This window comes from Sinohyriopsis cumingii, chromosome 19 (genome assembly GCF_028554795.1).
Source record: "Sinohyriopsis cumingii isolate HCF-2022 chromosome 19, ASM2855479v2, whole genome shotgun sequence".
Lineage (NCBI taxonomy): Eukaryota > Metazoa > Mollusca > Bivalvia > Unionida > Unionidae > Sinohyriopsis > Sinohyriopsis cumingii.
The window spans coordinates 25,134,917-25,252,538 of record NC_142979.1 but is presented as its reverse complement, the minus strand read 5'-3'; the positions used below and the strand labels follow the sequence as shown (position 1 = coordinate 25,252,538).

The following is a 117,622-nucleotide window of genomic DNA, read 5'->3' as shown; positions in this document are numbered from 1 at the left end:
ATACACAATTAACTGCGCCCTGCATTTTAAAGAATGAAATTAAGTGGCACATGTAAAGAGTAATTTGTTCCATCTACTAATAATATGAGAATTTAAACGAAAGTCAAAGTGCCAAAGAGATTTCAATATACAGTTCTTACTACTAGATATTCTTGTCATCATTGATAATACATACTTTCTCATTACTTCATCAAAACTGAATATATAATTTACAAACATGTTGGAGGCACTATTCCATTTAGGAAGATCTAATAGAAAACGAAGACCATTATTACAACCAATAACTAGTTTTTTTTCTCATACATTCACTAAAGTTTGTCGACAGAGGAGCACAATACATAGTGCAGCAATAAGATTTCTAATTTTGACATTCAATTAACATTTATTAAATTTGCGTAGAAGCATGTTTGTTCGAGTACACAAAAATCGGTAACGTCTCGTCATATCTTCATTATCTGACCGATTTGATTTCAAAATATGATCCAAATACGTATAACTGTTGACATTCGTAAGAGCATTGCCGTTAAAAATGTACAGGGGGATGAGATGGTAATTTGAAAGAAGTTGGTTGAAAGACGATGCATACTGATTTTTTGTATTATAGATGACATCGCTCTCAAATGCGTATTGGACCTATTAGATGGACATTGTTAAGGATCGACGAATGTAAGGCGACAGTCAGAGAGCATGCGAATTTTCAATATTACCATTTTATATTAAATAATTAGTATCTTTGTTGTCATTGTCATATAATTTTGTTGCATGAAAAAAGTTATCTCATTTACGTATATAATGTTAATAGATTTGTAATGCGTTTCTTACTGATGACAACTGCATTATGTGTTATGACTTATTTAGTAAATTATGTTTAGAAATTAATTATTCTTATTAGAAAAGAACAATGATCATGTGATAAAAAATTTAAATGTAAATCTTGCTATAGGTACTTACAGACATGTATGTGCATGTCCATATTGGTGCATTATGGGAAATGTCACTTTATGATGGCTGCCGAGGACTACTTGCAAAATATGGGTGCATTAAAACTAGAAGGATAAAGCTTCTTTGTTAGGGGTTGCAGCGTCTAAGCTGCAAAACCCTGTAATAAGAATATTTATATTTGTGTTCCTTGAGAGACGTGCTCTTTTAAAATCATATTTCTGCCCAGAAAAATGGTAATCAAACGAAAAGGTAGGTAGCCCCTAACTTGACCCGGATTTCCATAAATGTGTATATAGTGGTTTCCAGCCAAACATACCTATGTTTATTTTAATTTTTTTAATACTGTAATAATTATTTGTTTTATTTTTAACCTGCTATTAAGCCAGTTATACTCTACTTCTTTGAAGATTTAAAACAAAATAACTTGTTTCATTTAAATAGTAAACTCCGAAGTGTAAACATTACCGAATATAGTAACATGTTACTGCTTGTGGAAATTGATCCCGGAACAGTCACATCTCATTTTTTCGAATTTGAACGATAGCATTTTGTATTCTTTAGTTAATTCTCTTTTACTGGCCAAATTGTTTTCTCAAACTATATCATATACAAATCGAAAAACCAAGCACGATGAGGTTACCGGGACAACTATTACAACAGCCTCGCTTTGGTTTCAGTAGCATATACTGTACACCTGTTACATCTAAAACTCGTGCCTGCAAAAATCCGAGTAGCGTAAGATTTTGCATAGACCACAAAATGAACATGTGATAAAAAAGTTCTTCATCATGTACCCATGCTTTTAGAAGAAAAGGCCGGATTTATGGTGTACATCAAGTACATGCATTAATTTATAATGTTGATAAATGCCACCAACAATAGAGGCTCAAAGTTGTGACCACTGGGCATAGTCAATACAAAGTTCTAAATAGATTAAAAAATTGAAAAATCATTTGACCCTTGGTACCCGAATTTCATTAAAAAAAATGAAAATCGTAAGTCAAAACTAAAGTTTCAAGAGTTTTATTTTCATGAGCTCATAGCTGGGATTGTTAATTATTCAAAAAGCAAACTGATCATACAACTTTAGGAAATGTATTGTCCTTCTTGTCAGAATTGTTACTGTTTGTTTCTTTGGAGTCTAAGGGTTGGAATGATCATCACTGGCAGGTCATTCTGAGACTGTGAAAGAAAATACACTTCTTCAAGTCTTTGCGATCAATTAATACAAGTTAGTGTATAACATTTCAGTAAAAAAAAGGACAAGGTATATTATCTCATAGTTCACTGCAAAGATTTAAAAAAAAATGAAATCCATATTTATTCTTAGTTTCCTTTACAAGATTACTGACTGATGACCACTGAGGACAGTAATTATGATTAAGTTTCACACATAATGGGCTTTCAGTAGTTCTCTGGTCCATATTTCCCCTTGAATCACTTTATTTTGTGAAAAATGGATAATGTCATCTCTATATCAGCAGTAAAATGTACTGATGGCAAAACAACCATGCTCAGTATGCAGTAAAGTTCAAACATCAGTTTTCCTATGGTTGGATTTTAAGGTTGCTGATCTCTCCAATGGTCTCCAAGTGAAGTTCACCACAGAAAGATTGAGAGTTGGAGACAAAATTTAATCCAGCTCAGTTTCATATTTAGTAGTCAGCGATTTTTTTTTTTAAGCATTGGGAGAAAGCTTATTTTTCTGTATTTTAATATGAATTGAACTAAAACATATACCAGTCATACACAATGCTAAGTTTTCTGGGACTAAATCAGGGAGAGTAACTGTTCATAATCTGACAGATTGTGACCAAATCAGGGAGATTACTAAAACATCATATTTTTGTCATAAATTTAAGTGCTTATTGTACCAAAACTAAATAAATTAACTACAATGAATAATAGTTACTCTTCTTAACTAATTTTCCTATATGTTATTTTCACTATATTTCACACATTTAATTTCATCTATCCAAGAACATTGGAACTTGCAAACATATTTCTTCCTTTTTTTCATTGGAGTATTTGCCTTTGAATCCATTAGCATTTGTTTTAACATGGAACCACAATTTTTATACTTTCAAAGAGTTCAAGAACTGCTTTATATTTGTCAGGTTGCCTGCAAACTATTATATACAACACATTACTCAATATTGAAATATTGATGGGTAAACAACTTATGATTGTGCAAAAAATGCATCATTGCATGTCATGATTTGATTGGCTGTTAGGTTGATGGATGGATTATGATAGTAATAAACACTTGTAAACAGTCAATTGAATGTTGTTTTAGCTGGAAATACCATTGCTTGGTGGAGTTGACTTGAAATATCTATGCCTGACAGATGGTTTAGCTTGAAATAAATGTACTTGGCAGATTTGTGATTTCTGGGAGTTTTTATCGGCAACTGGGTAGATCTAAAGATTGGGAGATTTGGCATGTATGACCAACTGTCCTCAAATATTCAAAAATTGTTTGGTGAGACATGGTTGTTGACAATGGGATATGGTTCGAATGACAAATACTATTTTTGTATATACTTGTTATTTGTGTATTCATATGGGATATGACTGATATATGAATTTTCTAACATATGATCTACTACTTGAAACTCATGGATTTTTCATATACATGTACATTACATATTGTGGAGTCTACTAGACGAATGTAAGTTCTCAGTATAGAAGTATATTTCTGACCAGTTTTATCGTCATTTAATCAAAATTCCTTTGGCTATTTTCTCTCTCTGTAAATCCTAGTCACTACTGATAGTTCACCTCTTAAAAATGTCACTTGTATGTGAATTTTTTTTTCTTCAGCCACCCCACCCCACCCCACTTGTCAAAACATCTGCTTATGTTGACAGCATTACCTTGGTCCCAATGATGTCAAGATGAACAGGTAGTACTGTATTATGAAAATGGCAACATTTTTGGAAAATTGGCAACAAAATGTTAAGGTTGGTGATTTTCTTATGAGACAACTTTTTAAAAGTCAGCGCCACCCCTGAGTATTGCATAATCAAATCTAAAAAATTGGTTTTACGTTCCTGATACAGTTTATCAGCTAAAGAAGCAATATTAAAAACAAAGTAACAAATGTCACTAATTCTTTCAGATTTTCAGAAGGCAGCAGCATTCATTCATGAATTTTTACTAAAGCTGAATGAAGATTTAGAATGTGCGGAATTGAGAGATACGCTGAACCTGGCTCTTCTGCACATGCAGAAGTATTACCGCATGCTGCAGTCTCGAACCCAGGAAAAAATCCATGTGCAGACCCTGTCCCTTCATGCTCGTGGACTCAGTCCCATGACTCCATTTGTAGATGCTCCAGACAAGTTTCAGTGGAGATGGATAAATCTGGATAGTTCACGCTTGCTGGCCAGTATGGGTGTTGCAGATGAAAGCATAAACATTACAACATTGCCTTCTATTATTCAGGCAGCAAAACAAGGGAATGTTGACCTTATAACAGAACTCATACATCAAGGTAACTAAAACTAAACTATTTTGATCCATTCAGAGCAATGGCATATGATAGCCATTTTTTGTTAACCTGAGTCTAATATATGATATGAAAGGAATTAATTGAAACATTTAAGATTTAAAAGTTCATTTTTTAAACAGGTCAAATGACCAAGGATATACCAGTATTGATTTGCTGAATTGTTAGAATTTTCTGCTGGGCAATAAATTAGATGCAAATATAAGTACCCTAGTAACCATTATTTGTATAAATAGTTTACTGTGAAAAATGTAAAATATTTTGTACATTTTAAAAAGTGATATATTTGGTACATATTAAAAAGGGAAATATTTAGTACATTTATCTTATGCAGCTGATTTCATTAGAATGTATTTGTGATAAGTGTTAATGTAACAAAAAAGATTGTTTTTTTACCAACTATTTGTGACTGTATGTCTTTAAAGCTCTTAAGAATATCAGAAGTGTCCATAATTTTGGTAGGGACAGTGTTCTTAGACACATTAGATAAGAGGAGTTGTCCGTCTCACTTTTCTGTCATACTGTAATAGTCTTACAAATTGGATTATTGTACATTTGATATTAATTTTAATACTGGTGTTACTTCATGGATAAAAAATGAAAACATATTTGATTGATGTATGTCTTGTTATTACTCAAACATTATCATCTGAATGAAATCATCACAGAAAAGTACTGATATTATCTAATAAGGGTTAAGAACCATGCCATTATTAGACAGTATGTGTAACACGTAAAACTAACTTAGAAAATGCAACATCAAAATTATTTTAATGCATTTTTATGCCTCTGTCATGAATTTGGTACCAGTTGCCAAATATGTAAACATTACTTTGTCGATGAAAAAATGTAAAAAAATCGCTGATTAAATTCAATAGTTGATCAGTTATGATGAACTAGTCATTGATCTTTAAACTCCAACTAATTTCCAATGCAATTGTTTTACTATAAATACATTTCTTTTCTTTTTACCAAAGTATTTGTTATGAAGATATTACTATTATTATCTTTCCTTTTCTGGAGAAAAATGCAACTTATATGCTTTTGTGTGTATCTGTGTGCACCTGCATGAATTGGGTTCTTTTAATTTTTTCACTTTATTACGCATATTTATATTTACATTGCTTTTAGGAATCTTTAAGTAGAATATTCTGAGTTATACATATATATATATATATATATATATATATATATATATATATATATATATATATATATATATATATCATAAACACATTTTGTAGTTCAACAGTCAGGTTCATATGCACTTGTATATAGAGAATTATATATTGATGGAAGATGAACATACATAAAATACTTGTATTGCAGGCATCATCATAATATCATTACACCGCAACTTTATCCATCAATAATTCATGGAGGGTGTAGAACTTATAAAGGTTTATAACACAAATAGATTGTAAATGTGATAGAATACATGCAAGCTATCACAGCATAATATATTGTTATGTATATCTATATTTTTGTAACTCTTGGTACAAGATTTTATATTGGGGCCCCAAGTGGTCGAGTGGTCTAAAGTGCTGTCCGTCACGGATCACTGCCATCTCACCTCTGTCTGTGTGGGTTCGAGTCTCGGGCTCGGCCAATGTGGATATGTAAGAAAGCTTGCCAGTAGCTTCTCGTGGGTCGGTGGTTCTTTCTGGGTTTTTCCCAGGTTCTTCCTTCACCATTAATATTGGCCGCCATGTATAGCCTATCTTGTGCTGAAAAATGGCGTTAAACCCCATAACAACAAGAACAACAAGATTTTATTTAATTTTTCTAATTTTTATTCATACATGTATTTGTAAATTGTACAGAATAGCTTTAGTTAGATTTTGCCTGTGTGACCTGAGTCTGTTAAGAGCATAAAATTACATAGGATTTATAAATAGATGCTTATGTATGTGTTGACAAGTACTGCTAATAGTGTTAATGACTACTTTGGCTTAATTTCTCATTGGCTGATGGGTTTTAGACAGTTCTAGAAGAATTATGTAATTTTCCATTCGATGGGTTAGGTCACATGAATATTAGTTTTGCAGTAAAACGAGTATTACGATCTGTTACATGGGATATGTTGTGCAATATAGTCATAATAGAAGTTGTATATAAGGAGAGAACTGAGCAGTCAGATTTATTCCTATTTTTGGAGTCATTCTCATTTCTCGCGTTCCCTGTTGTAAGTTTGCAGACTTGTTTTGTGTTGTGCTTAGATATACTTTGAGTGGGAATACATTTGTTCGGACTGTTCATTGGAAATAGAAAGTGCTTATTATTTGGACTATAATATAATTCTGAAACTGTTGTGAATTATTCAAAGGAGTTCTGGACAATGCCATCTTGACAATGTCAAGATTCTTGGCAGACCAGTAAATTTCTGGTTTTGAAATTTATACAGAACTTGTCATTCTTTTGGACTTTCTTATACTTTTTTATTGTTATTTTGAATTTGCTTCATAATACTGTAAGTTCCTCTCACATTTTCATTGATAAGCCTGATAATTAAATTATTTGTTAAGTTAGGAGTACCTAGATTACAAAATATTGTTATTACAAATAGATACAATTATTTAATCAACTGCCATTTAATCAAGGAATTCATTTTTTTTGTTTCTAGAACTTCACCAGAAAATGACCATCAAAAACGGTTCCAAACTACTTTGACGTGCCCCTTGTACATATGCATGAGAGCATGTTCACAGGTGTTTTCACACCATGGTGTGTAAACCACAGTAGCCACTGATGTTATAGATGAGCATCATCAGTTTTACAAATGGATACTTAGTGAATTTTTTGGACTTTGTCAATTTTTAGGAAGTTTGGAAAATTATAAAGATTTAAACTGATTTTTCTAGTGGCTGTGCTAACATTTTTGTGCAGGAGAGTCTTGCAGTTTTTGTGCAAGGCAATTCCAAAGCTTGTGTGAGTCAACCTTGCTGTTATTATGTAAACAAATGCTAAAGTTTTTGTGTAAGCCATGGTAAAGATTTTGTGCAGGTCAGTGTCAGAGTTTTTGTGGAAAGTCATTGTTAAAGGATTTGTGCAAGCCAATCTTAAAATGTTTGTGCAGATCTATGCTAAAGTTTTTATAAAATCCAGTAATCATAGAAAGGCAAGAAACACTGTTCTGCAAAATCTTCATTTGAATAATTAGCGGAAACTTTTATCTTCCAATATTATTGTCTTTTATGTTTGTAAATGATGGTATATAACACCCTCTTGCCCATTGTGCTAACTATTATATATTAATTACAAATGGAAGGATATTTATTTCATTCCAATATAAAGAGGATTGTCAGGTTGTTTGCTGGTTGTAACAAGATAACTGAGTTGGATTTCGGATTTACAACTGAACACTTGTTGATGGTGATACAAATACAATGTTTAATGATGAATGATTTGAATGAGAAAAGAATTTTGATCAGTATGTGCATGTATAAGATCCAAATTTTGGACAAATTAGCATAATCTGCATGAACCTAATAATGCAGCAAATGAAATTACAAATAAATGACCTTACACAGTACAAGGGCAAAGGTGAATGATCCACATTAATTTCACATGACATAAAGAATGATGTGTTTTACTCAAATAGTAAAAACAAATTCACTCAAATAGTGACAAATGAAGTATTTTACTCAAATAGTAAAATGACGAAAACAAAGGGACAGATATCACACAAAATATCTTTACAATCCCAAAATACATGTACTGGGTATTACAAATCCCAAAATTAGCCCACGGCTAAAAGATTGCATGTATAGAGTTACACGCTCTGTCACCAGCACACTTGGCTACCAGTCACACTGGTCAGTCATGCAGTCAGTATTCCAGGTAGTCACTGACCACCATTCAATTTCTTGGTCAATCAAGCAATCAGCACCCACCAATCAGTCAGCAATGCCTGATCATCTGCTACTCGACCAGCAACACTGTTCACTCAGCACTATGGCTGCTATGGTTCAGCTTTACAGCTGCTATGGTCAACTTCTGTGGATAGGTCTACAGCTGGTACCACGTCCACTCCAATCATCTCTACAGCTGTGACTCCAGTAAGCTGAAAATACATAAAACACTGTGTACTATGTATGACACAGACATATACAATAAAACGTAATGACGTTATATTCAGTAAGCTATACATATTACATTATTGGCACAATAATTACAAAACAATAAACAGGTTCAGAAGTGAACCTACCTGTGCCTGATAAGAATCCTATGATACTAAACGTTTCTTAAAAATGCAACTTTATATTGCTAATATAAATCTCTTGCTAAGTCACAAACAAGAATAGAAAATATTTGCATTATACTACGTAAGCCGAAGCTAAATAGAAAATATACAAAAATAAACATGGTAGTACAATAGTTATAACTTCTACACAATAAATTAATAAATAAGTCACATACCTCTACAGCTGAAGATGTGCAAGTCATTAAGTAGACCTCTCATTGACAAGATGTTCTGTAATGTGAAGATTCAGTCTTACGGTGAGACATTTATACACAGACGATGCAATCGTACATTATCTGTGTGCTGGAATTATTCAGTTTTTCCCATTGAAAGCACTTTGCACATGCGGCATAGGATGAACTGAACTCACTGTTTTGAAATATTGTATAATATACATAAATGACCCTCGGGTATCATTGTACATAAAAAACGAAACCCGAGTACATGTATTTAATAAATAAAGGGATTTATACAATTCGATGACACTGTTTGTAGTGGTACTGTGCCGATAACTTTTTATTTGATGTTTTTCTTTGTTTCAGATCCTTCAAGTGCAGATGAGCAGGATGGCCTTGGTCGCACTGCCTTGACGTACGCTGTTCATTTTGGTCAGATGGAAGCTCTACATTGTCTTCTTGAGAATGAAGCCACTGTCAATACCTCAGCTCATGGTACAAACTTTTCACCCATATTACAGTCTGAAGTTGGTTGAATATGATGCTCCTTCATAACTGCACATAAATGTTTCCATTGAATATATTACCAAATCATGTTTATGTTAGGATCTTAGCTGCCTAACCCCTTTTACAAATCAAGCCATCCCTAAAAAGAAGAAAATATTGGTCATTCATATGTGTGTAACATATTGATGCCTAGAATAGTATTTATGGAAAGGAATGCTTCCAGTATTTCATGATAATTACCTCCACTTTTCCTGGTAGATATCCACACACCCACCTTTGCACTGTGATCAATCCATTTTACTTCTTTTCCTATATTTTGCCATCCATTTGCAAAGTCAATATATTTATCATCCATAATATCTTTTATTACCTTCTTTATTCACTGTTTTGGATTTTGAGGAAGTATAAAGACTATTTAGTGGAAAAAAATATGCATTCTGATTATATAAAGTTTTGGGGCAATAAAGGATACAGAAATTGTTTGTGTGGGCACAAGTAGGGACAAAAGTTCATGAATATGTTGTTTAGACTTGTACATAGCATGTAGGTTGACAATGTAAACACAGTTGGTATAATAAAAAAACAAGCCCATTTACAATGTAAATAGGCAAATAATTACAGTAGAATAAAGAAAAAGAGAAACCTAATGTGTATGTAGCTGTTTTGTGAAATTTTTTGGTTGAATTCAAGGTATTGCAGAGAAAAGAATGGACACACTGTTTATTTATATTTGACTGTAATTATTTCTGACTGTGTACTGATATTTATTGGCTCACAAAAAATACAATCTGATGAATTTTAACTTCTGCTACCCACTCCACTACCATTCTGAATCCTGCCCTTCCTCAAAAGAATGTTCACTTGTAAAGTTTTCACATCAGTGCTAAAATAATCTGGAAGTCTGACGCCAAGGGCCTCTCAAATTTCAGATTGTGCCCGTCCAGTATTTTATGTGAGGAGCCTATCAGACTTGTGGAAAAAATCTAATTTACCAGAGAAAGCTTCAGTTGCACTGACGAAATGTGGAAAGTTATTATCAAGATGTTGACCTTCCCATAACAAGGCATGTCATGCTAGAAACACGATTATTGCACCCCAAACCCTTAATATGGTTGTGTTAAAAATATTTTACTTTTAGTAATCATCAAAAATAGAACAACAATTAAACACTTCAGTGTATGCTAGTTACATGTAGCATGTATAAACAGTAAGCAGTCATGATTGTGTTAATGTAAAACTTAAGACAGTTTGAATAAGAGCAATTAAAATGCAAAGTGGTCAGGTATAAACCACCATTGCATGGTTTACTTAATTGGCTCACAATAGCTAGTGTGGTGCATTCAAGACTGGTGGGTAAGCCCATTGTGCTAATTTGCTTAGGCAAAAAAGATCACAAAGTGGAACAGCCCAATATAGGTAAATCAAACAGATGCTAGATGCATATAGGCGAACAAAATTATTATATATCATTGCCTTGAATGAGAGTTGTTGTTGTTGTTGTTGTAGGGTTTAAAGCCATTTTTCAGCACACAATAGGCTATACATGGCGGCCAGTGTTAATGGTGGAGGAAGAACCCGGGAAAACCCCAGAAAGAACCACCGACCCACGAGAAGCTACTGGCAAGCTTTCTCATATACCCACATTGGCTGAATCCGAGACTCAAACCCACGCAGACAGAGGTGAGATGGCAGTGATCCGTAAGGGAGAGCGCGTTAGACCGCTCGGCCACTTGGGGCCCCTTGAATGAGAGTGCTTAAGCCATCTGTGTTAAAGATTATTGACAAGTTTGTGAACCGTGGCATCATATTATTTAAGTCTGATTTTACCTCATTACAAAAAAGAAAAGCATGATTATTTCAGTTATTGGAATAGTGTTCAAGTCTGATTATTTTTTTGAGGTGATTTAGGAAGCAAAGCAAGCATAAATATTTTTCAGAACTCATGGTTGACCAAGTTGTACTTTGTGAAGCATGCCAGCAAAAAAAAGAGGGTGTGGGGCATTTAATTCTTGGCACATTACGGCAAACAAAATATTGACATACATCATTTCTGTGTGTACCATGTGTGTCGAAATAGGAACACCTCCTGTATGTAACATTCAACAAACTGAATTGAACATTCCAATTAGTTAATTGAACTAAGCTTGTTAGTATGATTTTAGCCATGAAATAGATTGATTGATCGACAGTAATAAGCACATGCTTGCTTTGTGCAGAGTTGATTTGTGTTGATAAAGAGTTACCACCCGTACTGGAAAGAGGCATTTAACTATAGTCCAGGCTTGTGGAATTTGAGTCAGGGCTTGTGAATTTTTGTTGTTGTCTGGGCTTTTGTCTAAAAATTCTTTTCCATTATTATGTAGAATATTTTGTTTATGTATTAAGCAGGCACTGCCCAATTTTGCCTGTTTTCACTTGTTTAATGGATCTTTTCTCACTTTTATTCTATTTAAGTCACCTAGCCAAAAGCTAAGTGATTTAGGGAAGTGGGGATGCCATCCATTTTACATTTTCCATCCATCCATTTGTCAACATTTTCATGAGAACTCTAGAGCATCAGTTTTGACCAGATTTTGATCAGTATTGGAATGTAAGTTAATATTTTAGATGAGTTTAATTATGAGTGACAGTCATATATATTAATGAGGTAATTTTACATCTGATTGGTTGAACTTGTGAACACTCCAGAGGCCATAGTTTTGATCAGATTTGATATACAAGCCTATACATTAGGACATAAGCTCAGTGTTCTGTCAGGAGATTTTCCAACCTATCTTCAGTTGTTTAGTGACATAGACAGACTTTGTCACAAAATACATGTAATTGGTTGCATTCAGCAAGCAGTTTAAAAGTGGTCATTAGATCATCTAAGTCCAAATGATCCCTGATGCTCATTACAATGACATCAGTGCTTAGGAGGGATTGATCCTTGGCCCCTTCCATTGGTGGAAAAACAACTGAGCATGAGTTGTGCTCCCAAGTTAGGTATGGAGCAGCACCATCTCGTCATTGTCCCAGTGATTAGTGAATCTAGACCTGTGAAGGAAGAGCAGTGATTTTATTCTAATAAATTTGGTGTAGGATTATCCATCAGAACTGTTTTTGTGAGTGCTAAGTTACCAGGATTAGGTTAAAACCCCTCTCCCCTCCCTCGTTTCTATGCTACAGATCAGTCTCAGTGGGGATAGGGAGTTTACATAGCACTGGCACAACCAAGGAGAGGAATCAGATTGTCATCCCTCCTTCCCTATCTTCCCATTTAATCTCTATGGTGTATTGGGATCCCCTCCTACTTCATGGGAAGTGAGTCATTATCCCCTGACAGCAATGGTGCTATAGATGCCCCTCCCCTGTCTCACCTTAGGAGCAGACTTAGGATGATGATGTTATTTCCATAGTGGTGGATTCAAAAGAGTTGAGTGAGGAACATGTTATGACAGTCCTACCCCCAACACTGGGTCCACAGCCCCCTCCCAGCTTTTGGGTCAGGTATTGGAGCAGGAGGAAGTTGAAGTTTATTCGCTCCTTCTCCAGACTTATATCCTAAGCCTTGGGGAACTAAGGACAAAAATATTCTCCCAATTTGGAAACACTCTTTTGGACAGCATCATGTCTAGCCCTTCAGTTGCTCATTCACCCAGCCATGTTCTGTCTGGGACATTTACACAAAAGATTTCCCTGAAAAAGAGTTTGCCAGGCAGCAGATGTAGTGGTCTATCTCTTTTTCTGCACTTCAACCATTGGTTTCTGCTGGTTTGTGCATCCAACTATTGAGTCCATTCATCGTTTTGATCACTGAAGCCCTGTTCCTTCTTTTTCCTAGGATACTGCAGCATCACAAGCAGTGATATCAGCTGTAACCAGGATTCACCGCAAGGTTAACACCTTGAAGGTCATGGAGCTTAAGGCTCATATTCTTATCATGATCACCTTGCATGCCAATCCTGTTTGTTGAAGGAGGAATTACTATCTCCAGTGGTGCTTCAGTGTCTGCAGGTAACTGTAGCAAAGATGTCATGTTTATGACACTCTCTTTGGAGCTCCTTGCCTCCACCCCTATGCTCTGACCAGGGTGATAGGGGTAGCTTGAGTCCTTTAGTAATTGATTTGGAGATGAAAGGTCAATATCACTATGTGACTGAAAGAAAAAATATTTTTCTAGATCATGTATTTTGACAAAACAGTTTGTGGAGGACTTGTCAGGCATGTCAGGTATAGAAAAGACCTACATATTTTGTGGTCAAAAGGTCATAGGACAGGGTCATTGAGTATTGTACCCACAATATGTGAACTACAAGTCTATTTCACCAACGGAGCTACCATGGCACTTGTACCAATAATGAAGATTAACAGCTATTAGTTCTAACTAGTTACTTTTTACACATAAAGGTTAGTCTCCTTTAAAAGGTTGTAAATCCCCCCCCCCCTTCCAAAAATGCCAGAGTTTTAGAGTTTGATTTTGTGTGAAAATCCCAGAGAAATTAAAACTTAAATGTCTGTTAGTAGCAAGCTTTCTTCTGTTTTGACCTGTTGTTCAGTTCCTATTTTGATTTGGATTTATATTTTCTGTGATGTAATTATATTTAATTGATTAGCTCCACTGGTCACGGATGAGAAGAGCATGTGTGATGACCCCTTGTCTCTTGCACATCATCTGTCTTCTGATGTCCATTCATTACCATATAGTTGTTATTGCTACTCTTTCTAACCTACCTGGAGGATTGCCATGAAACTTTATGCATACATTCATCCCAAGGCCTAGTGGGTCCTAAATGAAATGGTGTTGCTCCAACATCCAACATGGCCACCTCGTCAGCCATCATTAAAATATTACTGCTATTTTTCCAGAATGGCTGTTCATATTAACATGGAGTTGTCATTAAAATTCTTCTTATGATGTCTAGTTGTGGCAGATCTGATGTTCAGTATGGCAGTCATCTTGAAAATCTTGTTTTTGTTTTGAATGGAAAGTCGTATTGACATGGGCTTTTCACCAGATGACTTCATAAGATGATCCTGGGTGGTTGGGGCCAAGTGGTCTAAGAAGCTTGCCTTTACAGGTCACTGACAGTTCACCTCTGTAGGGGTTTGAGTCTTAGCTTTAATAACTTGGGTATGTGAAAATGTTGCCAGGAGCTTCCTGCAGGTAAGTGGTTCTTCCTCCACCACATATACTGTCTGCCATGTATAGCATATCATGTGCTAAAAAATGGCTTTAAACCCCCACAAAACAATGTTAAAACCACAATGAAAATGATGCTGCTCCTCCTGAATTGATGATCATATCAACATGGCCTTTTCTATTAATGACTTCTTGGAATCTAATTGATCCCATATGATATGTAGCTGTAGTAACTTAATGGCCAAAGCATCATACTCGTAATCCAAGGATTTTCAATACCCACCAAAGTCTGCCTTCATAAGGGCAAGCAGTACCCATTTCCTTAGCATGATACAGTCAGTAATTTACTAAAAGTGCTGTTAATACCCACAAAAGAACACAAACCCATGAAAATGGTGCCGATCTGTACTGCATCCACTTCAGACATATTTAATACCATGTTACAACTACTCCATATGAGCAGCAATTCATATTGGCACAGGGAATTTCTTTTTCTGTTTTTGTGCTGTCTAGCTGACCCTAGATAAAAATGGTGCTGCCTGGACATCCAATATGGTCACCACATTGGCCATCTTGAAAATTTCCTTATTGCTGCTCCACCTGAATGGATAGTCTTATGAACATGGGTCATCCTGTTATGTTTTAGGCTCTTTAAAACAGTAACAAGAAAAGAGTGAAGACAATAAGCTTTGTAAAATTTAACAAACAATTTATTTTCCTAGAAAAACAAGGTAAAAATGAGAAAAAGAACTTATGGTTCTACAAATCAAATCCAAAAATAATCCTGGAATTAAAAAATAGAAGTCCTTGTGATGAAAAGTCCTAATGAAACTGAGTTTGTGTCCTGATGAAATCCAAAATGGAAGGTGATGATGTATGCTGTGGTCAGCATCGTACTGATATGTCAACAGTTGTTTGCTGAATCACTGAAAATAATATTCCAGTGTTTGAATTCCTATTTCTATAACTGTCTTTGTCTAAGAATTAATTTAGAGCACAAGTATTTCTAGGGAAAAATAATCTCTTGGAATCCAAATAATTTTAAGAAAACAAATTAATTAGCCCCCAAAAACTGGTCACAACATAAAACACTTGGACTTCTCCAGTGTTAAGGCAATGGATGACTATTCCTTCTCAATACGTAAATAATAAATCTAGCTACAGTGCAAAACAGATGCCCGGATGTGGGTCAGTCTACTGGAAAAACCAGAGTTTGAAACAATTGCTACATGTTATTTGTCATGTACTACAAGTATGGCCTTGATTTCACTTTATGAATTTTACCATGAGAAAGAATACAAATTTTGTTCAAAAAAGTTGTTTACTTCAGCTCTCACTAATTTCTGAATCAAGGTCAGGAACTAGGTCAGCATTAGATACAAAGTTTCTATTATTAGTGTTTAAGAAAAACAGTCAGGTCAAACTGAACTGAATTTCTAAAAATGAATTTCTGGAAAATGTCAAATCCAGTAAATAAAGTTACATTACAATAACATGTAATGGATAAAAAAATTTTTTATAACTAACAAACAAACAATTAAATTAAATAAATCAAATATGCAGAACACTCCACAAAAGACTCTGTTATAATATCCAGTTGATCCTAAATGAAATGGTGCCACATAGTCACCCATTATGGTTGCTGCAATGAACTTGTTGAACATTTTTATTACAAATTCTTTCGAATATTGATGGTCATATGGGTCAGAGGTCGACAGAGGGTGTTATATGAAAATATTACCAATCTGACATAAAATATGGCTCATACAGCAGCTAATTTGAAAATCTTATTGCTCAGATATTTCGGGGATGGTTTCAACGCTCAGCAAGAGGCAGGTAAAAGGAAGAGAAGGTCTTATCTTGATTTCCTGAGCAGTAGAGCATAAGTCCCATTGAGGGGCTCTTGTTTTATCAAGTGACTTTCACCATTTGCTTTTATATGAAATTTTCATATTGATTGTCCATTACAGATGGTTCCACAGCAGTACACCAAGCATGTCATGATGATAACCCTGAGGCTCTCAGAATGCTGCTTGAGTATGGTGGAGATTTTACCATACAGGACACACACGGCAGGGCCCCGATACACTGGGCTGTTACAGCATACACACTTGACTGCTTAAGGGTATGCATCCCAACAGAAGTTTACCATCACAGTGTACAAGTTTTCAGTGTCATATGATTCTTATTTATGCTCTGTTACAAAAACAAACAAGATGTCATCTTTCAGATCTTTCAAACCAACTCATCTTTCAAAAATAAACAAAATGACATCTTTCAGACTTTTCAAACCAACACATGGGTGATACATACTTTTCATTTGAAATATTGCTGATACAGAATAAGTTTACCTCCTCCACTACATATTTTGGAAATTGAATAATTTACAATAAATTATATCTATATCTTAATGGGACACTATGGATTTATTTTTAAAAAAAAGATGATGAGCAGCTTATCTTTTTCATTACACATGCCATAAGGTTACGTGAATCATGCCATAATGTCCATTTATCCATCTTTTCATCTGTCCATCCATCCATCTCGTTTCTAATTTTTTTCTTTTTCATTTCCAAACAATAACTCAAGGTCTCTGCCATGTACTAGACTTAATAAATAACCTGCATTTTGTATAAGGAAGAAGCCTAATGATCTTAGAGTAAAGAGAGCCAACTCTAAGGATCAGTTGTCAGAGAAATACACTTTTGCAAATCATTAGATTTATATCTGTCGAATAAAGCACTTACGAGATGTTTCCCAGGTGAATAAATGTAATTACACTGATTCTGAACCCTATTTGGGTTGATATGCAAATGAGAATACCCATAAGGTACTGCAGGTTGAAAATCCACTTTGCCTTTTTTGTCATTATTATTGCTTTGAGTGAATGGGATCTATTAAAGCCATAGAGGAGATCTTATTTCTCTGCTTGAAGATTTCTAAGTTGGTTTGCATGTTTTAAATCACTTCACAGAATCACTTATTTTGGTTGCAGTCCAGATAAGTATAGCACCAGGGCATCAGTGGTGTGTGAAATCCAATGTTCATATATGGATGCTACCACATTTATACACCTCACCCTTGTGCATTATATCAACCCCCCAAGTCTGTGTTGATATTGATTGATGATTTGTGACTCTGATGTCACCTGTTCAGTAAAATAAAATAATTTTGCTGCATGCGAATCTTTCCTGAATAAACTTGTGTACACTTTAGACACTTACCGGTAATTTGTAACAGCCATATCTAGCATGAAGTTCAAAATGGCCACAGAATAGAGTGTTTTGCTAGTCTGCATGGATTACAAGTCACCAAACATAGTAATTGCTCTGGAAATATAATGTATATGTCACCAAAAGAACCCACCAGCCAATGGTATTTCCACAGCCGCAAGAATGCCAGTAAGTATAAAAAATGTACATCGATGTGTGCAGCCAAAATTGCCTGCAGATTTTTTGGGGTATTAATGACAAGATCAGCCCCTAAACTGCCAATCAGTATGAACATGGGTGAGGGGTTGATTTACTGGTCTGATCACCTGTGTACATTTTTATGTTAGATTACTTGAGGATTTTCATTTTTCTTATATTAATGGAAAATTTTTTGTACATTGGCACATCACTTTGTCATCAGCCATTGGTTTAATTTTAGGTTTTGATAGAACACAATGCAGATGTTAATGTGCGAGACAAAGATGGGCTGACACCCTGTATGTGGGCCTGTCGGCTGGATCACATCCAGCATTTTGAACTGCTCAGTAGGTCGGAGAGGTTTCATGTAGAGGATGCAGATGGGATTGAGAGAGATATTATTGGAAGGACATGGATGCATTGGTCTGTCAGAAGAATGGAACCTCTGGAATGCCTACAGGTAATCAGAAACAGATTTCTATTTTAAACATGAAATACACAAAGGATCTTAGGTGAGTTTTCATCCAGTGTAAAATTATTAAAGTCAGTTGTAGGTAGCTTGGGGCAGATAATATTAGTAACTAAGTTTCACATATTGTAATCATATTATTTGAATTCATTGAAGTTAAGCAGATCTTTAATTAAAAGATAGTGACAGAAAATTTTAAAAAATATTAATTTTTTAAGGGAAATCTTATTATTGCTATTATGGTAATCTCAACATGGGGGCTTTCACTGTAAGGCTTCTGATGTCTGCTTGGTCCTGAAAGAAAAATGGTGCCAATCTGACATCAGATATGGCCACAATGGCAGCTATTATGAAAAGTTTGTTATCGCCACTGTTATGTATATTTGATTTAATTTATGTTTGATTTAATTTAATTGTTTGTTTGTAAGTTTTAATTTTTTTATTCCATTACTTGCAATTGTAATGTAACTTTATTTACTGGAACAGAGTTCAGTTTTGACAGATTTTTAAAAAAAATTTGATGTAAACAACTTTATAGAAACATTGTATCTAATGCTGACATAGTTCCTGACCTTGATTCAGAACCAGTGATAGTTTGTAGTAAACAACTTTTAAAATTTTGTTTTTAATTCTTTCTCAGAGCAAGATTCATAAAGTAGAATCAATGCCGTACTTGAACTACTTGTTAAATAACATGTATCAGTTAGATTTTTCCAGAGGACTGACACACATCCAGGCATCTGTTTTGCATTGTAGCTCGATTTATTGTTGATGTTCTGAGAAATAATAGTCATACTTGCCTTAACACTGGAGACATCCAGGTGTTTTATGTTGTGACCAGCTTTTGGGCTAATTATTTTATTTTCTTCAAATTGTTTGGATTTCAAGATTGTTTTCCCTGGAAATACAAGGACATATATCAAAAGTGATACAGAATTCAAATTTGAATATTATTTTGTGGGATTAAACAAAGAACTGTCGACACATCAGTATGACGCTGACCACAACATACGTCATCACCTTCCATTTTGGATTCCATCAGGATTCGAACTCAGTTTCATTAGGACTTTTTGTTTCTATGACTTCTATTTTTTAATTCTTGGAATAATTTTTTTTTTGATTTGTAAAACCGTAAGTTCTTTTTCTCATTTTTACCTTGTTTTTCTAGAGAAATAAATTGTTAAATTTTGTAAAGCTTGCTTTCTTCACATTTTTCTTGTTATGTTTTGTAAGAGCCTAAACACGTAACACCACTCCCTCTGAAATGGAAAAGTCATATCAGCATGGGGTTTTCACTTGAAGACTTCTTATAATGCCTAATTGGTCATTAATAAATAACGGTGCTATTTTGACCTCTAATATGATCTTTATGGGGAGGGGGGCAATCTTGAAAATCTTGCTATTACTGCTCTTTGGAGGAAGATTATATCGACATGAGGATTTCACCAAAAAACTTCTTTTGATGTCTGAATGAAAATGCTGCCAATTTGACAGCTACTATGACGATCATGTCAGCCAGCTTGAAAACTGTGCTTTTGCATCTTCTCCTGAACAGAAAGACATAGGGCTGTTCCATTGAAATATACATGGTATGCAGGGAAGGCAGTTTTGAACAAATATATGCTAGGGTACTTTGATTTCACAGAGTTCATATTAAAATGTTAACAAAATTCTAAATTGCATCAGTGGGTGTGTACCCAACTTTAAGAGTGCCTTCCCTGGGTTCCATGTATATTTTAATGGAACAGCACTTACATGTATTGACTTGAGGTTTACACCAGAAGACTTCTTGTGATGTCTAGTTAATCCTAAGATGCCTGGATGTGTTCTCAAAAATCTTGTCATTACTACTACTAATGAATGGATGGCTGTATCGATGTTGGGTTTTAGCCAAAAGACATGTAATGAGATCTATTTGGTCTCTAATGAAAATGGTTCCATCTAACAACCAATATGCTTATTTGATAATAAAAAGAAAGAATCTAACCTTGTATTGTTATCATTTATTCTTTTTTTTCCCCATATATCCATGAAATCCGTATACATAGGTAGGGCTACCATACTGTAGCATGTATTGTTTATTCTGATAACACATGCCATGTTGTTCATTGAAATGAACATTGAGAAACAAATTGTGTTTGGTTGTGCTCAAAAGTTTAAATATGTTATCCAACTGAAAACTGGATCTAACAAAATTGCAAACAAAATAATCAACAGAGATCTTGAAGACAACTATCATTCACGCATGGCATGGTGTTCAGTGCAAAATAATCAGGATTGAATTATATTCAGGTCTGCTGTATGACGGTATCTCACAAATAAAAATCTATATTTGAAAACACATTCACTAGAGCCAGCATGGGTTACAATAGTATCATTACTATTTACTTACAGACATCAATGCTCTTTTGAATTAATTATAACTACAGATGCCAAGCACATATAAACTTGGGTGGTGAATAAACACAACTGGCAGTGAGGTGTAAACTCCTTCTTTGAACTTACCAACAGGACATCAAAGACAAAGGTTTTTTATTACAAAGCATGCCGACCATGGAAGCCAACTTTGGTTACTTTTTAAAACATTTATTTAAAGGATATCAATACAAAGGTTATTTTATTGCAAAGCAGGCCGACATTGGAAGCCGACTATGGATTCTTTTAAGAGTGCTGTTTTTTTATTATTTGTAATATACAAAGATGGCCGAGATATGGAAGCTAATTTTGGTTCCTTTTCACCAGTATTCACAGGAATTTTGAAAATAAATTGAAACAATGGAATAATTTTTAAAGTGACACAATATAATGCTTTGTGCATTGATGACCCAGCGGACATCAATGACAGACATCGATGACCCAGCATCCAGAAGATTTGGAGAAAATAAAATCATGTGATGTATTAGTAAAGGTCAGAAGTGAAGCAGATGATTTTGCCAGCAATATGATCATTAACATGGATGAAATTCTAGTGTACTTTGATTACATTCCTGGACGGATTCAGGGCAGACAAGGAGGAGGGCAGCCGGGGATATATCCCTGGGGCCCAGGCCCATGAGGAGGACTGGGCTGAACAACACTTTAATTTTATAAAAGAAATTTTTTTGTTTGAACAAGAACCAGGAGAGGCCTGGGTGTTTTTTTTACCCCAGGGCCTGTAATCGCTCTCTACAGCCCTGGATGGATTGTTGATAAGATGGGGGTCAAAAGTGTGAGAATTAGCAAGACTGGTGCAGATTTGAAAAAATCTAACTTTAGTCCTTACAGTTTCTGCTTCAGGTGATGTGTTGCCTCTAACAATTTTTCATGGTATGACAAAGCTAAAAAAAGAAAGAATGGCTTGTGCGCATGTGCAGGAGAAAGGTTGTGTTGATGAGACGCTGCTGCAGTGGATTAATGAGTTTTATCTCAAGTACACATTTTTATATTTGTTTAAATAAAATTTCAGGTAGGGTGCATTTTCTGACATGTAATTTTTGAATGGTCAAAAAAGTGCACAACAAAATTATGTTTAAAATTAATTTATGGTGTACCAACAAATATGGTGTCCCAACATATACAATAAATATGGTATCTTGAATTCTTAATAATTGTTTTCAAACAGTAGAGAATCATTGCTCTCAAGGGACTCTTGAAAGATTTGATAATTAGTATGGAGTCATTCACCAGGTATGGTGTATTTTAAGTTGGGATACTGTTATTTCTTTGCATCCATTAATATCATTAAAGAATACATTGCCTTTGTCATATCAAAGAGTTGAAATATGACTTTACATGCTGGACTTGGAAGACTCTTTCATCATGAGTTATAATTAATAGTACCTGGTCAAACATATATCAAGCTCTCAATGAATAAAGTATTTTTTGTTCAAAATATATAAACTCTGTCTGTTTGTCAGACCATCCTCTAGTGAATAGACATTATGTTCTTAAATTTTTAACCTTGTACAAGATTTGAATTTCTATTTCAGACCCTTCTTACAGCTGAAACAACTATGTTAAGAGATGATGATGGGAAAACAGTTCTTCATACAGCTGCAGAAATGGGTAAGCTCTTAGAGTCTGAGCATACATAAGCAGTATATCTGAGCATAATACAGACATTTAAACTAAAAATGGATACAGATATTTTTTCATGTGTTTTTTACTCTATGGTCATAAACTAAGTAACAGAAAGAAGCAAAAACCAACAAGTCTTGTTAAACTTAACAAATAATTTAATTATCAAAGTTATAGGTCAAAAATATAAGAGGACATTACAATATTATTATGAATTGAATGAAAAATAATCCTAAAAGTTCTGCTTAAATCCAAAACAATTGAATGTTCCAAATGAATTTCAGATCCCTTAATGTACTGGTCAGCCAATGGTTCTGATGTATCAAATGGCATTGCCCTGAACTTCTTTGAATATTTCACAATATACACAGAACATTATTTTAGTCCAGTGAACACTCTGTAGTAGAATAATAAAAAAACAAATGTTTCCTCATAAATATCTTAAAATAGAACCTATACCCATATACATAATTTAACTATCAACAATTATGACAGTATACAGTTTTGAGTAAAATTTACAAAAAAATAGATGTGCATTACAGTGTTCAAATTATGCTGAACATTTTAATTTGAATAATGTAGTCCAAAGTTGTTAGTGAATTGCTCCTGCAATAACATGATGATGATTAAGATTCAGTTCCATTGGACAGGTTTTGTTTTGCATTCTTCACAAAATTCCACATCAAATTTTTTAAAACACCAATAGCTTCAAACCAGAGAGTAAAATACGCAGTTTATAAAGTTTTCATGTAGAGGTAGGTAAACATGTATTTATATATCTTTACTGCAGTCCTGTCATTCAGGATTTTGTAACAATCAGTTTCTTTTAGAACTTTTTTTGAATAAGTAGTCACGAATATTTCTCTGTTTAGTCATAGCCTGTTATTTATTTACTTGTGTTAATGATATCTCAGTGGGATGTAAGGAAATATAAAGGCTAGGAAAATAAAAACACTGTCATCCAAAATTGCCCTTCTCAGCAGAATCAAGAAATATTTACCTATGGAAACTCGCAATCTATACTACAAGTCATATATTCTTCCAACAATGGATTATTGTTCTAATGTATGGGGAAACTGTGCCAAATCTGAGCTTGACAGGATTTATAAACTTCAGAAATGAGCAGCATGTGTAATCTTAGATGCATCTGTTGATCATCCCTCAAAAGCATTATTTACAGAACTCAAATGGTTCACAATATATGACAGGATAGATTTTCACAAGGCAGTTCTTTTATATAAATGTCTACATGGAACGGCACCAGAGTGTCTTCAAGACTTATTCAGGCCTTTTTCAGCACAATACCAGTTGAGATCAATATCACATGGAAACCTTCTAATACCAAAACCAAGAACAGAGCAATTTAAAAAGAGTTTTCAATACTCTGGTACAGTTCTGTGGAATAAGCTTCCACTACATGTAAAATCTGCTGAAAATATTAGAGTATTTAAGAAAAGATATCATGAGCATGTATGTGTTTCTAACAGATAATGGAATTTAGTATTTTAATACTAAACATGTTAAAATAAACAGTAATTATTGCCATCTTCATATAATGTGCATTGTTATACTCTCCTTAAGAGGGCCTCAAGAGAGAATAGTCCTTGACTAATGAGTCACCCTCTATAAATAAAGCATTATTATTATTATTATTATTATAAAGGTTAATAACAATAGTACATGACCTGTAATTATTACATTGCTTTCACTTTTACTGGTGCTGCTTCCCAGTCTTAGAAAAGAAGTAAAACATGGCCCCTGTCTGATGCTCACTGTTCCTTAAATCAATCGGAATATCATCCTTCTTTTCAATGGATTTTAATGTGGTTATCGTGTGTTTTATGGCTGCTGGATGATTTTCACTATTTCAAATGTCCTTTGCAATAACTGCCATGGATTCCTGTTTTGCATTTTACTTTTTCTCCCGATCTTTTTGGATGTTTTACTTTTTTCTGTTTTATTCTTACCTGTGTTCTCTTTTGTTAAGTATTGGAGGTTTGTGCACATACGAGGGAGGTGGTGTCTTTACATTTTTGCATTCCCTCATTAATAACTAGTATTAGGTTAATTATTATCCCCATCAATTTTGTTTCAGTTGTTTGGGTGGTTTTGTTTGTATTTTTTATTTAGCCTTTCAGCATGCTGCAAGGAGCTGGCAAATGCTGTCATGAGAATACTTGCAACAATCACCCCATCTATTTTTCTTGAACTGTGGTTACTTACATGGACATATGTCCTCTCTGCACCTTATTGTTAGATGTTGTGTGGGATATTAGCAGAATGAAACCATTCCTATAAAGGAAGGAAGAATGGAGCATCCTCCTCTCTTCTCCAGAACATTCCTTTCCAATCCCATGGAGGAATCATTAGCACATCCATGTGTTAGGAAGTCACCAGCTCCCATGAGGGTAGGATTGCCAGCACTGTGAAGGAGTGATCAATAGCACTTCCCAGTGTAAGGTAGTTGTCAGCACTAGTGAGGGATGGATCAGTGTGGCAATTCCCAGTGTAAGGCAATTGTCAGCCCTCGTGAGGGATGGATCAGTGGCACTTCCCATGTAAGACAGTTGTCAGCCCTGTGGAGGGATAGATCAGTGGCACTTCTTAGTGTAAGGAAGTTGCCAGCTGCCATAAGAGAGCAATCAGTAGCATTTCTTACCATAAGGGAATCGCTTGCTCCCATGATGGAGGTTATTAGTGGTAGTTCTCAATGTAAGGTAGTTGCAAATCCCATAAGGGAAAGATCAGGCACTTCTTTTCTAAGGATGCTGCTTGCTCCCATTAAGGAGGGATCAGTGGCAATTCCCAGTGAAAGGAAGTCACCAGCACCTGTGTGCAAGTTATACCTTTCTGTCACCTGTCATGGTTTATGACCCATGCCCAGTCACCTGTCACTAGACAGGCTGACAAAGAACTAATCGCTCTCACCAGTCACAGAGAACTGGGTTTAGGTTCTGGGCACCAGACACCAATTATTTGCTCTGGCATCAAAATCTGATTATCAGATGTTATGTATATTTAATTTTATTGTTTGGTAATTTTATTTAAAAAAAATTAATTTCATTATATGCTATTGTAATGTAACATTATTGGTTGGACTTGACCTTGTCCAAAATTAAGTTAATTTCTGCTTGCCCTGAATTGAATTTTTAAATTTTATTTTGTAAGCAACTAATACATAATTTGAATTATTGTCTATATGAATGGGTTTAAAATCAGAATTATTATTAATAGAAGTAAATATGTTCATTAGGGTCTAGGTCTAGGTGTTGTAATTTCCTGAGAGTATTTGACATAGTCTAGGTTCTAGTTTCCTAAGAGTATTTGACATAGTCTAGGTTCTAATTTCCTAAGAGTATTTGACATAGTCTAGGTTCTAATTTCCTAAGAGTATTTGACATAGTCTAGGTTCTAGTTTCTAATAATAACCAATATTTTTATTTTGTAAACATTAGGATCATTCTCGAAGGTTATTTTCCATTAGATAATATTTTTGTTTAGGAAATGCTAATTGTGACCCTATATAATCTTGTAACTGAGAGTAATTTTCATTTTTGCTTTAATTTCTAGCACAATGAAGTTGTATAATATATTGTATCTAGTATTATGTTGTGCTTGAATCTAATTCTCCAAATTCTTGAACTAAAGTGATTATTTTATCCGGAAATACGGAAGTGCTCAGATAAAATTCTTGGATAGACACATTCACTAGAATTTATAGTGAATTCAAACCTGGTTTTATATTACTGTGATTCAGCAAAAGACGGTTAGCGCATCAATATGCTGCAAGCTACAACAGACACATCAGTGCCTTCAGCTTTGGAGTTATTTGGACTTTTACTAAATTTTGTTCAGGACTTTAAACTATTAGGACTTGTGTCTGTAATTCTAGGATTATTTGGGATTTAATTCATAATACCATAAGTTCTTTTTTATTTCATTTTTACTTGGTATTCTAGGGAAATAAATTATTTGTTGAATTTTGCAAAGCTTGTTGCTTTTCAGTCTTTTCTGTTACCTTGTTTAGGAGAATAGACTCGTAACACAGACCTCGAGTACCAGTCACTGGGCAGATCACCAGACTCCAGGCTTGGTCTAGCAGTTCACAGGACATATTTGGTCCTTGTCCAACTGAAGTGGCTGACTCTAAGGAAAGAGATCTGGTGTGAACTCACAATAACTGGTGGTGAGTCTGGATTATGAGTTTCCTGTGGTCCTATTGGTCAGCAGACTTTGCAAAGTGTATATTCTTTCTGGCCCCTTCTCCATCATCATTACTCAAGGAAAAGGATATGGCTACATTTCCTCTCCTGCATTGATTGGGGATTGCCAATCCCCATTTCCAAGGGGAGAGAAGGAAAGGAATAGTCCTGCTTAGCCTGTCAGCAGAGACAGTATGTTGGGCTATCCACTGATATGGACACACACATGTTAAAGAAGTATCTGATTGTGTCATTTCATTCTGCATGTCAGATAATGGAGGATGAAGTTTGAATATTTAACTTTCTTCCTCCAGATCTGTGTACAAAGCCTTCTCAGTCTTTGGACACCATGATCTTCTACAGTTTGGAGAAGATTTCAGGGTCTCATAGTAAATCTTACCTGTTGCTTCCCCACTAGTTGTAACAAAGGGCATAACACAGAACTTACAGGGGTCCAAGAAGCAGTCCGACAGCAGAAGGATTGGTCCATTCCGGTCTCATGCTGCAGCCCCTTGTTTCAGCATCTAGCTACAAGGTGCATTCATTAGCTTGGCCACTCAGGCATCCTGCATAGGACTCAGCAGTATCCCAGGTGAGGATATTGACAGAGTCCTGGACCCACATACAAATAAAGTTACTTTGATCTATGGAATTCATGCTCATGCCATGATAGCAGGGCACTCTAATTGGATGTCAATTTCAATTTTGACAGAACTTGTTCACCTCCTTAGGGATGCCATATTTGATACCATGAAGGTTTTGCTGCAACATTCCAATGATTTGTTTAGGGTAACTCCACTAGATGTAAGGGTTTACTCAGCAGATTAATCTCAACAGTGACATTCTGTGATCTTAGGGACTACCAGCAACTGTCATTTTTGTTAATCCTAGGTCTAGCAAAACTTGCTAAGGAGATACCCCAGCTCTAGAGGCCTATGGGTTCCTGACCTAAATGTTAAGCAGGGATCCCAGCAGAAGGACCAGACCTCTTGAAAAACTCTGCTGTCCTTTCTTTTGTTAAATTTGGCAGCATGAAGGACCAGGATAGGAAGTCCATGCACTGCTCCCCCCTTGCCTAAATATCTCTCTCCTGGGACCCTGAAGGTGGCACCAGATCTAATTCCTCTAGGAAGACATTGCATGAGGCTTTACAGTTTATGCTGCAAACTGGAGACCTCTTATGGTGGACCTCCTGAAAGCTTGAATTCTTTTATACATTTGCCAGCAAACTTCTGTTGCTGACATCTAGAGGGGATATTTATTGGGTTACATAAAATAAAAGATGTCTGGTGAAACTTGCTGAATTTTGCTTTGCAATGATATGTTTATTCTTTTTTTGGATTGTGTCCATTTATAGTGCATTCAGGGTTTTTTAGGCCCCAGGGGGCCACCTAAAACATTTCCTTTGAAAGTGATTCAAGCATTAACTCCTTATCTCATACTATCTCATGTTGCTCTAAGATCAGTTGAGCTTATGGTATGACTCAGCATACAGTGTGCAATGTTTTGCATCTAAATTTTCCATTTTAAATCAATGGACAAATTTCAGACAAATTTGGCTGAGTACATCAAGGTATGAAGGTCTTTCAGATTTGTACAATGTGTTCACCCTATAAAGAACTGTTCAGCAGAATTTGACAAAGTTTTGATAGAAAGCATATCTGTATGAAGGCTTTTAAACTTGCATAAATGAAGCCAATCTGCCATCAAACATAGCTGTGATTATTAAAAATGGAAAAACCTTTAAACAACTTCTCAGCAAAAACACTCAGCAAAAGTTTACCAAATTTGAGGGAAAACACATTGGCATTAGGGTTTTCAAGTTTGTGCAAGTTATGATGATCCAGAATCATATATAGCAACTGTTACTAAAAACATACAAACATTTAAATGAGTTTTCAAAAATTGCAAGCAGAATTTGACCAAATTTAAGTGAAAGCATCCTGGAATGAATTTGGTCAAATTTAAGTGAAAGCATCCTGGAATGAAGTGTTTTCATGTTTGTACGAATTATTTTCATCTGCAGTAAAATATCCATGCCATTACTAAAGACAGACAAACCTTAAACAAACTTCTAAAAACCTCTCCAAAGAACTTAACAAAATTTATTGCAAAGCATCCACTTACAGGGGATTTTTTTTTCTGTTTATACAGTTTATGCTAATTTGCTATCAGATATGGCCACCAGCACTAAAAGTAGATAAACCTCAAAACTGCTCAGCAGAATGCAACCAAATTTGAAGGAAGTCATCTTGGTGTGAAAGCTTTAAATTTGTTGTAGAGCTGTAATTAAATATGGCCACCTTAACAGAAAATAGACAGACCTTTAAACAAAGTCTTAAAGAAATACTCAGTACAGTGTTACCAACAATTGTTTTTATAACATATATAATTAACAGCATTGGAATAAATTTCTTCAGAAGGCATTCTACTGACCCACATGTTTGGTCAGCAGCTCTTGCATTTGGCTGCTAGGCGATATCAGCCAGGTGAGCAATCTCAGACCCAACTGGGCCTCTTGTTTCAGGATCTCTGCCTGCATCTAAGATCATTATAGAGATAGGAGGACATCACTGCATAAATCAGAGGGACAAACAAGACAGAACTCCATTACATTTAGCCAGCATTGGGGGACATGGCGATGTTGTCAACTTTTTGCTGGAAAATGAAGGTAATGGAACTAATTATATTGTTGCATCATTAAAATGTTCACAAATTTATCCAGTCCCATCTATGTGCAACATAAAATTCATGAAATTCTTATGTATTAGCAATTGACATGGTGTAAACAATAGACTACTTTGATGGTTCATATAGTGTACAAACCAGAGTTGAAGACCATCTCTTTTAGGAGACCACACAATTTCTTTAAAAACCACTTGCATTAAAGGTGCAGCAGAGAACAGAGAACACTTTGGCATTTTTCCATATGTAGCAAGTTAAGTTGTAAATGAATATGATAAAATTTTCTTGCATTTTGCTAAATTTTAAAAGTTGTATACTTGCTAGTTGAGATTGACCATGTATACATGTAAATATGAGATATTCTCTGGTCTTAAAGTAAGAGAGTACTTTTTTCCACTTGGTGGAAACACTGCTATTTTCCATGCATAAAATAATATGTATTATATTTTTGCCTATGTTTATGATTTTAACAGCAATGGACATAGCTAATAAATTGTTTCTCTTTCCTTGTTTGCATGCAGAAATAGATGCAGCTGTTCACCTCTATACTGCACATTATAATGCTGTTCCAGATGGAACACAGTAATGCTGTGGCTCTCTGACCAAAAATTATAAACATTAAAGCCATTTTGTAATTTTGTTTTCAAATTTTGAACTGAAGCCAGCTGAAAACCTGACTTAGAATCATTGTTCTTGATTTGGAATTCACCAGAATGGACTTTAACAATCAGCCTTCTTCTTGAATTAGCCACTATTGGTATTTAATCAGTGTCAGACATTGTATTACTACGATATTATAGCACAACAACAATTACTCAAGGTATGTCTATAATAAGCCACTGTTGTAATTGGTCTGCATCAGTATTTAGTAACAGTACACAGGACTGCCAAATTTGCTGTTAGCACTCCCACACCAGAAGATCAGCAATTCTGTCTCAGTAAACACATCCGATGGTACATGTTATACATGCTGCCACTAATCCTTTCTGGGGTCAGTTACATCTAGTGTCAATAAACAAGTGCAATGAAATATACTTGGCTTTGTATTTGCCATGCAGAACTAGCAAATGAAGTGCTCCAATGCAGCCTAAAGTGCATTATCCAGTCACCATAAAGAAAGTGAGTCAAAAATTGATGTTGCTAGATGCATTGGCCTGGAATTTAATATAATTTTTTTCCACATGTGACTTTGGTTTGTCATTAATTTAAATCGTGTAAAAGTTGATATCAGTGAAGCCCTATATTAGAAAATGACAGGATTCAAATTGAATGTTAATCTGCTAACCCAATGTTAATGTCTTTGCCATTGAATCACAGCCATCACTAATCCATTGGAGCAATGAAAATTACCACAGGTCACAATCAGCACACTTAACAAGTGGTCTTGTGTCAGATGTATAAAATAAAATGTGACTTGGCATTTCCTTTTATGGTTAATTGATCTGTTATTGTATTCACTGAGTATGTACCAACATTCTGCACTTAATGAATTACAATAAATGCTGATGGCACCAAAAGGTAGGTGTTAAACCACACATTCACTCATCAAGCAATCATCATTTGTTTGTGCCCCCTTACACATTTTAATAACAAAAGCTTTAATGTGATAAAAAAAATGCACAGAACGTAGTAATTTCATTGATTGATTTATAATTTCTAACCTGACTTTGACCAGGGTGGCCCGAACACTCTCATCATCTGAGCGTTTCATGCTTAATGAAGTTTCCATGCTAACACAACACCATATTACATACACTGTGTGTGAGTCTATTGTACTCAGACAACAGAGTGATGTAGTTCATCCTATTCAGTAACTGCGAGATAGTTCTGTAAATTACCATAAGGTTGAGAGTTATATCTCTTTGCACACATGTATATTGAAACTACACTGCTTGTTAATCACATGAATGGCAAATTTGTAGTTGTCATTCTTTTCCTTTGCTTGATTTGACATTGTAAATCTCGGAAGCCAATGACATAGTATTTACCTTCTATGTACATACATGTGTAGTGCATCTACCCTTCACTGAAAATGGACATGTCCAGGAACTGGAAATGGCAGGCGAACAAGGTAATCTTTTACATTGAAAACTTCCAATTGGTATGAAATGTGCAGACAATAACAGTAAGGGCCCCCTGGTCATAATCAGGTTTGAAATTATAAATAAATGAATTAACTAAGTTCTGTGCATCTTTTTATCTCATTTATGCTTTTTGTTTTTCAAATCGTTTGGGGTTACAAACAGATGGGGGGATATATTCAGACTATAATATGGTTATTGCCAAAACAGTCTTTGCTGATGTGAAACTAGCTTGGTGTACTGGACCCAAACTCTGATTTTATTACTGATGATTACAAAATGTGTTGGCTATCAGGCTACTGTTTACCAGTTGGAAAAGGTCATGTTTGTTGACTGACTGAATGATCCAGAATTATACAGAACAATGTGTTTTAATATTTATTAAAAGTGGGTGTAATGTTACTCATGGTTTGACCTCTGACAATATGGATTGAAAGAAAACACCATAAAGCTTTATATCAAATCCCTTTACATTTTTGAAAGATATTACAGTTATTTGACAAAATTAATTGCACAAATACCATGAAGTGTAAAACAAATGTTTAAATTATATTATTCCTATACATTTGACATATCCTTTGTTTATTCTCCCAACGCACTGTTTCTTTCATTTTTCTTTTATTCCCCAGCGCACTGATTCTTTTAATTTTCTATCGTATTTTTATATATTGCGGTTCTGTTCATGACACATTTGGCATTTATGGACCCCAAGTCCTGCATTATAATGGATGTATGGATTCTGTAAACTAATTCCTTTTTTGTTGCAAGGAACACATACATATTTTATTTCTCATTGTTAGACACTTAATGATTGTCCAAAAAAGCCATATAAAGTTTAATTGACAATATCAGTGAAATTCTTTTTCTGGTTCTATGCTTAAGATTGTTGATTTTAATTTTTTCTTTTGTGCTGTGGTTCACAGTCACATCATTTAGACTGTAATTAAGTTTTTCTCATCCTTTATGTCGTACAGTAAAACCTGTCTTGAAAGACCACTGCTATGTGAGACCACCTGTCTTGACAGACCATATTCTCAATGCACAGATTTATTGATTATATAGTGCTATGACCTGTTATGACAGACCACCTGTCTTGAGAAACCATATCTTTTTTGCAGAATGGGTGGTCTTTCAAGACAGGTTTTATTGTATTTCTAATTTAATTACTAATAGGTTTCTCTGATTCATTATGTCAGGTTTCTATTTCCACTGAGGAGTTTGGTAGAGATTTGACTTCTTTCTTTTAACAGTTCACTGCTTGATTAGGTTTTTTGGTGTTATCTGTCTTTATCATGAAGTGAAATTATGATGAATTTTACTAGTGCATTCAAATTTTTTAAGATATATCTTCAACACTGTACAATTAAATACAATCATATTATTAGAGGACTATTTTACTTTTTTAAGCTGACATGAATGCAGTAGACAAGTTTAATGCCACTGCCTGGGAGTATGCCCGCAATCGCCAGCTTCATTACTGTCAGCTGATCATCATGTCGCATCAAAGGCAGCGATTTACCAGCAATCCGAGCACTCCCATTGCTAATGGTCTTGGTTTGATGTTTGGGAATTCTTCTTTGATGAATGGAGATTTCAGTGGAAATGAATTTGATTTTATGGTATAGAAGATTATACTATTTTAATCCTAGTTTTTAGATTTAACCTTAGTTATTCCCTCTTAGTCCCTTATTAGATTAATTTCATACTTAAACCCAAAATTGTTCAACTCTGATGGTCTGCCACAAGTATGAGACTTTAGCAAAAGTTATATGTTCAGCAAAATATATTTGTATATGGTATGTTGACTTATCATCTGATATACCAAAGTAAATTCAACTATGTACCTTGCCTAATTTGTTCAGATATTGGTGGTATGAACGATTTTTTGCATCAGAATTGCATTCTTTCATGTTTGTCTGAATGAATTAATATTTTCCAAAAAAAATTGAATGTATCAAATTACTGCAATTCTTCACTTACTCTCCAAAGTTTATAAGCAAAATTGTGTGCCACATTGAATTTTATGGTCATGAAATTTGATGCACACATCCTAGTATAACTTCTTTTATCATAAAAGCAATTTTAAAATCATTTTGAACTTACATTTCACCATTTAAGATAGCAACAGGAACAGGAAGGTGAAAACTTGCATTGATGCACCCCCCATTGTTTTGTTATGTTACTTGTGTAAAGGGTGAGCATTTAAATGTTTCATAATCATAGGAGATGGATTGTTAGATATGATTACAAGGCGTATATGATCAGATTGCGTTTTATTTAAAACTACTGGCATCTTTTTTTCCATCATTGTTTTGGTGCATGTTTTTTTCCCCACTGGTATAGTGAGCAAAATGCATTAACAGTAGCAGTACTCTGATTGCTAATGTTGATGGTTTCTCCCTCTTTGTTTCATGGTGATAGCTGACCAGGAATAAGTCCATTTCTACCAGATTTAGAATGCAGTTATTTATTAAAAACTTATTGAATAAGTTTGATTTTAAGCATTTTATTGCAAAATTAGTTGAAGTTTTAGTTATACATGATTGTCTTTTCTTTTACACTTTACCAGGGATTATTCATTTTCAACCAGCTGTGGTTTGTATTTTTATATTGATTGTATCTTTGGTGATTTTATGGTTATATTATTTTTGGAGTTACAGCCCTTTTTATTCAAGACTATTTGCAGTATTACTCATATATCTCAACAGCCTTGGGTCTGCAGTAATTCTGTCAACATAAGCAGCAGTTAAGATGCACTACTCCCTTGATAACTCACACCCTGATAACTTGCGAACCTGCTTATAATGTGGGGTCAGGCGTGGATCCCATTTTTTAAGCTAGAAATAATTTGTTGAACTTGAAGAAAATCGAGATCAAAATTGGTAATGTAAACTTTGATATATCATTTGTTTTATTATAAAAAATGGTAGATCATTTGAAATATAGAATTTAAAAATAGGTCATACAAGTTTTTACATTTTCTTTCCAAATGACATTCCTAGTACACTGCAATTAACGATATGTAAGGAAATTTCAATCAATAAAAATGTCACTTATGCCGAGTGGAGGCGGTACTTTGATAAATAAATACAAATTAAATAAATTTTTTTTATCAATTTAAATTTGTGTTCTAGTTCTATCTTTTAGTTCCTTATAAGTGTAATCATCATAAATGCAGTGTCTCCTCTTGTAATTAAATGTAAAATTTGTCAATCTATCATAACAGCTATGTCTGCAAGCATTTTTCTGAGAACCTAATTAAGTGCTGACCGTGTTTTGATAACTGACTTGCAGAAATATTTGTTGTATTGTTGCACTGAATTAAAAGCTGGCCTCCTTTGTATTATCACTTTAATTATGTCTTTTGATTCAAATAAAGGAGGTGGAATAAAAGAAAAGTTAAAAGGTACAAAAATCCTACAAACTTAAAATCTAGCAGACCTGGTTGTATGTCGGGTGAACTCACTTCATTTGATCAGTCGAACACTGTTGTAAATGCTCTTGTGTATGTAACATAACCTACCTTAAATTAGCCAACTCTTTCATAACTGTGATCAAAGATAGCAAGGCTGCCAAGCAAATTGAATACTTCATAAAATAAAGAGCTTGATTTCACAGATACAGACCATTGTGGGCAAGCGAGTTTTAGAGAATTCTTGAACTGGCGCTTAGAGGAATCCTCAAGGATGATAAGAAGTTTCATTATTACTTCCAATGAAATGACAACATCAATATTGTACTAATTGAACAATACAAAATTGAGTTTCGACATAGACTATTGTCTCACGAAATGAATGTCACATATTTTTAAAAAAAAGAATCTTGCTTGGTGGTATATCAACATTAAGTCTAGTTCCTTGCTATGTAGACTCTTAATTTGGCAGAATAATATTAAACACCACAACGGGAAACAGACTCATCAAGAAAACAAAAAGCAGTGATGTAATACACAGATTTTTTGCATACATGTGAGAGTTGTTGAAACCAGTTGGAACGATCTTTCACATGTTGGATATTTTGAAAATAATGTTATTAAACAGAATAATGAACAGATTCATTAGAAAAAGCGTGTTATTAAAAATTATTATCAACGTGATTGTAAAATGAGGATTCAGTCATTAAACAGCCCAGTTCCCTAACGCCCCGCCCCCAGCCCCCAGTTTTCTTGATATCAAAGTGAACTTTTTTCAATTTTTTGAGGTCCCTCAGTAACTCGAGCCCTTGCTTATATTGCGGTCTACTTTTGTGGACCCCGTTGTGTGCGAGTTATCGAGAGAGGTGTAAGTGTTATAGTGTGGGAGGGATGAAAAAATATAAATTTAGCATATACCTGTACGTGAAATCTGTCAGTAAGGGGTAATTTTTCATCAGTGCATAAGATCTACACTTTGTGGGGGCACCGAGTGGCTGAGTGGTCTAAAGCGCTCTCCATTACGGATCACTGCCATCTCACTGCCTGGGTTCAAGTCTCTGATTCGGCCAATGTGGGTATGTGAGAAAGCTTACCAGTAGCTTCTCGTGGGTAAGTGGTTCTTTCTGGGAATTTCCCGGGTTCTTCCTCCATTAATACTGGCCACCATGTATAGCCTATCATGTGCTAAACAATGATGTTAAACCCAACAACAACTACACTTTGTGAAAATAAACAATTGAAAATTAAATGAATGCAAAAGACAAAACCAGTTTGAAAAACACTTTTATATTGACAACTTATGTTTGCATTACCTTTGCACTATACTGTACAATCCACTGTTAACCAGCATGCCAGCAGCATGTTACTGCATGTACATAAATTGGCATAGATTTTGGGCTGCCTGAGACAACAAAGATAAACTTAATGCGGCTGTTGAGGGAAAGAGGTTACTCAAAGGAAAATGAAATAAAAAGTCACCTAGTTTTGAATTAATTACGCAAAAAACTTGTACTTTTGTGAAACACTCACAATTCTGGAACAGAGTAATTCATGTAATAAAGATTATCTATAGCATATTCAGTTTATTAAATTAAAATGGAATTTAATTTAAATTTAAGGTAGTTAAAATTTGACCCCTTTATCATTAGTCATCATAAGCATAAAGTTACTTTTTCCAGAAGAAAACAAAACTTGCACTACACAATTAATTTGTTCTACTCTCTGATAACCTTCAAAAATACAACAGTTCATCAGATTTCACTGCCATTATACAAATTTGGTAACAACTTTACTTAATGAAAGGTGAGAGTTTTAATAAACAATTTTAGCTGGCTTGTTTTCATGAAATGTGCTTTGTTTTTATAAAAGACTGCAACTGGGTTTTTTTTAATGAAGGGTGCAATGTTTTATAAAAGATTGTAGCTGGCTTGTTTTGATGAAGGGTGCAATGATTTTATAAAAGATTGTTGTTTACTTGTTTTTATGATGGTTGAAAATACTATGTTTTGAAGCCACTGCAAAAGCGAACTACAGGAGATCAAACATATGCCCTCTGCAGTTTGAGAATTAAAGCACGGGGGCAACATCAAATAACAGCTGGATTGTCGAGATAAATGATAAGAAAACAAAGAATTTGTTCGAGTTGGGACCGAGGGCTTTTGTCAACATGTATAGTTATTTTTTATCTCGACGTTGACATAAGCATAACACATTTGTTAGTAATAATAGACCAAGGGACTGGGACTTTGCATGTTTGTCGACATAGATGGCTTGTTTTCATATGTGGTGTCGACATGAGTTGGTAGTACTATATTTACTTTTTTAATTCAAATCTACATTGTATGTGTTTTTTTTTAATTCAGAATGGTCATCTAGTTTATCCAGCACACCAATTTATATTTCCATACAAGAACCAATCATTCAAACTAGATTTTCACCCTATCTAAGATATACTTTCTTTTGACATGGTCATAACAATTCTCAGCATTCTGCATCATCATATGGTGGAGTTGGAGGTAGCCCCTGAAAGACTGAGCTGTAACTTTTGTTTGTGAACATGGACTGTCTGTTATTTTCAGATTTCAAACAAATTTTGATGTCATTGTTAGACTGATTTCTGGTGGTGGAAAACTTATAGCATCAAAGATTTGGTGCAAATGCACTATACTCCTTTGTATTTCTAGAGTACAAGAGACAGTGTAGAGAGCATGCCAGTAACGCCACCACATCCACCCAAAAGGCCCAGGACAGGGAGAGCCCCCATGTTACACAGATCACAGAGTCTTTCAGAAAGAGATCGCTCAAGAGAGCACAGCTTCAATGACCGGCAGATATCCAGTGCAAATGAGACAATGCCAAAAAACAATGAAAGAATAGACTCAAGTGCTGGTGATAACATGATACATAGGAATGAAAGAATAGACTTATCAAGTCCAGTTGACATGCATCGGAGAAATGAAAGAATAGAGGTAGAGTAACATAAGTGCGTTGATTCACATAGTTGTGGAGATATTTGACTCAATTTCTGATCACTAAATTTAAAAGATGGAGTCCAATTTGCAATGAATATTTGGAACTGTAATAATTAAAAAAATGCAAGATTATTTATTATATTTTCTTCTTTACTTTTTCATTTGTCCAGGTTCTCCCCAAATGATTCAGAAGTTATAGGATTAGGTACAAAATGTTTGAAGTTGTACAGCATGCAGCTAACCATATACAAGCCTAAAGTATTCTTTAGGTTTCTTATTTAACATACAGTATCAATCTGTTTATAAATGGTAGAGAAACTTTTGATATATTTAACAGAAAATTAAATACTGAAAAGATAAGTATCTACTGAAAACATTAACATCATAGTATAGGACTCATCTACAAAGTAAATCACAGCTAATGTATGAAAAAACCTAATTTACTTTTTAACTTTTCTTGATATGAATCATTCAATGTGATGTTAAGTTAGTATTATTTTTTAATGTTTTTTTTTACCTCATGCCTCAACAGAGAAGATAGTATTCCTTGTTTCCATTCAGCACACAATCTCAGTAGTCATACTAGTCCCCAGTTAAAAATGGATTGCCATGAAACTAGTAAATATTAGTCATCACCTGAAGATGCACCTGTCAGCACTTTTCTCACTCAATTTTTGTTATTGACCCATGGATTACCATGAAACTGAAATAAATATTATGGTCATGATCAAACGATGCACATGTTGGCAAATCATTGAGCATTCACAAATTTTATTTGAATTACGCCTTTTTTGTCTTGTAGCTAAATGTAACATGTTCAACAGTGCCATTGAGTCCTGCGGTTTTTGTTGGATTGTGACAAAACTTGGTAAATATTAGGGTCATCACCAAAAGACATTCATATTAATAAATCAATTTTTGTTACAGCTGTTGTCCTTTTTGTTCTGCAGCTTAATGCAGTGTACAACAGAATATTGTCAATGTAACTAGTCTTATAGATTTCATTGGCTAACCATAAGACTTAAGAATTGACATGATAATTATCTGAAGATGGTCACATTGATAAATCACTTTGCTTCTGCATTTTTTTAGAGTTATTGCCCTTTTGAACTTGGAGCCTGATTTTAGTGTATGACGTAAATTTGATTGGGCACTAACCAGTTATTATGTACTTTTGAGAGAGTGACATATTTAAGGTGTTGTTTGCATTTGCAATATGCACAAAGGAGAAAATGCTGGCATACTTCTATGCTACTTTCATGAACTGTGGCTGAAATTTCTTTGGATATTGTACTTGTGTAAATTGTACATGATCTAAGCACACAGTAGACCAAAATGGTTGTCCCAATGTGCGTGAAGAATTAACCTGAAGTAGTCAAAAGTACACTAACTTTAGCAGTTATTAAAATAGGGAAAATTAATTTTTACCAAAGTAGGCAATACCAGCCTCTAAAAGTACAACAACTGAATTACAAAATAACTGCAAAGCTAAAAAGGTATCAGGTGTTTATTTTTTTACAATTTACCTCAGAAGTCCAGTAAAAAAAATGACCAAAAGAGCTAGCAGTTTTTTTTTTATATGAGCACATCTTAAGCGAGCCCAAGCTGTTTTATGGTCATCATTTAAAGATTTACATTGCAGGAAGTTACTCTTCTTCCACAATTGTGGTTAGAGATTTTACCCTTTGAATGTAATGTGAGACATAATCTTGTGAATTCAGCTTCTTTTGGCAGGATTGTTTTAATATAGATTACAGTGAAAGTTGCTACATATTATGGTCATCATCTTAAGATGCACACATTGATTAAAAATAAAAGTTAGTTTTGTAAGATTTATTGGCTTTTTTTGTTGCTGAATGCAGTATATTACAGAGTTTTGTGAATATAACTACTCTTACATTTTTTATTATGGTCATCATCAGAAGTTGACGAATCATTATAATTGCACTATTTTCAGAATAGTTATGCTCTTTTTCACAATATGACTCCTTCCATTATGGGGTAGGGGTGGGCTGAGAAAGAGGTGGTAGCATATTTACGTGAGCACAATTGCTCCCAATTCCTTTATTCTTCTCTTCTTCTCTTTATTCATCCATCTTCCATTTCTTTGATTGGTTGCACAATTCATGTGTATTCAGATGGAGTTACCCTTCTTTACATATATATATTGCACCTCCATCTGAATACATATGAATTGGGGATGTTGAATAGGCACGATGAACACTTTCACATAGGAGCTGCATTAGCTCAGTGGTTAGTGTAGTGGACTTGTGACCAAAAGTGTTTGGGTTCAAATCCTACCATTTAATCAACCTGGTCTGCCATTGTAAAACCTTGCCAAGTGCAGTTGATAACATGAGTTTAATAATTAGATAATTGATGAAAGCATATCAATATTCAGTTGCAGAAAGTTACTTAGTAAGTGATTATGTCTGGTGATCTGTAAGTCAAGTGTTTACATGATCAGATTGAGCATTGTTACTATTAATAAAATTTACATGTTTGATTTCACCTACTGCAAATCAGTTGTGCACAATGTTCACATGCTTGCTCATTTTAAAAGTGGAGTTTATTAAATTTTATTGGCCTTGGGAGAACACTGATATATAACAGATCATAGTTTTTAAGTGTCTGTGTAATGTTTTTGATGAATTTGAGTGGAGACTGGTTTTGACAGACTTGAACTTGGAGAGAACATAAGACTTCATACGTTAACATAATGATAATATGTCCAATAGATGATCAGTAACTCCACCCAGTTGTCAGTCCAATGTTAGCAGATTTCAGCTAACAATGACTGAATGACCACTGATATTATGGTGAGTTTTATTTAATTATAGCCGGCTTGTCATTGACTTATCAGGTCAGGTCCAACACTTTCACACCATATAACATATAAAAAAATCCGATAGTCTAAACTTCAACTTTCAGTATAGGATGATAATTCATTTTACATTCAGTCGATGTTTTTAACAGAAATAGATACTTTGATTTTTTGACTAAATTGCTATGCTAACAAGCAGGAAGAGCTATCTCTGATTGGGCAATCCATCAGTTGTACATGTGACTGTGGTTCTGAATTTAATCTTCAATTCCAATATTCTCAGGAGAATTTAATCATTTGTCTCAGGTGGCGCTCACCAGATAATAAGTACTTTTGAGAGAGTGACGTATGTAAGGTGAAGTAGTTCGCATTTAAAACATGCACAGTGGAGAGAATGTTTGCATACCTCTATGCTACATTAATGTAATGTGGATGATATTTCTTTTGGATATTGTACTTTTGGAAATTTTACATGATTTAAGCACACTGCTAACTAAAATGACTGCTCCCTTGTGTTAAAAAATCAGTCTGAATTAGTCTAAAGTACACTATACATAGCAGCTATTAAAATAGGGAAAATGAATTTTGCCAGACTAGACAATACCAGCTTCTGAAAGTGCAATGAATGAATTACCAAATATATAAAATGTAAAAAAAGTTATCGGCTCTTTTTTATACAAATGACCTCTGAAGTTCAGGAAGTGAAAATGACCAAGTAGAGCTAGCACTTTTTTGAAAGGTGCACATTTGAAGTAAGGCCAAGCTGTATACTCTATAACCCATAGTACACCCATCAATCATACACCAAAATAAAGGGAATTAAAGGTTCTTTGCATTATACCTAAGATATACAAGGTCTTTTTTAAATAGCCAGTATAACCAGTGAGGAAAGCCGGGGACATTCTTTTTCTTTAAATTCCTAACCCTATGCAAAATGCGAAACTGTATAGCGCCACCTCAGATTGTTGATTTCTCCAGTTATCTCCACCTTAAAGATCACTTTACTGGGAGTAAGTTATTTAAGTTGTAAGAACTTTTTTAACTGTAAAATTAACTCTGTAAGCTTCAAATCTTACAAATTATTATCAAGACAGCCATGCCGTTGCCACCAGAAATGTATACCATTCTGTTCTATGTCAGGTTTCTGTGAACACAAGGCAAGCTGCACTGGAAGGCTATTCCACAGCAAATGACAGGGAAGAAGTAGCAATGACCACTGATGATCATCTGGGTAAGATCTCATTTAATATTCACATATTTATGAGAACTAATCAATTTATGTTATGGGATATTACTAGAAGAGCTTCCAGAAGATTTCTTCTTCATTTGCAGGCTATTTTTTAAAGTAAGTGAAGTAGGAAATTCTTGATTATCTTTAGGAGATCTGTTTCTTTCTTCATATTGATAGCGAAGATTTTAGTCAAAATTATGGTTTTCCCCTGTTAATCAGGACATCTCTGACCTCATACTATTTTAAGAACTCTTTTGACTAGGTCTGGAATATATGTTCAAGTAAAAAACAAACAAGAATTGAATCCTTACAAGGGTAGATTCCTTAACTATCCTGAGTAATCCATTGGCTAGAGAATTCCTTCACCTGCCAGGTTTTCCTTAGTGTGGCAACATATACCTTAGTTCTTGGTTGCCTTCTTGGGCTTCCATAACAATATTCTGCAGTCCAAATGGAGACCAAACCCTTGACCACTGGACCAACTTTCACAGTCTGCACAATATCAGGTTGCATCTCAAAGGCAGGCAAACCACCCTGGGCTCATGTTGGGGATACGTCTCTCTGCAAGTGCAGCCTCTGGCAGTCATGATTTCTATAGATGTGAACACAGTAGACCAGGGGAGCAAGTTTTCTAACATTTTGGTATGCAATGGAAGTGTTGCTCCTTGAGGATCATTATTTACTTATAAACATCCATGAGAGGAAACCATTTGAAAGCTTTTCATTGGTGACTGGACAACCTATATAGGAATGGAGTTCTCATTCTGTCTGACAGCTCCACTGTGTTGATGTATCTCAAACAGCAAATTGGAACCAAATACCCAAACTTGTGTATTCTTGTTTGGGATTTTCTAGAGCAGTGCCTTCAATGACAAATCCGTATTTAAGTTCAAGGAACTAATACAAATGAAATGGTCTGTTCATTCCTCAGTTTTCAGTCAGTAGATGCTTGATGGGATTGACCTATGATGGACCTATTGGTGACAGTGTGGAATGCCAAAATCACAGCCTTTGTCTTACCAGTCCTGGATCTAAAAGGCTTGGATAATCAGTGCTCTTTCTATATATTGGAATGACCAATGTGTACACTTTCCAACACCTCATGTTCTGAAAATGGTAGTCCATCTCACTTTTTATGCTCCAACTGCTGGTCTCAGCCTCCATCTATCAGGTTCATTTACCTGTTTAGTTCCTTAAGCCACCCTCATTCCCAATACTCGTTTGTTCCAAGTGGGAATATCAGCTGGGACCTGGGCTTTGAAGCTTAGGTTTGAACCCTTGTGACGATTGCCTCTTATGCCAATCACTTTTTGGTTGTCTCTTTCAGTCTCTTTGACTACGAATTGTGGACTCAAGCAACATAAAGGCACTTGCTAGAGCCTATGGTGAAAGCATCAGAGTATGTACTCTCCATGGCAGTTGCATTTTGATGGGGAGGTTTTCCATCTTCACAGGGATGCCACCTTGAAGGCATACAAAGTTTTGCAGGACCACATCAAAAACTATTTGAGGCCTGCATCGTTTGAAGCAGTGATCCTCTTTAGAGGTCTCATCCCCTCTGTAGCATCAAAGGATTTGAGGGACCAGTATCACCAGTCACTGGCTGCAACTCCGGGCCTGTTGAAGGCAGCCAGGAAGTGCACACCTTGCCACCCATGAGGATATTAAGTTTTCAGACACGGTCAACCTCAACAGACAAATAAGCAGCTGCATTTCAGATCTTCTACTGATCTTTCATTAGACAAGGTTAATTAAAGAGGCCAAGGGAGGAAGACTTCCCTTAGGAGGAAGGTTTCAGCCCTATGGAATCGCACCCTCTCCTGCAGTCTTCTCCTCATCCCAGCACACTGATCAATACTCAGCTAGCCATCTTTTCAGATGTTTGGTCAGGCATAATGGATAATGTATGGGATGATTCACTTTAAGGATACCAGCTTAGCTTTGGGGAACATCCTTGTCCATTATGTGTTGCCATTTTCTTTGACCAGTCCAAACTGGTTCATCTAAGAGATGAGGTAACACCCTTCTGCAGAGAGAAAGAGCCAAATTGGTGGTAAATGACCAAACTTTGGGTTTCTATTCCCTGAAGTTTTTGGCATTGAGAAAAGGTGAAATGTTTCAACTGATTGTGGATATTTTCAACTTAAACAAATTTCTTCATGAAAACTGCTTCAAGATGGTGACTGCTGTCTCAGGATTTCCATAAGGTTCTTCACTGGTCAGTCTTCAAGGTATATCATCACATTGTCACCACACAGGAAATGATTCCACTTTTGTCTTGGGCAGGAGGTATTTTAGTTTTGGGTTCTTCTGTTAGGTCTCACGTCCAGCTCCAGAGCATTTATCATGTTGATGGGGACTGGTTGATGGACAGCATTCCTCAGTTATACTCTGCCAAAGGACATATCTCTCTGTTGGTTGACATCATGGTCTAATCCTCATCCTAGAGAAATTCGATCTTATCCCTTCTTAGGACATTGTATACATGGGGATGAATTTCCTCATGTCATGGAATGATTCACATTGCTGCAGACAGGACTGATCAGATTATGTCCTTCATTGTGAATCTGATGGCCAAGACTTCATTGTGTGCTTGCCTTTATCTGTCTCTTCTAGGAACTCTGAATGCTTGCCTTTATCTATCTCTTCTAGGAACTCTGAATGCTTGCCTTTATCTATCTCTTCTAGGAACTCTGACTGCTGCTGCAGATCTAGTTCCCCTAGGGGGACTTCAGTTGCACCCCACTTCAGTTCCTACTTTTAGAAAACTGAAAACTGCACATCAATTCACTATCAGCTCAGATTCCTCTGATATTCTGATTTTCATCACCTGTGTTCATGGCTATATTGGGATTGATTCCTGACTGGATACCCTATTCACAGCCCCAAACCCTATACCTTTCTGTATAAGATGCATCATATTTCAGATGAGCGCATGTTTTTTTCTCTCTCCTGTTAACTCTGAATGCAGTTGCAGGTCTAGCTGTCCTTGGAAGCTTCACTTGCACCCTCTCCAATTCCAGCTTCGAGCAAACTAAAAACCATACAAGGATCCACTATCAGCTTGAATTCCTTTGTGATTGGTAACTGGATTGGATTAGTTCCTGAATAAAGTCCCAATTTATTGCCCCTGAATCCTACTCCTTTTTGTACACAGACATATCAGATGCAGGATGGTGTGCTCACTTGAAACCAGAGTGAGTAAATTCTTTAGTGCATTTGTCTTACACCTCCATACCTTTCAAATTAATTCTGCAGGTTCACCACCCAGTCAGGATCTCTACATCTCAGCTCATTCTGGTGACCTCCCTAACAGCCATGGTTCAACAACCTACTCAGTCTGTCGGTTGACAAGCCGAGGAGAGTAGCACAGAGGAGGGACCTGCTATTACAGTATGGGGGATCTCTCCAGCACAACAACCCACAGATTCTCCACCTTCCTGATTGGCTCAGCTCAAACTGTTGATCTGCCAAGATCAGTTTTCAAGTAAGGTTGCCAACTGCATTGTGCAGGCTAGGAGGCAAACCGCTTTTAACATTTATGTTGCACAGTGGGGAATATTTTCTAACTGGTGCAGTAAGAAACATGTTGACCCTACCTGTCCCCCTTTAAATGCAGTTGCTGAATTCCATCTTTCCCTTTTCAAAGAAACTGAATGTTCTGTTTCTGCTGTTAAGTGCTATAAGGTAGCATGTTCTAACACTCTCAAGTTCTTGAAGGGTTCCATCATTGGGTCAGACCCTTATCTTTCTATTTCATCGGGTATTTTGAGCTTCATAGACCAGTATTTCATCAATGCCTAGCTGGAACCTTTGTTCATTGAATTTTTTTGTGACCTCTAAGTACAGCTTCCTTCAAGAACCTTGGGAGTGAACTGCATGTCATGTCAAAGGAAAAGGTTTGTTTATGGTTCAGTGGTAACAATTAGTGATGGAAATTGGTCAGAATTTCATAATTAATAATTGGTTACTAAGAGCAAATTTTAATTTTTGTTTGTTACATTTATATCTTTGTTCATGAGTTCAAAATGTTAATAAATGTACAGGAGTAATCTCTTTTAATGACATCTAAACTTAAACCTAATAAAAATATTACATTTTTTCTGTTGTGTTATTTTTGTGGCTGATCATTTTTATGTAACTGAAATACTGTTGCAGTCCATCAAAACCCTTTCATTTACATGTGATGTGCCTATGATTTAAAGTATAGAAGGACATGGTTTTCTTGCTTGTCATTATTTACAAACACTGCAAAGGATTTTACATTTAAACTGAAAGAAATCACCAAGATGTGTTTAAATTTATTAACTCAACAAGTTAATGGCTTAACCATGTAATCATGGTTATATGTTCCTAATTATGAAAGTTTGCACCTATGGAATATGGTATGGTTTTATATTTGTATGTTGTGAAGGGAATAAATAATTCATATAAACTTTAGTGGATTGGAAGCTCTATTTAGCTTAAGGTTTACACAGGAGTTTTACTACCCTCTGTGTTTTGCATGCAACTAAAAAGAAGTTGTCTCCCTTTACACTTCTGGAGTTTCACAATCAGTTAACTTACTGGTCTGCTCAACCAGCTGATGATCGATTATAATTGATAATTGGAACAACAATAGTAACTATGATTCAGTTTTTCTTCTTTGCCAACCAGGGTTGCTGGCAAAAAATCAGCTACTTTCATTAGCTCATAGTCTTGTTGAGATACCCTGTCTCAGTGCTAGGGATGATCAGGATAGGCTCTTTTACTCTTTTACTCTTTTTAGGCCTTAACTTTTTATTTGGCTTCCTCTGAAGGAGAAGGAAGGGTTGAAATTGTCTCCTTTTACAACTCTAGAGTTTCTAAGATATTTTAGCAGCCACCATTTCCAGGTGGATTGTCCTTACTTTAAAGAAAACTTCTCAGTTTGTCACCATGAGGGACATTTCTTTCATGAGAATTAAGTCCGATGAGATTAGACTTATTGCTGCATCTTGGGTCTACATTAAGCTCTCCTTTTTGGATGATGTAAGAATCACCTTCTTGTCTCAACCTGCCTTTCCTCTTATCTTGGACCTTTTTTGCACCAGAGTGAAAGTATTTACTCATTGGGTCCAATTGTGACAGTGCAGCATGTAGCCAAGCTATCTACCAGGCTACAAGTAGTCAACACCCCTGCTGTAAGGGTAAGTGTACTTATTTATTTCATCAATTTTTGTTGGAGACCATCAGCCTCCTACATTACTGGTAAAGTCAGAAATGCATCGGTAGCAGGCGATGTATTGCAGCTAATAAAATGCAGTTTTTGTTGTCTGGAGGGTATGTTCAAATTTTAATTATGTAATACTTAACCTGCTACTATTGCAAAGATCCCCACCCCCACCCCCAGCCCAACTCTGATGTCCTGTTTGTCTCGGTCCAGGTTAAAAGGGGGAGATATTCCATATATTGACTTAGACTAAGAAGTCAGACTGGGCTTATGTTCATTTCAATTTGGGGCCTCCAATTACTAATTACTAATTGGAGAAGAGTATATTTAGACTTGACTGGGTACTTGGCATATTGGAGAAGGAACACAGTGTTAGCAGGTAAGTATTGCATAATTAAAATTAGTTCATCTCATTGCAAATGATTCGGTTTGTAGGATAGATTAAAGTGAGAAGGATACAGTAAACTTGTGTGGAACATAAATTTGAGATAGAACAACATGTAAACATATTGTATGATTTTGTAGGATAATGTACATAAAACAATCTTGATACATAATAATAATACAAATAATAATAATACAGGTTACTGCATTTGTATGGGAAAAATTGAACGAGTTTTTTGGCTGGAATACTGCACAACCTTGGGAGTGCAGTATATCCATCCAACAAAACGAGTTCATATTTTCTCATACAAATGCAGTAACCTTTTTATTATATGCTCATTTTCTTATTCTATCTAAGGCTTAATTATATAAACAAAATACACTACAAGAAACATTGTAAATGAATGAATGCCATATTCCAAACTAAATACACAAGCGCAGATTTGTCATTACACAATGACATCATTATTAATGTGCACATAACGCCACCCAGATAAATTTGAACTTAGTCACGCGCTCGACATAACTTTCGAAAGAAAATGGCATGTCTAGTTAAAATTGAAATTTGCAATCAAATTGTGAATGAATGCGCATTGTAACAACTTTTCCTTTTGATCTGGAATGTATATATTTTGGTATTTTGTTTTGATTCGATGAAAGTTTGTGATTTTGGACTGGATTCATCTGTGCAAATTATACATGAAATACATCGAATTGAAGTGGCACAGGAGAAGCGTGTTTACTTTGCAAGTGTGTTTGTTCTGTCATTGACTATTTGAAATCATTATTGGGAAAAATATGAAGTGTTTCAATTGCAATTATCAAAAAGACGCTATTGAATTTAATGTTATTCATTTTGAGTACAGTAAGGAAGATGTAATTGCACTTGGAATATAGTCGAAATTACAGTACAATTTCGAAATGTGTAATCAAGCTTGAGAACTCATGACATGGCTCATGTAATTCGGATTTTCAGAACTAAGAAAGTACATTTTGAGGAAATTCTGGATGTAAAACAGTATGTATTTTTTTTTGCTATTCTTATTACCAGCTAAAGGAGACAGTTTATGCCTTTATAACTTGCATGTTATTTGTAGGTACCAAGCAGTTTTATGAATTCTGGTGTCTATTGCAAAATCTGAAACAGTGTATCAAAAAGTTAACGTGGAATGTAGCAAAACAGTTGGTATGTTGATGTCCATGAAACATCTACTTTAGTTCATTCAGAAACAAATTTAATCAACCAAAACGTATTGCGTCTACTATGTGAATGTACATGATTTGTTTACAAAGTAGTTCCTAATATACTATTGGGCACGTGTGTCCAGCGTGTGGGTGCAATATGGAGGTGTGCAATATCGTAAAATATTGAATTATTCTGATAATGTAAAGTTAACGGAGAAAAAAATGAGCATATAATAATAATAATAATAATGATGATGATTGTGATATTCAAATTCAGTGCATGATGTTTGTTCAAAACCCAATTTTGAAAGGTAAACTTCTGTGTATAAAGGTTATTTTTGCCTTTTCTCTTGGGTGTCTGCTACTAACAGATTTGACTGAGACCACACACACAAACGCACACACACACACACATAATCTAGTTAACTATATTAACTTTCCTTCTTTATTCATTGTTAAGTTGATTAGGCTGTGTACAATGACCCTTCCCCAATATTTGACCATAAAAGATCCCATATGACAGTGAATCCCCACAAATACTATTGGTTAGAAAGTTGGCATGTATGAGAGCTATTCAAACAAGTAGCAATTACAAAAAAGAGTTGCCTTTGTTCGTTCTGCAGATGAAGATATAGATGGTGTCAGTGTTGGTGGAATGGATGTGTCCGATATCGAGGATGAAGAAAGCCAACCACCACTACAAACAGCTCGGAGACCACACCAAGGGAACCAACGACCTCCTGGACCTCAACCCAATTTCCAACCCAGACCACCACCCAGGCATTATCAGCCACGTGCACCTCCACCTGGTCCTGCTGCCTCCAGGGTACAACCACCATCATATACTCAACCTATTGTAAGTATAATATGCAATTACCTGAATAAATATTAAAATTTGGCCATGTATTGATTTTTTAAAATTTGTTTCCTTATACCTGTTAACTGTTAATGTTTAGCTGGATCCAGTTTCAAAGTTCAGCCTTTCCAGCAGCTCTAGTTTTTCCTACTTTTCCTGTCTTTTCTTAAACTCTTTATTTTTCCCTACTTTTCTAAAATGGTCCATCTGCTTTTTATCAATTTTATGTTTAAAATTGATTATTAGCCATAACGAAGATGAATTTGGATATGATATACTGGTATGTGATGTCAAGCTGGGTGTTTAGGAAGGATGAGGCAATCTGGACTTAAGAGATAGCTAGTATGTGAATAAGAGCATGCATTTATTGTTCAAGCTTATGAGGTTAAGTCAAGGTTTTATTTTTTTTAGTAATTTGCATACTTTTTGTGCAACTTTTCTTTATTAAAAAAAACTTTTTTTTCTCATATTTAAAAAAAAAGCTTATCAGTATTCCTACTTTTCATAAATGGTTGCTGGAGGACAGTTTTAAATGTATTTGATAGTGTTGTATATAAAAATGATTTAATCATTGTAAAAGGTCCTTCTGGAAACCAAAAAAGTAGCTTTTAGCTCTACTAGTTGTTGTTGTTGTTGTTGTTCTAGGGTTTAACGCCATTTTTCAGCACAAGATAGGCTATACATGGTGGCCAGTATAACTGGTGGAGGAAGAACCCTGGCAAATCCAGGGAAGAACCACCGACCCACGAGAAGCTACTGGCAGGCTTTCCCACATACTAGTCAAGATCAGAAGAGATTATGGGATTGCTTGATGTCGGTTGTTTGTCATGTCATAATGACATCCATCTTCCAGTGTCCAACCAGCTGTTAGCACAAGTTTGTTATGCTAAATCTAAATGAAAATGGTGTTGATTTTATATCCAAAATGGCTACTATTGCAGCCATCTTGAAAATCTTTTAATACTCCTGAACAGAAAGTCATTTCAGATGGGTCCTAAATGAAAATGGTTCTTCTTCCTACAGTATGGCTGCCATCTTGAAAAGAAATCTTGTTATTACTACTCTTTGTGAGTGTATTGTCATATCAACATGGGAGTTTCACTAGATTTCTTATGATGTCTACTTGGTTCAGATAAACTGCAGTTTTGATGCTCAGTATGAAAACCAAACAGACATCTTCAGAATCTTCTTATTGCTTCTCCTCCAGACCACAGTCATATTGATATGTGCTTTTTTCACCAGATGACTTCTTATATCCAGTGACCACTCAGGTGGCCTAAGTGGTTAGAGCATCCACTTTGGATATGGGTGGTCGCAGGTTCGAACCCCAGCTGAGTCACGCCAAAGACTTATAAAAATGGTACTAGCAGCTGCCTTGCTTGGTGCTTGGTGCTCAGCTTTAAGAGGTTAGTGTTAGGACTGGTCAGCCTTGTGTCAGGATAATATGCAAATCACACACACAGATGATGACTAGTTGGTCCTGTAGTATTCATTCATACACCCTACAGTTTGTACCTCACCCCCAAGAGTTTAAAAGCAAAAGGCTTCAAGGACATAAAAAATGCACAAAACTGAGTCATTTTGTTCAGTAATTTATAAGTTTGATCCTGATTGTCGCCAGAGCGGTCTAAACACAGTCGACATATTTGCATGGCAAGTTTGTGTTTTCAAGCAGCATATGTGATAATTCAGTTTATTTGATAATCTAAGCAATTCCATACATTTTGGAGTTACATCTCTTTAAACACATGCATACAAGACTTCATTTTCATTTTTTCAGTTTGTTTGAGAAATATTAAAACTAGACATTGCAAAATATTGGTCATAGACAACACAGTTTTTACTGAAACAGACTATTCTAGAAACCAGAAAAGGACAATGAGCAGTCTGTCTGCTTGTTTACGTCAGAAGCTTCAGTTTGCTTTGAAACACCAAGTCAACAATATTAGGTACCCCTTGGTGACAGACAGGTTATAAATTATGAATGAAATGACTAAGTTTTGTGTATTGTTTATATCCTTAATGTTTTCACATTTAAAATTGAAGGGGGTAGAAACAAATGGGGGGATGTGCAAATACTGTAATAAAATGAAATGGTGCCAGTCTGACATTCAGTATGGCCACCACAGCAGTCATCATGAAAAATTTGTTATAGCTACTTTCCCCCTGGACAGAAAGTCCTGTCAGCAGGGGCTTTTCACCAGATGACTTAAGGTATCTGGTTGGTGTTAAATCCAAATTGTGCTGACATGATATCCAGTATGGCCATCACAGCAGCCATCTTGAAAATTGTATTGCTATTTCTCGTAGGTCTTCACTGAAAGACTTCTAATGATTATTCTGCTTGTACTAAATGAAAATGGTGCCAGATTGACATTCAGTATGGTCACCAAGGTAACCATCTTAAAATTTGGTTTCTGCTACTCCTCCTACATGGAAAGTCATTTTGACATATGGTTTTGACCAAAAGACTATTTATGATATCTAGTTGGTCCTGAATAAAAATGGTGCCTATCTGATCTCAGATATAGTTGCCACAATGAACATGCTGCAAATCTTGTCATTAGTTCTCCTGAATAGATCGTCATATCTACATGGGGTTTCACCAAAATCTAGATGATGAGGTCAGGGCAGACTTGTAGATACTGCATTTAATATCCAGATAACCAATGCTCTATGATTAGTTTTTGGGGATCAATCATTGAAACAGATAGTAATACTGTAAAATGTCAGCTCTCCTGGTTATTCACTTATACTACAGCTACCATGATGGACCAAATTTTTTAAATACTTTTTGCAATGTATATGTGTCTATAAATAAAACAAATTTCCCATTCATGATGCCACCATAGAACAGAATAACAAAATAGAAACAAACATGATGAGATATAATCTTATACAAATTTAATTGCAATTTATTATGAATAACTAAATTATCTTTTTTAAGTAAATGAATGTAAGTAGACAATGGAAGGAGAGGCAGATAAAAAGAGAGACATTATGACAAAGTCATTGTTGCTATACTGCCAGTTTGTAATGTGTCATGCATAAATGCCAAGCTAATCAAGCACAATTAAAGAATATTAATGTTCTGAACAATGGTATTATGTTTTACAAGCTCCTTGTAATTAACAGTTAATGTTCTGATCAGTGGTATTATGTTTTACAAGCTCCTTGTAATTAACAGTTAATGTTCTGATCAGTGGTATTATGTTTTACAAGCTCCTTGTAATTAACTGTTAATGTTCGCATCAACGGTATTATGTTTTACAAGCTCCTTGTAATTAACTGTTAATGTTCTCATCAGTGGTATTATGTTTTCCAAGCTCCTTGTAATTAACTGTTAATGTTCTGATCAGTGGTATTAAGTGGTATTATGTTTTACAAGCTCCTTGTAATTAACTGTTAATGTTCTTATCAGTGGTATTATGTTTTACAAGCTCTTAGTAATTAACTGTTAATGTTCTGATCAATGGTATTATGTTTTACAAGCTCCTTGTAATTAACAGTTAATGTTCTGATCAGTGGTATTATGTTTTACAAGCTCCTTGTAATTAACAGTTAATGTTCGCATCAATGGTATTATGTTTTACAAGCGCCTTGTAATTAACAGTTAATGTTCTGATCAACAGTATTATGTTTTCCAAGCTCCTTGTAATTAACTGTTAATGTTCTGATCAACGGTATTATGTTTTACAAGCTCCTTGTAATTAACTGTTAATGTTCGCATCAACGGTATTATGTTTTACAAGCTCCTTGTAATTAACAGTTAATGTTCTGATCAATGGTATTATGTTTTACAAGCTCCATATAATTAATTGTTAATGTTCTGATCAGTGGTATTGTGTTTTACAAGCTCCTTGTAATTAACAGTTAATGTTCTGATCAATGGTATTACGTTTTACAAGCTCCTTGTAATTAACTGTTAATGTTCTGATCAACGGTATTATGTTTTACAAGCTCCTTGTAATTAACAGTTAATGTTCTGATCAACGGTATTATGTTTTCCAAGCTCCTTGTAATTAACAGTTAATGTTCTGATCAACGGTATTATGTTTTCCAAGCTCCTTGTAATTAACTGTTAATGTTCTGATCAACGGTATTATGTTTTACAAGCTCCTTGTAATTAACAGTTAATGTTCTGATCAACGGTATTATGTTTTACAAGCTCTTTGTAATTAACAGTTAATGTTCTGATCAGTGGTATTATGTTTTACAAGCTCCTTGTAATTAACAGTTAATGTTCTGATCAACAGTATTATGTTTTACAAGCTCCTTGTAATTAACAGTTAATGTTCTGATCAGTGGTATTATGTTTTACAAGCTCCTTGTAATTAACTGTTAATGTTCTGATCAACGGTATTATGTTTTACAAGCTCCTTGTAATTAACAGTTAATGTTCTGATCAGTGGTATTATGTTTTACAAGCTCCTTGTAATTAACTGTTAATGTTCTGATCAACGGTATTATGTTTTACAAGCTCCTTGTAATTAACTGTTAATGTTCTTATCAGTGGTATTATGTTTTCCAAGCTCCTTGTAATTAACTGTTAATGTTCTGATCAACGGTATTATGTTTTACAAGCTCCTTGTAATTAACTGTTAATGTTCTCATCAGTGGTATTATGTTTTCCAAGCTCCTTGTAATTAACAGTTACTGTTCTGATCAATGGTATTATGTTTTACAAGCTCCTTGTGATTAACAGTTAATGTTCTGATCAGTGGTATTATGTTTTACAAGCTCCTTGTAATTAACAGTTAATGTTCTGATCAACAGTATTATGTTTTCCAAGCTCCTTGTAATTAACTGTTAATGTTTGCATCAATGGTATTATGTTTTCCAAGCTCCTTGTAATTAACAGTTAATGTTCTGATCAATGGTGTTATGTTTTACAAGCACCTTGTAATTAACTGTTAATGTTCTGATCAGTGGTATTGTGTTTTACAAGCTCCTTGTAATTAACTGTTAATGTTCTAATCAGTGGTATTATGTTTTACAAGCTCCTTGTAATTAACTGTTACTGTTCTGATCAATGGTATTATGTTTTACAAGCTCCTTGTAATTAACTGTTAATGTTCGCATCAATGGTATTATGTTTTACAAGCTCCTTGTAATTAACTATTAGTGTTCTGATCAATGGTATTATGTGTTACAAGCACCTTGTAATTAACTGTTAATTTTCTGATCAATGGTATTATGTTTTACAAGCTCCTTGTAATTAACTTTTAATGTTTTGATCAATGGTATTATGTTTTCCAAGACCGCTCCAGTGGCCTTGTGGTTAGAGTATCTGCCTCAGATGCGGGAGGTCGTGGGTTCGATCCCCAAAGACTTACAAAAATGGTACTAACAGCTGCCTTGCTTGGCGCTCAGCATTAAGAGGTTAGTGTTAGAACTGGTCGGCCTGGTGTCAGGATAATGTGACTTGGTGGGACATCATGCTACATGTCTGCGGCATGATGCCTCACTGCTAGACATCACAATAATCTGCCACACTGCAGACATTGTAGTGATATGACTGAAAAATTGTTAAAGCTATGTTAAAAATCTAAATCACACACACACACGTTTTACAAGCTCTTTGTAATTAACTGTCATACAATCCATGATGAATGAACCGGCAATACAAGTTAATCAGTTACTGTCACAGATATGAATAGGATACATGTCAGCTGAGTCTACTTACATCAATGCCCTTTGACACTTGTTCACTATTGTACTTTTTAACCAAACTTTGATCATCTAGATGACCAAATATCCTGACAAAATTGCCACCCTCCCTCTGATAGGTCAGGATATTATAGGAAAATAATATTAGTCTCTGAGACAATCCATTCATCTAAAGCCAAATTAGTTGGGTAATCAAGGTTTCAAGAATGGCAGCAAGATTTTTTTTTTTTTAAATTGGTTCAGAGAAAATGCAAATTGGTTCAGTGATTTGCCTGTTAGAGTTTGTATATTTGTAGCCATTTAATTTCACTGACTAACCTTTGCAAAGACCCAAAATAAGAATACAAAATAATAAAACTATGTCAATTACAAACCTGTTAAAATAATATAACAACCTGTATGGTCACAAGTTAAAACACATGTCAAGATCAATCACTTTACACTCTACATTAAAGAGAGCCAATGCAGCCTCTAAACATTAATGCTATTCAGTTCTTAAAGTACATATATATGATATTTTACTTAAAATTACATCAGTAATTTCTGATGATTATGGCATTAACACAGTGGCTTGAGAATGGTAAATTCACCAGAGATCTCCATTGGTTTGGATAATGTTATCATTCCTTATGTAAACCAAACACTTAATCAGCTTCTCCTTGACTGATATGATTAGCAGACAGTCTAAATATTGATGTCTTCGGAGTTCATGAAAGTATGAAGATGCTAACTAAATTGAAAGACAGTTGAGTCCTTGTTTGAGCCTGACTTATGTCCAAATCAACATCACCCACTAGACCGTACAATAGATAAAGACTAAAAAGATGGACGAATATCACAGTTCCACAACTTGTATGCTAATTTTGTCACCATAGAGACCATCATGAAAAAGGAAGTTGTCACTGGTAAAGATAGTGTACCTTAAAGTAGACATTAAAACCTCAGCAATCAAGCTAATTAATTTTAGCATTATTGACCTAACAAACATTTATGTGTCGCAGATTTGATTGACTTGTGGTTGTGTCTGAAAATCAGTGAAGTGTGAGCTTCATACTATGTGATAATTAGTGCATATACATGATATTTCATTATTATTTGTGTTTCAAGCAATAGTCTTAGTATTTTAGTCTTCTTGTTTATTTAGATTAAGCTTGCGTAGATAAAATGAGACATACTTTCAGGAGGATTTATCTTTTTCAACAACAGTTTCACTTGAATGGAGAATCAATTTTAATAAGTATTTATTCTTATGATACCATTATTATTTCTTTCATTTTCAATAATATTAGTGTTTGAATACCTTATGCTTTTTCTCATTTCTCTCTAAAAATTATTTATCTCAACATGTTAATTTAAGACAATGACTGGAAATGACAGTTACCATATACCATATGGTGATGATATATAATTGAAACAATACAAAAGGCATTATAGTTCCTTTTTCTAAAGGGTTTAATAAAACAAACATGTTAAAGCTAAGATTTTATTACCAAATTACAGTAATAGTGTTGATTTATCAAATAGACTTGTTGATATCTAGGAATGTTTCAGTAAGAAAATGAATGGTGACCTTCATAATGTATGGCTTATTTTTCATTGGGTCTTAAATTCATGTTTTGGGACAAAAATGAAATCCATGAAAATTGGTACTGCACAAAAATTAGTGCAACCACAGTATAACAAATATTCAACAAAAGCCTGTTGTGATATGAAATTTGAGTTTTGCATTTTGTTTGAGTTTATAACTTTCTGAAATATAACTCTGCAATTTTAACTTGTTTGATTATTTTCTTCTTTGGATACAGTATTGATATGTGGATGTAACTTGCATTTCTCATTATAGCAACCTCCATATAGAAAAAGCCAGCCAGAGTTTGGAGATAATGCTCAAAATTATAACAGTATCCAACCCAGGCCACCTCCTCGTATTTCTACAACAAACCAGCGAATTACATCAGGATTTTTCAACCAGCGCACACCTGCCAGTACAACAGACAGCTACCCATCTCCCAACAGACCTAAACCTGCCCCTAGACCTCAACGAATGCAGCAAGTCCCCAAGCCCCCTATTCTAACCTCCCCACCTCCTGGTAGACCGGGCTCAGGGCCCTCAATACGAGAACAAATCACTAGTCCACCACTGTCTAGTCAAAGCCCCGACCAGTCCAGTGCTCGGCAAGATAACAGGCCAGATTCTGGCAGTACAAGGCCTCCAGGTAAGGGAAAAGTAAATTTGCTATGCTGAGAATCCATGGGATTTTCACTAAAGACTTAATATATCATGTTGGTCCGAAAGAAAATGTTGCCAGTCTTATGTCCAGTATAGTCACCACAGCAGCCATCTTGAGAATCTTGTTGCTGCTTCTCCTCCTGAATGGAAAATCTTATAAGTTGTTGTACTTATTGGTCTTGAATCTAAATTATGGCGAGTTGATATCCAATATATGGTGAGTTGATATCCAATATGCCAACCATAGTGGCCATGTTAAAAATCTTATAGCCACTTTTGGATGGAAAGCCATATCAACATTGGGTTTTCTTATAATGTCTAGTTTGTACAAAATGTAAACAATGCTGATCTGACATCAGTACAACCATCATGGCAGCCATCTTGAAAATCATAATATTGTTACTCCCCCCATATGGAAAGTCGCATCATCTTAACACAAGAAGACTTAGAAATCTAGTTGGTCCTAAAATAAATTTTGTACATTGCAGATGAAAGAAATTGTGTTAAATTCACCCTGGTTATGTGCCCACCATAAGGCAGATGTTATGATGTTGTCTGTCCATCTGTCAGTTACCTAGTTGGTTTCTGCATAATAACTCAAATTGCTTACTCTCTTAGGTTACCAAACTAAAATGATTTTGGGCTTATGCTGAAAGGTACAACTTAACTGACTGAAAGAAAGAAAATGGTTTTGCATAAAACTCTATTTGTCCAGTATCTAGTGGCCAAACCTTAGGGGATGGCTTGCACATGGGGCAAGAAAGAAGCCTATTGATTTTGGAGTCGAAAGGTCAAAAGTCAAGGTCACAGTGACTGAGAGAAGAAATAGGATTTCCACTCTGTAATTATAGGTTACAGCATTTGTATGGGAAAATATGAATGAGTTTTTCTGATGGAAATATTGCACGTCCTTGGCAGTGCAGTATACCTATCTGACAAAACAAGTTCATAATTTCCCTTAAAATGCAGTAACCTTTTTATGTTATACTCATTTTCTTATTCTAAGACCTAATTATATAAACAAAAATACACTACAAGAAAGAAAGTAACTGAATGTATGCCATATTCCAAAGTAAATACACAAGTGCAGATTCATCATTACACAACAACAACATTATTAATGTGCACGTAACTCCGTACAGATAAATTTGAACTTTGTCGTGTACTAGACATAACTTTTGAAAGAAAATGGTATTTTGATCTACTTAAAATTGAAATTTGGAGTCATATTGTGAATGAATGCTCATTGGAACAACATTTCCATTTGATCTGAAATTAATAGATTTTGGTATTTTTGTCAGTTCTACAAAATTTTGTGATTATGGACTGGATTTATATGTGTCAATTCTACATACAGTAGATTGGATTTGTGTTGACATCTGCAGTGTGTTTCTGTTCTTTCATTGAATGTTTGAAATCATGATGTGAAAAAAAATATAAAGTCTTTCAATTGCAATTATCAAAAAGACGCTGTGGAATATAATGTTTGTTTCATTTTGAGTGCAGTAAGGAGGATGTAGTTGGATTATAGTCGAAATTATAGTACAATTTTGAAATGTGTAATCAGGCTTGAGAACCCATGACATGGCTCATGTAATTGGATTTGCAGAACTAAGAAAGTACATTTTGAGGAAATTCAGGACGTAAAACTGTCAGTATATTTGTTGGCAATTTTATTACCAGCTAAAGAAGACAGCTTATACCTTGTCACTTGCATATTATTTCAAAGTCAGCTTGATATCCATATCTTTCTTTACATGGAAGGTATGAAAACCAATCTAGCATCGCAGGAGGCCAACATGGTGGTGGCAAAGCATAGCTGCTTAGACCAGATGGCCTAGCAAACTTTAAACGTTGCTAGATCAAGTGATACATGCATGAAATCGATATGAAAATTACTTATTTTCTCAGAAATTGTGAGTTGTAAAATCATTGTTTTTAATCTGCTGTAAGACGAGATAAAACTACGTTGTTGATGAAATGTGACCTGGTGCTCGTGATTTGCATTGCTAGTTGCATGAGTACTGTACAAATATCAAACAACCCACCTTTTCAAAGGTTGTAGAGAAAAAAAGAAAAAAAAATATTAAATGAAAGTCGTATACTGGTTGTAATTAAAATACAAAAGCGAAAGAACACAAAATTCTCCATATTTATATATATCACGTGACCACCATGTTGACATGTGATCTCTGCTTGATAAATCAGACTGGTCAGATTGCAGGTTTTTACAAAAAGTATCTGACTTTCATTTAATATAATTGAATTTCTGTACAACAACATTATAAAGGAGTTTGTTGTTGATATCATGTGAATATTGGACTTCCGATGTCATTTTTTGAGATTTGTGAAGTTATGTGGCTGGTAATGAAAATGGTGAGTACTGGGTCAGGTTTCATCTACACCATAGTTTTGTCTCATTTGATTGCAGATTAACGACATAACGATTATAATACTTGCCATTTCTGAGAAAATAATGGTGAAAATAAAGGTTAATTCACCAGATTGGATTCATGCAATGGTTGTCTGAGAGTTATGCGTTGGTTTGTCACTGTCTTTTGAATGTATATGTAGTTTTTCAGTCTTCTTGCGATTCTGAAGTGACAAAAGACACATGAGAAAAGTCGAATTGAGTGGAGGGTTGTGGCCACACTTGCATTCCTTGTGTTCATTTATTTACCGATAAGGTGATTTCAGATTGTCAGAGATTTCGCCTAACTATATTGATAAAATGTCAGACTCCTTGAACCGGTAACCCAGAAGATCCTATTTACTATGTATCTGTTAGAATCATACAAATAACTTCATTTTATAAAGATGGAAATTTATACCTTAAAAAAATTATGCATTTTAGTCAAAGTTTCCAAAATTGTCTGTTGCCCAACATGTCAGCTTGCCACTAGAATGGGATTCTCACAAAATTTCCTGGCGTATAGTCTGTTTATAAATTCTTTAGTATTTTTCCCCCAAAACAAGACATTGTAAACACATTACACCCTATTCATTCATTGTTGTTTCTCTTCCATATAAAAGCTCATTTTTTTAAATATAAAATATTGAATTTTATTAAAAATTTTTTTACAAGATCGGTTTAGTTGGCTTAATATTGCTTGCCATTTATTGGCAATGTTACATTGAATTTTGTGAAACTAGCTTTAAAACCTGATCAAATTACTCGACTGAACTGCTGACAGAAACAGTCCAAAGTAATGTATTTAATTTCTATAGCCTGATGGATAAACATTACATCGTTTCAAAGCTGTGCACAGAATTGGCCGACATATTGCGAGTCATGAAAACACGGTGGTGGTATCCAGTGTGTCCAAAATTAATATTATTTTGAGCAGAATATTGTGCTGACAATTGCTTTTTTCAAATGATAAGCATTACAGTATTTTATTTTCGTCAATTGGTCATATACGGCTTGCATTTTACTTAAGTATTGGAGACGGAAGCCTTAGGTATGCAGAAATCCAGACAGCATTGTACATATTAAAAAATTATATGAGCTCCTGTACACAAATTGTATTTTTATAAAATTCAGTCCTTGTTTATACAACAGTATATAATTTTGAAGGTCTTTTGTCAAAATTTAAATCAACCCTTTTGAAAATGTTTTTTAAATGATGGATTTTTAACCAGCTCATCTTAAGGAAATTAGGTTGTTTGAAAAATTTTGTTTGGGATTTTATTGGCATTGATAAATTCAGGGTTAAACTCTTTTCGTTACAAGGCAAGATTCTAATTATTTGCGTTTATTTATTTTTTCATACTGTAATAGAAAATGTTACTTTCTATGAAATGCATATATATATTGTTATAGAATTCTCTAGAATTAAAGGTTTGAAAGGAAACAAAACATAATTTCTGTTCATTCTGTTGTTCTCACTTAGCATCATAATGCATCAGAATAAAGTTTGAATTTTTATTCTGTACATTGAAATGACTTTACATGCTAATTTATAGGAATATAATCAAATTTCTTGCATGTGATACATTTTGTGGTTTTGTACATGATCATCTTTTCTGACTTCGATGTTTTTGGAGAGTCTTGAAAGAAACATCTTTAGATTTAGAAAATGCATGTTTTATAATCTAAAATGTTCTTTAATTCCATTTAGTAATGGTCATATGTGAACCTTGAAAATAATTTCAACCTGGAAAAACCCTGGAAATGACCTGGAAATTTATCTTTAGAAAAGCATGGGAACCATGTGGATAGCTTGTACTTGGGGTTAGGAAGACCTTTCTCAATTTCTGACTCCAAAGGCTTAAGATCGAGGTCACTGTGAATGAAAAAGAAAAATTACATGCACAGTAACTTGAATTATCCATCATCTACAGTTGCCAGACTTTGTAAATGGTCTGTATTTATGGTGAGGAAGAATTTTATCGGTCACTGTGATTAAAGGATAAAAATTGTTTCTGCAAAATAACATAATTTCTACTTCACATACAACCTTTTACGTAGGTAAGGAAGAAGTCTGTTGATTTGGGCATCAAATGTTCACAGATTAAGGTAACTGTGACTAAAAAAAGACAAATGGTTGCTGCTTTTAAATCAGGTAAAAAAGAAGCCTGTTTTGGGGAGAAAAGTTCAAAGGTCAAAGTCACTGAGTGAAACAAGAAAAATAGTTCCTGCATAAAAATGTCAGCTATCTAAATAGACAATTAAACATTGGACAAGTGTGTAATGTTCTGTTCACAATACTCTTGTTAAATGCTCTTGGACAAGTGTGTAATGTTCTGTTCACAATACTCTTGTTAAATGCCCTTTTTTTTACCAGGTGTACTTGAAGGTAAAAAGTTGATGCCTCCTCCATTGTTAACTCCACTAGAAAATGCTCCAAAACTGCCTAACATCGATAGTATGGAAAACATCGGCAAGAAAAAGAAGAAGAAAAAGAGAAACCGTGACAGTAGTAATAAAGATGCTGAAAGGGACATGAAATCTCCCCCAGAGGATCTGACCCCACCCCGGGGATATGCAGCCCCTCTTCACCCGCCACCCTCAGCCACAGTGAGGCAACAGAGGGCGCAGTCAGGCCATCCATCACCAAAATTTTCTAAAGGAAATCCACAGAGACATGAAGGAAGGTAGGAGGCAACTGTAATTCTAATTTACTTCTTGCAAGAGAGCTTTTGGCATAAAAGTGTATGCTGTCTGATAAGTTTGCATTTGTGGATATGAAACTTGTTCCAAACATGCATACTGAAGGTATTTTTTATTTATGCAAACAATACTTTTTTAGTTTGATCAAGATTTTAATTCCAGTGACTTTACTTGGTTGTTTATCTAGATCTACTTTACAGCTTTTATTGCCTTTCAAATCAGAAACATCAAGGCATCAAAGTAGGTGACTGTAATCAACATTTTATCTTACAATAAAAAAAAAATCTTTAAAAGCCCTTTTTATCACTTGAATTGAATTCAAGCATCTAGATTTATTTTTTTTAAATCTGTTCTAAAATGTTTAGGATAAACTCTTGGCATGATGCTTGGGTACCAATTGTGAGGATAAAGTTGCAAATTTGAGTTTTTGCACATCCAGTTCAAAAGAGAATTGGTTATAAAGCATGATTGAGGATTGTGCAGTTTTTGTTTGTTCCCACTTTTAAAAGCTTGGCAATCATGGTTTTGGATCTAGCATCTCCCTCAAGGCCTTGGTAATAAAGAGTATACCTCCTTCATTACAGTTTACCTCCTTTATATCTTGGAACTCAACTACTTATAACTTTGTACAGACCAGCTCATATTCCTTTATCATGACTTTCTGGTACATATTGCTGTATAAGTTATGAACTGCCTGTGGATAGCTGAGTTTGTGCCAAGATACTTTACTCTTTTTCTATCAAAACATTGACAGTGGTTACCATAGATTCAGCATAAAAGTCACTATTAGTTGGATAAATAACCATTATTTTATGGTGATAAGGGGCCTTAATGGTATGTGAACTTCTTTCTTGCTTTATACTTTTTGTTTGTGTGGGGTAATTACCTGTTCATAAACTGACAAAAAATGTTTAGCATAGGAGTTTCATATAATGTGCATTGTTATACTCTCCTTAAGAGGGCCTCAAGGGAAAATAGTCCTTGACTAATGAGTCACCCTCTTTAAATAAAGCACTATTATTATTATTATTATTATTATTATAGGCTGGTAATTGAATAAGGCATCTTTGAGTTTAAACTGATAATTTAAAGTTTGTAAGATTTCATTAGAAATGCAGGGCTTGTAATCTCCCCAAATACAGCACAATTTTATGTGATAATATGTGTGAGAAGATATCACATTAAGAAGAAGGAAATAAAAAAACAGTTTTTGTATGGACATGTTTGTGTTTTAATAATTTACCCAAACTCTGTTTTTCCTTTTAATACATTCCCTGATCACAATAATATTAGGAAGAAACACTGTTACTTCAACAATCCATTTCATAAAAATTTCATCTTTTCCATATATATTAAAGAGAGAAAAAGTTGTGAAACCCTTACCAATTAACTCCACTGACCATCACTAGGTAACCCTTACCCATTAACTCCCCTGACCATCACTAGGTAACCCTTACTCATTAACTCCCCTGACCATTACAATACAATGGGTACAATCAGTTTCATACTATACACCTCTAAAAATTTAAGATATGCAGCAAGGGTTCAATCATTCATTGACTAAGGTATTTATTTCATGTTGCAGTCATTTTTTTTAAATTGGTTGATAATTAATAGAATTATTTTGCATTAGTGGATTTAGTTTTTTCTGACCATTCACTCCAACATGGTATCATTCATACCCATTGTTGGTGTTTTTCCACACACTGTCCATATCTTCTCACTCTTTATTACATAAAAAGTGTTGATTATTTACATATGGTAAAATTTTTGAGCTGCTTTTTCCTATAAAATGAATACAATCAGCTGTCCTTCTATCTACTACCTCCGTTGGCAAATATCAAGTAAATATCCAGCTGACTGAGGGACAAAATGCAGGCAACACCAAGGCTTTCTTTTCTTTTCTCTGAATACATTCCCCAGTCACATTATATTAGGAAAATATCTCCCAGATCCAGCCCTCCAAAACAGATGAAACTTGTATCCTTTCCCTGTAGACCAAAGGTAGAAAGTCATACTAGTTACCTCACCCTTACCATGGTTTCCAGGTTTAAGCATTTGCAGAGCACTATGAACATAATACTGCAAAATCTCAAATATTATGTGATTACAACCTATTCATCCAGAAAATTGTTATAATAGTATGTAGGAAGCTATTTGCTGCAAGTGGTGATCATTAATTTTTTGATGAATATATGAGTTTTCTTTCTGTGTTGTGAACTGTTTGTTCTGACCTTGTGCACCAACTCAGTATTATTGGTACTTTTTGGTTGTTTGGTCACATTCCCTGCATAGATATTTTCACTTGTTTAATTAATGAGTGTTGCTCTTGACTTGTTAATACTTAGAGGTTATTTTCTATTTTATTTTCGTCACTCATGTCATTTCAGTTAAACAATGACAACAAAGTGAATGAAGTGCAAGAAATGTAAAGCTAACTCATGAAAAATGTTTTGCTTGCACAAGGTTTTCATCCTCCTCAACCTCAGCTAGCATTTTTTAGCATCCTTTAACTGTGTCTGTGAGTGAAATAATTGAGATAGAGATATTAATGCATGCTGGATTAAATCCATATAAACTGCACACACACACACATGCACACACACACACACACACACACACACACACACACACACTGTATGTTGAGGACACTGTTTCAATATAGCATACACTCACAAAATATGATAAAATTACCATATATACTTGTGTATAAGCCCAGTAATATAGGAAAAATTGAAAGTCTGGAAAAAGAGGGGGTCGGCTTATCCATAGGTGAGGTCTAAATTTGACAATTTTCAAGTTTTTTTTGTAGACTATCATAATGGCTGTAAATCTTGGGACACAGAATAATAATAATTTTTTCTGTATCCGAAGACATGTATGTGTAAAAAAACGTACAGTTTCGGTTTCCCAAGAATTACTAAACTGTTATAAACTACTATAATGATAGTTTTTGTTGTTATTTAGTATGTGCATTTTTTCTGATTTCTCCAACATGAAATTAAATAAAGGTAAATAAAGACTTCACCATTCAAAGGCCTTTTCAAATTTACCTGAGTGACTAGGCTGTACTTGTATAATGTACAGTACTTACACAGTGCAAATCGTGCTTAGCGTCACTTAATCCTTATTTATTCCCAAAATTATTAGATGCAAATTTTCCTTTATTCATTGATTCTACCAAATCACATTCATCCAGATCACATTTCAGCTAGATATACAAAGCTGTTTTATTTATGTTGATCCATGCTCTCACAAGTTAGTCTTTTTCAATGATATATGCGATTTTACAAATTGAGGTAATCTTTATGAAAGGTACATATTATGTTTAATGCACAGAACTAGCATATCTTCTTATAACTGTTGAGATTCATGAAAGAATGGTAATAATAAAGGCTAAAATTCTGAATATAGATTGACTAAGATCATCATCGATCTATTTTAGTTTTGTGTTTTGGCTGAACAAAATTATTACATACCACTCATTGGAAAGCTGGTTGTTTTGGCATCTCCTTTGTTTATAATTGGCAGATTTGTCTTTTGTTTTCCAACAGCAATCCAGGTCAGTTAATTGTTAACTCCCTGAAACTGGCTTGAGTTCAGAGGAACTTTTTCCAGCAGTTAAAAAGTATTTTGATGTGTGGTTGCCTTTTACTCCACAACATTAACGCAATTACTATAGCTGTATGAAATGAGGTTAGGATCGCTTATATCAAAGCAAACTGCAACTCAGATTTTATGGTATTATAATAATTTTCAAGGCATTATTTCTGGAACTTCATTATTGTATTTGGGAGATATTATTTAAGTTTAGTGTAGTGGTGCCTATGATTTGAATCCTAGGGATGTACTTTATAAAGCGGGATGTGCTACATTCAGCACAAGTTATGCGCCATTATGTAAATATGCTTACTAGCCTAAATGTAAGCATTGAACCAAACACTGTTGTTGTTCATTGTTGTCATAATGGGATCACATTTTATTGAGTTAGGTATTTACAAGTTCAGGACAAAATACAAACATAATTACTGGTGCATTGATACAAAATTCTAATGCAGTAATGCACAAACAAATAATAATTAACTCAAGTCAAAAGGGAGAGGTACTGTTACGGGAACCCACAAATGCCCAATTCTCATCAAAAGGGAGAGGTGCTGTTACAGGAACCCATGAATGCCCAATTCTTATCAAAATGGAGAGGTACTTATTACAGGAACCCATGAATGCCCAATTCTTGTCAAGAGGGAGAGGTACTGTTACAGGAACCCACGAATGCCCAATTCTTTTCAAAAGGGAGAGGTACTGTTACAGGAACCCATGAATGCCCAATTCTTGCCAGAAGGAAGAGGTACTGTTACAGGAACCCATGAATGCCCAATTCTTATCAAAAGGGAGAGGTGCTATTACAGGAACCCACGAATGCCCAATTCTTGTCAAGAGGGAGAGGTACTGTTACAGGAACCCACGAATGCCCAATTCTTTTCAAAAGGGAGAGGTAAACTTACAGGAACCCATGAATGCCCAATTCTTATCAAAAGGGAGAGGTGCTGTTACAGGAACCCACGAATGCCCAATTCTTGTCAAGAGGGAGAGGTACTGTAACAGGAACCCACGAATGCCCAACTCTTGCCAGAAGGGAGAGGTAAACTTACAGGAACCCATGAATGCCCAATTCTTATCAAAAGGGAGAGGTGCTGTTACAGGAACCCACGAATGCCCAATTCTTGTCAAGAGGGAGAGGTACTGTTACAGGAACCCATGAATGCCCAACTCTTGCCAGAAGGGAGAGGTAAACTTACAGGAACCCATGAATGCCCAATTCTTATCAAAAGGGAGAGGTGCTGTTACAGGAACCCACGAATGCCCAATTCTTGTCAAGAGGGAGAGGTACTGTTACAGGAACCCACGAACGCCCAATTCTTTTCAAAAGGGAGAGGTAAACTTACAGGAACCCACGAATGCCCAATTCTTATCAAAAGGGAGAGGTACTGTTACAGGAACCCACAAATGCCCAATTCTTATCAAAAGGGAGAGGTACTGTTACAGGAACCCATGAATGCCCAACTCTTGCCAGAAGGGAGAGGTAAACTTACAGGAACCCATGAATGCCCAATTCTTATCAAAAGGGAGAGGTACTGTTACAGGAACCCATGAATGCCCAATTCTTATCAAAAGGGAGAGGTGCTGTTACAGGAACCCACGAATGCCCAATTCTTGTCAAGAGGGAGAGGTACTGTTACAGGAACCCATGAATGCCCAACTCTTGCCAGAAGGGAGAGGTAAACTTACAGGAACCCATGAATGCCCAATTCTTATCAAAAGGGAGAGGTACTGTTACAGGAACCCATGAATGCCAAATTCTTGTCATCATCAGATCATATCATACACAATCTCAATTAGGCAGAAACAACTTATATTAACTTATAACATTTCCTTGTAATAATCATACATGCCAACCGTGTGAGAGGTATACACATAATTTTTGCCAATATAAGTTTGCCTAAATAAACGCATTTAGAACTTACTGTGTGCATCTTCTGATGTTTTGGACTTGTGGGTTGGCTTATGCACGGGTCATGAGCTTTTTAATGTATTATGTATTCAGTTTTGGGGATCGGCTTATACATGAACAAGCATATATGTGAGGATATATGGTAAATAAGCAGTTGACATAGGGACACAAAAGCTGTACTATATATTAATACTGTTCTTCAGCGAGAGAGAAAGAGAGAGGGGGATGCATACAGACAGAGATACAAAGTGGAATAGTTTGCTTCAAGTCCAACTGCAAACACCACTGACCCTGATCTGCCGTGATTGTTTAGTGTGCTGGCAGATCAGGGTCTATGTTGTTTGTTCTGCTGAGTTCTAACAAATTGCATAGACCCTGATCTGCCAGCACATTATGCAGTAGCGTATCTGGGTCTGTGCAATTTTGCAGTTGGTTTGACTAGTAAACATGTATACATACAGTTCAGAGATCATATCAATATGACAAACTGCACTCAGAAAATGTCTAAAATCTGAAATTATGTTGTTGGTAATCTTCATCTGCTTGTAAGAACAAAATCTAAAATAAATATCTGTATTTGGTAATCTCCATATGCCTATAAGACAAAGTCCAAAATCCACATCTGTAGTTGATCATCTCCATGTAGCCACAAGAAAAGTTTTAATTCCATATCTATATTTGGTAATCTCAATGCATCCATGCAGCATACATGTGTCATTGAACTATGCCAGATTAAATTTTGACTGCTTCAGGCAGTATAATAAACAAAATATTCTCCTGTGTTGTTGTTTGCTGTACAGAGTTAAATCCAACTTTCACTCTTTGTCTCTCAAATTCCATATCTATATTTGGTAATCTCAATGCACCCATACAGCATACATGTGTCATTGAACTATGCCAGATTACATTTTGACTGCTTCAGGCAGTATAATAAACAAAATATTCTCCTGTGTTGTTGTTTAATGCTCTACAAAGTTAAATCCAGATTTCACTCTTTGTCTCTCAAATTAAAAAGAGAGGTGTGGATTCAGACAAGTGCAATCATGATAATGGAAAATAGTTCTTTTATTAATTCTTAAGAACTGCATGCTAATATTTAAATGTACATACATGCCATTTTTCTGCATATGATAGGCTATGTCATGACAGCCAGAATAACTGGTGGAGGAAGAGCCCACTGATCCATGGGAAGCTAATGGCAAGCTTTCTCACATACCCACATTGGCTGAGCCTGTGACTTGAACCCATGTGGACAGAGGTGCGATGGCAGTAATTGGTAAAGAATGGCACTCAGTACCACCTGGCCATGGGTGTCCCTCTTTAAACTGATAAACAACACTAAGGATCATACTCTATCAATGTTCCATGGTGACCTTACTATATTTATGTGTGTACTTGTTTGTGTGAGTGTACATGTCTGTGTCTTTGTGTTTTGTCAACGACCTTGGCATAAAAATAGAAAACATGGATGAAGTGAAACCTCATTTGAGCAACCAAATGTCATCAGTGATCAAAATCATCATGTGCTGGTCAGTTTTATTATTAAGCCTAAATTAGTGGTACGTGAAAAATGGCAGTCACTTTCTCTATGTTATGTATCAGGGCCTAGTCCTCATTGATAGGTAGAGAAGCAGGGGACAATGCTATCTGTATAAATGACTTGCCCTTTTTATGCTGAGTAATTGATCCTATATGCTATATGTCTAGAAGAGAAGGTACATGATAACAGTATTAATGGATTGTGTAGCAGCTATGTAATCCAAGCTTTTCTTTCCCAGTTTCAGTTTTGATTGATAAGAGTGTGAATGTACATTCACATGCAGACATAGGTAGACTTCTTAGGTGAGCAATATTTGTAACTACTTCCTCAGAAATCAGTATTCTTCTCATGTATTTTATTGCATTTATTACCAGCCATATTAATGTAGGCATGATTCCTTGTGATACACAATGACATGAAGGTTACATGCTCTAAATTTACCCTGTGTACATTACAGATATACGGATGAGAACATGGAGGAAGAGAAGGATACTGAGGAAAAACCTCCAGTGATGAATGGTTTGGCTGTGCCAATACGAGATGCCTCCATCAGGTCGACCCAGCCTGGTCAAAGGTTACAGCCCATGGACAGTGATGACTATGACAGTGTGCGGAACTCTGAGCCTAAGATTGAAGAGGGATTCAATGAAGATGAAGAAATTGGCCCCTTGATTCCTCCACCTCAAGGGTTCAGAGGACCTGCAGGGGACCGTCCACTCTCACAGTCTGTCCCTCAGGTAATGCAATTGAAAAAGTGTATTAACCAGTATTTTATCCATCTTACTAAATTTCTTAATGCATTTAAAATGAATCTCAAGGTGTAATGACAATAGTTCAAATATCAAGGTCACTGTTGCTATTGATAAAATGTATGTTTCTTTTCTCAGGTCAATTTAAAAATGCTGTATTTTGTAAGAGGTGTTAAATTTTGTTAAATTAAGCCGTTATATTAAATATAAATGTCACTGTCCAAATATTAAAAAATTTATTTAGTGTTAATATGTCTGATAAAACAGAAACACTTTATTCTGAGTTTGTAAGTATGTTAGTCATTTTGCTCCAGAAGAAGACAGTAATTGAAGAAGATATTGCGTACACTGCTGCATCATATTCATGTATTGATTTGTGCAAATGTTTGTGAAGAATCTATCTTCATTTGTGCAATCAGAATAACTTTAGAAATGTGTTTCACTGCTGTCTTTTGTAATGAGTTTATAATGAAAACTTGGGATTTTGGAACAATCTAGTTTATGCAGATTTTATCGCTGTCTAGAGATCATGAAAATTTGCATTTATCTATCAGGATGGGGAGGAGAGCAGACAGCTAGAGGATGCTTAATTATATCTCCTGTCATGTTGTTTGTAAGTTTTTCTTAGCATGTATGCATGTATATTACATGTAGTGTACACTTCCTGTTTCCATTCATTGGTCTCTTTGCATTCAGTAGCTCTGCGTTTGCTTGCTGAGTTTTATTATTTTTACCATTTAAAAGTATCAGACATGTCAGTAATCAATAGGAAGAAGGGAGGTGTATACAATACATGCCTCTTCAGATTTTTCATGTTGCCAAGTTCTTTGTTATGTTTTCCAATTATGAGATTCCAAACTATAACTTCATTGTTTCTCAGGATTAACTTGGAATGGAAGTACTGTATAAGCCTGATCTTAACATGGGACTACAGTCCTCCTGGTCTTTCATTTGATTAATTAAGTCCTTGAGCTAACTGGTGGACAAAATTTCCAACTCAGAGTGATGCAATTTGAAAATTAAAACTTTTCTTTGTTTGCATAATACCAGATGAGAGAGACTTGATTTTGATAAACTTGTTAATATGGTTATCACAATTTTGTATACTGCATGCTCATTATTTCTGTGTTAACTTCATTAATTAAATTGGGATTTTTAGTAATATTGAACCTCCTCACAATGTTGTCATATAGTTCATAAAAGTAAATATCCAGTATTTTTACATAATACAGATATGTTTTTGTGATAATTCATTACATCAGACTGTCTTAATCCTGTTAATGTAAATTTGAGTTTTATGTGAAGTCATTACCTATTGTTTTCTGGCATCATACAAGTTAATTTAAAACTTTTAGGGTTGTTCCAGTAAAATATACTTGTGACCCATGCAAGGCACTTTTAATCTGGTGTAATCACCCATATTTGCAATTTCAAATTTTATATCATTTTCATATGAACTCCTTGAGGAACCAGAGTATTCTGGAAAATATGTTTTAAAAAGTCCTTCCCAGGTACCATGTATGCTTAAATGGTATGGCCCATCTGGACTTTAAGTGTGATTTGGTGACTGATGTTTTATGAATGTACAATCCTATCATATCGACCTCTGCTTAGTGTCAGTCAGTATAAGGTTTACTGGTTCATAACACTACAGATGCACCTCAGCAAAGGGCAGTAACTGTGTACATTTTTGACTCCTGATCATTGGCTGACAGTTGATAAAGTAGCTAGAAGATTTATACTGGTATCAAAACATTGATGAAACTTCTCAGTCTTGATACACACTGAAATTTGGCTTCATAAGGTTAGTTAGTTTTGTTTTCATAATATTACTCTCTATAATAATATTTTACAGTTAAATAATTAGAATTTTCTAATCTATTGTATGTAATACTTTTAGTTCACCATTGAATGTCAGTTTTGTTCAAGTATGAACTCCAGTTTAGTTTCAGGAATACAGCTAATCGGTATACCTAAATATGTGTGTGTCATATGCCATACTTAATAATACATTATACCAATCAGTATTCTTAAAAATGTGTGAAATATGCCATACTTAATAATATATAGTACCAATCAGTATTCTTAAAAATGTGTGTCACATGCCATACTTAATAATATATAGTACCAATCAGTATTCTTAAAAATAAGTGTCATATGCTATACTTAATAATACATTATACCAATTAGTATTCTTAAAAATGTGTCATATGCCATACTTAATAATACATTGTACCAATCAGTATACTTAAAAATAAGTGTCATATGCTATACTTAATAATACATTATACCAATCAGTATTCTTAAAAATGTGTCATATGCCATACTTAATAATACATTATACCAATCAGTATACTTAAAAATAAGTGTCATATGCTATACTTAATAATACATTATACCAATCAGTATTCTTAAAAATGTGTCATATGCCATACTTAATAATACATTATACCAATCAGTATACTTAAAAATAAGTGTCATATGCTATACTTAATAATACATTATACCAATTAGTATTCTTAAAAATGTGTTATATGCCATACTTAATATTACATTATACCAATCAGTATTCTTAAAAATGTGTTTGATATGCCAAACTTAATAATACATTATACCAATCAGTATTCTTAAAAATGTGTCATATGCCATACTTAATATTACATTATACCAATCAGTATGCTTACAAATGTGTCATATGTCATACTTAATAATACATAATACCAGTCATTATTCTTACAGATGTGTGTCATATGCCATACTTAATAATATATAGTACCAATCAGTATTCTTAAAAATGTGTCATATGCCATACTTAATATTACATTATACCAATCAGTATTCTTAAAAATGTGTTATATGCCATACTTAATATTACATTATACCAATCATTATACAAAAAAATGTGTGGCATATGCCATACTTAATAATACATAATACCAATTAGTATACTTAATAATGTGTGGCATATATGATACTTAATCAGGGTTGGCACTGGCTTTAATAAAGTTGTCGCCAACTACAATTTTTTTGTCATAAATTTTCAAAAACTGTCGCCATTTTCATAATACAGTACTATCTATTTATCTTAACACCGTCTGGACCAAGGTAATATTGTCGACATAAGATGATGTTTAGATGGTGGGGGGGGCACTGAAAATAAACTGAAATTTCACATACAAGTGAAATATTTTAGGTGACCTGTCATCAGTGACTAGGATTTACACAAAGAGAAAAAAAAATAACAAAACACTGGAAATTTTGACCTAATGAAGGGAACTAGTCTGAAATACACTTGTATATTGACAACTTACATATGTGTATTATAATCAACAATGTGTTAAATAATGTACATGTATATGAAAAATCCATGAATTCAAGTATTAGATCATATGTTAGAAAATTCATTTATCAGACAAATCCCATTAGAAAATACAATTAATATGTATGTATAAAAAATGGTAGTCCTCGTTTGATCTACATGTATATCCCATTGTCAGTTGATTTTGGTTAGCCATAGATAACTACCTTGATGCTGAGGCTACAAAGAGGATGAGGCTATTCATAGGGAAATGAAAACGTGAACAAATATAAAAGTTTAGCAAACATTCTTGCGAGATGTCCCACCTTCATTTAATCTGATGGCCAGATATCTATTGTTTCAAAATACTGGAACAATAATTTGGGTTTTACACCTAAATTGGTAGTGATCCTAAGCATGAACTTTTTTGTTGCAAACAGGAAACTTTCACGGCACAATAAATATGTTCCGATCACTATGAAATATGAAAAAATGCTTTCATTTAAGTTTGTTGCTGACTTATTTGATCAGTGGTCTTCAGCTTGCTTTGATGAAGGTACATGTGTTGAAGGCGCCACTAAAGGCCCTCTCTAAAGGACCAAACAACTGCCTGTTTGTTATTGTTGTGGCAACATCAAATAATTGTAGAACATTGAAATAGGATTATTTTTTCTCTCGGTTTGCTTAGTATATATACAGAATGATCGGTGATTCAGAGGTAATCGGTTTTCTTTGAAGTTTCAGCAAAACTATCTTTGTTTGGTACATTTTTCGAAAAGAAAAAAATATTGCCATGTACTGTTGATTGTAGTGATTCCCATTCCCGCCTTCTGAGTGGTGGTCAGTTGTAGCTAGTCAGGTAGCACAAGTATTTTGGGTATATTACATGGCCAGACATCAGCATAAGTGTATTATGACATAACAATGCCGTGTTAGGGTGGTTTGTCAATATGAAAAAAGGATTTGTTTATGTAACAATAGATTTCGGTGCAATTTAATATCCAAGTTTGCAGCTTCCTGTCTTTGTGCCTTTGAATTTCTCCACTCCAGTCCCAAGACTGTATATACAATTTTTAACAGCCAAAAATGTTGTACCCAAAAAACTAACTAGACAATATATTTTCTCGACAATAAGGGACAAAAATCACAACTTGCAACATTGGAGAAGCCCAGTATAATCCCAGCTTAATAATATATAATGCCAGTTACTATACTTAATAATGTGACACATATGCCATACTCAATAATACATAGTATAATCATTTTATTTAATAATGTGTGGCATACACCATACTTAATAATACATAATACAAACCATAATATTTAATAATGTATGGCATATGCCATACTTAATAGCATGTAATACCAATCACAATATTTAATGTGTGGCATATGCCATACTTAATAATACATACTACCAGTCATAATATTAAATAATTTGTGGCGTATGCCATACTTAATAATACATAATACCAGTTACAGTATTTAATAATGTGTGGAATATGCCATATTTAATAATACATACTACCAGTCATGATATTTAATAATGTGTGGCATATGCCACACTTAATAATACATAATACCAGTTACAGTATTTAATAATGTGTGGAATATGCCATATTTAATAATACGTACTACCAGTCATAATATTTAATAATGTGTGGCATATGCCACACTTAATAATACATAATACCAATCATAATATTTAATAATGTGTGGCATATGCCACACTTAATAATGCATAATACCAATCATAATATTTAATAATGTGTGGCATATGCCACACTTAATAATGATAATATCAATCATAATATTTAATAATGTGTGTCATATACCACACTTAATAATATATAATACCAATCATAATATTTAATAATGTATGGCATCTGCCACACTTAATAATACATAATACCAATCATAATATTTAATAATGTGTGGCATATGCCACACTTAATAATGCATAATACCAATCATAATATTTAATAATGTATGGCATATGCCATACTTAATAATGCATAATACCAATCATAATATTTAATAATGTGTGGCATGCCACACTTAATATTACATAAAACCAATGATAATATTTAGTAATGTGTGGCATATGCCATACTTAATAATACATAATTATAATATTTAATAATGTGTGGCATATGCCATACTTAATAATACATAATCATAATATTTAATAATGTGTGGCTTATGCCATACTTAATAATACTTAATACCAATCAGTATGTATAAAATGTGTCACATCAGCACACATATCTATATACCTTTCACTTATCTCACAAATAAGTGTTGTGAATAATATTTGAATTGTTTATATATATATATATATATATATATATATATATATATATATATATATATATATTTTTTTTTTGTTTGTTTATAACACAAATGTAATATAACTAAATTTGTTTCATTCATCATACATAATTCTTTATTGTCCGTATAGATCTAAAATTTATGTCTACAATTTCTTAAGGATAAGTATCCAAGTTTAAACCATGATGATGTATGGTAGTCATTCATACTCTGCAATCAAAAATACTTTTGTATAAATTTGACTTTCAACCACTGACTGATAAAATATTATTTACTGCATATTATACGAGTCTACATAATTGTTGTCTTGCCTGTGTAAATGTGGTGGGATATATAGTAGTCACTATTCCAGTGTTGGCTTTTCAACAGTGCTAAAATTTTGCCTATAACATTTTGAAAGTCACATGTCTTATGAATTAGTTGTTGCATTCAGGTGAAAATTCTTTAGTTCTAAAGTTTATACAATGATATACTGAGGGTTCCTGTCTGACCATTTAAGCATCATAATTCACAATGTCTCAATGTTGCATTAAAGTATTTGAAAGTCACATATCTTCTACATCATTGGCTACATTCAGCTGAAACTTTACAATAATATTACTATGGGTTTAAAGTTAATATGTTTACATATTAAGAGTTCCTGTATTGCTTGTGTTGCCTGCTTCAGCAATAAGCTTGGTTCATCATTGTTTTTGAAGTCTGGTGTATTCTGCATGTAAATAGTTGTTTCATTCAACTGGAACATTGGTATATTTCAGTGGGTGTAAAGTTTATAAATTGATATGCTAAGAAATCCTGTATAGCTTGCTTAAACAGAAATCACATCTTAATAGCAGTAGCTCATTACCTGTCATTATTGCCTTGCTTACCTCTTCTGGGACAAAAGTACTCTCATCCAAGCTCATAATTCCATCCTCACAGTCAATGGAAAGTTCCAGAACATTTAGAACAGAGAGAACACATACCCAGTCGGGACTTCCACATCATAGGCTGAATACCCTTTATCTTGTTCTTGGATGACTGTACATGTCAGACATGTGCAGTTCATTGGTGAAAATTTTGCCTTTTTTCATGCTCCAAAGATGTATTTTGGCAATTGAGTCAGCTTTCTGTATTAATTATGTGATAATTCCTCAGTCCTTATAAATCTGAGGGCTATTCTAATCTGTCCTATTATATCTGAGGATGTTATTGCAATATGTTAAGGGGCCCTGAGTGGCCGAGTGGTCTAAAGCGCTCTCCGTTACAGACCACTACCATCTCACCTCTGTCTGTGCCGGTTCGAGTCTCGGGTTCAGCCAGTGTGGGTATGTGAGAAAGCTTGCCAGTAGCTTCTCGTGGGTCAGTGGTTCTTTCTGGGTCTTCCCAGGTTCTTCCTCCACCATTAATACTGGCCGCCATGTATAGCCTATCATGTGCTGAAAAATGGCGTTGGACCCAACAACCACAGCAATATGTTAATGTAGCAGTGCTGAAAAAGAATTATACTCTTCCTTTTATCTGGTGAATTGGTATTATTTGCTACCATTTTTTACCTCTGGAATTTTATTTCCAATTTTCAGCAAACTTGTTATACAGAATATTTTAATTATACTTTCAATTTCAGTGTGATTTTTGTGTGGAGTTTGCAAAAGCTGGGGCACACAAATGCAAAGTGGAACATTTAACCCACATGCTTGTTGTGTCAAGGACCCCATCCTTTTCCACTAGTCACAACTTATTCAGTTAAGGGGACAGATGCACCCTTCTGCAGAAGTGGGAAGTAGTGAGGGCTGTAAATGACCAGTCTCTTGCTTTCAGCTCCCAAATTTTCCTCACCTCCACAAAAGGAACAAAGTTTAGCTTCATCATTAATCATATCACCAAAGCACATTTGTTCAGAAGAAACACATTTGTTCAAAAGAAACCACTCAAGTTGGACCACTACAGTCATGAATGACATAAAGCCAATATCCATCAACCTTTAGGATGTGTACCTTCATGTCCCAATTTTTCTTTCTCACAGGAAATACCTCTGGTTTTCCTTGATCAGTATGTTTTCCAGTTTCAGGCTCTGCTGTTTAGCTTAGCCTTCACTTCCCAGGCTTCTGTCAGGGTGATGGGAGTAGTTGGTGCCCACCTGAGGGCTTGGGGATCCCCATCCTCCTGTACTTTGAGGACTCATTGGTAAACAATGGTCTCATAGTCTCTCTTGTAAGATATGTACTGCAGCTGGTCCACAGTGACTAGGTTATTGCTTATTTTGAACCTAGAGAAATCGAAGCTTATCCCTTCTCAGGATTTTGTTTACATGGGGATGAACTTCCTTACCAACCTTAGGTGAGTTTGCATTCCACTGGACAGGATAGACAGCATCCTGGCACTTTTGGTGGCACATTAAGCCAATACCTCAGTGCCCATTCGCCTACACCTATTCCTGGGGACTTTGAAATCTTGATGAATCTAGCTACCCTAGAATGATTTTTATTGTGCCCTCTCCAGTTTTTTCTGCCAAGCTGGAAACTGCACGAGGATCCATTGTCACTTCAGAGTTTTTTCAGTAACAATTTCATCACCTCTTGAGTTGATAGGCCAGTCACTTCTGTTTGATAATTGATATGTCATTTTTGGGTTTGGGCTCTCACTTGGAGCCAGAAGGGATAGCTCCTCAGGGGTTTTGGTCTGAGGGAGAACTTATCCATAACATAATTTGGAAATGAGTGTGGTATTTTTAACCTGTCAGAGATGTGTGAACCAAATATCATTGCGTGATGGTCTTCTCCATTGGTAGTAGCAGACAGAGAGAGGTACACATGCTCCCTCTCTTTTCATGGAGATTTGGAACTACCTTCACTGGACAGTCTTGGAGGGGATTAGTCTCCATGCTTGCCATATTCCAGGCAAGAAAAATATTATGGAAAACAGTCTATCCAGGGGAGGTAAGGTGGTCCTTTTGGAATGGCCTCTGCATTAATCTGGTTCAGAGACCCTGTTAAAAATTGCAATGATGATGAACAAGAAGCTCCCCTTTTATGTATGCCCTATCCTGGAGACGGCTTTGGTAGTGAACACATTGAGCCTAAGGTGGGATTATTTGTTTGCTGACTCCTTCACACCTTTTCAGGATGATTCAGTAAATTGTCTACAAAAGTCAGGACCTTCAATGCTCAGCTCATTCTGTTGGTAGATCAACCCAGGAGACCAACTTTCATGTTTACCTTATCTCAAGCCATTAATCCACCAGGACAAGTTTCACACAAGCCTTCATCCTGACTCAAATGCAGAGTGAATAATATTGTGTGATTGGTGCAGTTGGAAGTGTTTTGGTCCTAGATGTCCCTCCCTGAATGCAGTGGAAGACTTTCTTCTCTAAGACTTCCTGTTTGATGAGGGAAAATGTTTGGTTTCAGCCCTGTCTGTTAAACTCAAGTTCTTTAAGGATTCATCTATTGGATCGAACCTCCATATTCTGATCTGATCAAGTATTTTGAGCTGCAAAGGCTGGTATCCTGCTCACTAATGCCAAGATGGCATCTCTTTGGTGATTTATGCACTCTGATCCCTCTTTATGAACTGGTGGATGAAGCTTCTTTTGAGAACCTTTCCCTTTGTGTGATAAATCAGACCCCCAAATCTGTGCTAATATTGATGGACCATTTGTTGGTCTGATGTAACCTGTTCATCAAAATGTGTAATTTTGCTGCATGCTAATCTTACCAGAACGTACACATGTATAGTTTAGACATTTACCTCTATTTGGTAGCACACATACCTAGCACAAAATTCAAAATGGCCAACTGACATAGGGTTGTGCTATTCCATGTTGATTTCCAAGTCATCAAACGTAGGATTTAATGTGGAAATAGTATGTAAATATAACCAAAAAGATTCTTCAACTGACAATAACTCAAGGGATGTGAGAAAAACCTGTAAGTCTCTAAAGTTTACACCAATATTTTGCGGACAGATTTGTTTGCAAATTATCTCTGTTTTATGAATCGGTGGTATCAGACCAACAATAGTCCATCATTATTGACACAGATTTGGGGGTTTGATTTAAAGAACCAGTACTTGTCCTTAAAACTGTTTTCCTGCTCTCATTAGTGTCTGCAAGTTGAAGGAGCAATTACATGCCTAATGTCTATAGAAAAAACAGTTGTTTGAGGTTCAGTAGAAATTACGAGTCTGTTTCTCTCCTTTGTCAATCCTTTGGTAGCTCCACTTCTGACTGAGATACCCAGTCTTGGCCATGTCTGTGCTGTGGATGATCAGTATAGGCTTCTGTGCCCAGTTAGGGTTTTATAGCAGTATTTGGCCACTTCAGAAAGCTATTAAGGGCTCCACTTATATCTTAGCATTCACCATTTCCAGGTGGATTGTCCTTACCATCAAGAGAGCTTACTAGTTCCTCACTGAGATGGACCTTTTGTTCATGAGAGTTAAAACCCATAAAGTCAGGGCTACTGCTGCTTCATGGGCCTATCTTAATGATTTGTCACTGGAGAATGTTATGAGAGCCATGTTTTGGCAGTCACACACTACTTTCTTTTCATTTTACCTTCAGTTTATGGCACACCAGAGCAAAAAAATTTTATTTTTTATAACTTGCAGCACAAATAGTGGACCAGTCTTCTGCAGCTTAGTAATAGTGAGTATATAATTTTTATACTGGCATTTTTTAGATTTCAGCCTTCCTCCAACCTTGCAAATTCAGCAAGGCAGTAGTGACAGGTAATATATTATGCTGTTAAAATGTAGTTTGAGGGTGATAAAACTCATTTTTAATCATTAATACTTACCTGTTACTATTGCAAGATTCACTCCTCCCACTCCTAAGCATATTCTAGGTCCAAGAAAAAAGAGGAAGGGTATCCTGTATGAGCATATGATGTGGGAGTCAGACTTGGTCTGTGTTCTCAGTATTAGATATTTTGTAACTTTCCATCTAATGGGAGGATGGAATTATGAGTTAGATGAGGGTATTTTTATCTTGGAAGAGGTAAGCAAGGCAGTAGTGGCAGTTAAGTATTACATAATTAAAATTAGTTTTAGTCCCCCCCCCCACAAATAAACATTTTATTGTCATAAATGATGTTGAATTTTCTGAAAGTGGCATATCTTCAACATTAATTACTGTATTGAACTGAAAATTTAAGTTAATATTACTGTAGGTCTAAATTTAATCAACTCTGAACTACAAGGAATTCTTGTCTTGTCTGCTTGAGAATTGTGGTTAAGTGTTAAAGTTTTGAATGAAACTTTATGAAAGTCAGATTCAGGGATGTACTGTCAAGCATATAGTGAGACACAGAGCTCCATGGAACAGTTGTATATGCACTCGTCACAAAGCTATAATGCGGTATTCAATAGAGAAGCTATGATTGCATTTCCTTTGTAAGGAGAACAATGTTTGATATTGTTATTGCTCCTTCTGCTAAAATTATTCTCTTTAGTGAAAAAGAGAAATGCTAGATTTGAAAGCTCAGAAATTATATTTAACGTAAAGAATTAATAAAATTTTGTATCCTTATACCCAATATTTAAATGTTTTTTTTAGATATGTTTATTTTTGTGCTACAAACGGATGAGATAATGTAAACTCATGGAGGTCAGTATATGAAGTTTCATTAAACTCATGGAGGTCAGTGTATGAAGTCTTAAAAAAAATCCCAATTTGGCTTGTCCAGTGGGTGACTTAATAACAGCTTGAACGATTTTCATGAAATTTAGCTAAAGTATATATCATGACCAGATGGTATGTTGCATACCAAACCAGCCAGACCCAGCCAACTCCACTCCAAGACCAAGGTCATGGCAAGGAAAATATAATTTTATGGCTTGTAACCTTGTCCAGAGTATAACTTTTGATCCACCCAAGATATTTTAGTGAAACATTGGTCAGTTAAGTCACCTGTTTTTACGTTGTGTCAGATACCATTGCCATGCCTGCTGCCTCGCATTCAAGTTACAGAAAGGCAACATATATACCAGTAGTCCTTACCTATGTATGGGTATAACTTTAAATCAATTAAGATATTTCATTAAAAAATATTGACATTATCCTGAATATTCAATTCATACCCCTTGTCTCAGGATCAAGGGCACAACAAGGGATGATACATCAGTGATCTGTCACTTTTAAACCTATACAGATATTTTAATGAAACTGTCTCATCATGCATCAGACAAGTCTTGAACTCAAAGTTCAAGGTCATTATTAGAGAAAAGGTCACAAAACAGACATATGATATTCCATTTGCAGTACATGTTTGTACATGTATGTGCAGCTGTGAGACTCCTTTTCTATGTGTAAAATGCAGATATGCTTGCATATTGTAGTTGAGGTATTTTACCTTTGTAATGAAATTACAATGGAAAATATTGATGGAGTGATACAGAACTCCAAAACTTACTTAACAAACAGTTGGTTACATTTGACATAGTGTTTTTATTAGCTCAACTACCTGCTCATAGACCTGAAGAACTTATGGGATGAACTGTTTCCATAGTCCATGATTGGTTTATTCATTAACACAGATTTTGTTATTGCTACTCATGCTATAATACTTGAAGGATTGCAATGAAACTTTAGATACCAATTTATCCCAAGATCTAGTTGCTCCTAAAGAAAATGGTGCCACTCTGACATTCAGTATGGTTGCTCCAGTGGCCAGCTTTAAACTCATTTTGTCACTACTTCTCTTAAGTGGATGGTCATATCAACATGCAGTTTTCACTCAAAGACTTCTTATAACGTTTCGTTTGACCTAAATGAAAATGGTGCCAATCTAAATTCCAACATAACTGCTATGTCAGCCATTTAAAAAAATCAGGTTATTGCTAATTCCTCCTGAGCAGAAAATCATATCGATTTGGAGTTTTCATGAGAAGGCATCAAATTATATCTAATTGGTCCTAAATGTAAATGGTGACAATCTGAAATCCAATATTGTCAATATGATAGGCAGGTCCAATCAACATGGGTTTTACTAAAAGTCTTCTGATGATATGTTGTTGATCCTATATAAAAATGGTGCCAATCTCTTGTCCAACATGGCCACCATGGCAGCAGTTGTGAAATTATTTTTGTTACCATTCTTTATGAGTGGAAAGTCATACTGACATGGGATATTCATCAGATGACTACTTATGGTGCCTTGTTTGGTCCCAAATGAAACTGATGCTGATCATCTGACATCCAATATAGCCATCATGAAAATCTTATCGCAAATCCACTTGAATTTTTTGGGTTGGTAGCATTATTGAATGAGTTAGAGCTTCAAAATTTGTTGCACCTTAGTCTTATTTTCAACATTTAGGAGGGCCTGGGTGGCCAAGTGTTCCAATGTACTCGTTTTTACAGATTACTCACATGTCACCTCCCAGTGGTTCAGTGGGTCATTGGTTCTTCCTCCGCCAAATATACTAGCAGTCATGTATAGTATATCATGTGCTGAAACAAATGGAATTTAAACTCAGCAAAACCAAACCGGGGCCCCAAGTGGCAGAGTGGTCTAAAGCTTTCACCATTACAGATCACTCTGCGTTGGTTTGAGTCTCAGTATGGCCAATGTGGGTATGCAAGAAAGCTTGCCAGTAGCTTCTCGTGGGTCGTGGTTCTTTCTGGGGTTTTCTTGGGTTCTTCCTCCACCATTAATATTGGCCACCATGTATGGCCTATCTTGTGCTGAAAATAGCATTAAACCCTACAACAACAAACACAAAAACAGCAAAACCAAAGCAGATGTTTCCAGAATTCTCTTATTCATATTCTTGAGAAAGTTGGGCAACATATATTTGGAGGATAAATTGCAGGCAAATATTTTATTGGAATATTGGTTAGAAACTAAAACTAAATTATGCTTTGTGAGAAAATTTGATGATTGTTAATGGTGTATTATAAGTATTCTTGGTGCAGGGCAAGCTTACAGCAGTTGTAATTTTTAGCTCTACTAGTTACAGACCTGAACAGTGTACAGCATGGCCTGTTGTCTGTCTATTAGTACAAATATAATCTTATCAATACACCATCAAAACTACTTAGAGACACCTTGAAATAAGTTATTTAGAAATTATTGATTACAAATTCAATTACTGTCAGAAACGAAATATAAGGGAAAAATATATTTTTAATGACACAGACCTGGAACTTCAAACGGTCCAATTTATTTCAAATCAGATGAAGTGTGCTTAAGTTTGGTCCAGAATGAAATCAAAAGGTTGAATCTGTGGTTAGTAACAACAGATTTGACCTTGAAGTTTCTCCCCCTCCCCTCATGCACAAAGAAAATACAGTGTAGTTATCTTGCTTGGGAATAGGAGAATACATGTACAGAGATTTGTACCAAAAAAATTATGTAGTGCTGAAAGTCTTGCCTGGAAATAAGATCGATGGCCAATCTGTACTTTATTGATCGTCACTTTGATATTAGATTACTGACCTCCCCCAGCCCAAATCAAGAGTTATTCTCTGGGCCTATAGGAAGAAATGCTTTATCTTTAATTGAATTATATTACCTAAAGCTGAAGTTGTTATCCAGAAATGAAGTGCATAAGCAAAATCTATTTTTAGCAACCATGACTTTGATCATAAAGCTTCTGCAGATCCCAAAATAAGTAGGTTTTTTCATTGGGTTAAGGGTAACACATGTGCCAAGTTGCACTGAATTCAATTTACAAGAACTTAAGAAATGAAATGCAAGGGCAAAATCTCTTCTCTTTTCTTTAGCAACAGTGTCTTTTACCTTAAAGTTGCTGTCTTCAAAATCTATAGGATTCATTATTTGACCTAGGTCGATACGGTGTACTACGAAGTTGGATTGTAATCAGTTTACTAGAACTTAAAATGAATAGCTTTCTTCCTTATGCAAACGAAACATATTAATAACCAAAAGCTATCATCCAGAAATGAAATGCTAAGACAAAATGTATTTTTAGCAACAGTGACCTTACACATAGAGCTTTTGACCCAAATATTTATGAGGTTTTTCCTTGGGCAAAGAAGAAAAATGTACCATAGAGTGTTTGAAATTTGTATAGAAGAAGTTAACTTATCACCTGGAATCTAAATTGATTGGATGCTTGCTGATCTATAAACATGATCTCCTGTCCATTCAGATGGGTAAGAGTAAACTGTAATACCCCACAACTTGTTTTCACTTAACATAAAGAGGTGGGTATATCCACTGGGTATACTGCCTATATTCCTTGTTTTGGGCAAAATATTACTTAGCACTTCATTTAAAAATTTGGAAATAATATAATAATAATCTTTATATAGAAATGTTTTGTACAAATAAAGACCATGGAATACATTTGTGAATTATTACATGCAGAACCACATGTTTCCAGATTTTGAGACAGTAAGTATGCCAGCCATAAAGGAATGTGTCAGAAGCTGATGTGCTCATTTAGCCAACAGATGCTCTAAAACATATTGTAATCTTGTTTGGTAAATTTTAAAGATGCTTTATGATGATGATGATGATAATAATGATGATGATAAATATTATCACAAAAGAACTTATCTAGGCTTTGATTTTAAAATAATTTAAAAGAGCATTCACTGGAAGAAGTTGTCACCTTCTGACACAGATTCCAGACTGTGTGAATACAGTTTATGGACATGTCTTATTTTATGTGGCACAGATCACACAAATTGTATTCAGATGTACTGGTTATTTGGAAAATTTTTACAGAATCACAAAGAACTGTTGAAACGTGTGATGTGAGTGGATTTATTGATTTATTGGTTTTTGATCTTATTTTAATCATGCTGCCCTTTTCCCACTTCTTTCATCTTTAAGGGTTTTGTGTCTTGCAGTAATGGAATTAAAGGTTTATCTCCTGTCATGTAAATTTTATATTCCCTTTTTTCATCTCAAAATGCTGTTCTGCTCACTTGTACATGATTACATACCACTGGCCTCAAAAGCTGTTTCACAACTTTGATTTGGTGGAAGAGACTCTTTTTAGGTCAACTCTACTAATTCGTGATAAGCTGCCACACTATTCTATGCAGGAAATAATTTGAAGTTGATCCTGTAGAACCTGTTCTATGAAGAGGGGGCTAATTTCATAATTATACATTCTGGTTAACTTTTTTCATATAGATGAAGATGCTTTCATACTTTATAAATACTGTTTTACTTGGAATCCTGAATCTTGGAGAAGGGATGCAAATTGGTTAGTAGTATACCCACAATATAAATATAGGTCACTGCGACCTATATTTCACACTTACTTGGATTTCATTTGAATTTAAACTTTATTTATTGAGCTCTGTTTATGGTAGAATCATTAAGCTAGATGATCGTACGCATAACTGTTAGAAAAGTTCACTGTGACCTATCAAATTTGGGTTATGTTTTTGCAATTAGCTCCATATATATGTACTTTTATACCTATATGCATGAAACTTGGGTGGGGATACATCTATATGAATACTACAGTCTTATCACAAATTAGGTCATTGACCTATATTGCATGGTTTACTGAATTTGGTTAAAGTTTGTGTTTGAAGTTTATTTCTCATGTTTTGTATGTGGTTAAATCATCAGACTAGATTAGACGACTGTATGTATCTCTGTTTAGAATCACTGCTACAGAAGAAAGTCACTATGACCTGCATTTGATATGTCACTTTATGAGGTTATGTTTTTGTTATATATATATATATATATATATATATATATATATATATATATATATATATATATATATATATATATACTGACATAGATTCATGAAACTTGGTTAGAAGTTTCATCATGATCAGTACTACATATAAAATACATATGTTGGTCACTGTGACCAATATTTCATGCTTTACTGACACTTGGGTTCATCCACAAGCAGTTTTCAACACCAGAATCATCAAACTAGCTCATTGTATTCTTCTCAGTTAGAACCATGCCATTACAACAAAAGAAGATCAATGTGACCTACATTTCACATTTTACAGGTTTATGTTGAGATTTTGAATTTAGGTTGTGAACATATTGGTTTCTATCTACTGTTTAGACTGTTATGCTTGGAATCATGAAACCTGGTGAGATGGTGCATCTAGATTACTACACCACCAGCTTATAAGTAGATCACTGTGATCCATATTTTTGACTGGTTTAGTTTGATGTTGTTACTTTTCATGATTTAATTGTTATTCTAAATAATAGTATACATCTCTTAATACTATGCCCCTATCAGAATAGGTCAGTACAACCTATATTTCCCATTTTACTGGCTTAGATTATCTTTTTTTCTTTTGGCTCATTACTTCATCTAGGTTTTTGGGATGCTATATACATGCTATTACTATTAACAAATTAATGAAACTTGGAGATACATTTTGATGAGCACTACAGCCTTATTTCAATAGTAGATCATTTTGACCCATATTTTGTGCTTCACTGATAGGTTGCATTTTGTATTTCATCATTTCTCAAGCACTGTTAATGCAAGAATTGTGAAATTGATGATACGCACCTCTGTCACTATCACACCCTTCCAACAAAAGAGGTTTATTGTGACCTTATTTCATCTATTATTGGCATTGGTTAAGGTTTTGCATTTGGTTCATTAACATGTACTTTTTAGTCATTACATTGTCTCTCTGGGTACTTACAGCAAGGTGCCCAAATTATCTTCATATAATTATGTAGTTGAGTGTTGTCTAATTTCTGTCAAATAAGACCCCACTAATCCACATGTGTTAGCTACTCATTATCTGATCACGGTCTATACAACCAGACACTCAAGGTGAACCCTTAAAGAAACAAGAGTCATGAGTGTTTATCTTTTATCAGCACATCAATGTATGGTAGTGGTATCATTCATATCTGACTTGAAAGACTGGTCTAGTATTATACTTTCTCGTTGATCTCTTGAAGAAATTGATACACACTGTAGAGAATGTGACAGTTGTTTTTATTTTTTAATTTTAGCTTAAAGAATATGGCAAGAATAAAGAATTAAACCAATATCAATTTTTGTTGCATTTAGACACATGATTAATTAATTAGATTAATAACAACATGAAATGTAATAGTGTTAGCTCAGATGAGCATAAAATATAAATTTTTGGTGAGGGCTGCCCAACTTAGTGGAAATCTGATGGACAACACGATGCCATCCAGAAAGGAAATTAATCAGGTATCTGTTATTTGCTGTTCTTGAACAGATTAAATAAGTTAATGTGTTAACACATGTGACACTTTCCATTAGCAGGACTGGGTTACAAGTATTGTGTGCAGTTATGACAAATGTCATTGAATAATTGTGATTATAGTTATCTTAAAAACAAGTGTAGTCATTTACTTGGCAACGGGAAAAACCTCATGGGCAACCAGATTGGCACAACTGGTTGACCAGGGTCAGCCATGGATTTTCAAAATTGTTCCGTCCCAGAACATTCTTGCCTTCTCAAAAGTCTCTTCCGGGCCAGTGCAGATGGAAGTAGGAATGAATATTTACTCAGTGGTAACTTTCCACATTAATCACTATACATGTACATTGTATATTGTGCTGTGTTACCCTCAACAAATTAACTGTGTGTGATAGGAATTATATAAGTTTATTGTAAGCTGCATTCTTTTTGTGGGAGGCCTTTCCTTTTTGTTCCTAATCAAGGTAATTATTTATGCCTGAACTATATTAATACTGCTGGGTATCACTTCAGGGTTACTCAAAGTCTGTGACCTTCACATATTACAAACCATCTTTTAGAGATGGACAATTATAATAGCTTCTCAAGTAGTTTTTAAGAACAGCGATTTTAAAAATTAATTGAAAATAAAAATTAATCACATTTTTATGAACTAATTATAGTACCTCTGCTTTGATAACTTAAAAAAAATTGTTATTTTTTCTTTTATTTCTTTTATGCCTGTCACAGTAGGTAGGGACATACATTTAGGAAGGTGGTTTTATGTTCTGTCATCATAATTCTGGCTTTGTAGTGAAGCAAAAAAGTTTACATTTTTAAAGCGTAAAAGATTACAAGTTCATATATAAAGATAAAAGATTTGAAAATTATTAAGTTTCAGAAGAGGCCACAATCACTTTAATAAAAAAAATGTCTACATTATAAATATTTATGATGACTACTGGGGACTAGTAAGATCTATATCGAGGTTAGCTATGTAATTATAGATTACACTATGTTAGATGTTGGCTATGATTGCAGAGTACTTCCATCTTCATTTTTCTATGCATATTAGTGTTTTGTTCATTATATTGTGATCTTCTAACAATTTGCTATTCAGAAAGTTTGTGATATGGTTCTGTTTCTTAGACCTATGGACAGTTTGAGTTTATATTTGCCTGTAAAAACCCTGCTGCAAGTAAACAATTATATCTCATTAGAAGCATCAATAGCATTAGTCAGGGTCTAACAGGTTTTTTTTTTGTCAGTTATTTATAGGTACATTTTTGTAATTGAAGAGTGATGGATCATTCTGAGTGCAGATCTAACCAATCAAAAATTCATTGATTTACTGTAACATTTTATTCAGCACATTGTGCTTTGAAATTAATTGGTAATTTGATGATTAAATATCACAATATTTTGTATTTAATAAAAAACAAAAGACAATAAAATGTATGACTATGCTCAGATTTCTCATGGTAGATTTATTTTGAAGTTTTGTTTATCTGGGAGAATCATCTGGATCACACACTTAGAAGCTCCAGTTCAAGTATTAAGCGCATAGGCATAAGTAGGCTTGGTTGTGAATAAGTCTGCATGTGCCTACTTAATTTATCTTAGACGTTATGATCCCCCCCAAAAAAAACCCAGGCTCATGCAAATAATTTATTGAAATGCACACTTTTTCTTGTGGCATTTTGATCTTTAATTTAACAGGAATAGTTTTAATTTTTTTTCTGTGATAAATCATGTAATAGTACTTAAGTAACAAGTAATGCATTAATTGCTATACTTGTGTCAATTAAATGAGCAAGAAAGTAGTCAATTAATGCAACAGTGTAATAATGGCAGAAGTAAAAGCCATTAAGTCCTTGAAAAAAATTACAACTATATCATGTTAAACAATTATATGTTGAAGAAATGGCTGAGTTTATTCATTCACCATCATTTGGGAAAGATAATGTGTCCATCATATGAGAGAGAGGATAAACTTAATTTTAAACGGTAAAAAGAATTTTACCATTCTTTCATGGATATTTGGCTTTATGTAATTAATCTTTAGAGAGAGTAACAGTTGATGTTGCTTTTGTAATACGTGATAGATTCTCCAAGCCAAGAAGCTTTTCCATGTTTCGGGCTTGGCCAGCATGTGTATGGAAGAAAGCTTGCCGGTAGCTTCCTGTGGGACAATTGTTCTTCCTGGGGTCTTCTTCCAGCAAATATATTGGCTGCCCTGTGTAGGCTATCATATGCTAAAAAAAATGGTATTAAACCCATACGAACACCATTTTCCATGATTGGCAAGCAAATGTTGGTTGACATTTTCATTATTTGTACTGTTTATACTTGCATATATGTCAAGTCCAACAACAAACAACATAGAACCTGATTTGTTGTTGCATATTGTGCTGGCAGAGCAGGGTTTGTGTTTGTTCTACTGATTACTTCTAATAAACTGCATAGACCCAGATCTACTGACTCGTGCAGTAGCAGAACTGGGTCTGTGCATTTGCAGTGAAATTGAATTGTGAGTAAATACAGCAGTAATGTACCTTATATACTTGCTTATAAGTTGAGACCAACTGCAAACTGAACAGACCCAGATCTGCCATCACATAATATTCTGGATCTGTGCAGTTTGTTAGGAGAAGTCAGTAGAACAAAAAACAAAGACTCAGATCTGCAGGCGTATTCTGCTATGGCAGATCAGGATCTTTGTTGTTTGCAGTTTGCCTCAACTTTACACTGTCACTTAGAAGACATAGTCATAAGTAATTGCCGTTTTGAATATTAACACATGTGCCTATTATCTGGACTTTGTGTGGAATGTTGATACAGTATTCAGAATAAACTCATATGGTGGTTTGGCGAGGAGTTACGTAAACAGCACTTTCAGTAATGTTCCAGGATGTTCCATTAATTGGCTATGAGAAAAAAAGAGTACTAATCTTCAAGTATTTGTTGATTAAAGATTTAGATCACTGCTTTTCTTATACAAAAAGGCAATTCTTGCTATTATCTTTTCCAATCTGTTCTTTTGGTACATCTATTCAGAATATTAATTAATTATTACTTGGTCTTTTTTTGCTTTCAAGTAAATCGTTAGTACCACAATCTGAATTAGATTTAAAAAATTGGAAACCAAATTTAAATTCAGTCTTTGTGTTTACTTTATTCTAGGATAGCAGAAGCTCAGCAAGACTTGGCCCCACAAGTGCTAAACCACCTCTACCCCGGGGTCGCAATAGTACTGGATCAAGTCGCTTCAAGAATCCCTCCCCACCCCGACGTACCTCAAGACCAACCACTGGAAGAACTGGTGACTCCTAAATTTGATGAGGATGACACAGAAGAATAGCAAATAATCCATTTTGACCAGTTCAGATATCTGCTAATTTTAAGTGCATTATTCCAAGGTTCACATCACACACTCAACTACAAATAAAATAGAATCAGATCTGCCATCACATAATGTGCCAACTGGTAGTGGTCTGTGATATCCTCTTGTAGTCACTGGTGAACCAAAATGCACCGAAGTGGGTCTGCTGTCACATGATGTGCCAGGTGTTCGTATTCACTTGAAGTCACCATTAGACCAAACTGCATATACCCTGAGCTGCCGTCACATAATTTTACAGCTGATCAGGGTCAATGATGTTCACTTGAGGTCACTGATAGATGAAACTTCATATACCCTAATATGCTATCACATAATGTTGCAGCTGTATTTCGTAGTTTTTGTGAAACAATCGTAACCTGCAAGTGCCTTTCTATGAGATTCTCTCAAAATATATTGATGAGATTCTCTGAAAGACCAAAACTTTACTTTTGCTCTTCCCAACCAGGTAGCACAAAAAATAGATCCTGCTGCTAATAAAAAAATGGTTCTCCTTTTCTGTATGCATTTAATATTGCGAAGAAACAATTCCATCATTAAGATGTTCTTTGGTGAACTTACTTTTTCCAAAAGGAAACAAAACATGCCAGCAATAAAATAACATGTAATGTACAATTGGTAACATGGTCTAAATTTATATTGATCAGGGATATTTGTATTCCTTACTTTCTTTGTATTTCTTGAAAGATTCTGCATTTTAGTATATTTATTTTTAAATGGTAAACTACAACAGTCTTTGCTTTATTTCAAATACTTTTAAAAATAAATGTTTAATGCTGGAAATGATAACTTTTCCCCTATAGAACATAAGTGTCAAAGTCTAAGAAAATAAACATCTTTCACCACAAAATATACTTTCCTAATCTTTTATCAGTAAACACAAAAATATACTTTCCTAATCTTTTATCAGTAAAAACAAAAAATATACTTTCCTAATCTTTTATCAGTAAACACAAAAATATACTTTCCTAATCTTTTATCAGTAAACACAAAAATATACTTTCCTAATCTTTTATCAGTAAAAACAAAAAATATACTTTCCTAATCTTTTATCAGTAAACACAAAAAATATACTTTCCTAATCTTTTATCAGTAAACACAAAAAAATATACTTTCCTCATCTTTTATAAGTAAACACAAAAAATATACTTTCCTAATCTTTTATAAGTAAACACAAAAATATACTTTCCTAATCTTTTATAAGTAAACACAAAAAATGTACTTTCCTAATCTTTTATAAGTAAACACAAAAAATATACTTTCCTAATCTTTTATAAGTAAACATCATCACATAAAATGTCTGTCATTTGCACTTTTGTGAGCAAAAATAACAAAACATTTAAAAAGTTTTACAGTTATATAGAGATTGAAACATACTGCTGATCTTCTTAGTTATTCAAAGTGGCCTAACAAGGCTATACATACAGATTGCTTTGAATTGGTCAATATCTTATTTTTCTCTCGGAGCCACTTGGAAATACAGCATATTCAAAATAAACATTATCTTGACAACAGTGAAATACATACTGACCCATGCAGAAACCTTGTCAGTACTGATAAACTAATCTGCCCTGTCAGAGATCATAGTCCCATTTGACACTTTTATTGACTGCACTGACCCATTGACTGGCATTACTGCAGGACTCTCAGAAATCAAATGTTTTCTGTTGGAGAGGGAAGGGGCAATGGTAGCCTGTTAAAGTGACAGACCACATAACCAGAATGGATGGGATGAGGCTGTGAAAGGAATATTAACACAAATATTTTAAGTGCAGAGACTTGTACTTAAACAATACCTGATTTAGATTATTGCTTTGGTCAGTTACAGACCATGTTGTTTTTCAAAATGCCTTCATAATCAAGCTTTTGCATCTACTTTTTAGCATTGTCTAGAGATATGTCGAACAAACAAAAAAAGGTTGAAAACGTTAGTGACAATAAGCCTCTTAACAAATTTGAACAGTCAGCACAAAAGTTTAAAAAACGTAATATTCATATTTTGGTTGTACTTAGGAAAGAACAGGAAAGGCAACATTTAAATTTTTGGACATCATGAGTTGAGTATTGCTTATGGTGGGAGATATTAATACTGCTGCCACATGAAATTAAAAACAAAAAGACAAAGACTGTATCAGGTTGAGAGATGACGTCCATGGGATTTGGAATGGCAGTTTCTGAAACTGAACTGGAGGTCACTAAACTCCAAGACTTTACAGACCTTTTAGTTAATCATAATGTTTGAGATGGCAGATCTGCAATTACTTTCCAGGTTAAATAAGTTAAAATATTTTCTCAGATGCATTTGAGTATTGAAAGATAATAGTTTGGTCCCTCTTGAATACTGTATAATAAACATTATACTGTTATCAGGTTGGATAAGTTTTCAGCCTGTACATTTTATGTATGTACAACCTAATCCTTTTATATGTGTTAATGTTATTGAATACATGATTTCAATATTTATTTATTTATTAAGATACTAAGTATGCATTTCTTTTCATATTTTTCATTGTCAATTCATGTCAGGCAGAGTTCCCTTTTGTTTTGGCATCATTAAGTTCAAATTATTGTGTAGAAAGTGTGTCTCTATATGTTAAGTCCGAAGCACGTGGAAGAGGTCTTTCAAACCAAAAACCTGTTTATTCAACGGAAGAAAATGCTGCTTCTGCAGTCAGTAATTTTTACAGAATTTTCATCAGAATTCTGTTTAGTCCTATAATGTTGATTAAACTGACTGATTTAGAGCAAGAATTTTTATTTGTTTAATTAAAGGGTATGCTTAATCATAGTATTGCAATATTGTGTAAACACATCTTGGACTAATGTGTCAGTACACCTTGGAATATTGTGTAAACACATCTTGGAATAATGTGTCAGTACACCTTGGAATATTGTGTAAACACATCTTGGAATAATGTGTCAGTACACCTTGGAATATTGTGTAAACACATCTTGGAATAATGTGTCAGTACACCTTGGAATATTGTTTAAATATATCTTGGAATAATGTGTCAGTACACCTTGGAATATTGTGTAAACACATCTTGGAATAATGTGTCAGTACACCTTGGAATATTGTGTAAACACATCTTGGAATAATGTGTCAGTACACCTTGGAATATTGTGTAAACACATCTTGGAATAATGTTTCAGTACACCTTGGAATATTGTGTAAATACATCTTGTAATAATGTGTCAGTACACCTTGGAATATTGTGTAAACACATCTTGGAATAATGTGTCAGTATACCTTGGAATATTGTGTAAACACATCTTGGAATAATGTATCAGTACATCTTGGAATATTGTGTAAACACATCTTGGAATAATGTGTCAGTACACCTTGGAATATTGTGTAACCAAACCCCTTTCTTTCTTTATTCATAAATCAGATGTGTTTACTTATTTTACAGTTCATTTAGGTCTATCCAACAAAGTCAGTTGCATAAACATTTGTCACTTTAACCTTTTCCAATAAACAGATTCTATCCCAAGATGTTGTAATGTTGATTAATAAACACATGTAGACAGATGGAAAGACTGTAATTGTAACTAATAAGTGTAACAATGCCATATGGTTAACAAATGCCCTTCAATAATCATTCTTGTAGGTTAAAATTTTGTCATTTAGCAGACAAATATTTTATAAAAAATGAAATAAGACCAGGTATTTTAATTCTGGCAATATCTGACAAGAACACAAGGGGGGTAATCAAAGGGATTATGTTCATAGAAAGTTTTTTGTGTGTATTAAGTCACAATTGACATACCTCACAGAGTCACAAGTAGTAGCAGCAAATTTTATTTAATTAGGAAAATACTGGTAGTTGTACATTTATGTACGTGATATAACATTGTTTTAGTTTTCTGTTTCGTTCATGGCTAGATATAGCTGAAGAATATTTGTATGTATTCTAGCTTCTGACATGAAAAATGTTCAGTTAGTGTAAAGTTTATTGGACTTGTAAGCTTTATGTGTTGCAATATGATGTATAGAGAATACAAGTATTTTTTTTAAAACTACCTAAATTCCAGAAATTATATATTTTTGGCCAACAAAAGAAAAATTACAGGGATGATGTTTAAATGTTAAAAATAGAGTATGCCTTTTAGGGAAAAAAAAACACTATTTGTAAGTTTTGTTTATTCACGTTTTTGGGTGATGTGCAGAAGGGAGTATTTTCTGTTTCCCTTGCATATTAAAACTGACAGCATTTAGCTCAGATCTCATTAAAAGACACCTGGTCATTCCATTGCTTTGCCTTTTTACATGTGACCATTACCTTTAAATATCAATATAATGGATCCTGAAAGCTCTTCTCCAATATTGTGAAATTTATTTACCTGGTTATCTGTGTCTTTAAAATTAAACCATGTGATAATTATTATATTGATCTGTGATATTTGTTATCTTTATTTACATTAAAATGTATGAGTACAGTGAAACCTGTCTATAAAGGACATTAAAAGAATAGGATGATTTTATTATTTATTGACATATCTTTTTAATAGAGACATTTCAACTCTTACATGTTTTTTGAATTTTTATGTGTAGTTTTACCATTATCTCTTACTGCTCAAGATAATATACCTCTTTCAGGTTAGAAAAGTATCATGGGAGTGTACTCTAAATGGTGCTCAGTGACACTCAGATGCTTGAAATCACCACTTTATCATTTTTAGGGGTACCTTTTCCCATAAATTCTTTGCCAGTTGGAAAATGGCCTATTCCATTGTATAATCAAGATCTTGTAGGCTTAGTGACATCTAGAATAAACTCAGTTAAATTCCCAAACATTTGTGAAAGCAAATTCTGTTGAGTGTTTCTTTTTGTAATCATCATTTTTCATGGTTTTTCAAAATAACATTTTCATTATTGATTGAATCCATGGATCTGACAAAACTATTTATCATGGTAGACAGGTTACATTGGTTCCTGAAATCAATTGCTTGTTACAGTGGCAAAATCCTTGATAATTGGTACCTGACACAGTGTTCCTACAGGTCAGAAAATAGGCAGGGAATTTTCAATTTCAGCAAAATTACAGAAAAATTTGAAAATTATATGAGTCAGTGAAAATTTAAATTTCATTCAAAAGTGTGAAATTTTGTACCACCAGTCAGAGAAACGATAACATGGATGATCACAGGGAAGTATGATGTGTGATGACCATGGCTATACTGGTATATGTTTTCTTTTCCATGATTTCAGATTTGTTTCTTTGTAATCTGTCCAGAGGAACCTATAAATTTATTTAAGGGTAGCAATGCTTTTTCCCCATTCTTTTTTCTTGGCAACTTTGCATTTTATCATGCAAGAAATGCAATTGGTTGCTTTGTTTTATATGCTTAACAATACAAACCATTTGTCGATGTTTGATATAAAACTTCTGTTCAGACAAGCTTTTGGTGATGGAAAAGTCAGGGAATTCAGATTTCAGTCACCATGGAAACCCTGCCACAGATAGATGCAAATATACAATTTAGATACAAAGGCAAGAGAATATTATTTTAAGACTTCAGTCCCTTTTTTTCAGTTATAAAGTCAGTTCAAATATGTGTCCCCTGTCCACATTACAGTGTCCTTAACATAGAGTAGAGCAATATAAGAATTTTAACTGTAGATTTCTGTTGGTGTCTTTATGGCAAGATTTTCTTTATAAAGAAATGTTCATTATTACAGGTTTGTCTGTACTCCAGATTAATTCTGTAGCTAGTCTGTGATCCTATATCATAATGTAACTGATGTATAGAGTATACTACAAATCTAGAATGTCTCATAATCATTCCGTCCAGTTGAATTTTTTAAAGCTGATTTTATTTTTTTGTAGTATAACTATTTAATTTTCTGTAAATAGGATTTATTTCCATAGTCATACTTTGTACAAGTACTCTTTTGAAGAATTAGATGAAATAAATTGACCATATTGATGGTTCTTAGAAGTTACAGAAGACGGAGCAGGTATTGAACAAGGTAGTGAAAAAGTTCGAACACATGCTTGCACATCTTTTTTAACTTTTACTTTATTATAGATACGGCTGCAAATCACAACAGCGTAGCAAAAGTAAATAATAGCAAATCCTTAATTTCAGCCTATTATTAACATAGAACTTGAGCTAATTACTGATCGTAAAGAAAAGTACATTTTTGACAGCTGTGGTATGCTTTATAAACAGATACGATGCATTACCATATTTAGACAGCTGTTACTTATATAAAAAAATTGTACCCTATGTACATACATGTAAGCTGGATCCAACTGCAGATCTACCATCACAGAATGCAACTGTACATCTGGATATATGTAGTTTGTTAGAAATCGGTAGATCCTGATCTGCCGGCATATTATGTTATGGTACAAATGGGTTTTTTTTTTGTTTGCAGTTGGACCCGACTTATAGTTGAGTATATAAAGTATTTATGTGCATGTACATGGCATGTATATGGTAAACTTTATAAATACCTTTGTCCATTCCAATTTTTCTTAGATTGACTATAGTATTTTATGTTTCAACATTTGTTCTGTTTTGCTGTATAAAAATAATTAGAATGTATATATTATACATTCATTCATGTGCTGTACACAAGAAATCCATCCAAAATAGTTTCTGTATGAGAACAGAATGTATTTATTTATATTAAAAAGTTATCATTATAGTTGTCATGGATACTCAAGTGTTTTAATATATCTTGTATTGCATATATATATATATATATATATATATATATATATATATATATATATATATATATATATACACACACTTATAAAGTTCTGTACATTCAGTGTACATTCATGTTATGTATTCTTGAGCTGAAAAATGGCATATATTTTTACTCTAATGTATATATTAAACTCTATCAAACTTTTTTTATGTCAGATTAAATCAAGCACAGTAACACATTAATCAAGGACTATTACAATAAATGCAACAGTGTTTAAAGAAAATTATCAATAGTATATCATTAGGACTTTAGTTATTTTTAAGTATATATTCAATTCAATGTTAGACTGTTTTCCGTTTTGCCAATCAATAATTTCTGGTTTAAGTTGTCATGACATCAGATGATGAGGATACTTTAACTATATATGGTCTTCATCACATCATGTGATAGTTGTGGACATGAAATCCTAAATCATATGCATAAACAAAACAAGAGATTTAACTATGTTGTACCTGTTAAAGTTTATGATTAACAAAAATTGTATAAAATAAGATCCACAGCTGAAATCTTGATGTGCAATGAGACCAAATATTTTGCCAGAGTTTTATTTAGGATTTAGTTTCCTAAGGTTGCAGATAAGAGAAATGTTTACAAAGGGTGTGATAAAGTCATTTTGGTAATGCCGACTGATTGAGTTACTCTTATTAAAAGCTTCGAATGTTTTATGAACAGTTTTTTGCTGATAAGTAACTCTCAAAATGTTACTTTTACATGGGTTTAATTTACATACTTTACAAAAATATAATTATATAATTTGATTAATTTACACAAATATAATTACTCTAGGCTATGGTTCACATTGCTTTCAATATTTTAGTATTCAATTCATGAAGGTAAATTTACCGAGCACTGCTCACACAATCTTATGAGCACAGTTTACCATGCATTGCTCACACAATCTTATGAACACAGGTTATCAAGCACTGCTCACACAATCTTATGAACACAGGTTACCAAGCACTGCTCACACAATCTTATGAACACAGGTTACCAAGCACTGCTCACACAATCTTATGAACACAAGTTACCAAGCACTGCTCATACACCTTTATGTCGATAAGATACCATGCATTGCTCATACACTTGTATGAACAGAAGTTGCAATGATCTGCTCATACACTCTTAGTACCAGAGTTTACCATGATCTGCTCATACACTAATTCCTGGAAATTTGATCTGACAACCTTAGTGTTTGAGAAAATATCTTGCCATTTAAAGATAAAATATGATATTATTTTCCTCATGGTTAAATTCTTGTATGCACATATCCTTATAAAATATTACTATTTATGTTTCAATGAATACTTTATAATGTAGGGCAGCTTTTATTGTTAAAATCTTTCAGTAATAATTTGTTGATCTGACAGAGTTTTTTATCCTGACCCATAATTTCTACAGCATTAATATTTTCCCACATTCCTCTCCTTTTACATGAATTTCCCACTCTGAATTGCATTTATTATGCTTAATAAGTAATTCAAGGAATTTTATTCCTAATAAAGGGGCAAAAATAGAGAAATATTAGTATGTAAAAAGAAATTCTTCTGATTCTTCAAAGAAGAATGTATTGAGTCTCTGAAATTATCAGGGCTATGTTTTTTCCTTTCCCGGGCATAACATCCACTCAGGTTGCAGGATTTTTACAAAAGTGAAAAAGATGGAATTGCCTAAAGAATCTGTTGTTTTGTTTCTTTTAAACCTAAAATACAGCATATATTTGATCACAAGTCAGGTACAACTACAACTTGCACATACTGTACCCAAATCTGCAGTTCTGGGCCTGTGCAGTTTGTTAGTAGTATTCAGTGCAGTAACATATACCCTGATCTTCCAGAGCTTTATGTGATTGCAGATCAGGGTCTGTGTTGTTTGCAGTTGAACTTGACTTACATGTGAGTATATATTGCAGTCATTCTATCTAAGAGAACCATATATTAGGTGGAAAATGCTCAACCCTAATTAATTGTGATTAATTTGGTCATTCTCTTGTAGTACTCTGTTGTTCCCTCTTTTCCAATGTATTGTTGAAATTGTACCAGTTTGGTCCATTTTAAATGTATTCCCATGAGTGTAATGCACATCCAACTGGAAGCAGTCAAGATTCTGGCCTGGAGATCATAAACCATCAGCTTTATTTGGAGTTCTCACTTTCAGTGAATTAAAACTGATGTTTCAAAGTAAACTCCTGTCTGATTCATCAACTTAAATCCTGAAGCTCATGTTTTTTTTGTTTCATTTTATTTCCAGACCAGATCTACCTTTTCATAATATATAATTGATTTTATGTATACAGCATAGAATGTAATCTTCTGACAAATTATTCAGCAGAAAATCTGGGTCTTCACTATTGATAGATGGATACACATTATACAGTAGTCCCTCTCTATAAAGCACTTCAGTATAAGACGGTCTCTGATACAACACAGATAAAGTCATGGACCCCATTGCCATTGTACTGGCTGAATTATATATTACCATATAACGTACCCCTGTATAGCATGATCTTTCCCATATAACTTTCATGGCTCCCCAGAACAGCATTGTAGTGAATGAGCACTGTGCTGTGTATTATTGACTCTAGCTTAAGACAATCTCACCTATATAATGGTACACTTTCATGACTTCCCAGAATGGTATTATAGTGAGGGAAAACTGTATTATTTATAATGTGCCCCATTAGAAGGTAATCTCACCTATATCACAGTGTACTTTCGTGACCTCCTGGAACAGTGTTATAGTGAGGGAGCACTATACTGTGTATGTTGTACCCTGGTATAAGGCAGTCTCACCTATATCACAGTAGACTGTCTTGCTTTCCCAAAATAGCATAATAGTCTGGGAGCACTGTACTAGAATGATGTAACCCAGTACAGGGTGATCTTGCTTATATTATAATACACTTTCATGGCTCCCCAGAGCAGAATTATTGCAAGGAAGCACTGTAGATGAATATTTATAGTAGTTTACCTTATAATTTTGTGAGCTTCACATTTAGACTAAGAAATTTCAAGTACTAAGTAATTTTTCACAATATTTTACAGTGTACAAAAAAGTGGTTTTCTGTTCAACACAAGTTATGGATTTGTATGCCAATATCCAAAGTTGTACTGAATTCTGTAACAGAAGTCTCTTTTTTTGCTTTTAGAATATTACAGTTAAGTGTGAAAATATTTTTGAATTTTTTTACAAATATTATAATCTTTTTTCCCCTTCTAAACAATGCTTTGAGTTCCATAACAAAGTATTTGAAAATATGCTGAAAGTTCATATATGTCCAATATTTGTTTTACTTTCCAAAGAACACCTGGTAACAAATGGTCATGTTATTTTATTGGAAAATTCTGATGCTGAAAATTTTCATTGATGAATTGACCTTCCAGCTATTTTTTGATTGACTTAACTGCATGTATACCTTTTTAATTTTTTTAATTCACATTGAGTTAAGATAGTTGACTCTACATCCATATAATTTTTCATTTTATTTTACCTGCATAGTAGGTTATGATAAATAAAGTCTAAGGGATCCATTTCTATTGGTTGATTTTTGTCATGTCATCAGAACAACAAACAAAAGATAGGTAGTCTATGGAAATGCAGACATGTTGTAATGGATGTGGTCTTTCAATACAAGTAAATACATGTTTAGCACTTGACCTGATTGTATATGGATTACTGCAATATAGTTGTAGTCACAGTAATAGGTTTACATTGTGCTGTAGACAAATTTAGCCAAACATATTGGCACAAATGCATTCATTGTTGGTGGCTTCTTTGAAGCCTTCCTATCTTTATAGCCTTTCTGATGTCCCGAGGCAAATTCCAAATTACGTGACTTCCATAAAGAGTTTTTGAAGTTTAGCTAAGAATGCCAGCAGATGGATGGAAAGTAATACAAGCTGTCAACTGAATCTGACTAAAACTTTTAGCATAGAATCTTAAAAAATGACAAGGATGCAATGGACATAAGTACCAGAAAAAATTCCTGTTCTCCACCATACTAATGCAGGTAGGACAAAAATTCACACTTGAAAACTGTCATGGGTAAAAAGGAATTCAGCAGTGATGTCAGCAAGATTTTGAAACTAAGAGTCAAGAATAAACTCTGGATCAGAAATTGGTTTTTTTTGAAAATGTACATTATCACCAGATGAAAAAAGATTTTTTTTAGTAAATTATGTTTCTCCTATAATATTTACCTGATGACATTAATGTTATAAATATAATCACTACTACCTCCTGAATTCAATCCTCCCAAAGACAATTATGTGTCTTTTCCATCTATTACATGACAAAAGGCAATAACTCTTGACCATTACCCCCCTTGCTACCTACAGATGGCACTAGTTTAAGATGAGTGGAACATATGAAACAGGATACTTGCATTGCAGGGTAGATGGGATGGTATTAAAGCAATGTGATCAGGTAAGTATTCTAGAAGAACATAGTTTGCTTTAAAAATTGGCTTTGCTTGCTCTTTCAAATATGTTCCACGATAACATTAACATTAGGAGAATAGGTAACAGATGGAGAGAATGCTGAGCATCCAAGCTATACCCCAGGTATCTTCTAAGGGTTTAATATTGGCTTCCCCATGCGAAGGTTTACTCACTCTCCTAATTACGAATAGCATAACCAGAGACAACACGGTTCATGTCTGGAAAGAAGAAATAATGAAATCTTTACCACATAAAATTTCCTGGTGAATCCAATAAAAGCTACATAGGGTGCTTGTCCAGAGGTTGTGCTGATGTCATTTGGGTCTTGTTTGCAAGTATATTTTTAATCAGTGCAGTGCTGTCAAAAGCAGTTTGGAAATAACTTTTACTTTGGCATACGTTTTATTTGGTTTGAAAACTTGTACTGGTATTTTAGCTCTCCTGATGGCACCACCCTACACTCCCTTTCTGGCTGTCCCCCAGGGCTGACTGCCCCCCACCCCTCGCATCCCCCTTAGTACACCACTGCTGTTATCTCAGATGTCATGCTGTGTGCATTACCACTTACACCACGATGAGAAGGCTTGAAGTGTTATTTCCTCTTTTCAAGGATTGATTGGGAAAAAAGAGGCATGTGAGCTCCACAAACTGGCTCAGTCCACCTCAGATAAAGTTTCAGCACACGTACCAGGTCTTGTTTGAAAACCTCTTGGGTCATTCTTAATAAAGGAGAGAGGTTGTATGATGACTTTTGATTGCCCACTATTGGCAACCAATTCCACCAAACCAGTTGCATCATAAGGACTGCTGAACCATCTGATAGAAACTGGAAGTAGGCTGGGTCATCAGAGAAGGCATGTAATTCACTGACTCTGCATGCTGAAGCAAATCCTATCATTAAAACCAGCTTTATATGAAAGGGGCTTCAGTAAGGTCCTGGTTCAATGCCCGAATTTGTTTTATCTTCAGCCAGATCAGAGCCCTGGACAGATTCCACTTGGGAAAACAATGTGATTTAGGCCTATGCAAGTCAAAGTTGGACATGAAGTTGTTATGACCAAGATCCTCCCTACCATGATGATGTAATATTGATCAGAGCAAACTTTTTCTCCCTGAACAGACAAAGAAAGAAGTCAGCTACTTGTGGCTTGTGAGACAGAGGTACTCAAAGGGATGACAATTTTGACGTTGCACCAGTCCCTGAAAGCATGCTATTTCCCTTTGTAAGCCTTGAAAGTGGAAGGCCTTTTAGCTTATGCATTTCTTTTCCTTGATTGAGGGCATAATTGTTTCTGTTGCAAGGCTCTATGGACAAGATCAGAGCATGAAAGAGAAGACCATATGGGTCAGAGGATGGTTGAAAAGATTTTATCCTGGCCCCTGAATTCTGTATAATCTTGGAACAGAGATTGTTGAGGGTATGCAAAGTGCTTCTGACCCTCTCAACTGAGTGAAAAAGCATTAACAGACTAAGCCTCTGGATCCAGTACTGGGGAAATGAAGGTGGACAGTTTTTGAGATTCTATCTGGTTGTGACAAGATCAGTCATTGGACACCCCATAGCTAGCAAATCTGATGAAAGACCAGCAAATGGAGGGACCACTCTGTATGGAGAATCTGTTCCCTCCTTGACAGAGAAACAGCCAAGACACTGAATCTGCTGGGAATATGTCTGATATAAATCCTGATGTAGCTTTGTACATACCAGTGATGGAATCTCCAGACCAGAATGAAGAGTTGGGGTGAATTGGTACCACCCTGTTTGGGGAGGTATGTCACCATCACCAAGTTGTCTGATATGATGAGCTCAATCTCACTCTGAATATGGTCACTCCAGAAATGAAAGATTTTGATGAGACTTGTGTCCTCTGGATTTGATTGGTCATTGACAGTATTGATGTTCAGTAACAGATTGGTCAGGTGCTTGCATTTCTACACATGGTCACATCCAGGTGCAGCTGTTTGAGAGGTCTTACTGTCATGAGCCAGCCTTAGTTGCATCACTAGTACTGTCTCTTTGAATTGATCCTGTAATCAAGCAGCATGGAAAAGGTATGTCATTGGCATAGCAAGGTCATCCGCAGAGGGCACATTTAGAGGCAACCCAGGGGGGTAAGATCTGCTGTTGCATAGAATAATCCAAGGAGCAGGAGAAACTCCCTTGTTGTGATCCCATTTAGTGTTGTAAAGGATTCTGCAAGGATAACAATTTTCAGACCACCTGCAGGTGGGGAAGGTGTACCAGGTTGATGTGGGTGAGAAAATCCATATCCATATGGATTGACAAAGATTTCCAGTTGATCAGAAAACCATGTTGATATAAAAGGGAGATGAGATCATTCTTGTATCAAATGGAACTGACTGTATGTTTCTGGAGGCTGTCCAACAAATATGCCTCAATGGAAATAGATGAAGTCATATGGAGCAAGGAATACGATACAGTAGTGTATTTTCATCAGCCACCTGCCTCCATAAATTCTCTATCTTACCACTGGACAGCAGAGGCAATCCAAAGGAAGGTTCACAGAGTCAGGGCAGAATGTGCATTGCCGACTTTGTCTGCAAGCCTGAAAAGTCACCAGAGTGCAACAACAAAGATGTGGCCACTATACTTTGAATGAACTTTGAAGTAGAGTTCATATCTTTATACACCATAAAGACGCAGGCAAAGTCAGATTGACTACACCATAGTTCTTGTCTATTGCCAGGAGATCTGTGATGAAGGTACCGGGTCATCTGCCAGTGAGATTGCAAAGATTACAGGGAGCTGACTCTCAGATAAGAAGGAACGGCTTAGGAATTGTCTTGGTCACTGTTCTTGGCAGATAGACTCTTGGCAAAAATCCTAGACTTTTCCCCAACTGTTGGGAAGACTGTAGGAAGAGACGACTTCCACTACATCAGAAACAACTGAGGCCTTGACCCTTGGATTCCGATGAAGAATGGGGGTGGCAGATATTCTAAGTTCGGCAACATGCCATAAATGTTATTGCCACTTATCGTCAAGTTTTCCCCACATTCAGTATGCAAGTCGTCCTGGATGGGATCAAGATAGATATCCGTGTACTACATTCCTGAAGGCATAGATGAAGTGTGGTAGTCGTCTCTGGTACTGTCATGGTACCATCCAAAAGGGTAAGCCATGATTAAATGGCTTGCAATATCAGCGGGAAGTAGTCATCGAATCGGTACAAATGGCTTGCCTGAAACAGAAAAAGTCTGTATCGGTGTCAGGCATATTTACAGCAGTGTAGATGGCTGTATTGCCAGAGTAATGGAAATGTTAGATGGACGGGTGAATCCATCAATAAGATCCCCAGCAATGTTAACATTCCAAGGCTCAACTTGATGAGGTATTGGACAATCAGTAGCCAATGTGGCGTCAAAACTGAGTTGTGTCTGGACAGCATGGTTCTTTCATCATTTATAAATCCGAACTTACAGGCTCTAAGGCTATGCTTGATATGCATGGGGACTTGCGCCAGCTGGACTCCCAGAATTTGGTGGAAGCTCCCCCAAAGTAGTGAAATTCCCCATACGTAACAGCATCCATGAAATATCGAGCCAAAAATATCAGTATTCTTGGTCCCTTGCTTTCACGTCACTCCCTGTTTCTTGCAGCCTTCCTTATAACAGTCCACCATGTATTTTCTGACCAACTGGTACAAATGCTGTGCTTGCCAATGATGTGGACTTTGTGTATGCAAGACACGAGTCTCGCTGGTTTTGCATTCTTGAATGTAGCATACTTAGTCATCATAGTTGATTCTGAAGTGACATACTAAGAAAGAGGAAAAACAAGAAGTTAATTGTTAATTGCATTATAATTATCAGAGACATAAACTATGCAAGGGGTGCTAAATAGTGTGCGAGAACACAACTTCAACAGGTTCTAATACAATGAGCCATGAGGTTCAGTGCCAGATTACACATTAAGCACACTTATCACATGCTTAGGTCACCAGACCAACAGGGACACCAGAAAAAAATTCAAATTAAGTGTTGGTGATAAAATTGAATTAATTATATATGACCATTTTGATCTGCATGTATGAGTATTTTGATTTGGAATGATGGCAACACTGGTATTATTTTTAGCTTTTAATGGTTTTTGTTTTTCTTTTCCTTTTTGAGTTTCACATTTTTGTTGGTGGGGGATCCACCATAATCTTTTCAGTGCTTAGAGCCCTGGAAGGCCTTAATCTGGCACTGATAAGGTCAGAAAACGCAGAAACTAAGTCCACATAACTGACAAAAAAATCACGTAATTATAGTTACAATTAAAAAAGTAATGTAAACAGTAGAATAGTCGTTAATACATCTGAAAAGAACAAAAGCGTCTCAATGGAAGAAATGAAAATTGCACTAATATCCAATTGGTGGGGGTGGGTGAAGTGAACAATGTTTTCAGTTCACAATCTAAAGATTCAACTAGTGCCACAGGTAGGCATGAAGGGGAGGTAATTTGGAAGAGTTATTGCCCTTAGTCAATACATTTTAGACAGAAATTTTTGTCTTTGGGAGAGCCAGATTCAGGAAAATTGTAAGGCTTATATTTTGGTAATGTTAGTGTGACTGGGGAATGTATTTGAATGAGAAATGATTGAATTTCATCTGTCTGTTGTAAGCTTTTCATGAGGGAAACAAAAGATTAGTACTTTTAAAGCTTGATGATATCAGTTGACATTAGTATAAATATATGAGTCTGTTTATCATGTAACAACATGTGTTTTGTTTTAATTGAACAAGAATTCTCAAGAAATATCCCCGCCCCCTCCAGCTGATGTAATGATATGAATTTAGGTGACTGTATTGAGACAGTGAGATTTAATTCCTTTCATTTAAGCAGCTGTCATTCATGTGGTTTGAGGAGTAGATCATAAGAACGTTTTTCAAGCTGCTGTCATTCATGTGGTTTGAGGAGTAGATCATAAGAACGTTTTTCAAGCTGCTGTCATTCATGTGGTTTGAGGAGTAGATCATAAGAACGTTTTTCAAGCTGCTGTCATTCATGTGGTTTGAGGAGTAGATCATAAGAACGTTTTTCAAGCTGCTGTCATTCATGTGGTTTGAGGAGTAGATCATAAGAACGTTTTTCAAGCTGCTGTCATTCATGTGGTTTGAGGAGTAGATCATAAGAACGTTTTTCAAGCTGCTGTCATTCATGTGGTTTGAGGAGTAGATCATAAGAACGTTTTTCAAGCTGCTGTCATTCATGTGGTTTGAGGAGTAGATCATAAGAACGTTCTTTAAGCTGCTGTCATTCATGTGGTTTGAGGAGTAGATCATAAGAACGTTTTTCAAGCTGCTGTCATTCATGTGGTTTGAGGAGTAGATCATAAGAACGTTTTTCAAGCTGCTGTCATTCATGTGGTTTGAGGAGTAGATCATAAGAACGTTTTTCAAGCTGCTGTCATTCATGTGGTTTGAGGAGTAGATCATAAGAACGTTTTTCAAGCTGCTGTCATTCATGTGGTTTGAGGAGTAGATCATAAGAACGTTTTTCAAGCTGCTGTCATTCATGTGGTTTGAGGAGTAGATCATAAGAACGTTTTTCAAGCTGCTGTCATTCATGTGGTTTGAGGAGTAGATCATAAGAACGTTTTTCAAGCTGCTGTCATTCATGTGGTTTGAGGAGTAGATCATAAGAACGTTTTTCAAGCTGCTGTCATTCATGTGGTTTGAGGAGTAGATCATAAGAACGTTTTTCAAGCTGCTGTCATTCATGTGGTTTGAGGAGTAGATCATAAGAACGTTTTTCAAGCTGCTGTCATTCATGTGGTTTGAGGAGTAGATCATAAGAACGTTTTTCAAGCTGCTGTCATTCATGTGGTTTGAGGAGTAGATCATAAGAACGTTCTTTAAGCTGCTGTCATTCATGTGGTTTGAGGAGTAGATCATAAGAACGTTCTTTAAGCTGCTGTCATTCATGTGGTTTGAGGAGTAGATCATAAGAACGTTTTTCAAGCTGCTGTCATTCATGTGGTTTGAGGAGTAGATCATAAGAACGTTTTTCAAGCTGCTGTCATTCATGTGGTTTGAGGAGTAGATCATAAGAACGTTTTTCAAGCTGCTGTCATTCATGTGGTTTGAGGAGTAGATCATAAGAACGTTTTTCAAGCTGCTGTCATTCATGTGGTTTGAGGAGTAGATCATAAGAACGTTTTTCAAGCTGCTGTCATTCATGTGGTTTGAGGAGTAGATCATAAGAACGTTTTTCAAGCTGCTGTCATTCATGTGGTTTGAGGAGTAGATCATAAGAACGTTTTTCAAGCTGCTGTCATTCATGTGGTTTGAGGAGTAGATCATAAAAACGTTTTTCAAGCTGCTGTCATTCATGTGGTTTGAGGAGTAGATCATAAGAACGTTTTTCAAGCTGCTGTCATTCATGTGGTTTGAGGAGTAGATCATAAGAACGTTTTTCAAGCTGCTGTCATTCATGTGGTTTGAGGAGTAGATGTTAAGAACATTCTTTAAGCTGCTGTCATTCATGTGGTTTGAGGAGTAGATCATAAGAACGTTTTTCAAGCTGCTGTCATTCATGTGGTTTGAGGAGTAGATCATAAGAACGTTTTTCAAGCTGCTGTCATTCATGTGGTTTGAGGAGTAGATCATAAGAACGTTTTTCAAGCTGCTGTCATTCATGTGGTTTGAGGAGTAGATCATAAGAACGTTTTTCAAGCTGCTGTCATTCATGTGGTTTGAGGAGTAGATCATAAGAACGTTTTTCAAGCTGCTGTCATTCATGTGGTTTGAGGAGTAGATCATAAGAACGTTTTTCAAGCTGCTGTCATTCATGTGGTTTGAGGAGTAGATCATAAGAACGTTTTTCAAGCTGCTGTCATTCATGTGGTTTGAGGAGTAGATCATAAGAACGTTTTTCAAGCTGCTGTCATTCATGTGGTTTGAGGAGTAGATCATAAGAACGTTTTTCAAGCTGCTGTCATTCATGTGGTTTGAGGAGTAGATCATAAGAACGTTTTTCAAGCTGCTGTCATTCATGTGGTTTGAGGAGTAGATCATAAGAACGTTTTTCAAGCTGCTGTCATTCATGTGGTTTGAGGAGTAGATCATAAGAACGTTTTTCAAGCTGCTGTCATTCATGTGGTTTGAGGAGTAGATCATAAGAACGTTTTTCAAGCTGCTGTCATTCATGTGGTTTGAGGAGTAGATGTTAAGAACCTTCTTTAAGCTGCTGTCATTCATGTGGTTTGAGGAGTAGATCATAAGAACGTTTTTCAAGCTGCTGTCATTCATGTGGTTTGAGGAGTAGATCATAAGAACGTTTTTCAAGCTGCTGTCATTCATGTGGTTTGAGGAGTAGATCATAAGAACGTTTTTCAAGCTGCTGTCATTCATGTGGTTTGAGGAGTAGATCATAAGAACGTTCTTTAAGCTGCTGTCATTCATGTGGTTTGAGGAGTAGATCATAAGAACGTTTTTCAAGCTGCTGTCATTCATGTGGTTTGAGGAGTAGATCATAAGAACGTTTTTCAAGCTGCTGTCATTCATGTGGTTTGAGGAGTAGATCATAAGAACGTTTTTCAAGCTGCTGTCATTCATGTGGTTTGAGGAGTAGATCATAAGAACGTTTTTCAAGCTGCTGTCATTCATGTGGTTTGAGGAGTAGATCATAAGAACGTTTTTCAAGCTGCTGTCATTCATGTGGTTTGAGGAGTAGATCATAAGAACGTTTTTCAAGCTGCTGTCATTCATGTGGTTTGAGGAGTAGATCATAAGAACGTTTTTCAAGCTGCTGTCATTCATGTGGTTTGAGGAGTAGATCATAAGAACGTTTTTCAAGCTGCTGTCATTCATGTGGTTTGAGGAGTAGATCATAAGAACGTTTTTCAAGCTGCTGTCATTCATGTGGTTTGAGGAGTAGATCATAAGAACGTTTTTCAAGCTGCTGTCATTCATGTGGTTTGAGGAGTAGATCATAAGAACGTTTTTCAAGCTGCTGTCATTCATGTGGTTTGAGGAGTAGATCATAAGAACGTTTTTCAAGCTGCTGTCATTCATGTGGTTTGAGGAGTAGATCATAAGAACGTTTTTCAAGCTGCTGTCATTCATGTGGTTTGAGGAGTAGATGTTAAGAACATTCTTTAAGCTGCTGTCATTCATGTGGTTTGAGGAGTAGATCATAAGAACGTTTTTCAAGCTGCTGTCATTCATGTGGTTTGAGGAGTAGATCATAAGAACGTTTTTCAAGCTGCTGTCATTCATGTGGTTTGAGGAGTAGATCATAAGAACGTTTTTCAAGCTGCTGTCATTCATGTGGTTTGAGGAGTAGATCATAAGAACGTTCTTTAAGCTGCTGTCATTCATGTGGTTTGAGGAGTAGATCATAAGAACGTTTTTCAAGCTGCTGTCATTCATGTGGTTTGAGGAGTAGATCATAAGAACGTTTTTCAAGCTGCTGTCATTCATGTGGTTTGAGGAGTAGATCATAAGAACGTTTTTCAAGCTGCTGTCATTCATGTGGTTTGAGGAGTAGATCATAAGAACGTTTTTCAAGCTGCTGTCATTCATGTGGTTTGAGGAGTAGATCATAAGAACGTTTTTCAAGCTGCTGTCATTCATGTGGTTTGAGGAGTAGATCATAAGAACGTTTTTCAAGCTGCTGTCATTCATGTGGTTTGAGGAGTAGATCATAAGAACGTTTTTCAAGCTGCTGTCATTCATGTGGTTTGAGGAGTAGATCATAAGAACGTTTTTCAAGCTGCTGTCATTCATGTGGTTTGAGGAGTAGATCATAAGAACGTTTTTCAAGCTGCTGTCATTCATGTGGTTTGAGGAGTAGATCATAAGAACGTTTTTCAAGCTGCTGTCATTCATGTGGTTTGAGGAGTAGATCATAAGAACGTTTTTCAAGCTGCTGTCATTCATGTGGTTTGAGGAGTAGATCATAAGAACGTTCTTTAAGCTGCTGTCATTCATGTGGTTTGAGGAGTAGATCATAAGAACGTTTTTCAAGCTGCTGTCATTCATGTGGTTTGAGGAGTAGATCATAAGAACGTTTTTCAAGCTGCTGTCATTCATGTGGTTTGAGGAGTAGATCATAAGAACGTTTTTCAAGCTGCTGTCATTCATGTGGTTTGAGGAGTAGATCATAAGAACGTTTTTCAAGCTGCTGTCATTCATGTGGTTTGAGGAGTAGATCATAAGAACGTTTTTCAAGCTGCTGTCATTCATGTGGTTTGAGGAGTAGATCATAAGAACGTTTTTCAAGCTGCTGTCATTCATGTGGTTTGAGGAGTAGATCATAAGAACGTTTTTCAAGCTGCTGTCATTCATGTGGTTTGAGGAGTAGATCATAAGAACGTTTTTCAAGCTGCTGTCATTCATGTGGTTTGAGGAGTAGATCATAAGAACGTTCTTCAAGCTGCTGTCATTCATGTGGTTTGAGGAGTAGATCATAAGAACGTTTTTCAAGCTGCTGTCATTCATGTGGTTTGAGGAGTAGATCATAAGAACGTTTTTCAAGCTGCTGTCATTCATGTGGTTTGAGGAGTAGATCATAAGAACGTTTTTCAAGCTGCTGTCATTCATGTGGTTTGAGGAGTAGATCATAAGAACGTTTTTCAAGCTGCTGTCATTCATGTGGTTTGAGGAGTAGATCATAAGAACGTTTTTCAAGCTGCTGTCATTCATGTGGTTTGAGGAGTAGATGTTAAGAACATTCTTTAAGCTGCTGTCATTCATGTGGTTTGAGGAGTAGATCATAAGAACGTTTTTCAAGCTGCTGTCATTCATGTGGTTTGAGGAGTAGATCATAAGAACGTTTTTCAAGCTGCTGTCATTCATGTGGTTTGAGGAGTAGATCATAAGAACGTTCTTTAAGCTGCTGTGATTCATGTGGTTTGAGGAGTAGATCATAAGAACGTTTTTCAAGCTGCTGTCATTCATGTGGTTTGAGGAGTAGATCATAAGAACGTTTTTCAAGCTGCTGTCATTCATGTGGTTTGAGGAGTAGATCATAAGAACGTTTTTCAAGCTGCTGTCATTCATGTGGTTTGAGGAGTAGATCATAAGAACGTTTTTCAAGCTGCTGTCATTCATGTGGTTTGAGGAGTAGATCATAAGAACGTTTTTCAAGCTGCTGTCATTCATGTGGTTTGAGGAGTAGATCATAAGAACGTTTTTCAAGCTGCTGTCATTCATGTGGTTTGAGGAGTAGATCATAAGAACGTTCTTTAAGCTGCTGTGATTCATGTGGTTTGAGGAGTAGATCATAAGAACGTTTTTCAAGCTGCTGTCATTCATGTGGTTTGAGGAGTAGATCATAAGAACGTTTTTCAAGCTGCTGTCATTCATGTGGTTTGAGGAGTAGATCATAAGAACGTTTTTCAAGCTGCTGTCATTCATGTGGTTTGAGGAGTAGATCATAAGAACGTTTTTCAAGCTGCTGTCATTCATGTGGTTTGAGGAGTAGATCATAAGAACGTTTTTCAAGCTGCTGTCATTCATGTGGTTTGAGGAGTAGATCATAAGAACGTTTTTCAAGCTGCTGTCATTCATGTGGTTTGAGGAGTAGATCATAAGAACGTTTTTCAAGCTGCTGTCATTCATGTGGTTTGAGGAGTAGATCATAAGAACGTTTTTCAAGCTGCTGTCATTCATGTGGTTTGAGGAGTAGATCATAAGAACGTTTTTCAAGCTGCTGTCATTCATGTGGTTTGAGGAGTAGATCATAAGAACGTTTTTCAAGCTGCTGTCATTCATGTGGTTTGAGGAGTAGATCATAAGAACGTTTTTCAAGCTGCTGTCATTCATGTGGTTTGAGGAGTAGATCATAAGAACGTTCTTTAAGCTGCTGTCATTCATGTGGTTTGAGGAGTAGATCATAAGAACGTTTTTCAAGCTGCTGTCATTCATGTGGTTTGAGGAGTAGATCATAAGAACGTTTTTCAAGCTGCTGTCATTCATGTGGTTTGAGGAGTAGATCATAAGAACGTTTTTCAAGCTGCTGTCATTCATGTGGTTTGAGGAGTAGATCATAAGAACGTTCTTTAAGCTGCTGTCATTCATGTGGTTTGAGGAGTAGATCATAAGAACGTTTTTCAAGCTGCTGTCATTCATGTGGTTTGAGGAGTAGATCATAAGAACGTTTTTCAAGCTGCTGTCATTCATGTGGTTTGAGGAGTAGATCATGAGAACGTTCTTTAAGCTGCTGTCATTCATGTGGTTTGAGGAGTAGATCATAAGAACGTTTTTCAAGCTGCTGTCATTCATGTGGTTTGAGGAGTAGATCATAAGAACGTTTTTCAAGCTGCTGTCATTCATGTGGTTTGAGGAGTAGATCATAAGAACGTTTTTCAAGCTGCTGTCATTCATGTGGTTTGAGGAGTAGATCATAAGAACGTTTTTCAAGCTGCTGTCATTCATGTGGTTTGAGGAGTAGATCATAAGAACGTTTTTCAAGCTGCTGTCATTCATGTGGTTTGAGGAGTAGATCATAAGAACGTTTTTCAAGCTGCTGTGATTCATGTGGTTTGAGGAGTAGATCATAAGAACGTTTTTCAAGCTGCTGTCATTCATGTGGTTTGAGGAGTAGATCATAAGAACGTTTTTCAAGCTGCTGTCATTCATGTGGTTTGAGGAGTAGATCATAAGAACGTTTTTCAAGCTGCTGTCATTCATGTGGTTTGAGGAGTAGATCATAAGAACGTTCTTTAAGCTGCTGTCATTCATGTGGTTTGAGGAGTAGATCATAAGAACGTTTTTCAAGCTGCTGTCATTCATGTGGTTTGAGGAGTAGATCATAAGAACGTTTTTCAAGCTGCTGTCATTCATGTGGTTTGAGGAGTAGATCATAAGAACGTTTTTCAAGCTGCTGTCATTCATGTGGTTTGAGGAGTAGATCATAAGAACGTTTTTCAAGCTGCTGTCATTCATGTGGTTTGAGGAGTAGATGTTAAGAACATTCTTTAAGCTGCTGTCATTCATGTGGTTTGAGGAGTAGATCATAAGAACGTTTTTCAAGCTGCTGTCATTCATGTGGTTTGAGGAGTAGATCATAAGTACGTTTTTCAAGCTGCTGTCATTCATGTGGTTTGAGGAGTAGATCATAAGAACGTTCTTTAAGCTGCTGTGATTCATGTGGTTTGAGGAGTAGATCATAAGAACGTTTTTCAAGCTGCTGTCATTCATGTGGTTTGAGGAGTAGATCATAAGAACGTTTTTCAAGCTGCTGTCATTCATGTGGTTTGAGGAGTAGATCATAAGAACGTTTTTCAAGCTGCTGTCATTCATGTGGTTTGAGGAGTAGATCATAAGAACGTTTTTCAAGCTGCTGTCATTCATGTGGTTTGAGGAGTAGATCATAAGAACGTTTTTCAAGCTGCTGTCATTCATGTGGTTTGAGGAGTAGATCATAAGAACGTTCTTTAAGCTGCTGTGATTCATGTGATATGGGGAGTAGTATCTGGCTAGTTCTGTGCCAACTATTCAAGATTGAGATAATGGCCCTGAGTGAAATATGCATAGCTTTGGAAGGAAAACTCACCAGGGTTGGAGCTGGAGTGGCTGAAGTAAAGAAGAGTGATGTGAAGCTGATGATGGGTTTGCCATCAGATCACAGCTAATTAGTAAACAAATATCCCAAAGGGCATAAATAACAAACCAATTCAAATGAGACTCACACTGTCTAGGAAAAGACATGCAACTATCTTCAGTGCCAATGCACCCACCTTGACCAACCAAGAGGAGATAAAGGACAAATTTTATGAAGACCTGGAGACTCTTATTGCATAAGTACCAAAGGTAGACAAGCTCATCATATTTGGTGACTTAAGTGTTAGAGTTGGCATAGATCACCAGACATAACCAAGTGTCATTGGTAAAAATGGCAGATGTAACAGTGACAGACTTCTACCAAGAAAATGCGCCTAATCACCAACACAGTATTCCACCTGCCAAACCGCAATAAGATGTCTTGGATGCAGACACTGGCATCTTATTGACTACATCATCGTCAGGAGAAAAGATAAGCAGGATGTCCAACCATGAGCTCATAGTGTCCTACTCAGTGTCCGTTTCCAGCCTAACAAATGTCCACAAGGAACAATGTGCCCAAAAAGTTTAATGTCACCAAATTGAAACTGGAGAATGCAAAACTGGCAAAAATTGAAGAATTGTGCAGCCAACTGGATACAATTGACGCAAACTCCAAAAATCTTGAGGAAAACTGGGCATCCTTCAGAGACTTTGTACTCAGCTGCATCCAAAATCATCGGTCCCATTGCAAACTCAGAGCTGCAAGACTCATGGCTGAAAAACAAGGCAGATGAGATTAAGTACTATGCAGAAAGGAATGATGTGAAAACTTTCTATAATGTTTGAAGACAATCTGTGGGCTACAGTCATCAGGAACATTTCTAAGACTGAATGGGCTATAGTCATCAGGAACATTTCTAAGACTGAGTGGGCTGCATTCATCAAGAACATTTCTAAGACTGAGTGGGCTACAGTCATCAGGAACATTTCTAAGACTGAGTGAGCTACAGTCATCAGGAACATTTCTAAGACTGAGTGCTGGCAGTGCCATGATGCTCACTGACAAAGAAAAGATACTTCAAAGAACACTTCAACAATGTCTTCAGTCAGCATTCATCTATCAGTGAAGATGCAATTGATTGATTGTCCCAATCTCAGAAAAGAGATCAAAATGATAAATTCAACAATTTTGGCTATACCACGATAGACCGGAAAAGCCGCATGGATGGGTTGTTTGTTATCCATCTGTCATCCATCCATGATAACAAATTTATTATCTCTGTTCATCCATAACTTTACACACACATTCATCTCATGGTCTGTTTGGTCCTACTTGTAAATAGTACTGCTCAGATAATAATAATAATAATAATAATAAGAATGAGGACTTTGTATAGCGCCTAATCTTTAGAAGCTCTAAGCGCTTTACAACATTAGACAACACCTATAAGATTAAAAAAAAAACAACAAACCCATAATAATTTTATTACAAAAACAACATGAAATTAGAAAAACATTAAAAAAATAAAAAAACATGCTGAGAATATTTCAGGTAGGAAACATTATTAGGTCTTTAAGTTTGTTCTTGCAATCAAAATAAGTGAGTTTTGAGAGCCCTCTTGAATGTGATCACTGTGTCTTTGTGTCTAAGTTCAGTGGGCAATTCATTCCACGTTCCTGGGCCTTGGTATGCAAAAAGAACGCTGTCCATATGACTTTGTTTTCATAGTGGGAATATTGAGTATATGATTGTCAGAAGAGGAGCGTAAGTATCTTGCTGGTGTGTACACATGGGTGAGGTCAGTTAGGTATGTTGGACTAGAGTCCAACAGTAAAATGTAGCACAGAGAACAAATTTTGTATTTGATTCTGGATCGAATGGATAGCCATTGTAGGGTACAGAGCAGCGGGGAGGTGTGCTCTGATTGTGGTACTCTAAGTATGATCCGAGCAGCTGTGTTTTGAACTTTTTGAAGTTTCTGGAGTAGATATTGAGATGAACCAGACAAAATTGAGTTACAATAGTCCAGTCTTGAAAGTACTAATGAACATGCAAGTGTTTTAGTGGCATCAACTGAAAGATATTTGCGAATGGAGCTGATGCGTCTCAGCTCAAGATATGCAGCCTTGCATATGTTCATGAAATGGCTTCAGTAGCAGCCGTTGTGAAAATGTTTTCATTGCTTTTCTCCTTAAATTCAGGTTGGTCTTATGTGAAAACAGTACCACGCAGACAAGGTTATTGCTAATTCTCCTGGAGAAAATGTTTTTTTTTGCCAGAAGACTTCTTACAATGTACAGTTGATCATAAATTTAAATGATGCCACTCAGACATTAAATATGGTTACCACAGCAGCCATCTTGAAAATATTGTTATTGCTACTCCACATGAATGGATGTAAAATTGACACCATTTTTATTAAGAACCAGCTAGACTGAAGTCTTTTAGTGAAAAACCCTTGTAAATATGACCATCCATTCAGGAGTAGTGATAATACCATTTTCATAGTGAAAACCCCACATCAATATGACTTCTGT

The 117,622-nt window shown here is 35.1% G+C and overlaps 1 protein-coding gene across 1 annotated transcript; it reads left to right on the top strand.

Annotated features, from left to right (window-relative positions):
- The first annotated feature begins 1,023 nt into the window (after positions 1-1,023).
- LOC149775307 (uncharacterized) lies at positions 1,024-101,679 on the top strand. Its single transcript, XM_089944358.1, has 15 exons — positions 1,024-1,191; positions 4,064-4,438; positions 9,239-9,367; positions 16,472-16,626; positions 18,153-18,371; positions 22,349-22,424; positions 29,166-29,309; positions 32,812-33,023; positions 37,501-37,785; positions 41,753-41,843; positions 49,227-49,459; positions 56,973-57,345; positions 62,147-62,456; positions 69,982-70,261; positions 91,207-101,679. The coding sequence occupies exons 1-15, from the start codon at positions 1,173-1,175 to the stop codon at positions 91,354-91,356; spliced, it is 3,051 nt and encodes a 1,016-aa protein (XP_089800484.1). The 5' UTR covers positions 1,024-1,172; the 3' UTR covers positions 91,357-101,679.
- Positions 101,680-117,622: the final 15,943 nt, after the last annotated feature.

Bases quoted from the DNA above. Each gene is read 5' to 3' on its own strand.
- LOC149775307 (XM_089944358.1), top strand. The intron at 16,627-18,152 runs GTATGCATCCCA...GTTTAATTTTAG, and splicing joins ACACACTTGACTGCTTAAGG to GTTTTGATAGAACACAATGC. The intron at 62,457-69,981 runs GTAGGAGGCAAC...TGTACATTACAG, and splicing joins CCACAGAGACATGAAGGAAG to ATATACGGATGAGAACATGG.